The 132,567-nt window shown below is 42.0% G+C and overlaps 1 protein-coding gene across 1 annotated transcript; it reads right to left on the reverse strand.

Moving 5' to 3' along the window:
- Window positions 1-19,054: 19,054 nt before the first annotated feature.
- PKD2L1 (polycystin 2 like 1, transient receptor potential cation channel) lies at window positions 19,055-99,851 on the reverse strand. Its single transcript, XM_029609683.1, has 15 exons — window positions 99,480-99,851; window positions 88,648-88,761; window positions 83,182-83,309; window positions 72,768-73,021; window positions 66,530-66,754; window positions 56,741-56,969; window positions 56,173-56,343; window positions 50,792-50,973; window positions 49,574-49,694; window positions 43,534-43,632; window positions 35,181-35,302; window positions 32,239-32,356; window positions 29,333-29,469; window positions 25,171-25,318; window positions 19,055-21,755 (listed from the first exon to the last, which is right to left on the reverse strand). The coding sequence occupies exons 1-15, from the start codon at window positions 99,775-99,777 to the stop codon at window positions 21,534-21,536; spliced, it is 2,568 nt and encodes an 855-aa protein (XP_029465543.1). The 5' UTR covers window positions 99,778-99,851; the 3' UTR covers window positions 19,055-21,533.
- Between the last annotated feature and the right edge of the window lie 32,716 nt (window positions 99,852-132,567).

Below are 132,567 nucleotides of genomic sequence, written 5' to 3' on the forward strand. Positions count from 1 at the left end.
GAGGTGTAGGAAGAGAGTGCCTTCAAGCCTGATGATTGGTAAATATGGATGAGTATAGATATGTTTTTACAGCCTTTTTGAATTCCTTTGCATTTATTAGGAGTTGGATCAAGTTTGTATTGAGTTCTATAATATGGGGCCTGCTACAGAGAAGGCGCGTTTTCTGGTTAAGTCTAGCCTAGCTGTCCTAATGTTTGGAAACTGCAAGTAGTTTTTATCTATTGACTGCAGATGACATGGGGGTAGATATAAACATAAAGAGGAGCATAATCAAATTGTTGATGGGTTGTATATTAAGTTGTGGATAATAGAGAATACCTTATATTGAATGCGCTGTCGTATTGGGAGCCAATGAAGCAGTTGAAGAATAGGAGTGATGGGTTCCCGAGGTTTGTATTGGTGAGGAGACGAGCGGCAGCATTCTGGGCTAATTGAAGGGGGCGTAAAGTGGAGTCTGGGAGGCCTAAATACAGTGAATTGCAGTAATCTAATCCGGTTAATATTAAGGCTTGTAGTACAGAATGGAAGTCCTTGGGATATAGGAAGGGTTTTAGTCTTTTTAGCAAATGTATTTTGTAAAAAGAGCTTTTTATTACTGATGAGATATTAGTAGACATTGATAAGTTGGAATCCAAGATAATACCTAGGTTATGTGCCTGTCTTGAAATGGGAATGGTGACATTTTCAAATATAAATTCTGAGCCGGGGGGCACATGAAAAGTTGGGAATGGTGGATAGGTATATTATTTCAGTTTTGGCAGCATTTAATTTGAGCTGGTTATGGGAAAGCCATGTATTTATTGTTTTAAGTTATAAGTTCATTAAAGATAGCATTTTGGACCAGGAAGAAGTATATGGGAGAGTAAATTGAATGTCATCAGCATATATTTTGAAATTTATACAAAGACCAGAAAGTAGGTGACAGAGTGGTAGCAAATAAATGTTAAAATAGCTGATAGGGCCAAGCCTTGAGGGATACCTGAGTTAGTGTAGTACCAGTAAGAGTGACAATACCCAAGGTTTACCTGTTGAGGACAGTGGGATAGGAATGATTTGAGCCATTTGAGAACAGTACCATTAATACCAATATGTTGAAGACTGGCATAAAGAATTTCATGATTTAGGGTGTTGAATGCTGCAGAGATATTGAGGAGGTTTAAAATGTAATCTACATAAGAATCGAAGCCTCGGATTATGGAGTCAAAAGATGAGAGTAGAAGGGATTCTGTACTATGTCCTTTATGAAAACCGTGTTGATTTGCGTGAAGAATATTGTTATCATCTATATAATCACTTAACTGGTGAAGGACTATGGATTCAATCATTTTTTGCTAGAGTAGTTAAAGATGCAATTGGACAGTAATTTAAAGATCCATAGGATCTATTGATTTCTTTTTGGGAATGGGGAGAATGGAGGTTTGTTTTAAGGTATTTGGAAAAGTGCCAGAAGTTAGAGAAAAGTTGACTAATTGAGCTAGTAAGGGAAGAAAAAATTCTCGAGTCTCCTTTAATAATTTTCCTGAGCAGGGATTGTATGGACTATTGGATATCTTCATTTTTGTAAGGATATGGGCTACAGTAGAAGAGCCTATGGTGGTTAAATCGGACCAGGAGTTTACAGCTGGGGGAAGGTTGACTATGGGAATAGGCTAATGATTAAATTTTGAGGAAAGGTTGGCAATTTTATCTTTGAAATATGAGGCAATATTATTGCAAATGGAATCGGAAATGTGGTTGGAAGTTTCATTTTTTACAATGGTTAGTGATTTTACGACATTGAATAAAGCATTAAGGTTACCACTGGCTACTTGTATTTTGTTGGCACAGAATAATTTTTTAGCATGATTAATTTCCTTTTTATATTTGTGCAAAGGAGAGGGTTTCTTCTCCAACGTCTTTCAAGGCGACGTAATTTAAGCTTCAGATTACATAGCAACGGAAAAAACCATAGGGCACTTGGACTGAAGCGAACTGTACATAGCTTTTTGGGACTATGGTGTCCCATAGTGATTTCATTCCTCAATTATGGGATTAATATCTGGTGGTAGTATCCGTATTGAAGATTGTGGAGATTTGGGAAAGGAGAAGATTAAGAAACAATTCTGGATCTACTTTTTTTCTTTTATACATTTTCTTGGGAGCATTAAATGATTGAAAATCTTTGAGTTTAAGTTTTCCAGTTACGAGAATTGCAAAGTGTTCTGACCAGGGAACAATGGGCCAGATTTTAAAAGGGTTACGCGCATAAGTTATGGGCATAACCCTTAAAAAAAAACCCTGCACGTGCTGAGCCTATTTTGCATAGGCTCGACGGCATGCACAAGCCCTGGGACGCGCGTAAGTCCCGGGGCTTGCAAAAAGGGGCGGTCGGGGGCATGGCCATGGGGCGTGGCCAGGGGGCGTGGTGTCAGCTTCGGGGGTGTGGGTTGGTCCGGGGGTGTGGCCGAGTGCCCTGACACAGCGGCCTGTGTCGGGGCCTGCTGGGCCAGCAGACAGCCGGCGTGTGTAAGTTACGACTGCCCGGAGGCAGGCGTAACTTCGCTGATAAGGGTTAGTAGGGGGATTTAGGTAGGGCTGGGGTTGGATTAGATAGGGGAAGGGAGGGGAAGGTGGGGGGAGGCGGAAGGAAAGTTCCCTCCGAGGCCGCTCCAATTTCACATGCTAAGGGCAAAGGGCTATCGGCGCCATTTTGATTAGTGGCAGCCGACGGCCCGAGAGCGGGAGAACGCTCCCGGGACCCCTGCTGGATCACCAGGTACTTTAAAAATTTGGGGGGGGGGGGGATGCGAAAGAATTAAATTTAAAGGGTTGGGGTGGTTTTTTTTTTTCGGCACGACACAGCCAATTAAAACGGGTAAGAATCGCGGGAACGAAGATTTCCCGTTGTTTTTACCTGAACTCGATACCGAGTCCGGTACCTATCCACATCCCTAATGGCTACTATTTGAAATAGGAGAAAGTATATTGGAATCGAGATACGTATGTACAAAGATAGTTTGTTTGATTATTATTTTGGGTACATTCAGGCACTCTATTGTTATATTCTATTTGATTTTTTTAGAATAGTGCAAATAATTGGTATTAAGGCCCCTGAAGAAGGTTCACGAAACATGCGCTGTGTCAGGCCGTGCATCAGTGCCATATGTGAAGAGAAACAATAAGTGTCTTTTGCTCTTTGGGCCAGATTTTCAAACTGTAACCAGCCTTACGTGCTCCGGGCCTATTTTAAAAAGGTCTGGTGGTACGCGTAAAGCCCCAGGACGCGTTTAAGTCCCGTGGCTTTACAAAAGGGGTGGGGTAGGGTGGGGGCATGGCCAGAGGCCTCTGCACGGCCACTGGGCCGGGGATCGTGCACCGGCAGTTGGTCTGAAGTAAGTTTGGAGATAAAAAAAGAAGTTGAAAAAGGTAGGTTCCCTTCCTCCAGTTCACGCTTACCTGCACTCTGTTCCTGTATTCTGATTTCACCCATACCTGCACTCAGTTCCAGTGTAACAGTTCACGTTTACCTGCATTCACGTCATATGTACCCACATTCTGTTCCAGTTTTTCCTGAAGTTCACCCTTATCACTACGCACCCAGCTCCAGAACTCCTCAGCCTGCACCCAGTTCCAGTGACTCCTTCTCAGCCTCAGCAGAACAGCTGCAATTGCTCCTGTCCTCCTGTCCTGTGTCACTCCTGAAGGTGGTGTTCACCATACCAGGCTACAGCCCAAATCCATAACAGGATGCTGAAGCCATTCACCTCCAGATGTAGGGACAGGAGTCCGCACCAGTTTGGTGAGTCAACTTTTTATTCTGCTCTGTACAACATTTCTGATACTCGGCAATATTTTACCTGCACTCGTTGTCAAACCTTGAATTACCCACATTACCAAGACTGTCTAGCCTGTCAGTTTTCAGATCAGGAATCCTTGGCATGCAGTTGGTGTGAGAAGAAAAATGTTTCAGTATACCAAGAATGCTTGAACTGTAACACTCCTAAACCAGAATGGTCGAAATGTCCCTGTATCTCTAGCCTACTACCCCCAGACAAAGCTTGCCCCGTTGCACAGCTACCAGACCAGCTGTTCTACAAGAAATATCAGCCTGTTTAATTAACCTGTGTTCTGTGTCTAGCCAGGCGAACTAATTACAACTGGCACTGCCTTGGTAAAAAATCTCAGTACACCTTCTCAGGGCACCTTAGAGAAAACCTCTCAGAAAAAATTAAAATCTCTACCAGAAAGGCCTGGCACTCATCTGCAGGTCAATACAGTAAAGTGCGGCAGCAGTTACCCTGCTTCTAACCCGCCTTCTACTCACAATTTGGCCACGTTAGTCCAACCCGCGATACACTATCCCCTTTAACCCATTCTTACCGCCTCTTTAAATCGAGTAACCCCTTCCGCCCGCGGCATGTATATGAGATGTAAACGATCGGATTAGGTATTCCGCCCCATTCAGTAACGTGCACCCCGACTATCGCCTTTTTAACCTGCAGTTTAGCCGCGCATTTAACCTGCTAATTTACCACTTACCCCTACCCCTGCGTTAGAGGCAGGGGTAAGGGTAGACGGCAAACTTTCCCCCAAAAGAAAACCTAAAAACCTAAAATCCCCTCCTCCCGAAGTGACTGGACATGTAAAATATGTAAAACCTAAAATCCCCTGGCAGTGAAGCGTACGCCGTGACGTCATGCACTTCGCTGGCTAGAGCGCCCAAATTGACGGGCGCTCAAGCCAATGAAAGCACATGAACGCGCATGCGTGACATCACGGCGTACGTCACGCACGCCCATCCATGTGCTTTCATTGGCTTGAGCGCCCGTGCACTACGGGCGTGCGTTCGTCCGTCTTCGCCGGCAGGGGCCGCTGGAAGCCGCTTTCGCCACCGGCTGCCCCCGCCGGCTGCCCCCTCCGAAGGACGGCAGAGAAGGCTGAAAGGGCTGAAAAAGAAACAAAAAGTAAATTGGTTACACTTATTCACATATTTTACATGTCGAGTCGCTTCGGGAGGAGGGGGTTTTAGGTTTTTGGGTTTTACATATTTTACATGTCGAGTCGCTTCGGGAGGAGGGGATTTTAGGTTTTTAGGTTTTACATATTTTACATGCCGAGTCGCTTTGGGAGGAGGGGATTTTAGGTTTTTAGGTTTTCTTTGCTTACAGTTGGGATCCACTTCCTGGTACCTGTCATTTCAAATGTCATTTGAAATGACAGGTACCAGCGCACCCAGGATACTGTATAGGTGCTGTATAAAGCGCCTATACAGTAAAATGGGTTGTGCGAGCCTAACGCTTCACGGCCGCTTCTTGGACGCGGCTTGCATTTGCAAGCTATTTAAATACAGGTGAGCCGGACTGTGCATGCGGCAAACGCGGGTGCGCCCGGCACTAACGCAACTCTTCCTACCGCTCCTTACTGTATCGGCCTGCTGGTCAGTAATGTTCCTGTGACTTCCTTGCTCTGTCCTCAAAAACAAGGTTCTCTAGAGCAGAGAACACTAATTAAGCCAAGCAGAACTCTGCCTTTCAGAGCTGCAGGTCAGTCATAGATGACGAGCTGCTTCCCAAGACGTTCCAGACCTGCCTGTGCTTTTGCTAATCTGCAACCCCACACACATCAGAACCAGGGACCTGTGGTCAGAGGATTGGCAGCTTGTCTCTACCCACCAATTGCTCTGTAGCCAGGTCTATACACTCTTCTCAGTCAAACATGGCCAGTTCAGTCATGGAAAATCCTACACCTTGTGACCAGTCAACAGCAGGCTCCTACATCCAGCAAGCTGATCTTGCACGAGATGCCCGCAAACGGCACCATGACCAGCAGGAGGCGCTTGCATTCAGCAAATTCTTCCAGCAGATAGCATTTGCTCCCAGCCAGTCCATTCTACAGGGGGTATTTATTTCCAGCCAGCCAGTCCTGAAAGGGACATCTTCTCCAGTTGCACCGCGCAACCCCAGGAGGTTCTGAGCTTGCCTCTCAGTGGCCTCAGCAATTCCAGGAGAGGCTCAACCCAGCCTCTCAGCGGCCCTAGCAGTTAAGAACATAAGAACATAAAAAGGGGCTTAAACCAGTCACACCACCCCAGAGGAAGTCTAGACAACTTCACCCTGCAAGAGGCACTTGCTTCCAAGTCTATTTAATGAATGAAATCCATCCTCGCCAGCCCATAGCATCCTCCGACAGCCAGTACCCCCTGCAGAGATGGGATCCAGGAGGAGGAGGAAATCTTAAACTGAGGGGTATTGTTACGATTCTGGCTGCTGTGCAGCCTCCTCACCACCAAAGGCCCCCCCCATGAGTCCTCTCCCCTGGCTGGCTCGACCTTCCTTGCCTGCCTGTCCCATATCCAGAACTCACTATTTAACCCCACCTAGCCCATGCCTCAGTGCTTTGGCATTGAGTTCCTTTGGGATCCCTGCTCTAGCCATCTGTTCCTTGCCTTGCCTTGCCTTGCGAGCCTTTGGACATCCTGCTTTCCTGCCTTGCCTTGCTCTGTGGCCTATGGGCCTCCTGGTCCTTTGTTGATCTTGCTCTGTGGTCTACAGGCATTCTAGTTCTTGCTTGTCTTCTTGTCCCCTCTCTCCCTGAACCCCCTTGCAGCTGTACTATTACTCTACTTCTTGCCTCTGCTTCCCCTTGGACTTCTTTGCCTTGCTGCCTTCAGGCATTCTGTGTTTCATGTTCAGTGTAGTCCCTGTCCTGGTTTGTCCAGTCCTGTCATTGTCTGTCTTCTTTGCTCTGGTTCCCCTCCTCTAGTTCACGCTTACGTGCATCCAGTCTCACGCTTACCTGTATGCTGTTCCTGTATTCTGATTTCACCCATACCTGCACTCAGTTCCAGTGTAACAGTTCACGCTTACTTACCTGCATTCACATCCATGCATACCCACATTCTGTTCCAATGTTTCCTTACCACCACACACCCAGCTCCAGAGACGACTCCTCAACCTGCACCCAGCTCCAGAGACTCTACCCAGCCTCACCAGATTATCTGCAATTGCTCATGTCCTCCTGTCCTGTGTCACACCTGAAGATGATGTTCACCACACCAGGCTACAGCCCCAAAACATAACAGTATGCTTTTTGGGGTTTCTTGTTCATTTTTTGTCTGCACATGTCTATTTCTAATTGTGGTTCCTTATTCTGATTTCGGTGAGGGTCTGTCCATGTTCTGTGCATGAAACTGGAATTTTTAATTGTGCCTGCACTTGCGTGCGGATGTTATAAAATACATCAATCGTGTGTAAGTTTGAACCTAATTTTAAGAGGTTACTCAAGCACATCTAGCCTGTGTGTGTCTTCCATAAGACTGTTTCGGCTTTTATGTGTGTGTCAGTGAATTTTAAAATGTGCTCATGCGAAGCACATTCCCAATTTTCCAATTAGTCCACCAGTTTTTCCAGTTAATAGCGAGGTCTTTCAGACCCGTCTGCAAGCTGCCCAATTGACCTGAACCCCTCACCATGTTCTAGAAGCCTTAAAACCCGAAAGAACATAGTAACATAACATAAAAATGATGGCAGCAAAGAACCAAAATGGTCCATCCAGTCTGCCCAGCAAGATTCTTATGGTGGTATCTGCTGCGCCGTGCAGGTTACTCCATGTTGCTCTTAAGGGTAGCAATTGCTGCTCTGTGCGTTATCCCCAAGCCTTATGATAATTAACCTTAAAAATGTACTGCTACCAACATTTTTACTGGGTGATGAGCCTTCTTGAAAATTCAAGCAGCACTGACTGATATGCTTTGCTTATTGACTTGGCCGTAGAAACAGTCCTGTATTTTTTTCCCCTTATGTCTGCACTTCAGTTCCCCAGATCGTAAAAGTTGGGGTCCTCGTTGGTTGCTGTCTGAATCCAATTCCCCTTTTCCCCTTGACGTTGAAGCAGAGAGCAATGTTGGAGTTGCATCAAAAGTATCAAGGCTTATTGGTTAAGGGTAGTAATAGCCATACCAGCAAGTTACCCCCAGGCTCTCTGTTCTTTATTTCCATCCTCCAGCCTTTAGGGATCCAAAGTGTTTATCACATGCCCCTTTTAATTCTTTCACTGTTTTCGTCTTCACCACCTCCTCTGGAAGGGCAATCCTGGCATCCACCACCTTCTCCATGAAGAAATATTTTCTGACATTGGTTCTGAGATGTCCTACCTGGAGTTTCATTTTGTGACCCCCAGTTCAACTGATTTCTTTCTGATGGAAAAAGTTTATCTTTTGTACATCATTAAAGCCTTTCAGGTATATGAAGCTGTGCATCATATTTCCCCTGCACATTCTCTCTTCCACAGTATACTTATTCAGATCCTTCATCCTCTCCTCATAGGTGTTCTAATACTGGCCCCATACCATTTTGGTCAGCCTTCTCTGGACCGCCTCCATCCTCTCTCTGTCCATTGTGAGATAAGGGCTCCAGAACTGAAGTACTTGAGGTGAGGCCTCACCAAGGACCTGTACAAGGCATTATCACCTCCTTTTTCTTATGGTTATTCTTCTCTCTATGCAGCCCAGCATTCTTCAGGCTTTAGCTATAGTCTTGTCACGTTGCTTCGCCATCTTTAGATCGCCAAACACTATCACCCTAAGATCCTTCTCTTGGTTCGTGACATCAGTTTTTCACCTCTCATCACCTACAGCTCTTTTGCATTACTTCTTCCCAGATGCATGACTGTGCACTTCTTGACATGGAATCCCAGTTGTCAAATCTTTGACCACTCTTCAAACTTTCAGAAATCACTTTTCATTCTCCCTACTCCTTCAGGCATGTCCACTCTGTTGCAGATCTTAGTATCATTTGCAAATAGACAAACTTTACCTTCTATCCCTTCCACAACCTTGCTTACAAAGGTATTGAACAGAACCGGTCCCAATACTGATCCCCGTGGCACTCCACTTAACACGGCTCTTTCTTCAGAGTAGGTTCCATTTACTATTACACGCTGTCTCCTATCAATCAACCAGTTTGTAATCCTCGCCACCACCTTGGCACTAACTTCCAAGCTTCTCATTTTATTCATAAACCTCCTATGTAGGACAGTATCAAAAACTTTGCTGAAATCCAAGTAGATCACATCAAATGTTCTTCTTCGATCAAATTCTCTAGTCACCCAATCGAAAAAATCAATCAGATTTGTCTGACAGGACTTCCCTTGGTGAATCAATGCTGCCATGGGTCCAGCAAATTACCGGATTGTAGATAGTTCAGTATCCTTTCTTTCAGAGCATCTCCATTAATTTTCCTACCTCACAGGTAAGGTTTACCAAATTGTAGTTTCCAGCCTCCTCTCTGCTTCCACTCTTATGAAGCAGGACTACAACGGCTCTTCTCCAATCCTGTTTCCAGGGATCTATTGAACAGGTCATTCAGTGGACTCACCAAGTCATCTCTGAGTTCCCCATAGTATCCTGGGATGTACCTCATCTAGTCCCATGGACTTGCCTACTTTCAGTTTTCCTAGCTCTTCCCATACATTCTGGGGCGGATTTTAAAAGGAGCGCGAATAGCCTACTTTTGTTTGCGCTCCAGGCGCAAACAAAAGTACGCTGGATTTTAGTAGATACGCGCGGAGCCGCGCGTATCTGCTAAAAACCTGGATCGGCGCGCGCAAGGCTATGGATTTTGTATAGCCGGCGCGCGCCGAGCCGCGCAGCCTACCCCCATTCCCTCCAAGGCCGCTCCGAAATCGGAGAGGCCTTGGAGGGAATCCTCTAACGCCCTCCCCTCACCTTCCCCTCCCTTCCTCTACCTAACCCACCCGCCCGGCCCTGTCTACACCTCCCCCTTACCTTTCTCCGGGGATTTACGCCTCTCGGAGGGAGGAGTAAATCCCCGCGCGCGAGCGGGCCTCCTGCGCGCCGGGCAGTGACCTGGGGGCGGGTACGGAGGGCACGGCCACGCCCCCCAGACCGCCCCGGGCCGTAGCCACGCCCCCATACCCGCCCCCAAAACGCTGCCGACACGCCCCCTAAACGCCGCGACGACCGGGCCCGCCCCCGACACGCCCCCTACACGCCCCCCGGAGAACCCCGGGACTTACGCGAGTCCCGGGGCTCTGCGCGCGCCGGTAGGCCTATGTAAAATAGGCTTCCCGGCGCAGGGCCCTGCTCGCCTAAATCCGCCCGGTTTTGGGCGGATTTAGGCGAGCAGGGCTCTTAAAATCCGCCCCTCTATGAATAGGTTAAAAAATATATTATTAAATAAAAGTTACATGGGCTGCTGCAGGAGCAGGACTAGGCAGAGACAGCATACTGCTCTTTTGTTTTGGTACTGTCTCTCCCCAGGTATATCAGCTGTTTAAAGCAGAGAAAAATGCTGCACACCATTAGGAGAGATCAAAGGAACTGCTGGTTTAGTTTCACTGTAGTAGCTCAGCAATGATAATGTTATAGTCTGGACTTTTAAAGGGGCCAGGTTATATCAGCACCACAAGGGCAGGCACAAAAGTAAAATAAAAGAAATCAAAGTAAAACAAAACTAAGATAGATTCAAATAAAGGCAAGGGGAGGGGAAAGGACAAGCAGCAGAGGGTACTTACCAAGCTCCTGCAGCAGTGAAAAGCTACCACAGCCCTCAGTGACAAATTACTACAGTCCCCCTCCCTGGGAGTGATACACATCAAAGCACAGAGCACAGCAGGGACAACAGCAAGGGATGCTGGGATAGCTTCTGCTGCTCGGCTGTATGAGAGAAGGTCCTGGAGAGAAAAAAGAATCTCAGTAAAGCAAGTCCATGTAGCCCCCAGGAAAAATAACTTAAAAATATATGTTTGGACCAGATTAAGTATTGGGGTGACCAGTCCTAGCCCCCATTACTTGTGCAAGGCTGGCTTGGTGTGTTTATGTAGCCAGGGAAAGCCCCTGTGCTGTGACTCCAGGGGCTTTCCCTGAAGTCCAGGTTTTCCTGCAGGCATCCCCTATGTGTATTGTATAGCTCAAAAGCACAGGGCCTAGCCTTGTGGCTTTTGTCAGTAATTTGCCTAGTATAGGAGCATTAAAAAAGTAAGGTGACTAGCCCCTAGAACCTTGTTTTTGGAAAGTGCAGCTATATTTAAAATATAAGAAAAATTAAATAAAAGTGGCTGACACCTCTGCTCTTTCACCAGGAAGGCTGAGTATGGCAGTCCCAGGGAAAGTAAAGATTTTAAAAAGTGGCTCTATTTTATAGTGACATCAATGGAGCAAGGATTTGCTCTGGGAGAAAGAGATTTTTGATGTGGGGAATTGAGCAGAAGGCAGGAGGCTTTCGCAGAAGGCAGAACTTCTGGTCATCATCTCTGACAAGCCCCAAAAGCATTTGTGGTGGAGCCAGCCTGCACCTAAGGGGAACAGCCAGAAATCAGTATCACTGCTATTACCAGGGGTGGCTCAAGGCAATCTGTTTCCTGAGTCGAGGAACAAGATGGAAACCCTCCTGACACCCAAAAGGCATACAGCAGAAACAAACATCACCCAATAATTAAAACTAATAAGGATTTAAAAATCTATCCATACCTGCGGTGTTTCCATTTCCAGTTACTCTGAGATTGTTATAGATTGAGGGAGAGGCAGAGAGATGCACAGACTTTATCCTCTCTCTTAGACACATTTACACATGTTGAATCTCTCACACACTCCTTGTCATACACACACCCATACTCACACACACTTCTTCTCTCTCAAATACACAGGCTTTCTCACTCCCTCACACAAATACTCATGTGTGACATACTAATATGTGTACATGTGTGACACAGGTTCTCTCACATACACACATACTTACGCATGTTCATTCTTTCACACACATGCAGGCTCTTGCTCTCTTGTGCGCACGCGTGTGCACACACACATACACACACACACACACACACACACAAGTGCTCTCAGGGCTTCCATATATCTTTGGTCTGTGTTGAGATGGGGTCTGCTGTGGCCTGAAAAAGTTATTAAACTTTCTCAAAAACTGGTTTGGATGGGTTTGGTTACAAAAGAATGAAATACAAAGTTATTAGAAATGCTTATTTTGATAAAAAATGTTTTATATTTTGACTTATTATAATAAATAGCTTTGAGAAGGGCTGTAGAGAAATTTTGCGGCTGAATTTGACAGTGTAATCTATGTGAGGGTTGAGAAAATTGTTGAAATGTTTTTTAAATTTTAATGATTTTATTTTGGGTATTTATAAGTGGAAGTCTAATGGGTTTCTCTTTTTAATTAAAGTTAATGGGACAAACTAGGTCCATTAGAAAAAATAGATCCAAGCCAGCATTGCAAAGCTGTTTTCTTAAAGACACCATAGCAACTCCATGGCAACTCAAGATTCACCTTTTATGATAGGTGAGCAGGTTGGAGGATTTAGATAGAATTTTATCCAAAGTACCAAATTGTTCTCTTTAATTATTCTTGTTAAGAGAAAATTATTGATTTCAAAAATTCCTTTTTAATTGACTCACTTGTACCAGTATAATTTTATTAAGATATAAAAGGGTTACGTAGTGTATCTGTATTAGTTGAGAATTATTTCTCAATACATCATCAGAAAAAATGACATCAGAGGTAGAAACTTAAATACTGGTATCCCCCTCTCTCTCGATTTTATTACCCTTTGCTGTGTAGCAGAGCCAACTTCGAGGCAGCGGCAGCGCATATACACAGGGACCTAAGTCTGGGGTAGGGCACGGTGAGGCTGGTGGGGAGCAGATCAGAAGTCCTGTAATGTTGAATAGGCAGGCTGCTGCAACCTGCAGGCCCCACTCTTCAGTATAGCAACATCTCCTCCCCACTCCAGGAGAGGGACACTGGTCTGGTAACAGAGACTGGTGTGGGGGAGGGGGTGATAGTGGCTAGTGAGAGCGACAAAGAGACTGATCTGGGGAAGGGGTAACTGACTGATGAGATAGAGAGACTGATCTGACAGGAAGGGGTGACAGTGACTGGTGAGAGAGACATCTGCAGGGAGGGGTGACAATGGCTAGGCGAGAGTGAGAGAGACTGATCTGGAAGGGAAGAGTGACAGTGATTGGTAAGAATGTGAGAGACAGAGAGAGACTAATCTTGGGGGAGGGGTGACCCTGACTGGTGAAAATGAGAGAGGGACTGATCTGTAGGGAAGGGTGACAGTGGTCGGTGAGCGCATGAGAGAGACTGATCTGCAGGAAGGAATGACAGTGGCCACTGGCTATTGAGAATGAGAGAGAGGCTGCTCTGCAGGGAGGGGTGACAGAGGGTAGTGAGAGAGATAGAGAGAGACTGGTCTGATAGGGAGGGACTGACAAAGAATGGTGAGTAAGCAGTGTTAGCTTTTTGGTAGGATGTCCTGGATGGTCATCCTGGGCACATTATTAAAACAACTCTCAGGCATTAGGTAAGACACCCTCTGATGTCACTGATGAGCTCAGTGGGTCCTGCACCTCTGGAATATGATGCCTCAAGAACTAAGACTGGAGACAAATTTGAAACACTTTAGAAAATCATTAAAAACGTGGCTTTTCAATCAAGCGTTTAAAGAGGGTGTAGAACAGTTAAAGTGAAAGACAGCTATCACAAGGATAAGTATAATGGTGACTGTATTTTACTATATTTATTGAGTTTTACTATATTTTGCTAGTTTTTAGATAATGTTAGTTTGCCTTCATCTTTGATGAAGTTTTTATAATAACTGTTATATGGTAAGGTTTTTCATTTTAACATATTTTTATGTATTAATGCTCATGAGGATTGTAAACCAATGTGAAGGTCCTGGTTCCTAACACCAGTATAGAAAAAGTCTATAAATAAAAATAAATAAATAAAATAAACTTCCTCTGGGCTCCCAGTGGCATATGCAACACCCCCCCCCCCCCGCCCCCAACAATTTAACACTCAGTGGCAGATTTCCCACGAGCGCACGGTCTATTTGTGGCCAGCCGTGTGCTCGTGGAACTTATTCAATTTTCCCCAGCAAGACCCGACACAATGGGAGACCTGGAGCAGCAACAGCCCTTCATTGCTGTGCTGCTCTGGCCCCTCCTGCACTTGCGGCTCTTTTTCTTTTCTTTTTTACCTTCTGTGCTGGCGGGAGTTCCCCAAGCTTCCACAGCACTCATGTTAAATGTCTCACACACATTGGGGAAGCCCTGGGGTAGTTGTGGTATTCTCCAGCTACACGCTCCAGCTCCCAGACGCAGCTTCTGCTTCCTCTCACACTTGTGGTACTGTCTGCACCTCACAGCGCTGCCCTCCTTGATCGCTGCAGACATGAGGCTCGAGCCGTGACAGCCTCCCCAGCATTTATCTCCTTTGGGGCCATAAAAAAAACATAAAAAGATATGTAGCCAAGCTCCCAGGAGGCCTACAGTCCTCCCCATCACCTTGGGCTCTTTAATAAAAAAACAAATCTGGCCAAATTAGTTTCTGGGCTCACAAGGCCCAGCATCACAGTACAGAGACCATGGCAGCACTGGAACTGGACTTCACCCCACACGGGCAGGTAAACTAATTAATTTATTTATTTATTACCTCATTTACATTACTGTGTCCCTGGGAGATTTGAAAGAAAAAGAGAAAGAAAAAAAGAGAATTGATTCCAGATCCCAGAGAGATTCCTGTGCCCTGAAGGCAAAGAAAAGAAAAAGAGGGACAAAGTAGTTAATAGTAGAAGCAACTGAATAGAAACGGGGTAATTGTTTTTAGCTTGTTCTAATTAGAAGGGAGTGGGATTTTGTTTTGTGTGCAAAGTAACTGCTATTCCCCCTGAAATTAAAGACAGGACTTCTTGATTATCATTTATGTTCTTTAGCTAGATAAAACAGTTTCACCAAACCACTGGACACCCGCAGCAGAAATACAATTAGCTTGCGGAAGATAACTCAGTGCCAGGGAGGCAGTCTTTGTTTTTGAGTTGGTATAGTTAGGTAGTAGGTACCCCTTCTGGAGGTGGACGCTGACAGAGGACTGGACACCCGCAACCTCAGGACCCATTGCCTGGAAGAAACAGTTGCTGTGCCAGAGACTATTGCATCAGAGATTGCATCACAATGGGCTGAGCTTGGATCCCAGATAAGTGTGCGCATACACCTACAAAAGGACTAGCAAGCTAGCAGAATCTAATTGAGCTGAATAGGAAAGTAACACAGAGGAACGGACAACACTGAAAGTGGAGAGTAAACACAAAATACAAAAGGGAACAAAAGGATACTTACCATAAGAAGAGTCTGGAAAAAAAGAAAAAGTACCCACCAAGATTTATTTTCTAATGGTACAGATCTGAAGGTTAAACAGAGTAAAGTGAAGACCAACATATCAAAAACATAAAAGTAATACTTATCTGACTTGGGGTTGAATCCAGCAGAAGGTTCTTGGAAATAGAATAGAATTGTTAATATTGTTTTTGCACTGCTACCAGAAAAGAAAAATGTGGAATGTATTTACAGTTTGATTGTTGTCTTAATTGTCTATGGTTAACACAAGTTTTTTTGAAGTATTATTCCAAAGATACATGCTAAAGAGATTGAATACTTGTATTGTTTACTACAAGATTTTAAATCTAGGTTTTTGAAATGTTTTAGTTTATTAAGCTGTTTTATTGTTTTTGATGTATATTATTTATTGTTGTAAACCGTTACGATGGAATCCGAGTGACGGTATATAAAACCCAATACACAAATAAATAAATAATCCTTTTCTTTTGGTAAAAATAAACTTCTTAAACTTGTTTAATAGGAACTGTTTATTTCCAAGTTGCTTCAGTAACATCCTCCTTCAGGATGGTTAACCTATATTTCTCCCTGCTTCCCCTCCCTGTCCATGGGAGACTTTGCTGGGTGGGTTCTGGACCCTATTCCTGTGTAGGAGACCCAGTAGGGCAGAGGGCATCAAACAGCCCACCCTGTGAGGTTCCAGCACTGCAACGTTTAGCACCCCGCCAGCCTCAGCTACGACAGCAGAAGAAGGTCTCTGCCACAGGGGGGCACTGTTTAGAATTATTTTCTGATAAAAGAGTTGTGCCTACCCCATTCCCTTCTATGGCCTTGTCAACCAGTGACGGTCCTTCTCCAGGGTCTTCTTTAGTGAAATATTTATTTAATATTTCTGCCATTTCTTTGTCTGTCTCTTCACATTCCTCCTTGTCACCTTTCATTTTTACTGTACCACTTTGGGCTTTCCTTTTTTCTCTTATATATCTGAAAAATGTTTTGCCACCTCTCTTTATCTCTTTGGCAATACTTTTTTCCATTTGACCTTTTGCTTTTCTGATTTCTTTCTTCTACTCCCTCAGTTTCACCAGTTTCCTGTGTTTCTCTTTTGGGATCTTTTATACTTCCTGAACGCTGACATTTTTGCCTTTAGTTTTGCAGGCACCTCCTTTGAGAACTAGATTGTTTTCTTTTTCCTTGTACTTTTCTTTTTACTTTTCTAACATATAGATATGTTGCCTCAGTAATAGCTCTTTTTAATTTGGCCTACTGTTGTTCTGTCTCACCCATTTTCTCCCAGTCTTCTACTTCTTCCTCCCTATTTTGTCAAAGTCCGTATTTTTAATTTACAGATATGCGCTTCATCAGGATCATCAGTAAAGTTACATGGATATCTTTTGTACGCACGCTGCGGTTTTCGGTTTTAAAATATACAGGTATGCCTGTAAGTCTTGCCCCATCCCAGAGGCACAAAATAAAGAAAAAACTCTAGGTACATCTGTCCCTAATTATTAGCTTGATTTTCAGTAGGGAAACTGGCCTTATGATGCAGAAATCCACATAACAAATGTCATAGCCCTGTGCAAATGATTTGAACCAAAGAAGGATCATGGAACATTCGCACAACCTCCTTGATTTTGTGATGTGTAAGGGCCCACCTGTCTCATTACTAGTAAGCCCTGGGCAAGTCCATGCTTCAGTTGGTGCAGTATAGGAAAGTGAGCAGAGGGAGACACCATTCTGTTCAGCCCCTCCTCTTTGAGGATGCTGGAATGGCCATCTCCTTTATGAAGTATTAAAAGCAGCTCTCTCCTGAAAGCTCTGGGGGCAGGGTTGGTGCAAGGATATTAGGCGCCCTAGGCGGACCTTCTGCCTTGTGCCGTCTCCCCTGCCGGTCGTGCTCGTCCCCCGTCCCCCCCACCCCAGTCGCACCTGCCCTGACTCCTACCTCATTCGTTGAGACGCTGCTCATGGCCCGCCGAGTGGGTGCTTCTCTGGGCCGCGAGCAGGATGGATGCCGCTCGCGGCCCGCCGCGTCTTTACTCCTCCCTGCCGCGAGTGGGATAGGCTCCCCTCGCGGCCCCACATGGCTGCTCTTCGGCACCCCCTAATGTTTGGCGCTCTAGGCGACTGCCTAGTTCGCCTAATGGGATGCACCATCCCTGTCTGGGGGCAGTGCAGTTTAATTTTGGAAGACAGAGATGGTAGTGGAGTTTTGCCTCAGTTGGATTATTGGGCCTACCCTTGGACTCGGGTACCACCTGCCTGCAGTTCTGGGGCTAGGTCGAGATCTGCTTGTCCAGTCCATTAACTGGCTGGCTGGGATGTATCCTGGGTTGCTTAGGGATTTTTTGATTATTTTTCCTTGTAAGTAGACTGTGAAACTCCTGGGTTTTTCTTGAGATGAGGGCTCAGGGAACCTTTTCCCTGGGGGTCCAGGATAGGTAAGACCTCTCCCTCTGTGACATTCCAAGGAAGCAGAGGGACGATGGTGACCGCTGCAGCATCTTCTGGTGTTAAGTAGAGGTGATTTTGGGAAAAGAGACATTTTGGGTTAGATGGCCTGGGAGGAAGAGTTTTTGCTGTTCCTTCTTCCTTTTCCGGAGAAAGGATCAACCGCAGCTGCTTGTTCCAAACTGGATCCCTCCCGTCAGGGATTCGTCTGAAATTGAGAAAGTACTGAAGATCAACTAACGGCGAGTAAGGAGCCAAGTGAGATCATTGAGGTCACCCATCAGGAGTCTTCACTCCCGGAAGAGATAGGATTTGGACTCTCTGTGCAGAGACAGTATTTTTTTTTTTTTAATCTTTTACCAGTTTTGGAAAGGATTCCCTCTCCACCCGAGAACTCAGCTCATCCCAGCCCTGGACAGTGGATGTTTTCCTTGCCCTGGTAACTGAGACACTTGCACGGATAGAGGGAAAAGAACTGTAACAAGAGAGAAAGTCCTGTGGTGCTAAGGATTAGGTTGTACTGTGCCATAATTCATCTGATTTTCCACCAGTAAAGACTCTATTTTTGGACACTAAACTAGTGGCTCCAGTGTATTCTTTGGGGACACACAGCACATACCCAGTGGATGCAAAAATACCTCTCCCAGGGAAAAGAAAACACAAAGAGCCACCTCTGTCACAACTGGGCCTTGAAAGGGTTTTTCCCTTTCCCTCCATCTTCAAAAAATCCAGATCCTGGGGAACAGGACAGTAACAGAGTTGGCCAGGAGTGATTCCAGCCCCGAAGAGACGATCATTTCTTGTATGGCCCCATCGGAGTGCAGTCCGCAGCTGAGGACAGGGCTACAGATGCATTTAATAGGTTACAATAATTGCATCTGTCTGGGACCCCCTTACCTCTTGTTCCTGCTGTGATCTAGTGGTTATTTTTGCTCCAGACTGGGCTCAGATTCCTGCCAGTTCCTTGTAATGGTTTCAGTGGAACAATGCTATAAAAGGCACTCAGCACCCTGGGTGAGAGATTTACAGCAATATTTTCACCCACAGAAGCAGACAAGGAGCATTGAAAAAGTGCTGGGCAAGATTCAGTGACTCGGAAGGAAAAAATAGAGGTTCTGTACATAATAGAAGGCCCTGGGGCATTGAGACTGACTTGGCTGTGTTACAACCACACCTTAGTATTTCTAAATCTCTCTCACTTCTGGCTGCCGCTCTTCACATTTTCACCAGTCAGTCAATCCTTCTTCACTTATGGTTGAAGGAAATGTTTAAAAACTGCACATCTGGCAGGGTTCTGAATCTAGGACATGTTAAGTCGGCCTGATGTCAGAGTAAAGGAGCAGAGCAAATCTGCATATCTAAATATAAACCAGCTCACCAATTTTCAGTGGTTATAATCAATCTTTTTATTTTCAAACATACAATAAATTCCTGAAACACTTGAGATAAACTACTCATTAAAGCTGTTTCAAGGAGATAAATATATTTATCTTCATAGTTTGCAGAATATATATATATACATATAAATAAATAAACACAATGAGGTCAATATTCAAAAGCCATTTAGATGGATAACTGAAAATGTATTCATCTAAATGGCAAAACAGTGATATTCATCGCCGTATGTGGCTAGAATGTAGCCTCAGAAATTAGGGGCGGGCGGGAGGTGTTTCTGGGAGGACCGGAGTTAGCCGCATAATTTATGCGGCAAACTCTGGTTGCACATACGTCTGTCCTAAAATTAGCCGGATATACTTATCTGGCTAACTTTAAGATAGCCAGGTATATTCGGCGGCACTGCTGCGCCATTGACTATCCCAGTTAAGTTAGCTAAATAGGTGTATCCGGCTAACTAAACCAGCCGCTCCATGGTTAAATATTGGCCCCAATAGGGCACATATCTGGATATATTTTATCCAGATAAGTGGGAGACATTTTTGGTTGTTTCGGGGCGGAGCTGAGTTAGTTGAATAACTTATTCTGATAACTATGTTATTTGGAATCAGCCAAATAAGTTATTCAACTATCTCTAGATGTTGGCAAGTGGAGGCTTAATGCTTTCTGGGATTGTGTTACCAGATAACTTTAACCTTAACCATCTATATTCAAAGAATATAGCCAGTTATGCAGCAATTCACCTTAAAAAACAAACAAACAGCTGAGTGGGTCTATCGGCCCAATCCTCCACCCCACACCCGAGTTCAACAAATGTCGGCCCTGGCAGCCTAATTCCCCCTCACTCCCAAAATATTTAGAAATCATTGTGGGCCTATAGGCCCAAAAAGTCTCCCTCTCAAATTGGCGTAGTAGAATTGAAACTGTAGGTCCCTTGAGCAGCCTTCCCTCCCACCCCCACCCCTGGCTCCTGGTGCATCCAACATGGTCATCAAAGCAATACTCTTACAGCAATGCTGGATGCATCAGGAGCTCCTGGTCATGGGAAGGGGTTTGTGGGGATCTGGGTGGGGCACGAGGATTAGGGTTGAATTGATGGAGGGGGAGGAGGTGGAAGGGAGGCTAGTCAGGCTTGTAGACCTCAATGATTTGTAAATATTTTGGGGGGGCTTGGGCAGAGTGGGGACTGGGCTGCCGACATTTATTATACTCAGGTTAGAGGGTGGGGACTCAAGCTTCTAGTCTCACTCCGCTGTTTTTTTTTGGTTTTTTTTTTAAGGTAAATTGCTGTGTAACTGGCTATATTCATCCAATATGGCCTGTTAAGGTTAAAATTATCCAGGTATATGTAGCCAGATAACTTTGAAACCTAACTGGTGAAATTCAAACTCCAAAGTTAAGTTTATCTGAGGATATTCGGCAGGACAGTTATCCCGCTGAATATCTGGCTATCTTTAGCTAGATAAGTTATCTGTTTTAGGATTTTTTTGAAAATTGACCTCAGTATACCTATTCTATCTGTGAAATGGTAGCAGGTTGCTTTATAACACAATACAAGTGGAATCAAGCAGATATAAAACTAACATTTGTAATGTATATATTTGGATGGAGACTATATAAAAACAAATATAATTTTTATATAGGATTTTTATTTTAGAGCATTATATGAAGTAATTTATGTTTTCAAGTGATTTAAAAAACAAACAAACCAAAAACCCAGTGATTTAATGAATCATGACAAATGTTCTCCCTCACTTGTATTTAGATCCAAACCCTTATTCTTTTATTTGGTTTTGAATAAAGTAGCTTTGCTTGTCAGACAATATTTAGTGGTTTTCCTGTTACAGCATCATACAATGAAAAGCACAAGTAAGAGAAAGTGGCCAGAGATTCGAGCTACAGAAACAGAGTCCCTTTGCAGTGTCATAACCTTCAGAATAATCAGAAAACGATTCAAAGCTCTGCTAGCCCCATGTGCTCATAAATAGAAAGGTTTACTTCACCAGAAATGCCAAAGGCATCCATCCGACAGGCTGGCTTAGTCTTTTAAGTTTTTAGTGTGCTGGTCCCCTCTATTTGTATATTTTATTTATTTAAAAGACATTTATATCTGAAAAGTTTGTTCTCCAAGGAACAGAAAGATGAAACATTTGGTATGACCCCTAATTTTATTTGTTCACTTAGGGAGAGGCACAACATTCGTGTGGGGGTTTTTATTTTGGCTTTCCTAATTGGTCCAGCAATAAGGAATTTAAGTAAGACTTAATATTCCAAGAGCTAAGGGCCTAACATTGAGATCTTTTTGCTTGCTGGTCTTATCCCCTTTTTTATTCTTGGATATCATGGCTGCCCCCCCTGCCCCCTCCCACCCGATGGCATGCCCAGGTGGCACAAGGAGCCCTCACAGGCCCTGAAGGCTGCAGGCAGGGATGCCTCCTCTGTGATGTGCCTTCGGTGCTGCCTGAGGCCATCACAGTAATGACATCCGTCTTCCCTCCTTCCCTGCAGCCTGAGCACTGCCTCACAGTGAGATCGTAGGATTATATTAGTCTTCTGTTTAGAAGTGCGTGTTAGAATGGAGCCTGGTGTTAATAACCGAACTCTGGGAGCCTGGGAATCCTTGCATGGGTAAGTTGGGGTACAGGCTGTTTCTGTTCCCCGAAGAAGTCCCGGTGAAATCGTTTTTCAGCTTCTGTGGGGTCTTGTAGCCTTCTTGTTCTTCTTTTACCAACTGGTCAAGATTTCGATGGAGGAGTTCTTCCTGACTGGGCTGTTCTTCCTTGCAACAAATAATAACATTATATTAGCCTTATCTACAGTTTCTTGTAGGAAGGATTGATCTTTTCCTTTAAGTTGCTGGGCCATCGAATGCCATGGTAGCTAGCATCATAAATTATCTCTGTACCATGGCTCAAGATACAATGCAGCTGGCCACTGCAGGTAACAAGCGGCTTGACCATAGTGAATCATGGTCATGAATATCTAATGCTGATGTTATCACTGTATCTTCCTTAGAATCAAAATTATACAGACATATCAAAAGCCTAACTTTTACCAAATAGTAACTCACTGTCTACGTTCATATGTAAGATTGGTCACCCACCAAGCTTATAAAATGTTGAACTTTTTAAAATCCAGTTCTCATAGATCTCATGCTACACAGCAGTGTGCTTTTCTGCTCTCTGGGGTGAGTCCCTTTGACCAAACAGCACTTTAGACTTAATTCAGATGCTATACACAGTTCTCCAAAGTTAATGTTTGCAAACATTTTCTTATATGAAATATGGAATCGGCATTACTATATTGCAGTGCAAAGCAGTTTCCCTCCTTCTTATCCTGGAACATTAATATTTTGTACTGTGAAATTTGCTGAATATCTTTGAGTAAACTGTTTTAAAAGGGTGAAAATATGAAACAATCTTTCAATTTTTGATTGAATCCTTCTCCTCACCCCAAAAACTCCTTCAATAAAACAAAGCCTAGCAAGCATTGAAGACTACCTGTGGCTGAATGTGAAAGTGGCCCCCAAAGCGACAGAGGTCATTGTGATGGAATGTAAAGGTCAGGAAATGACATCAGATAATAGAATAGTTATTATCGGCTAATGCTGAATCAGAAAATAACCATCCTGACTGCTTTCTAATCCATGTTCAATGTTCAGTAACAGAGCTGAGTTCTGAATGGGGATTGGTCATGAAGGCACCAATCAGTGGTCTGTTCACCCGAATGAAGTGAATAAATGAATACTAAGTGCAGACAGCTGTACCGGCACTTAATATTCAACCCAGATGGAGGAGTTAAGAGCCTCTCCTCCTCTTGCTGGGCTTCCTGGTCACTTATGGGGATTTGGAGGTGAGGGTAGGGAATTTTTTAAAGCTGGGGGATGTGGGAGATTGGCACCACTCGGCTAATATGCTTCATTTTATCTTGGGGTCTTGTGGGGGCGGGGGTGGGGAAGGAATTGGTCACTCTCAGCCTACTACATTTTATAAATTTTGAGAGGTAAGGAGGGTTAATTAGTCCTCACTACATTTTTTATCCTGTGAGGTAGATGGGGAAAGAGTGAGGATTGAGGGGCTTTAGGCCTGCTACTTGTTTTTTCCGATATTCAAAAGCCCTGTGAGTGGCAAAATAACCCAGATAACTTGATAATTATATTCAGCAAAAAAACAGTGCTGAAAATTTGACTAAAGTTATCTGAGTAACTTTATTCAAAAACGTCTCCACTCAATGGCTTACTGAATATTTGGTAGTGGTAGTTTTTCTGTAGAATCGCTTGTAGTGGCTGTGTTACCATAGGTACTGTGAGAGAATTGTAGCCACACAGTAAATTTACTGAGTCACAATAACATGTCCCTCAGCAACTCCTCTGGGCTAGTACAGAAGGATGGGCAGACCAGATGGGCCATATGGCCTTTTTCTGCTCTCATGTTTCTATCAGGCCGATGCAATAAAGTGCGTGTAAAAAACGTGCATCCATACTGGGTGCCTGTTTTTTACCGCACGCACAGTCACCTCTCTTGGATGCTCGATGCAATAGGCAAACGAGCCACTGTGCTAAAACGGATGTGCTAGGGATAAATCGTGCTTCCCTAGCGTGTCCATGGTATTGGGCACCCACGGGTTAGGAAAATGGATGCTTATAAATTGAGCATCCATTTTTCCTAACCTGACTGCCGTCAAGACTTCAGAAAAGCTGTATTTTCTGTTTTTCTGTTCAGGGCTTGGGGCAGCTCAAGACTTAATGCCAGCTCTGGGGCTGGCGTTAATTTTTGAGGGTTAAAATGTGTGCAAGGGTTGCATGATGATTTTTTTACATCGAGGGTACTAGTTAATAGGCTCATCCACATGGCATTTACATGTGATGAGCGCTATTAGCTATGGGATGGTTTGGACATGCGTTTTGGATGTGCTGATCCCCTTACTGCATCAGGGATTTTGGACGTGTGACACCGTGAGTGCATGATATTTCATTGGCCTGTATGTTTTTAAGGCTGACCATCAAAGCTACTTGAGACAGTGGTGACAGAAAACTTCAGAGAGCTACTGGATTATGGAGCAGAACAAGGAGGTAAAAGGAGAGGCAAGATATAGGAAGATGAGAAGGAGACAGGAGTCAAGAAAAGGGAAGGAAATGAGACTAGAGGTGGTCTAAAGAAAGGAAGCTTCCTCCTGATCTGGAGCAACTAAATGTAGAAATGGCATCATATGCAGCGAGAAGAGTAGGGATACCACGCTCCAAACCTAGGGTATGCAGCATCCTTTTCAGCGTACAGAATGACCTTCCTTTTGACCCCTAGAGTTTTGTGAGTATGCTTTAGGGGGAGCAGTTCAGTGAGTGGAGTAAGCTCAGAGGATGAAACAGCATGTGAAGGAAGGAGCTGCGTTACAGAGAAATACTTGCACGAGCATAGCAGAGGAGGAGGAAGTGCCTAGTTCCTGGTAAAGCTGTGAGCTCCTGGGAGGAAACTGCAACCCTACCAGTAAGAAATTTCCAATCAGTGAGCGACATCAAACAGTGAGTAAAGAGGATGTTCCTTAGGGTTGCCAAGTGGCTCCAGATTTTCAGGACAGTTTGATCCAGTAAAAGGAAGACTACAAGTCTCTGCATGCAGGGGAGTAAAAGCAGGACTGGATCAACCTGTCCTGAAAATCTGGAGCCACTTGGCAACTGTATGCTCTTAGCATGCATGCCAAGGTAATCTGCCTCCCACTGCAAGTTCTTCTAGGAGAAAGAAGAAACCCAGAGTGGAGAAGGCGGAAACGGACCCAAAGCTTCTCAAAGAAGGCCAGGAATAGGCAGCACGCCTTTAAAATCCTTGTGCCACGTCTAAGAGAAGGCATTTGGTGGTGCGGTCTGATATGCCAAGGATCTTTCAGTGTGAACTGTGACATGCTTAGTCCAAATGTTCAGCGCAGGTTTGCGAGGACACTCAGTGGTGCCTGTGAAGCAGCTTGTAAATAACCTTTTCCTGTACAGAAAAGTCAGGCCAGTTTTGCAGCCACAGGTTTGGTGTAGTCTGCCGTTATTTCAGGTCCTGACTAAAAAAAAAAACCACGCTGCCACAGTGAGGTATGGTCAGCCTTTGCTTTGAGTGCTTTCCCTCCTGGTCCATTACGCCTCTGGGGTGATTACACTTTGAAAGAACGGCAAGGCCGTTCAGACTCCCCCCGTGGGGTCTAGTCACATGTACCTTGTTAATGTTGTCAAGGAGCTTGCCCATTAGGTCTTTCCGTTTTAATTTGTTTCTCTCCAGCATCTCCAGTTTTATCACCACAGCATCAATTTTCGACACCGTGCCACCAATGGAATGTTCTAGCTGTAGCACCCGTTTTACCAGCCTGTGGAAGAGAGAGAGAGCATTTAGCAAGAAATCTTCTCAATATCCGTGCGTTGGAAAGTTGTAAAGAGCCTTATGTTTTTGGAGAACAGTTTGCTTGTGAAACTTGCTTTGCCATTGGGTCTGGGGCCAAACGTACTTGGGTAGGCTGCTTTAAAATAGTCTTTTTTGTATACGAGAAGTGTAAAGCTGAAAAGAAATGTATCTGGGTAATGGAGAATATTTTGAGATACACTTTATTTGTATAATCATCCAAATAAGTACATAGCAGTCTAAAGCCTCTCATTTCTACTAGCATTATTGGATTCTTTGCAGCTGCTGAAACTGTTTATTAGACTGGCATGGACACATAGGTGCTGACTTTGGAAAATGACTGGAGGTTCTGAACTCAACATAAATTACAGCCCCCCCCCCCCCGAGCAAAAAGAGAAAAAAATCAATACCCAGTGGGTGGTGAGTGCGACTGAGTAGCGCGTATTTAAAAGGGTAATTTTCAGAGAGCCCACATAGGGCTAAAGTCTGCGGGTACTTTCTAACCACACACATTGAGCCAAGATTTTCAAAGCGGACTGATGTGCATAAGTCTGCTTTGAAAATCTGTGAGTTGCCCCAGTATGAAAAAGAAAGTAACGCAGAATGTCACACCTGGCTTGGAGCAGATTTACGTGCATCCTTTCAACTCCGACGTCCGGACTGCCTACTTCAAGTGTGGGTAAAAGTTTGCACATAACTGGATTTCATGCTTGCTTTTACTCAAAGAACTCCTCCCCCCCCAAGATTTATTTTCAAAGCACCATTTAGCTGTATTATTACTTATTCCAATCCAAAACCTATAATAAAATAAATAAATAAAATAGGTGCATAAAACATGGTTTTAGGTGTATAAAGCACTTTGAAAATCAAGCCCTAAAAGTCCAGAGAGCAGCAGGTAATGCAGAAATGGGGAAGATTCAGGTGGCTGAAACAAAAGCTAGAGAAGCACTCAAAGTCCTACCAGTTACTCTTCTCCGCAATCCTAGCTCATCCCCACCAGTCTACTTCCTCACTCCCCGTAATCCGTCCACACACCACAGTCTTTCCCCTCACCCTCACCTGTCCCCACCACTCTCTCACATTCTCCTAATCCAGGGGCGGATTGGCCTATCCGGGGATCGGGCATGCCTCGGTGGGCTGGTTAGGTTGGTAATGTGTCATTTCCTCTCAGACTCCTCTGCTTTCTTTGTGGCTCAACTGCACTAGCAGTTAGCTCCTTGTCTTTGGGTGCAGACGTGCTGGGCTTCAATTTCAGAGGGAGCAAAGGCAGACTGGTACCTTTTGCAGGTAAGTCAGCACCTTGATGACCCCTGCCTGCTGCATATATTTGAAAAAAGAAAAAGAAACGCTGCTCTGTTTTCCGGTCAGAGCACTGCCTGCCTTTGGCCTGCCTCTCTTTGATGCTCCAGTCGGAGCTGCAGTGTCCTGGACCCAGCCTGCCTTCCTATCTCTCTTACCTCCTTGTTTTTTTTTTTTATTTCAGCCCCAGGGCCCTTCCTAGGAAGAAACAAAAGCAGTCTATTGCCAGACCTGCATTAACAGCTCTGTTTCCATCCGGTTGAAACTGTCTGCCTGCAGCCTCAGAGATGGAAGAAGGGAAAGTGAGGTTGTGCAAGCACTGGCAGGCAGCTCTGTGACTGAAAACAGCACTGCCCTGGGACAAGAAACTGAATCTTTTTTTCTGGCCTCAGTGAATCCAGTAACTAAAAGCTGTGAAGCAGAGAGGGACTGGCTGGGACCATCACATTGCAGCTCTCCCACTATCACCAGTCCTCTCTTCCCTTCTCTCAGCAACCCTCCCAGTCCCAACTTCTGATTACTCTTCTCCCTTTCCCAAAGCTCCAGTATCAGGCCCTCTTCTCCTCCCAGTTCTCCTCCCTTCTTTCAGTTTCTTTCTCAGGACCTCACACCGGCATTCTCTCCCAGCCAGAATCCCCTTTCACTAATTATCCTATCTCCTAGCCAGCGTTCCCTCTCCTCCTCTCCCCATCTCCCACCAGTTCTCTTAGTCTCTCTCTCACTCCCCTCATAGCTCCTCTGTCCTTTCCCTTTCCCAGTACCTCTATCAGCAGCCCTCTCCCCCCCCCCCCCCATTTACCCTGTACCTTACAGCAGATTATAGGCAGGAAACATGCTGCTGTCATACACTGCTGCTGCCGCCGCCGCCGCTCTCTAGTCCCCCTGTAGCCCATTCAGCAGACATTCTAGAGCCAGCCAAAAAGCTTCAGGGGAAGGCTGAGCAGGAACAGAGGACTCACCAGCCCTTCCTTCCTGCCCTTCTCTGGGATTTTGTAGTACAGAGCTCTCTGCTCCTGAACTACAGGAGTGCAAGAGGCAATATTGGGGGCGGTCAAGCACCCACAGAGCTGGCGCCTTATGTATGAACGTTTTCCAAAGTCTGACTTGATGCATCTAAAAAAGGGATCTATGTGATCCTGAAAGTACCTGCACAACAAAATATTTGAATCATTTTCATGTTGGTCCAATAAATTGTATCGCAATCTACAATGAATCAAAATTTATCCGGGATTAACATGGTTACGGCAATTCTATACTAGCATTACTGACTGTAGGAATTCCTGCTCTCTGTTTTCCAGATCTATTTGAACATAAACTCCAGCATATTGATAAAGGTTTCTTCTTGGCTAACTTTAATAGTTATTTTGACTGCACAAGGCTTCTCCAGGTAAAATGCCATTTTCTGCGCATCTGGATCCAAAGTTTCTTATTCTCTTAGATGCACATTGCAGAAGATAGATATTTGTTAGTCAAAGAATTCCCATATTATGAGTACAATTCTTACTAATAAAATCCTTCTGGGTCTTTCAGGCAAAATACTAAGAGGTCCATATTCAAAAGCATTTAGCCAGATAATTCAGATACTATCTAGTTAAATGAAGATTTGGGCACGTATCTGGCTAAATTATAGCCAGGTAGCAAGTTAGCCAGTGAGAATTTAGCTGGATAAGTTGGGGTGTTCTGGGGACATAACTGGAGGAGTGAGTTACCTAGCTAACAGGCCGATACAGTAAAAATCGCGCGCACAGGCCACGCTCCTGTGCGTGCGATTCAGAAAACAAAATTATTCAAATTAGGGTCCGCGGTAAAAAGAGGCGCTAGGGACACTAGCGCATCCCTAGCGCCTATTAAGTCGGAGGGTGCACAGAAAAGCAGTAAAAACTGCTTTTCTGTGCACTTTCCCGGTGCCGGCAGAAATTAACGCCTGCCTTTGGGTAGGTGCTATTTTCTGACAGTAAAATGTGCGGCTTGGCTGCACATTTTACTTTCTGAATTGCACAGGAATAACTAATAGGGCCATCAACATGCATTTGCATGTTGCAGGCGCTATTAGTTTCGGGGGGGGGGGGGGGTTGGACGCGCGTTTTCGATGCGCTATTACCCCTTATTGTATAAGGGGTAAAGCTAGCACGTTGAAAACGCGCGTCCAAACGCGGGTTAATAGTGTGCTCCATTGGAGCGCACTGTACTGTATCGGCCTGTAAGTCTGGTTGGGCCAAAGAGCTGTCCTATAGTTAGCCAGATAAACTTACACAGCTCACTTTAAGATAGCTCGCTATATTCAATAGTATATATATTTTTTTTTATTTAAAAGATTTTTATATACCGCGAAATGGCCAGGATCTGGCCGTCTAGGCGGTTTACAAGAAACACACATAATTTAAAATATCAAACAAATAATGTACATTAAATCAAACATAGCAATTAAATAAGGATTCAGAATAAAAGGCGGTATAATATATCAATACAAATCATAGTGGTATATTGAAAATCCATCAAATATGATGTCAGTAAAATAGAATAGTATGGCTGAACTACTGAATATACCTGCAAAGTTAGCTAGATACGTTTATCCTGCTAACTTTGCTATCTGGACAGTGACTGAATATGGACCTTTAAATACAAAAAGTAAAGACTAGAATGGCAGAGTAGTCAAATGCCGAAAACAGTAACAGGAACTCACATTTGGAATTCTTCCTGTGACACCAAGTCAGCCTTAATGGTCTGGTTGTTTTTTGTATCTCCAAAATTCATCCCTTCTTCCAAGTTGTTGCTTCCATAGGATTTTCCTAAGTTTTCAATTTCTGCATTCAAAGCAACCTGAAGCAGGAGAATAGTAATAAACAATGATCATTGCTGCTGTTCAGATTGGAATTAAGAACATAAAATGTGCCAGGCTAGGTCAGACCAATGATCCATTGAGCCCATCATCCTGTTTCCAACAGTGGCCACTCTAAGGCACTGGCAAATATCCAGCAGATGTTAATGGGGAAGTCCATTTTTTGCTACTTATTTCCAAAAGTAAAAAATAACAATTCCCAAGTCTGCCTAATAATTATTAATGGACCTGCCCTCTCAAAACTTGTCCAAATATTTTTTAAGCCCAGCTATACTATTAACCTTGACCATATATTCAGTCAACAAATTCCAGAGCTTTTTTTTTTTTTTTCCTTTGTTTTCTGATCTTTGTATTTTTCTAATCAGTGGCCCTGGTCTCTTTTTTCCCATTTTTCCCTTGTTGGTCATTTTGTAATTTCTTTTCAGGATCTCTTTTCTCCTACTGTCTCTTTGCCTACTGTTTTCTTCCCCTCTTCCCCCATACACTCACACAGAGGCTCATGCTTTCTCTCACAGACTCCCTCACACACACAAGCTCTCGTTCTCTCACCCCTCTGGCTCCCATTTTCATACACATACAGACATACACCCAGGTTCCCATTCTTATACACAGACAGATGCGTTCCTATTCTTCTACACAGATAGTTGCACAACCAAGTTCCCATTCTTAAATACATACACATTCTTAAATACACACATCCAGGTTCCCATTTTTATACATACACAGACTACACCCTGGTTCTCATTCTTATACACACACAGATGCACATTCAGGCTCCCATTCTCATGCCCCCCCCCACACCGAGGCATCCATTCTAATCTACACACCCCCAGGCTCCCATTCTAGTCCACAAACATACTCAGGTTCTCATTCTCACCCACATTTACACATTCAAGCTCCCATTCTCATACACACACACACACACACACACACACACATTCAAGCTCCCATTCTCACCCTCACAATACAGGGCCTCTTCATTAGGCACAGCCAAACTCCTACTTCTGCCGCCTCAGGGATGGGATCCTGCAACGGCACTGCAGCTCTGGCCCTCCTCTTTGCCATCGCAGGGATGGGATAGCCCTGGCTGTGCCATTATTTTGCATTCTCGATTTGTAGGACTGCAATTACTATCTATACTGCTGTTGATCAGCTACAGATTGAAAAAGATTTTATTATTAGTTTTTGCCTCTTTGGCAAGATTTTCCCCAGATTCTCTCTTGGCCTTCTTTATTTATGTTTTACATCTAATTTGCCAGTGCTTATTGCTTTTTCCTATTTTCTTCATTTGGTCCCACTTTCCATTTTTTAAAGGATGGCTTTTTGGCTTTAATAGCCTCTTTCATAGCACTATTTAGCAATACTGGCAGTCATTTGGTCTTCTCGCAATCATTTTTAATTTATGGAATACATTTTATTTGGGCTTCTAAGATGGCATTTCTAAACTGCCTCATACAGACTTAACTAGTGGTAACTGCATTTTGTAGAAGGTAAAGTAATAAAATGCATTGATACAACAACAAAAAGAACACCTTTTTGTGGAGAATGCTTTTTTTAATTACTGTTTTTGCAAAGATGAATATATAGCCAAACTCTTTCAAGGTAAAATCCGATTAGTTACTCCCTGAAGTAATGTCTCCCATTGGTCAACTTTCTTAGAGATATCAGTGTTCTTGCTGTTAACAAAATGTTTTATAGTGGCTGATGTGCTAAGCTGTTTTTGAAGATAGATGCCTACTTATATAAAAATGTACAAAATGCCCTGAAATGTACAGAAATATTGTCAAAAAACTCCATGATTCACCAAAACTCCTTATGAGGATAAGTGGAAAAAACCCAACAATATGAAAAAGGAAGAACAGACCTCCACACCTCAAGTTACCAAAAATGTATAAAGGACACACTAAAGTTAAGAATGACCATCATAATAGGCATCATCAATGTAGTGTAACCACTTTAGTACTCTGCCTAATATTTAATCATAGGTCATTATGATGACAAAAATATCCAAAATTGAGATAATTGAAAAAGGTATTCGTACATAATAAAAGAACATAATATAATACAATGAATAGCACAAGATAAAATAATAACAATAATTTAAATAATAATATTAAACATTTAATGTGAAAATTAAACAGAAACAACAAGCGCCAGAGCATAATAAAATTAAAAAAAATCAGAAAATAAAAAAAGTAAGGTTCAATTTCAAAGAATCACTCTAAGGCCAGAAAATGTACTGGGTTTGTTTTGCTATATCCACGTGCTTGATTGAGTGATGCATATAACTATAGCCTCATTAATAATGGATAAATAATTTATTTTCTAATAAAATTTATTGTACCAAGCATTTGCTTGGTACAATAAATGTGGATATTTGTGTAAATCATTCGGAAAATTGTGTTCCATTGAAAATCAGCAAAATTGTAGATGGTCAATGAAATATTTCATAATTTCAAATCTCGCTCTGTAAAACTATACTCTGAGTAGCAAAAATAGCAAGCATTAAGCACCAAAATATAATTATGAGCACATTTTTCATTCATAAAAAAGATTTAGAATTTAGTACAAATTTGAATTTCTTTTGGTGAGCTAATCTTTTGTTTGAATATACCCATTCCTACATGTGTTATGTTGCTTTTGAGTCTGAATATCTATAGAAATACTTGGATTCTGCATGTCACCAGTCTGAAAATACTGATTTTAGGAACCAGAATTAGCAGCAATATGTCTTTAGCAGTACATCTTACCCTCTTCTCCTCTAGCTCATGCCTCATTCTATTTTGCTCTTCTTCATCAAGAATCTGGTTGCCATCTTGGTCAAATTTTGAAAAGGCTGCAGTAATCTCATGGTCAGCATGGCCCATTCTAAGGCAGTAAGAATAATTATTATTTGTAAATATTCTTTTTCTTTTTTTTTTTTTGAGGTAAAAAAGGATCAGTGAAATAAGTATCACACCAAGAAAAGCACTTACACAATGCTGGCAAAATGTGCGAACATTGTGCACTATAAAAATTGAAAACTGAGCATACAAGTATTCAGCAGGTTAGTTAAGTTTTTTAAGTTATCAGTGGGTTAACATAAGTTGCATTGCTTAATGTGATTTGTGTTATCTCATCAATATTCAAATGGTTACTTTGCATGAATTTACATACAATACAGCTTATTAATATTTTATCACATTAATCCATGTTAACTCTGCATTGATGCATTGATGCATTAAGCTAATGCAGAATTAATATGCTTTGGCATATGTTTAGTGTACATTAAGACGGTAACTTTCAAACTGGTGCACGGATATACATTTGCGTGCATATGTCGGCCTGCGCCTAGGGCCGTGGCTATTTTATAACTTGCATGCATGTTATAAAATATCCTGGCTGCATGCACGTGTGCCAAATTTTAAGTGACTATGCACATGGGCATGCATATCCCGGTTCTACCGTGTAAGTCGGGGGATTTTATAAAGGCCAGGTGCCCATGCCATTCCCAGTTTATCAGTTTGCCCACCAGTTCACCCAGTTAACAGCTAGGTCCTCCAACCCCTGCCCGGCTTGGTAGCCTACACTCACTGTAGTTACCACAGACTCTTTAAACCCCTTAGAAATGGCTCCACCTTTTTATTTTATGACTTACAGGTCACCCATAGCAGAAGTAAAGTTATGCAGCAGGGGACCTCGGTCTTGGCCAGACCATACCCACATCCTTCCCCATTTTGGAAATATTTTAGAAACATAGAAAGAGGGCTCATGGTGTGGGGAAACATCAAAGATTGCTGATACAGCAAATGCTACATGCAGCCCATTTTGTCATTCCCCTCCAACCAGCAAGAACATATCTTCTTCACAAACCCCCATTTTCCATACCACTACCTACTTCGGTATCTAATCTCTTGCTGCAGGACACTTGAGACTTTCTCACTTATACGTTATAATTTTTATGCTCAATAAGACCTGTCAACTTAATTGTTTAAATCTTTTTTTTTTTTTTTTTTTTTCTCCTTTATCTTTTGGTCATCAATGTTACAACGTTATTGTTAAATTTTGAACTTATGTACTCTGTTCCAAATTTCATAACCTTGTTCTATGTAATGCCTTTTGGCAATTTTCATGTTCTGTTTCAATGTAAACCGATGTGATCTTTATTACATATAGGAACACCGGTATATAAAAATCTAAAAATAAATAAATAAATAATTGCACGGAAATGGAAATCAGTACCGATTCTGGGTGACTGGAGATGCCAGGTCCATTCTGTGGCTTTATTGGAGAAGTTAACCTTAATGTTGTGTGATAATGTCAAATTGTATGACAAGATTTGGGACCCGTATTGGAAGTTTTATAATTCCCAATAGAAGTTATTGTTCATTATTGCCATATGGTATTCTACTATGGTGTATGTTTACGTATTGTATTACACGTTCTGACAAATAAAAATAAATAGTTAAAAAAAAAAGTATCCAGCTTATTGGTTAAGGGTAGAAACAGCCACATCAACAAGTTATCCCCAAGCTTATCTGTTCCCCAGACCGTAAAAGCCAGGGCTCTCATTGGTTGCTGTCTGAATCCAATTCCCCTTTCCCCCCTGCTGTTGAAGTAGAGAGAAATGTTGGAGTTGGTTAAGGGTAGAGTAAGTGCTACCCCAGCAAGTTACCCCCGTGCACTCGTTTCTTCATGTCCATCCTTTAGACGTGCACACCGTGGCATTTGTGCACGTATCTGGGCACTTTTTAAAATATGGTCGGCTGACTTGTTCGTGTCCCCCCTCCCGATTGATGTGCACTGGGGTTTGAAAATTCATCTTTGATACTGCATTAGCCTTAATGTACTTTAGTACATTGGCTCCTGTATCTGCGATAAGGAAAAGACAGAATGTCATCATTTATTCTAAAATAATATTTTCTGGTCAATTTCTCACATTTCACATATTTCCATCAAAATATACAATCCTATGTTCAAGTTAACAAGGAGAGCTGCAAAATATTAGGAATTTTAACATTTATTTTATGGACTCAATTATATGGAACATCTTTTGATTTGATTCTGAACCAAAATGGCAAAACTGGGGAATGGATGCTTTCATGGAAATCGTACCACCTTTTACAGGTAGGAGCCAATTTATTAGGGAATATTCTGCTGTACATGTAGAATAATGTCTTCATGTCACTAAATATACTGTAGACACAAGAGGCTTGTCAGGATTAACAAGTAAGGAAAGAACTGCAGAACAATTTGTATGAGCACTTTTTAAAAATGTTTGCTTAGAGCCATAAACTTATGTATATCCGGCTAACTTTAGATCAGTCCTCAGTGTGGCCAGAGTTAGCCGGATCGAAGTTAGTTGGTTAACCTATCCGGCTAACTCTGTTCCTCCTCGGAACGCCTACTTCCAGCCCCAGGAACTACAATGAATATGCCCAAGATAAAATTTGCATGCTCTGGAGGCAGTGCATATCAGTTTATCTCAGTCATATTCACTGTGAAAATCCTGCAAACCTGACTGGTTAGGGGTCCTCCAGGACAGGTTTGGAAACCACTGGTTAGCTCATCCTCTTATTGAGCAGGACCTATGGCAGTAATTACAGAAAGAATATCTAATAACTAATAAAAGCACAGAAGCTCACTAGAAAGTGACATTTCTTTTTCATACAGGAATTATTATAGTAGGTTTCTGCTGAAATGAACCACTTACTCCTTCAGACTGTTCTTAAAATCCTCAAACTCCAGCTCTTTTGATCCACTCTGTAATGCTTTCTGCACATCTGAAATACGCTCTTTTTTCAGTTTCAGCTTTAGTAATGTTCTGTTATACCCCTACAGAGACAAATAAATAAAACATCAAAATAATAATAATCAGAGCAGCTCTATTAAAATCTTAAAACAAGAACAAGGAACTATTGCAGGGGCAGTCAGCTATGGTCCTCTAGAACCATAAGCAGGCCAGGTTTTCAGGATATCCACAATGAATATGCATGAGATAGATTTGCATGCACTGCCTCTATTGAATGCAAATCTATCTCATGCATATTTATTGTGGATATTCTGAAAACCAGACTCATTTGTGGCTCTTGAGAACTGGAGTTGGCCACACCTGAACTATTGTATTTTTATCAGCATATATGCTCATTTCACCTCCAGTCATCTGAATCTGGTGTGAGCTCACTAAAATAAGTGTCAGAGGTATCCTGCTTTGAAATAATTCTATTAATTTAGCCAGTCTGAATTAAACCTAATACAGTCACTTGTGAGAAAATCTTTATTGCCTTTATTTTGAATGTAAGGCCCCTTTGCATTACTAAATCTGAAGCTATTCCTTAATGCCCCTCCCTTCTGTGAGCCAGCAGTGAACAGTGAACCGGGAAATTAAGAGAAAAAAAGGGAAAAGAGGGCTCAGAAACCTGCAAAATAAAGAGAAGCAGCAGGACCACGTGGTGAGTGATACTGCTTCCACCCCCAACCCAGCCGTCTAGCCCAGCACTGTTTTCAGGCCCTTAAATTGCAGACACTCCCTGGGGCGTCGCGCACCAGGCGTCGCACACCCGAAGGAGCGCGACCTAAGAGGCCTGCCCCTTAGTGCGCTCCTTTGTGAGCCTTTGTGAGGATTCAGACGAAAGGCTCTCCTTTCGCTACACTACCCCACCACAGCAGTGCTACACGCCCCTTCATGCAGCCCCAAGTGGAGACTCGGCCTCTAGTACGACTCAACATTTGCTTCGCCTCCATTATTGCTTATTCTGCCCTCTTCTACCACATCCTGGTGGTTCAAGCATTCTGAGAAGCCTCAGAGCTCCACCAGCTATCATAGCCACAGGCTCCTCCCTTTCCAGCCCCACTCGATCTACCAGCACTGCCCGTAGTTCCAGTAGTCACCATGCGTTCCTTCAACATTTCTATCTTCTACAACCGTCTGAGGAGACTCCCTAAGCCCTACCCACATTCACGCAACCGACAAGAGAGGATCATCCCCATCTCTATAACGCCTTGCACACAACTACTAGGCCTGGCACTTTTCTCACTGACTTTATTCAATGCTCAGTCCATCTCTAAAAAATCATACATCCTCAACGACCTCCTAAACGATACTAAACCAGACATCTGTGCTATCACAGAAACCTGGTTAAAAACTACAGATACAGTACTTCTAAATCAGCTACCTACCCAGGCTTATGACCTACTCTCTATTCCCAGGATCAAAAAAAGAGGAGGAGGGCTGCTCCTAGCCACCAAAAAAGGATTAGGCCTGACCCTACAAGCCACAATTACAACAGCTAACCTCGAATTTGCCCTCTTCAAATCAAAATACCTTCTAATCGGATTGATTTACGCTCCCCCAGGAATTCTCGAGGCAGACCCATCCCCCCATCATTGAACTAGCCGCCAAACATCTTAATGCAGGAAAACCAGCGATCCTCATGGGAGACTTCAACCTGCACGTGGACGTCCTACCTCGCTCCACCAACTGCGAAACCCTACTCTCCTCCCTCGGCCACATGGGGTTCAGGCAAATTGTCAACGAACCCACCCACAAGGCAGTTCACACGTTAGACCTCATTTTCGTAAATGAAGGAATATCGTCCGTTAACAATCCATCATGCCTACAGGTCCCTTGGACGGACCACCGAATCATCTCCACGGCTCTAGAGATCATGGAACACCCTCCCCAAACTACACATGCAACCTCAGTCGCCATCAGAAACCTTGTACTGGAGAAATTCTTAGCTCTCATTTATCCAAAGAACTAGCTCAACTAAACCTCTCAGACGTCAACACTGCCACTACCTCATGGATCAACATCACCAATAGGGTGGCTGATCAAGTATGCCCCATGACCACGAAATTGCTCCATCCTGAAAAGGACAACAGGAAACCCTGGTTCACGCCGGAGTTGAAGTCGCTCAAACAAGAGCTCAGATGTAAGGAACACAGGTGGCGAAAAAACCCGTCCACTATTACCCTCTTGGCTTATAAATCTTGCCTAAACTCTTACAGAAACATCATCAATATAACCAAGAAAGAATTCTTCTCAAAAAAGATCCACCACTTTATCTTCGACTCTAGAGCTCTGTTTTCCTATGTGTCAGCCCTCACTAAACCAACTACCCCTCTTATACCAGACGCACAAGCATCCAACAAAGCCAACGAACTGGCGGTCTACTTTGAGAAAAAAATAGACACCCTCCTTGCTCCTCTCAAGGGGCCCTCTCCTCAACTGAACTACCCTCCCACCACCAGCACACAACACTCTCACACAACCCACATGCAATACAAAGCAACTACAGCTTCGATGGCTTCCCTTGAGCAGACGTCCGCCTTAGAAATTGAAAACATCCTTAGGAAGATGAAGCCCTCGTCCCACCCACTTGACCACATCCCATCCAATCTACTGTTCTCCATTCCTAACATCATCGCTAAACCGATAGCAGACATCATAAACTGCTCGCTCTCCCAAGGTCAAATCCCTGACCAACTCAAGCTTGCTATTCTCAAGCCTCTCCTTAAAAAACCTAACCTTCCACCGACTGACCCAGCTAACTTCAGACCAATTGCCAACCTCCCAATGATTGCAAAAATCATGGAGAAGGTAGTAAACAGACAACTATCCGAATTCCTAGAAGAGAATGACATTCTAACCTCCAATCAATTCGGATTTCGAAAGTCACTGAACACTGAATCTCTACTAGCCTCGCTTTCTGATAACATCCTCATCAACCTGGAAAATGGTCAACCTTTCCTTCTCGTCTTACTGGACCTCTCCTCAGCGTTCGACACTGTGAACCATTCCTGCCTCATTCAGCGTCTAGCAGATATTGGTATAACAGGTTCAGCGCTCAACTGGTTCAAATCTGTCCTTGAAAACAGGCAATACAAGATTAGGATTAACAACAAAGAATCACTCCCTATCAGATCAAAGCTGGGGGTACCTCAAGGATCATCCCTTTCACCTACACTATTCAATATTTATCTCCTTCCACTCTGCCATCTACTATCTAACCTCAAGCTAACACACTTCCTATACGCAGATGACATTCAAATCCTCATCCCGATAATGGAATCCCTCCACAAAACATGGTCTTACTGGAACAGCTGCCTTTCGGCAATCAAAAACATGCTAACAAGCCTCAACTTCGTGCTAAATACTAGCAAAACTGAAATCCTCATAATAGCTCCAGACAAGTGCTCTCTATTCAACCCAACTAGTTCCACCCAACTCTCCTTCACATCAATCGACCACGCGCCACAAGTAAGAGATCTTGGTGTACTTCTGGACAACCAACTCAACTTCACCAAGTTCATAAACAATACTACCAAAGACTGCTTCTTCAAATTGCAAGTCTTAAAAAAATTAAAACCTCTTCTACACTTCCGAGACTTCCGCTTGGTACTACAATCTATCATCCTCCCTAAACTGGACTATTGCAACTCACTCCTCCTGGGCCTGCCAGCCAACACCATCAAACCACTTCAGATGGTCCAGAACGCGACGGCCAGAATTCTCACTAACACCAAAAAATGGGATCACATCACCCCTATCCTCCAAAATCTTCACTGGCTGCCTATAAAATTTAGGATACAATTTAAATCCCTCATGATGATTCACAAGGCTCTTCACAACATCTCCCCCCTCAACCTATCCTTCCAACTACAGCAACACGTCTCCAATAGACCAATCAGAAGTGCATACCAGAACATGCATCACACCCAGCCAACAAAAACCTCATTGAGGAAACGAGCTCTGTCCACTGCAGATCCCCATCTTTGGAACCTGCTCCCACCGGACCTCCGCCAAGAACCATGCCTTCCGACATTCAAAAAGAAGCTAAAGACTTGGCTATTCACTCAAGCTTTCCCTGAGAGCTAAAATCTGGTGAAGCGACAGACGATATACCTACCTCTGTACATATGTTCCTGATTTATGGTTCCCAGTTACATTTAATTGAGTTTATGAAAGTTCTCTTTAATAGTTTTCCTGTATACTTGTGTTAATGTATTCTGCCTTGAGGCGACTGTTTTAATGTATTTCCACCCTGGAGGCGACTGTTCAGTTCCTTGTAAACCGGTGCGATATGTATTCTTTACAGGAACATCGGTATATAAAAATAATAAATAAATAAATAAATAAATAAATGCAGGAATGGTCAAATCCAGCTCCTAAAACAGGGATGCTCGAGTACAGTCTTGGGTATAGAATGGTTGGTTTCTGCTATATGGAAGTGTGCAGAGACCTGGGGTGGGAAGTTAAGGGTTCTTCCCAGGAGGAGAGAGCTTGACTTGAGTTCTTCCTGGGAACAGAGAGACAGACTTTTCCCAAGATGGTGGAGAATCTGGAGAATTCTGTCTTGGATGAATGAGTGTCTTAAAGCAATCTTTACTTCTTTACTGGAAGATGAAGTTGAAGAGCATGACTTGCACCTTCACAAGGATATAAACAGGATGGAGTCAGTCCAGAAGGTGGCTACTAAAATCGTCACTTGGTTCCAAAGTATATGAGGGTAGACTTAAAGATCTAAACATATTCACCCTCGAGGGAGGGCGAGATAAGGAAGATAGGGAGACATTTAAATATCTCAAAAGTTTCCATGAACAGGAGGTGAGCTTCTTTCAATGGAAAGAAGGCTCTAGAATGAGGAGTCATGGGATGAGGATGAAAGGGAGTCGACTCAGACATAATCTTTAGAAATCTTTCTTTACAGAGAGGGTGTGGATGCATGAACAGCCTTCAGTGGAGGTGATAGAGATAAAAAAAACCCCAGTATATGAATTCAAGAAAGCATGAGATAAATACAGGGGATCTCTAAGAATATGATGAGAATTATATAGCTAAATTAATTGGGCAGATGGGCAGGCTAGATGAACTATAGTCCTTTACTGCTGTCATGTTACTGTGTTTTTATGACATGACTATGAACAGAGGTGAATCCACTTCTAAGTCAACCCACCACAGGTCCAGTAATTAAATTCCATGTGGTAAAGTATACCCCCAAGGAACCCCAAGGATGGAGAAGCTAAGAATATAAGAAATTGCCATACTGGGTCAGACCAAGTGTCCATCAAGCCCAGCATCTGTTGGAATCATTTTTTGTTATTTTTTGCTGAGGATGTGTATAGAGGATAGGCCGTATGGATTCAGTTTTCGCCCAGACACAAACTAGTTTCAAAGCCACAGGCCAACCTCTGAGTGAACTCCTGTTTACTGTCTTACACTGTGAAATGTTTATGAACAGGCAAGAGCCTGTTTATTTAGTTATACACTAAGTCTATGATGAGAAAGCAAGCAATTAACTTACACTAAGGCCTGAGAGAGAGAATGAGGCCACAGCTGTGTCTGAAAACTGATAAGAACTCAGTGGGAGGGAACGGGCCTGTTCTCACAGGGGTTTGTAGTGTAGAAGGGGAGACAGAGAGAGAGAGGGGAGAGAGGGGAGAGAGAGTCCTGGACATGATGGTATAGCTGATCCTTTGGAAATGTAAGCTTTTTATACCTATGTAGCAATTGTTATTATCTACGATTACTTTTTCTATACGATCTGATTTTATTTGTTCTATCTTTCTATTGCTCAAATAAACTTACTTCCTTACCTGGAACCATGACGTACTGAACCCATTTGTGTGTGGCTCTCTGAATAGAGGATAAACTCCTGGGTTCAAGCCCCCAGGTATAATCCCAGTAATTGTGTGTGGCCATTTGTGTAGGGGATATGTCCCTGGGTTCAAGCCCCCAGGTAGAATCCTAGTAATTGTGTATTTATAAGAGATTAGCCCTCCAGGTCAGAGCCCCTGGGCAAGATACCAGTGTACATGGTCTGAACCCGTAACAAAATTGGCAACGAGGATGCTGGATTCCAGGTGAAAGGTTTATATGAGCCTTTAATTTGCGCCTGTGTATTCCTTGATCTTTTAGTGTGAAAGGCTGATTTGTTTCTTTTGGGACCTTCTTGTAATCTGCAGAAAGCAGGATAGAGTATAAGAGAACCTACTGAGTACAGATTATTCTGTGTGTGTATATTTAACTTTAGCATTATATGGCAACAGAAGGTGTCATTTGTTAAGAATCGAAAGGACACTAAAGTTGAATTAAAAGGAGAAACAAAGAGAAACTACCGTTTGGAGATTGCCGCCGCATGTGGGAAGAACCCATGGGATTCTAATGTCGCAGCAGACAAATTCTTTTGATGATGTAGAAAATAAGATTTCTGAGGATATCCATGCCACAATGCCCAAAAATAAGAGTAAGCAGAGCACAGCCTTAATATGGATACTGATAGAGATTACAAGTGCTTGGTCACAACGCCTTAAGATCTTGACAGATAGATTGGGACAAGAAAACTGTAATCGGTTAAAACAGGAAAATTTATTTTCTGCCCAGTTGGCAGAAGATAGACAACGCTATGAGCAACGTGAGGCTGATTTAATTGAAAAGCTAAAAATTGCTAGTACCCAGAATGAGGCTTTAAAGTCTGAAATTACCTGTTTAATAAACAGTTTCTGGATAAAGATGAAGAATTAGAAATCCTTTGGGAACACTGTGAACCCAAATCTCTCTCTAATTATGAGAATGAAAAAGAAGGTGATATAAATACCACTGCGGACAGGGGAGCAAATGATCCAGAAGAGAGGGGGAGTGAGAATGTCGCCACTGCATGCATCTGTGACAGGACGGTAAACGGAAGGCCTGCACTTAGAAGTTTCCTGGCATTTGTCGATGCAGGAAAAAAGGACATACAGCAAACAATTGTCACAAACCCTGGATTTCACATTCAGTATTTACCTCCCCCTCCCAGCAGGCCTGCAGATTAAGTTAGGGGTGGCTGACCCCATTCCTTCTACTCTCTTGGGCAAATTTTAAATACTTGCGTGAGCGCGTACGTTTGTTCGTGCAGCAGGCGTGAACAAAAGTACGCTGGATTTTATAAGATACGCGTGTAGCCGCGCGTATCTTATAAAATCCGGGGTCGGCGCGCGCAAGGGAATGCACATTTGTGCAACCTGCGCGTGCCGAGCCCAGCACGGCCTGCCTGTTCCCTCCCCCCACCTTCCCCTCCGTTCCCCTACCTAACCCACCCCCCCCGGCCCTATCTAAACCCCCCCTTAACTTTGTCGGCCGGCTAAAATTCCAGCATATCTCCCCTCATGCACTGGTATACACATGCGCTCGTTTTAAAATTATTGTCATTGCTTTTAGCAACTGCACGGCTGCTAACAGTTCCATCCTTTAAAACATTTAGGGGCGGATTTTAAAAGGGCTGCGCGCGTAAATCCTTCCGGATTTACGCGCGCCTATTTTGCATAGGCCACCGGCGCGCGTAAAGCCCCGGGACGCACGTAAGTCCCGGGGCTTTCGAAAAGGGGCGGGAGGGGGCGGGAGGGGGCATGCCGCGGCGTTACGGGGGCGGGCCCGGGAGCGTGGCGCCGGCCCGGGGGCATGGTCGAGGCTTCCGGACCAGCCCCCGGGACCGGAGGACGGAGCGGGGCTGCTGGCGACGCGCGCAAAGTTACGCCTGCTTTCAGCAGGCGTAACTTTGACTACAAAGGTAGGGGGGGGGGTTTAGATAGGGCCGGGGGGGTGGGTTAGGTAGGGGAAGGGAGGGGAAGGTGGGGGGAGGGCAAAGAAAAGTTCCCTCCGAGGCCGCTCCGAAATCGGAGCGGCCTCAGAGGGAACAGGCAGGTCGCGCTGGGTTCGGCGCGCGCAGGTTGTACAAATGTGCACCCCCTTGCGCGCGCCGACCCCGGATTTTATAAGATACGCGCCTGGTGCGCGAACAAAAGTACGCGATCGCGCAAATATTTAAAATCTGCTCCTTAATCTAACTGAAACTAGATCCAGGACATTCTCCGTAGCTGCTCCATCTATCTGGAACATTCTACACAGGAATTATAAGAGGAAGGTAGTTAACTTACTTTCATAAGAAATTAAACACTGTGCTATTTAATTTTGCCTTTTCTTAGTACAAATGACTGTTGCCCATTGATAATATAAACAGTAGTTTTTAGAGCACGTATTAGGTTTACCATCACATTGTACTTGCATAAGAAGATTAATAGAGCACCTGTTTTAAAATGTCAGAAAACTGCAGTTCATCCTTCTGATTAGAAAGTTCTTCCTTTACTTCTGAGTATGTATCATTAATGATAGCCAGGAACATGTTCTACAAAACAAAATGACATCAAAATAAAATTATTTGGGAATATTAGTAGGGGTGTCTATTTCTACTAGGGTTGTGCATTTTCTTTTAATGATTCACTGAAGCATTTATAAATAAGGATCTGCCTCTGAAAAATAAAGCCTAAAAAAGTAACATAGAGATCAAAATTCAGCAGTAAGTGGACAATTTGTCGGGCTAAAGTTAGCCCGATAAATTGTTGAGGATATTCAGCAGAGTCCTGCTGATTAGGCACTTTGCTAAATATAGATCCTAGTTAGCCAAATAAACTTATCTAGCTAATTTTAGGACTGCTCTCTGGCATGACCAGCTTTGCTGGATGTTATCCAGCTAACTTTGAATATCACAGTTAACCAGATAAGAACATAAGAACATGCCATACTGGGTCAGACCAAGGGTCCATCAATCCCAGCATCCTGTTTCCAACAGCGGCCAATCCAGGCCATAAGAACCGGGCAAGTACCCAAACTTATCCTGCTAACCTGGAATGCCTGTAATGTATCCAGCTAACTCTTATTTGACTTAACAGCTAGCTGGGTAATCCAGAAGCATTCAGAGCAGTAGGAAATTTAAAACCCAGTGTTTGTCTGCCTAAGTCTTAAACTTAGCTGGACAAACCATCTGAATGTTGACCCCATAGGAAATGACAGCAGATAAACCAAAATGGTCCATTCAATTTGGTCAATCAGGGGCGGCTCAAGGCAATCTGCTGCTTGAGGGGAAGGATGAAAGGGTGCCCCCCCTCGCATGACAATGGAGGGTGAAATGATTTGCCCAAGGTCACAAGGAATGGCAGTAGGATTTGAACCCTGGCTTCCCTTGTTTGTAGCCCACTGCTCTAACCACTCAGTTTTTGGGCCTTGTTATTTTTTTGTTCTTAGTCTTTGGCGTCCACACTAGGGGGTGCCAGAGAAATGTTTAATGGGGCGGGCCCTGGATCTAGAAATAGGACTCCTCCATTCCCTACTGCCTGCCTCCCACCCTTCTCTAGGATCTGCCCCAGGGGGGTGTGAGAGATTGGTGAATGGTGGGAGTCAATGTGTGTGACACACACTCTCTTAGAGCTGATACAAGAGTATTAGATGCCCTAGATAAACCTTATAGTCTTTCATTCCCCCTTCCCTCCCCTCCCCACATAATTAAAACTTATGTATTCTTTTTCATTTTAAAATGTATTAACTTCTCCAACCTAAAAAGGCAGATTGCATATGGAAAACAGACATTTAAAGTACAATCTTCTGAAGAAAAATATCACTTATAACATATATATTATATAGGCATACACTGCAAAACAAACAACAACACACTTTCAATAATAATTGTTTAATAGACTTAATAAACTACCTTTCTTATAGTAATCAAGGCAGTTTACTGGATCTCATATGGTATTAGGCCTATGGTAAAGTGCACCGGGTGAGATCTTGGCCCACAGAAAGCCAGGAAAAAACTGAACTTCAATTCCAGTATAGTAAGCCTTCCATATCATAATTGCCAGCACTCAACCTATGAAAAAGCCATGCTGTAAATATTACAGCAGGCACTAAACACCATACGGCTTCTAATAGGAAAACAGATTAAAGCCAGGTTGTTGTAATCCCTACATAGAACCTACATGCCAGCAGAAGCCTCAGTCACACAAGCAGAACACAAATAAACTCTCACCAAATACCGAATAAAAAGATCATAAAATATAATTTGAAACGTGCAGACAAAAACTGAACTGGAAATCACAAGAAGCCAAATTCTGTAAGCAATGCAAACACAATCAAGAAATATAAAACATTAAACATTCAAATAAAAAGAATGTCAAATCTGCTGTTAAATTCAGCCAATTAAAACCACATATAAAAATGTTTAAAATATTACCAAGCACTAATAAAATATTTCAAAACAGCAGATACATCACATCCAATAATTAAAACTAACAAGGATATGCAACTCCATCATTGCTCTCTGCTTTAACGGCAGGGGGAAAAGAGGAAAAGGGGAATTAGTTCCAGACAGCATCCAATAAGGACATTGAATTTTATGGTCTGGGAAAATAAATAAGCATAGGGGGAATTTGCTGATTTGGCAGTTGCTACCCTTAACCCATAAGCCTTATACTTGTGATGCAACTCCAACATTGCTCTCTGCTTCAATGGCAAGAGGTAATGGGGAATTGGACTCAGATAGCAACCAACAAGGGCCCTGACTTTGATGGTTTGGGAAACTAAGTATGGGAGTGACTTGTATGGTGTGGCATATTCTACCATTATGGGGGATACCTGTATGGTGCAGCTGATGCTGCCGTGAGATTGCTGGGTAGACTGGATGGACCATTCAGTTGTTTTCTGTCGTCATGTCAATGTTTCGACAAAAAACAAATCTCCCACTTTCCATACCTGGGAACTTTAGATTTCCAGTCCTCCTGAGATTGTCGTAGATTGGAGGAGGTTTCACAAACTTTAACCTCTCTCACACATACATATATACAGATACTCTTACACACGCATACACATGTGAGCAGGCACTCTCTCTCATAGACACACACATACACATATACACTCACATAAACCCTCTCATATACACACATACATAGACACCCACCCTCTCATACACACACATACAAAGATACACACACACTCATATATACACATACATACACACCCCCTCTCATATATACACACTCACACCCCCACCCTCTCATATATACACATACATGCATACCCCCCCCACCCTCTCATATATACACACACACACACACACACACCTCACCATCCTCTCATACACTAACATACACACACACCACCCCTCACCCACACACCCCTAACCCACATCCCCTCACCTACACACACCCCTCACCCACCCTCTCATATATGCACACAGGCTCTCACACCCCTCTAACACACACACAAGCAGTCACCCATCTACCCAGGCAGGCAGTCACCCACCCGCACACACACACACACACACACAGGCAGTCACTCATACACACCGATAGGGCCTAGGCATTTTTTTCAGCCGCCAATAGGATGGGGTCCGCTGTCAGCCACCACGTCCTCCTCCTCTCTTAGGTCACCAGTTGTGGGGTGGACAGCAGCAGGAGTCGCATTTATCCCGTGATCCTCTCCTGCTGCCAGGGGCCAGTCTTGTGGTAAAAGCTGTGAGACTGGCCCCGCGGCAGCAGGAGATGACGTAGGGATAAACGCGACTCCTGCTGCCTGGGGTTAAGGACGTATGTTGCCACTGAGCGAATTGGGCAGGGGTTCGGTTTATCCCTGCCCGATTCGATGTTTGACTCTGGAGGCAGGGTGAGGTGGTGACTGCGGTAGAGGTGTTTTGGAGGGCACTTTTTGCCACGTCAAAATTCTGCTGCCTGAGGCCGCTGCCTCACCCTGCCTCATGCTAGAACCGCCCTTGTGGCCAATTGAGATTTGTCCAACTTGGGTCGATGTGCATTCATATTCCCATATTTATTTATTTAATTTAATTATTTATTAACTTTTTTATACCGACATTCGTGGGAACATCATGCCGGTTTACAGAATAAACTAAAAGGAGGGAAATACAAAAAAACCAGGGGGCGGGGGAGGGGAGCAGCAAGGAAAATAGAGTGTCGAATGCAGCGAGGGGAAAAACAGGACAAAGGGAAATAATAGGAACGGTACCTGATGGAGAGCAAGGTACAGAGGAGAAGGAGCACCCAAAAAGATGATATCTGTATATAACATTGCAAACATGTACAGTCAACAAGGCAAAGAAATCAACCATTGCAGATTATGAGTTCATAATCGATAGTGCTAAGTAAAAGGTAAATACAGTATTGCATATGTAACCCAACACCTACTCCCCTTTTTCTCATGCCTTTTCCTGACTGCTCAACCCTCCTACTGCAACCCTGTGCTCACTGAAGTTTCGGTTTCAGCCATGGCTTGCTCATGCAGGTCATCTCGGCCTGTTGTACCACTGCTGTTTAGGGTTATAAAATTGCTACTCTGTTCAGGTTATCCTATGCCTTCTAGATAAGATTTGAATCACCACTCCTGCACGCCTCCCTGCAGGAGGTTTCATCATGCCTCCATGCAAGTAGGAGGCAGTCACACCACTACTGTTATGGGCTGTAACTGCCACTCCGTGCAGATGACTCCATTCCTCCCTGCAGGCAGGAGGTAGTTATACCACTACTGTTATGGGCTGTAACTGCCACTCTGTGCAGATGATTCCATTCCTCCCTGCAGGCAGGAGGTAGTTATACCACTACTGTTATGGGCTGTAACTGCCACTCCGTGCAGATGACTCCATTCCTCCCTGCAGGCAGGAGGTAGTTATACCACTACTGTTATGGGCTGTAACTGCCACTCCGTGCAGATGACTCCATTCCTCCCTGCAGGCAGGAGGTAGTTATACCACTATTGTTATGGGCTGTAACTGCCACTCTGTGCAGATGACTCCATTCCTCCCTGCAGGCAGGAGGTAGTTATACCACTACTATTGAGGGTTGTAACTGCCACTCCATGCAGGTTACCCCAGTGCTTTCTTAGAAGCACAATGTATTCTGTTTTGCGTTGAGCTGTTGTTTTGTGTAGGTTGCCCCAGTGCTTCATTACCATCCTCTTGCCACTACAGATTCTCTGTGTTTATGCCATGCTTTTTTTTTTTTTTTTTAAATCCAGTACCATTTTTCTCTCCAACACCTCCTCTGGGAGGGTATTCTAAGCATTTGCCACCCTTTCTGTGAAAAAATATTTCATGATGTTGTTCCTGATTCTACCTTCTTGGAGTTTCATACCATGACCCCTAGTTCTACAATTTTCTTCTCATGGAAAAAGGTCATCTAACTAGATAAACGACGCTTGACCAACGTGCCGCAAATGCGCAGTAGAGAGCAGCTCTACTGCGCATGTGCGGGCGAGCACGTCGGTCTTAGGCAGCGTAAAAAAAACCCAAAAACATGGCGGCAGTAGTGGCAGCGGGCGGCGGCGGCAGTACCGGCCGGCGGCGGCGGCGGCCAGTAGCGAGGGAGGGAGGCGAGAGAGGGAGGGACGGACTGAGAGGGAGGGACGGACGGAGAGAGAGAGTGGGAGGGAGTGACTGAGTGAGAGGGAGGGACTGAGTGGGAGGGACTGAGTGGGAGGGAGGGGACTGAGTGGGAGGGACTGAGTGAGGGGGAGGGAGGAGTGGGTGAGTGTGTGAGAGAGAGGTAGGGGGTGGGGAAGAGTGAGGGGAGAGTGAGAATGAGGGAGAGGTGAGAGTCAGGGATGTGAGTAAGTGGAAGGGGGAGAGGGAGAATGAGGGAGAGGTGAGAGACAGGGCCGCAGCGGCGGCGGCGAAGACGGGCGGCAGCAGTGAGGGAGGAGAGAGAGAGGGAGGGACTGACTGAGAGAGAGGGAGGGACTGAGTGAGAGGGGAGGAGAGAGAGGGAGTGGGACTGAGTGAGAGGGAGGGAGGGAGTGCGACTGAGTGAGAGGGGGGAGGGAGGGAGTGGGACTGAGTGAGAGGGAGAGGGGGGACTGAGTGAGGGGGGAGGAAGTGAGTGCAACTGAGTGAGGGGGGAGGGAGTGAGTGGGACTGAGGGAGGGAGTGGGACTGAGGGAGAGGAGGGAGGGAGTGGGACTGAGTGAGAGTGAGTGGGACTGAGTGTGAGTGAGAGGGAGGGAGAGAGGGGGGAGGGAGTGAGTGAGACTGAGTGGGAGGGAGGGACTGAGTGGGAGGGTGGGGAGGAGTGGGTGAGTGTGAGGAGAGAGAATGAGGGGGAGGTGAGAGACAGAGGGATGTAGCCCGTTTTAACGGGCTTAACGGCTTGTCATTCTATATTAGAAGGCATGTGGTCATTCTGTTTTCATGGGCTTTATTTAAATGAGATTTCCATAGTAAGGAGTATACTGATAGAATAAGCAGGTCATTTAGTGATATTGGTTAAATTAATTTTCACAAATGCACTTACCAGCAATACAAAGAATACAAAGAATACATAAGTGACAAAATAAATGGGTCCTAAGATCCTGTTGGCGTTGTCAATAGCATCATAGTCAAAGTCGCCAAGAATGATTCTAAACTGGGTGAAACTAAAAACACAAGAGATAGAAATAGAGATCACTGTTGTGTGCAATAATAGTCATGATACAGATGGACAAAATAATATTCAAAATTTTATCCTGCATAATCGCTGTAGGCTAGTTCACTATCTTATTAATCTCTAGCTATAATTCCTCATTATCATACAACCTGCTCTAACGATGCTAAATTAACATTCAAAAATATTTTAGACCTCCAAAAGGCCTGTCAAAAGCACTTTAAATACTAATCCTCCACAACTAGCATGAACTTCATGAAATGGTGCTATACAATAATCACTCCAATAAAGGATATCTCTGCTCATATATAAAAAAAAAAAATCAGGATGAAAAGGGGTTTCTTTCACTTGGTTACCATCTGACATACATCTGCATAGTGGCCTCAATATAATCATCAAAATCAGCTTGCCATCCAAATTGCTGTAGTCCTTTTTTTGAGTATATGCAATTAAAAATACTTAGCTGTCAGAGCTGCAGTATATACAGGCCAGTTGATGGATCATAACCAAGCATCCGATGAGGCCATGTTTTGAGGTCTTTCTTCTTCATAAATGTAAACCTCATAACATGCTCAGGTTTAACAGTTTTACATTTATGAACTGACCCCTGAAGAAGAAAGACCTCGAAACATGGCCAGATTGCGGCCAGCTCTAGTTTTACACCAATGAAAAATCAATAAGTAGAATTATTAATTACTGAAGCTTGTTTATTTTTTTTGGCAGTTTGCTTTTATTTGAATGTAATTTTTGGAACTTATATTCAAAGGATTTTTGCTTAGGAGCAGAATGGGAAGTCTTTTTAAAATAGGTCCTTATGTGCTCTATATATATAAAACCCATAAGGGCAAAACAGGTGTTACACTCCTGGACTGTTTGAGTTGTGGCTTACCCTCTGGAGACATACCCTGATTAATATTCTACTTTCCTGGTGTACTATGTTTGTACTATACCTGCAGTTTTTATAATAAGATAGATTTCATTATTTATCATGCATTTTTCATTATTTATCATGCAATTTTTCTAGAAATGTAAAATAATTGCTTGTTAAAAGACTCTAGTAGGACTTCAGTAAAGAGAGAATTTACTCACATGCACTTAACGAAGGTACTAAAGTTTTCCACTTGAGTTCCAAAGAGAAGATACCCCAGTTGTGCGTAGGCAAAAAACACAATGAAGAACATAATGGCAAAACCCAGGATGTCCTTTGCACAGCGGGCAAGCGTGGATGATAACTGGGTCATTGTTTTATTAAAACTAATGTACTTGAATATCTGAAGGAAGAAAGGGAGCAGTGTAAAATGTCAGGAATCATATATAGAAGAGAAACTACTTAAACACTTATAAGTAGATGTTGAAAGGTGCGGGGTCCCAGCGTGCACAGGGATGCACAGATTTTACACCGTGTGCACATCAGTACGCGCATGTTATAAAATCTGTGGGCACATGCGCGATGGATTTTAAAATCCGCGAGCGCGGGGGGGGGGGGGGGGGGGGGGGGATTTTAGTAAATTATGCGCGGTGACACAATTGAGCCATCCCCAGTTCCCTACCCCCCTACCTAAACTCTCTCCCTCTCTCCCTCTTCGCCCCACCCCTAAATCCTTTGTTTAAACTTACTTTTGTTTTGTTTTCTTACTTACTGCTCCTCTGGAGCAGAAGTAATATGTGTGCGCCAGCTGGGTGCCGGCGTGCGCTTCCCCTGGACAGTGGCTAATGGCCACTATCCAGGCCGTTCCGCCCCTCCCCACCCAGACCACACCCCCCGGCCTACCCCTTTTTCAGGGCCTGGCACTTGTACGCCTATCGGCACTTACGCGTGTGGCCGGGCCCTTTTGAAAATGGGCAGGGTGTGCGCAGGGCCCGGCCACGCGCGTAAGTGCCGATTTTTATGTGCGCGGCCGTTTTAAAATTCGGCCGTTAGTAGCTAACAGACAAAAAGCAAAGTAGGCCTGAGTATCACTTTTTCCTGTGGATAGTGTTCTAATTATCTATGTGAGACTGACAGTGTTATTTACATCATACAATGTCCGTGTGACCTAGTGTACGTAGGTCGAACCAAGAGGAAAATAAGAACAAGGCTCATTGAGCACCGCAGTTGTATAAAGAACAATAAAATAACTGCTCCTTTGGTTCAACACTGTATGACAGCAAAGCATGAATTTGTGGATCTAAAATGGTCTATCATTGAAAAAGTGTATCCCAGCATACGTGGAGGAGATATTCAACAACGTCTCAATTTACGCGAACAATATTGGATCTTCACCTTACAAACTGTAGATCCGGGGGGACTTAATGAAAAAATCAATTGGTATACTTTGACCTAGCTGCCAGGGGGTCATCTTTGTACGTGTATATGGTTAGAACTTTGGTTCCACTCAATTTTCAATTTTTCAATTCATCATGTTCTCCAGTTTTATAGTTTAGAATATACATGAGATTCATATGTGGGTTCTTTCACTCACCAAGCTCCTGTCACAAGCCTCTTTGCTGCCCGTTTGAAGTATTTGATTGACTTCTGCTATTACATCATATCCGGCGGATATATTTAAATACCCTGCATCGCCGCCATTTCAACAGCAGGTCCGAATGCGGACCGCCAATGAATTTCGTGACTGAGAACGCCGTTTTTCTTGCCGGTTGGGATTAATATCATATATCTACTTTGGAGGATTAAAACACCGACCCCTGAAGCAGGACCCATCGGGTCCGAAACGTGATCACGTCGGGACTATATTTTTATCGCTAAAGCTAAGTACAGCTATTATTCTTGGTGATTGGACTAAAAGCCTGTTTCGGCTTCTTTATTCCCTAAGGCAATATTTCTCGTGAAAATATAAAAATATTTAATAAATTAATGCGACTTCGCCGCAGTTGGGTCTGACTGATTAGCAGATCCAGACGGCAGCAGTCCAACATTCAAAAATATTTTGGCGTATATGAATTTACAAAATTGTTCTGGACACCTTGTTCTTTGCTAGTATTACTAATTATCTATGCAACATGATAAACTGAAAAAGACTAAAATTTAAGAAGAGATTTTTGAGAAAATTTACTTTTTTTCTCCAAACACTTTTCTACGTGAAAGGTAACCATATAGTCATTGTACAATTTGCCTGCATCATGACTTGTTTGTGAAGACATGCACTGCTGAGCGCTGAAGCACAAAGCTATAGACTTACTGCTCCCTAATATTGCTGTTGTGTGCACACCATTCCAAGTCCAGGGCATCTAACTCACAGGAGGCCACGTGCACAAATGCATGGCTTATTCTGCATCTAACAAGTTCTGTATAAAGTGGCCCATTTATCTATTATAAAACTGCTAGCGTGTACTGTCATATTAATTTCCCTTGTTCTATTTATCACCCCCTTGGTCAGAAAGTGATCATAGATAGGTTTTAATTATATTAGAGCCAGAAATGGTGAGTCATATTAAGTAGCTGCAGCCATCTACTAGGAAGGACTTCTTCCATGTTAGACATCAATATACCTCCAGCTTACATTTTCATAAATTGTCACGAGACACTTAATTATGAATCGGAGATTATCTTTTAATAGGCTAATTTACAGTATAGGCTTTCCAGTGTTCCAAGCTTCCTCCTGCTGTATTCAGGCTTTGTTCTTCATTGTCCCAAATTTAAAAGGTCAGTGTACATCATTTAAATTTTGGCAAGCAGAGAAGCACCACTGTGCTCCCTAGCCAACAACCTTAATAAGGAGTTTTGTTCTTCACTTCAAAAAGTTCCATCTTACTGATTTGGCTCAGTATGTTGCCAATATTTCATTTCTGATTTTTTCTTTTAGTGCTTTCCAGCACATGTAAAGAGTACTTGGGGGTTGTGCCAGGACACAGGATATAATCAGCTAAACTTCACCAACTGGGTTCAAATTTGGAGGGAAAGGTGCACCATGGTCCTACATATTATATGGTATTGAAAATGACTGTAACCTGATGATGAAAAGTGCTAGAAAATCAATGCATATGCACGGTTTAAACTTCATCTTTTGTTTTTACATAGAAACCGAAAATCATGGCAGATCACAAGGTCCATGTAATTGGCCAGTTCCTCAGGCAATACTGCAGAGCTTAACTGATCTCAGACTTTACCATCACATCTTCACACCTAGGGTTCCTCTGTGATTACTGTATGCATCCTTGAATTAATTATTTTGATCTAGCAGTTTACTCCTGTTGCTTTGGCTTCCAGCTCAATTGGAACTGGGCTTTGGCATCTTAAGCCTTCATTTGCAGCTGACTAGAGTGTTTCCACCATTTTAACCCTCTCTTCCTACCTGTGCAGCCGAACCATTACAGCAATAATCCTTGGGTATGAGTCACAGACTATGGCTCCCTCCAGAATCTAGTACACATGCATCCTGAATGTGGCCAGTACATGCCATTGTTGTGTAATGATTGTAATTCATCCTCAGAGGTTATGAATGTTGTTTTCACAGCATCTCCAGCCCTGGCTGACCCAGCAGTACAAACTGGGCTTGGAATTGAACTCAGGTTTTCTACAGGACAGTGAATAGCACTGTTTCTGAGCCACTGGGTTGTCCCTATCCATGCCTTATTAAAAGGTGGCCACCGAATACAGTGGCACCCAAGCAGTAGATGAGTACACAATGATGCATTTTGACCTTTACAAGGTCTTTAATATTTTTCATTTTGCTTCCACACCTACTTACTGTATGTTAAGGCTCCGCAGATGCTGCATAGAGAGCCGGTTACAACCTCCTTCAGAGATGTTTCCAGCACTGCTTTCTACCCATCTAATTTGTATTGCTTTTTTTTTTTTCCGGCATACCGAGACACTGACAAGTGCTAGTGAGCAGCATTTAAAATTACACGAGACACTGGTGCAGTGCCAAGCCGGTGTGGAAGAGACTGATGTTTTCTCTTCTCTTGGAGATGTTCTTTTATCTGCAACATCTAAAAAATTCTCGAAAAATTATATGGAGAGCAATGCCAGATTATCAGCAACAAGTTTGTGTGAGCTATGACTAAACACAGTGACGCAAACAAATGGACTTTACACACTCCGTCAATGAGTGCAATCAGTATCTCATAGAATATGAGGTCCACAACACACTTTGCTTCATAATATGTCATGTTTTGATATTATTTAAGTCACCACGGAGATGCAGGAAAATAAAGTCAGTCCCAGAAATTTCAAAATAATTTTGAATATGCAAATATTTTTATTCATCAAATCGGCAACTCCATTGCTCAAAAGACACAGAATTTTTTCAACACAGGGTCTCCCGACACGGACCCGTGTTTCGCCAAACGCGGCTGCGTCGGGGGGAACAGTATATTCTTTGTGGCATTCAAACTAAAATTAAAACAAAAACAGTAAATTAATACTTAAAGATAGGGGCTGAAGTGTTTCCTGCTGGGCGTGTTCAATTTTGATTGGCTGTGAGTTGCCATGGCAACCTATTCGGATTGGTTGTATTTTGGCGCCAAATTTGACACTTTAAATATCGAGTAATGCCGGCGTTCTTGGCTCTCCTTGCCAGAACTGCCGCCAAAGACGCTGAAATTTAAAGGTACGGGGTTCCTCATTTATATTGTTGTATATACGATTAGAACTACCGATAAGAATTAGACTTTAGATACGCGATAAGTTCTATTTTAAATTTGATGTATTTCGATTAGTTTTTTGGAACTATTTTATTTATTTATTTATTTATTTTTAATTTTTATATACCGAAGTTCTTGTAGGGACTACAAATCACTCCGGTTTACATAAAACAATGAACTGCCCAACAGAGAGCGGAGCTTTACATAGAACAGTAGAACATATGGAACAATATAACTAGATGACAAATTAACATAGTGATAAATAAATATTATATTGAAGAAAGATGTCTTGAAATCCGAATAACTTTCTAAATATATACATGATCTGATTTTTTATACACGCCCTGTATTTTGTTGTTCTTCTTAGGTTAAGAGTTCACAATATTGAAGTATAAAAATATTGAAATATAAAAAAGTTCATACCTATATGGTATATTGTATTTAATTGTTCTGATAATACAGGATCTGCTATTGTAATCAGCCCCTATCTTTAAGTATTAATTTACTGTTTTTGTTTTAATTTTAGTTTGAATGCCACAAAGAATATACTGTTCCCCCCCGTCACAGCCGCGTTTGGCGAAACATGGGTCCGTGTCGGGGGACCCTGTGTTGAAAAAATTCTGTGTCTTTTGAGCAATGGAGTTGCCGATTTGATGAATAAAAATATTTGCATATTCAAAATTATTTTGAAATTTCTGGGACTGACTTTATTTTCCTGCATCTCCGTGGTGACTTAAATATTGATTGTGGAGAGCGGTACTTGCTCCTTTGGATGTTTATGTTTTAATATTATAACATATTTAAGTTTTTGAAAACACTCTATTTTTTCACCTAGGTGGATTCATTTGCTGAGATAATATTAGAAGCAACAATGGGTTTGGTACCTTGATCCAGGCAAAGAATAAGTTGACTGCATTCATATTGTTGTACTGCGTCTGCCAAAAAGCCAGGAACTCAAAGTCAGCATACGTGTTGGGTTGCTTCAGTAATTTGCCCATAAGTCTGTTCACTTCAATAGTGCGAAAAATATGGAATGCGATGGCTACAAGAGAAAGCTGAAAAAATACTCCTATGTTACAATTAGTATAAGCTAGGGAATCATTGGTTTTATTGTTGAAGTCAATCCAGTGATCAACATAAGGCTAAAAACGTGGAGGCTCTGTACCATACATTACAGCTTATGTCTACAGTATTATTGCAGCACAGCAAAATAGAGCCTGTCTCAAATGTCCTGCTACAAGTACTGTAACATTATTTACTGTAATATTATGACATTGCTATTTTAATCACAGTGGAATTCTCAACATGCATTTGTGTGTGTTTGTTGTACTTTGAGTTTTGGGAGTCAGTTGTGTAGAATTTTTAGTAGTTGAAAATGCAATCATTTTTACTTTTCTCAGACTTGAGGCTATATTTGTGTAGATAAAATAAATATTGCACACAAATAATTACCAGTATGACCACCACATCTAGGATATTCCAGATACTGGTAAAATATTTAAGCCTGTGTATCCTCAGCTCTAGAATTTCTTCCACAATGTAATAGAAGATGAAAACACAAAAGATGACTTCACAGGCAATGATAAAATAGTCCCATCCATTGACATAACGAATGAGTTTCACTGTACGGATCTGCCAGGAAGGAATTGCTCCACCAGTTGCTGGAAATTCTACTACCAACCTTAGAAAATCAAAAGAAAGACATGATTAGACCTTAGCTCTTTAACTCCAATCTCATAAGTAAATGATTAAGGGTATACTACAAGATGTATCACCAGAGTCTAAATTAGTGAATTAAAACTCTTTCAAACCATTGTCTGCACGAGGTCTAGTAATTGTTAGCTAACTGAACTGAAGCATCAACTCTAATCATCAAAAGCCACAGCCTGTTGCCTCTGGTGTTCATTGTTATTAGGAATTTTAGTCTTCTCTGCATATTTGCAGAGTGTTGAAAAGATCAGATTACATAAGAGATACTGTTATAGCAATTCCATAATGACCATGAAAGTTTTGAAATCAACATTAGTAAATCTGGACACAAGAATGATCTTCTCAACTAGGATTCAGAGTTAAAGCAGTTCTCTTATTACATTTTTTCTCCAGGGGGTAGGCTCCATCGATTCAATTGCAAAAGTAAGAAAATGTGATGAAAGAGACCAGGGGAGGCTTTTGTTATACCTATCACACAGGTCGATACAGTAAAGTGTGCTCCGTCGGAGCGCACTGTCAGCCTGCTCTGGACGCGTGTTTTCCCTTACCCCTTATTCAGTAAGGGGAGGAAAACACGCGGCCCACCCGCGGCACCTAATAGCGCCCTCAACATACAAATGCATGTTGATGGCCCTATTAGGTATGCACGCGCGATTCAATAAGTAAAATGTGCAGCCAGGCCGCACATTTTACTCTTAGAAATTAGCGCCGACCCAAAGGTCGGCGCTAATTTCTTCCGGCGCCAGGAAAGTGCACAGAAAAGCAGTAAAAACTGCTTTTCTGTGCACCCTCCGACTTAATATCATAGCGATATTAAGTCGGAGGTCCCCAAAGGTAAAAAAAGTAAAAAAAAAAAAAAAAAAAAATTGAATTCGGCCCGCGGCTGTCGGGCCGAAAACCGGACGCTCAATTTTGCCGGCGTCCGGTTTCCGAGCCCGTGGCTGTCAGCGGGCTCGAGAACCGACGCCGGCAAAATTGAGCGTCGGCTGTCAAACCCGCTGACAGCCGCCGCTCCTGACAAAAAGGAGGCGCTAGGGACGCCCTAGTGTCCCTAGCGCCTCCTTTTCCCCGTTTTTCCCGCGTCACCTCATTTAAATACTGAATCGCCCGCACCGGCAAAGGGCCGGTGCGCGCGCCGGGAGAGCGGGCGTTCGTCCGCTCTCCCGCGGTCTTACAGTATCGACCTGACAGTGATATGTAAAAGAAATGTACTGACATTAAGAGGCCTATTTACTAAGCATTTTCTCCATAGATACAAAACAGAACATGTAGTAACATAGTAATGATGGCAGAGAAAGACCAAATTGTTAATGGAGTTTGCCCAACAATTTGCTTATGGTAGTAACTGCTGTTCTGTGCAGTTATTCCCATGCATTCTGTTAAAGGTAGTATCTGTCATTCCATGTAGGTTTCTCCCATGCATTTTGTTAAGGGCAGTAACTGCTGTTCTGTGTAGGTTACTTCCAGCGGAAATGCTACACCATCCCTTTCTTTAGGAATCCGCAATGTTTTGTCCCATGCCCTTTTGAATTCATTAACTGTTCTCGTCTTAACTACCCTCTCTGGGAGGGCATTCCAGGCATCCACCACTTTCTCCGTGAAGAAACATTTCCTGCCTTTGGTTCTGAGTCATCCCCCCTGGAGTTTCATTTTGTGACCCTTAGTCCTAAAGTTTCCTTCCAACAGAAAAGGTTTGAAGTTTGTGCATCATTAAAACCTTTCAGGTACTGAAAGTCTGCATCATATCTCCCCTGCAACTCCTCTCTTCCAGGGTCTATATATTCAGATCCTTCAGCCTCTCCTCATAAGTCCTCCAATGAAGACCCTACATCATTTTGATCATCTTCCTCTGGACCACCTGCATCCTGTCTCTATCCTTTTGAGATATGGTCTCAAGAACTGAACACAGTATTCCAGGTGAGGCCTTACCAAGGACCTGTACAAGGGCATCATCACCTCCTTTTTCTTACTGGTTATTCTTCTCTCTATGCAGCCCAACATTCTTCTGGCTTTAGCTATCACCTTGTCACATTGCTTTGCTGCCTTCAGATCGCCAAACACTATCACCCTAAGGACCCTCTCTTGGACCGTATACATCAATCTTTCACCACCCATCACATTCAGCTTTTTTGGATTACACATCCCAGATGCACAACTCTGCACTTTTTGGCATTGAATCCCAGCTGCCAAATATTCATCACTCTTCAAGCTTTCTTAAATCACTTTTCATTCTCTCTACTCCTTCAGGCGTGTCCACTCTGTTGAAGATCTTAGTATCATCCACATATAGACAAATTTTACTTTCTATCCCTTCTGCAATATCGCTCACAAAGATATTGAACAGAATTGTTCTCAATACTGATCCCTGTGGCACTCCACTTACAGTAACATGGTTCTCTCTTTAGACTATGTGTTACGCTCTCCTCCAGAGGGGAGGAGTTAGCAATCTGTTCTGCTTTTCTCCTGAAAGGGGGAGGAGTAGATCTGTCATGATCTGCTCCTCCAGAGGGGAGGAGTTAGCTATCTGTAGATCTGTTAGCAAACTGCTGTTAGATGTTCCTGTAAGGAAAGGAGGTTGCAATCTGTGATGGATCAACTCGTGGTACACGTGGGCACCAACGACATAGGAAAATGTGGGAGGGAGGTTCTGGAAGCCAAATTTAGGCTCTTAGGTAGAAAGATTAAATCCAGAACCTCCAGGGTAGCATTCTCTGAAATGCTCCCTGTTCCACGCGCAGGTCACCAGAGGCAGGCAGAGCTCCGGAGTCTCAATGCGTGGATGAGACGATGGTGCAAGGAAGAGGGATTCAGTTTTGTTAGGAACTGGGGAACCTTTTGGGGAAGGGGGAGTCTCTTCCGAAGGGATGGGCTCCACCTTAACCAGGATGGAACCAGACTGCTGGCGCTAACCCTTAAAAAGGAGATAGAGCAGCTTTTAAACTAGAACAAAGGGGAAAGCCGACAGTCGCTCAGCAGCGCATGGTTCGGAGAGATGTATCTTTAAAGGATACTAATGATGCACTAGAATTAGGGCATCCCGACAGTGAGGTTCCAATAATTAGAAAAGTAGTCCAAATGCCTGTAACTAAAAACTCACCTGAGCTAAAAAATTCTAACTTATCCCTATCAATTAAAAAGCAGAATAAAAATACAATCAAAAAACAAACTTTGAAATGTTTGTATGCTAATGCCAGAAGTCTAAGAAGTAAGATGGGAGAATTAGAATGTATAGCAGTAAATGATGACATAGACTTAATTGGCATCTCAGAGACATGGTGGAAAGAGGATAACCAATGGGACAGTGCTATACCGGGGTACAAATTATATCGCAATGACAGAGAGGAGCAGTCGGGAGGAGGTGTGGCGCTTTATGTCCGGGATGGCATAGAGTCCAACAGGATAAACATCCTGCATGAGACTAAATACAAAATTGAATCTTTATGGGTAGAAATCCCTTGTGTATCAGGGAAGACTACAGTGATAGGGGTATACTACCGTCCACCTGGTCAAGATGGTGAGATGGACAGTGAAATGCTAAGAGAAATTAGGGAAGCCAACCAAATTGGTAGTGCAGTAATAATGGGAGACTTCAATTACCCCAATATAGACTGGGTAAATGTATCATCGGGTCACGCTAGAGAGATAACGTTCCTGGATGGAATAAATGATAGCTTTATGGAGCAAATGGTTCAGGAACCGACGAGAGAGGGAGCAATTTAGATCTAATTCTCAGTGGAGCACAGGACTTGGTGAGAGAGGTAACGGTGGTGGGGCCGCTTGGCAATAGTGATCATAATATGATCAGATTTGATTTAATGACTGGAAAAGGAACAGTGTGCAAATCCAAAGCTCTCGTGCTAAACTTTCAAAAGGGAAACTTTGATAAAATGAGAAAAATTGTTAGAAAAAAACTGAAAGGAGCAGCTACAAAAGTAAAAAATGTCCAAGAGGCGTGGTCATTGTTTAAAAAATACCATTCTAGAAGCACAGTCCAGATGTATTCCACACATTAAGAAAGGTGGAAAGAAGGCAAAACGATTACCGGCATGGTTAAAAGGGGAGGTGAAAGAAGCTATTTTAGCCAAAAGATCTTCATTCAAAAATTGGAAGAAGGATCCAACAGAAGAAAATAGGATAAAGCATAAACATTGGCAAGTTAAATGTAAGACATTGATAAGACAGGCTAAGAGAGAATTTGAAAAGAAGTTGGCTGTAGAGGCAAAAACTCACAGTAAAAACTTTTTTAAATATATCCGAAGCAGAAAGCCTGTGAGGGAGTCAGTTGGACCTTTAGATGATCGAGGGGTTAAAGGGGCACTTAGAGAAGATAAGGCCATCGCGGAAAGATTAAATGATTTCTTTGCTTCGGTGTTTACTGAAGAGGATGTTGGGGAGGTACTCGTAATGGAGAAGGTTTTCATGGGTAATGATTCAGATGGACTGAATCAAATCACGGTGAACCTAGAAGATGTGGTAGGCCTGATTGACAAACTGAAGAGTAGTAAATCACCTGGACCGGATGGTATACACCCCAGAGTTCTGAAGGAACTAAAAAATGAAATTTCAGACCTATTAGTAAAAATTTGTAACTTATCATTAAAATCATCCATTGTACCTGAAGACTGGAGGATAGCAAATGTAACCCCAATATTTAAAAAGGGCTCCAGGGGCGATCCGGGAAACTACAGACCGGTTAGCCTGACTTCAGTGCCAGGAAAAATAGTGGAAAGTGTTCTAAACATCAAAATCACAGAACATATAGAAAGACATGGTTTAATGGAACAAAGTCAGCATGGCTTTACCCAGGGCAAGTCTTGCCTCACAAATCTGCTTCACTTTTTTGAAGGAGTTAATAAACATGTGGATAAAGGTGAACCGGTAGATATAGTATACTTGGATTTTCAGAAGGCGTTTGACAAAGTTCCTCATGAGAGGCTTCTAGGAAAAGTAAAAAGTCATGGGATAGGTGGCGATGTCCTTTCGTGGATTGCAAACTGGCTAAAAGACAGGAAACAGAGAGTAGGATTAAATGGGCAATTTTCTCAGTGGAAGGGAGTGGACAGTGGAGTGCCTCAGGGATCTGTATTGGGACCCTTACTGTTCAATATATTTATAAATGATCTGGAAAGAAATACGACGAGTGAGATAATCAAATTTGCAGATGACACAAAATTGTGCAGAGTAGTTAAATCACAAGCAGATTGTGATAAATTGCAGGAAGACCTTGTGAGACTGGAAAATTGGGCATCCAAATGGCAGATGAAATTTAATGTGGAAAAGTGCAAGGTGATGCATATAGGGAAAAATAACCCATGCTATAATTACACGATGTTGGGTTCCATATTAGGTGCTACAACCCAAGAAAGAGATCTAGGTGTCATAGTGGATAACACATTGAAATCGTCGGTTCAGTGTGCTGCGGCAGTCAAAAAAGCAAACAGAATGTTGGGAATTATTAGAAAAGGAATGATGAATAAAACGGAAAATGTCATAATGCCTCTGTATCGCTCCATGGTGAGACCGCACCTTGAATACTGTGTACAATTCTGGTCGCCGCATCTCAAAAAAGATATAATTGCGATGGAGAAGGTACAGAGAAGGGCTACCAAAATGATAAGGGGAATGGAACAACTCCCCTATGAGGAAAGACTAAAGAGATTAGGACTTTTCAGCTTGGAGAAGAGACGACTGAGGGGGGATATGATAGAGGTGTTTAAAATCATGAGAGGTCTAGAACGGGTAGATGTGAATCGGTTATTTACTCTTTCAGATAGTAGAAGGACTAGGGGACACTCCATGAAGTTAGCATGGGGCACATTTAAAACTAATCGGAGAAAGTTCTTTTTTACTCAACGCACAATTAAACTCTGGAATTTGTTGCCAGAGAATGTGGTTCGTGCAGGTAGTATAGCTGTGTTTAAAAAAGGATTGGATAAGTTCTTGGAGGAGAAGTCCATTACCTGCTATTAGGTTCACTTAGAGAATAGCCACTGCCATTAGCAATGGTTACATGGAATAGACTTAGTTTTTGGGTACTTGCCAGGTTCTTATGGCCTGGATTGGCCACTGTTGGAAACAGGATGCTGGGCTTGATGGACCCTTGGTCTGACCCAGTATGGCATTTTCTTATGTTCTTATGTTCTCTCAGGGAAGAGGAGTTGGCAATCTGTTCAATGATACTCTTCTGAGGAGAGGAGCTAACAATAGGTATATTGTACTTCGCTACTGAGATAGCAATCTATCTGCCTCCGCTATGGAGTAGCAATCTGCATATATATAGGCTGCTGGCAAGTCCCAAAGAAAGAGGAGTTAGCTACCTATACAATACTTCCATGAGTGGTGTTAGTGGTCAGTAGTGGTTGGCTCCCACAGAGTGATAGTAGTGAAAGGAATGACCACTTGGAGGAAATGGTGAATCCCTGGACCGATGGCAGATGACAGCGCCCCCAGGAGGAGATCCTGAGAGGAACCACCGGCTAGGCTAGAATATGAAATAACATAAATAGTTCTTTATTAGACTGGAAGCTGGACCACCAGTGGTGGCAGTAGTGAGTCGATGTGTTTGGCAAGGCTGAAGTCCTTCTGATACTGGAGTATAATCTCTGGGTAACTGAGCTGTAGAGAGAGACTAGAAGTAGTGAGTAGACAGGGTATACTGGATACAAGATGGTACACTCACAATAGTAGATGTCTGCAATGGTCTCTATGCCACAGAGAGTCTTCAGTACATTCAGGAACAGGAGCCGTAGGCGAGCACTGGTTCCCACAAACAGTCTGTAATAAGAACTCACAATAGCCTTATATGAAATGGCTTCTAGAGTAGAAGAGAGTCTATAAAAGATTCTAGGAACATGGGCCCTCGTGGAGCGAGTACCGGTTCCTATCTGTAATCTTGCCAATGTAATTCATGATCTCCATACCTTTGATAATGTCTTGGATGGAAGGGAGTCTTCAGAGCTATAGGAATGTAGGCCCTCGTGGAGCGAGTACCGATTCCTATGTACAATAGAACTCACTGTGTTCATGTTCGTGATCGCTTCCAGGCAATGAGGAGTCTTCTGAGTATTCAGGGACGTAGGCCCTCGAGGAGTGAGTACCGGATCCCATCTTGGCAATCTAAAATCAAGAAGAGAGAGCTGAGCCCCCGTGGAGCGGGTTCCCCTCGCTGACTTGGATCGTTGTTGCAAGTATCGTGGACTGCCGAAGCAAGTCCTATTGGAGTTCCTTTTAAAGTGAAAATGGATGATGTCACTATGGGGGGACACCCCCGAGGTTCGTGCCCTTGCTGATACAAAGTCTGGAGTGCGCGTGTGCGCACTTACGTCATCAGGAACATGGCGGATCTGTAGAGTCAAGCCTCCCCGGGGACACCGGGACCAAGAGGCAGGGAGAAGCCGCGGCTGCATCTGTTCGTCAGAGCCAAAGGGAGTCGCTCCTAAGGTAGAGAGGGTGGAGCGAGGGCGAGAAGAGGCACGAACGCAACAGTATGTTCCATTTACCAGACCCTAAGACTAATAATCCTAAAAGTAGAAAATATATTGCATTTCAAAATGCATAAGGTTGGTATGTGATATTTGTTTTGTGGGGTTGGTCTTTAGAAAGTTCTTCCAATCATTTCTATATATGGGATTTGAAGAGAATTATGCTAGTGTTGCTTTGTAAAGAGATTGGTTTGTTGAGCAAAGGTTGCACACATCATCGGATTGTTAGAGCCTTATTGGTCGGTATGTATAGGTTGTATACATCATTGTATTTTGGGATTTTGATTGGTTGAAGTGCCTACATACAGCCCCTGAGGCAGCCCTAATGTGGGGGTGAAACTCGGCCTGAGTCGGGCTCACCTTAAAAAGAATACGTCTCCATAAATAAAAGTTTCTAATCAGACATTCCTTGGCTTCTAATCCACTTTGTTGCCCTCACGGCTTTTTGAGATAGTCTGCCCTCCTGCTTTGTTGGTCCTTTAAAAAGTTCAGGTTAAGATGTTTCATGGTGTCGGCATTTACATTTGGTGAAGAATCTGTTTCTTTATATTTGCTGGCATTTGGTAAGGATTCAGTGTCCACCTTATCTCTTGTGACGGTAAGCGAGAGTACGCTCTGTATTTTTTTATAGATTTTTTGTAGTAGTCGTGTATGAGTTTATTTTTATTTTTTTATTTTATAGGTGCGATTTGGGGTTGTGTCAATTTTGAGAAATTATCAGGAGAATTTTGGATTCATAATTGAACATTCAAATTATCGTGAGATTTGGCATGATAATATATTGCTGGTATTACAGAGGTAACCTTGTGATAGTGAGCTATGATAAGTTGCGCTTATTGGATTGTGTGGTAATGATATTTTGTATGTCTTTCTTATAGTTGATTTTTCTGCCTGATGAAGTCCAGTAAGGCGAAACAAGGGTCCCTTGTTGGAGTTCTTCTAGTGTAAACATATCTTCAGTGGAGTGTCGTTAATATGCTTGTAGCTTAATAAGCAGTGGATACATCGCATAGAATAACTACAAGTGTGGGAGCACGCATGGCATGGAATGTTGAAATAATGAAGCGGTTATTTCGAATCAAGAATTGTGGAGAGCCCAAGTGAAAGCTCCTTTGTGATACAACAAAGTGATTACACTGAATTGAATACTGTCGAGAATGTTATATTAACTGAGTGAATCATGGATGTTTAGTTTAGATGTATAAGTGTGGCATTTTTTATGGATGTGTGTGTTTGTGTGGTGTATGTGTGTGGGTGAGTGTTTTTGAATGATATGAGTTGTTTAATATGGGATTTTATGAAATAAGGGTTGTTATAATGGAGTGTTGTATATTTCATCACATTTTGCATATTGTATGATATATGTATAGTTTATGTATTGTGATGATATTGAATATTATATATGTGTTGTGAGCACCTTTATGTAATTATTGTAATAAATATGTTTTTGTAGTATTTTTGTGCTTTTTGTATATTGTTTTGGTTTTGTTGTATAGACTCTCTCATCTAATACATATATTTCAAAATGTATGTCAGATATTTCATGTGTATACCAGCTTCCGTTTATGAAGTCCTTGAGAACTCCAAGTCCATACTTAGTGATGTCAGTTTTGTGTTGGTCTGATAGTGGTTTTACTGTTATGGTTCCACTTTAGGTTTCATTTGTATCTAGATATTCATTTTATGTAATGCTTCCTGCTCCTGTTTTATGATGCTACTACTGTTTGCATAAGCACAATTAGTACTTGAATAATTTGTATAAGAATTTAATCCTACAGTTTATTCATGACATTGACTCAATTGGGAATCTCGAGCATGGTTCTGCAATTGTAGATTCTCCTGGAGGCCACGTGAAAGGGCATGTTGACTTTTCATAGGGAATGTACAGGAAATCATTGTTCCTTTATTCTTTCTTCCACTATGTCATGCCAAAAGCTTATCAAATTTGTATTCAGTTTTATGCATTTTTAAGTTGTTCAAATATTACACTAACATTACTATACAATGAGACATTAGCACTGCCTAATTGAGTAGTCTCCTTTTACAGTACCTTAAAACACAGAAGAGGTTAATGTTTGCATTATACACTGAGAAGTCAATAAAGACTGCCCGAGTTCCTCTGTCCAACCACAGGTTTTCTTTCAAGATCTGAAGGGCTCCGGCACTCTGCTGCTTGGTTACGTCAAGGTCTGTGTAATAACCTCCTCCACTATAACATGTTAGTTTGCCCCAGTGAAAAGATCCTCCAAGTTCATCCTCTGAGTTGTACCTCCAGCTATAAGGATATAATAAAGCAAGAGAATAGAAAAATGTGGTTAGGATGTAACTTTATGTCACAATGTTGCACTTCTTTGCAGGTGCACTTGTGATTCCTTACCTTGCTGATAATACTTTTGAACTCTCCCTTTTCTCAAAAGCAACACTGGGGCAGAGTCCACCTCTTCTTTCTACTGTATTAGCACTCCCATAGACATCCACGGTGATCACCCTCATTAATGCCTTCTAAGAGAAGATGCTCTGCACATCTCATACTCCCACTATTCTGATAAGGGATGCCCATCAGTACTCGGAGAGGCAATCATTTTGTCAAGAGCAGTCTTGTCAGAACAACAAAGATATTTTAATAAAAGAAAAAAACACATACACCTTTCTAGTCCTTGGACTCTGGCAATGATGGTCCTTCACAGTAGCTAACATTTGCCTGTTCCTTTCAGCTTAGAGCCTAGATTTAGAGTCTCTGAAGGCCTTGAATTCAGAGTTTTTATAGTCTCTGTGGGACTCCAGGAATGCTTCTTTCTCCACACGGCTATTAACCATACTCCAATTTCCCTTTATATTGCTTTTTGCTTGCAATTTTTAGCATTGGCTCAAGAAAGTGTTCAAATCCTAGTTACAGCAGCCAGATACTAACTAATGTAAAGCTTTTTATTTTTTTAAAGATTGATATTTATATTTACTTTTCTCTGCCTTGAGTTAGTAACAAGGATAGGACAGCTTTTAACAGAGTTTCATTGGAAAGATAAAACATCAATGTTAAAAATGTACTCATTCACAACAAATTAATATAGCTGTCTTTGTATCTTGTGATATATGCCATTTGCCAAACTTTTCTTGGAAGTGGCATAATTTTCAAGGGCACACAAAATCTCCAAGGTATGGGTCCTTGCTATGGGGGGTGAAGGCAAACCTTCTTGGCCCAGGCGGTAATGATGTTCCCTGTGTGTGTATTTCCAAGGCTCTTTGGGACAGGTACACTTACAAACCAGGCAGGACTCACTGCATGGCTGTTCAAATTAAAGTTTACGGTAATTCCTCTTAAAAGAATCAATAGATGCAAAACAATAAGGGGTAGGTTTTAAAAAATTGCGCGATCACGTACTTTTGTTCGCGCACCAGGCACGAACAAAAGTACGCTGGATTTTATAAGATACGCGCAAGGGGGTGCACATTTGTGCAATCTGCGCGCGCCGAGCCCAGCGTGCGCTGCCTGTTCCCTCCGAGGCCGCTCCGATTTTGGAGCGGCCTCGGAGGGAACTTTCTTTCGCCCTCCCCCCACCTTTCCCTCCCTTCCCCTCCCTAACCCACCCCCCGGCCCTATCTAAACCCCCCCCTTACCTTTGTTGGCAGATTTACGCCTGCTGGCGTGCCATCACCCGACCCGGGGGCTGGTCTGGTAAGGGCATGGGCCATGGCAGGCGCCATCTTTAAAGATGGCGCCGGCCATCCAGTGCTCCTAGCATGTGACAGGGGCCGGCCAATGGCACAGATACCCTGTCACATGGTAAGGGCAAAGGGCCATCGGCGCCATTTTTATTAGCACAGTCGATGGCCCGAGAGCGGGAGTTTACTCCCCGCGCCCCCACTGGACCACCAGGTAATTTTAAAACATTTTTTGGGGGGGTCGGGAGGGTGGGGGAGGCTAAGGAGTCAGTTTTAAAGGGTCAGGGTGGGTTTTTTGTTTATCGGATTGGGCGCAGCCGATAAACAAAAAACCAATCGGGCCGGACGATAAAAATTATAAGATTTGAATCGGAACCGGAACCGAACCGATTCCGGTTCCGATTCACATCTCTACTATATATATAAGAGCAACGTGAGAAAGAAGATGACCATTCATATAATGTTAATTCCTTCACAGTAACTAGTAGTGCAGCTACAGACATTAGCTTAGGCACAATAGCTCAGAGCACAGTCTGTAAACTGATTAACATCTCAGCAAACAGGAAGTCTACTGTATTTGTCCACTGCAGGAATCTTGTTTAAATTTACAGTACAAAACAGAACAAATGCACAAGTCGGCGTCTCAGCATATACACTACTAGTTACTGACACTGATCTAATTTTGTTTTGGTTGCATGTCTGAAAATCCAAATACACTACATCTACCATTCACCTTTATCCACATGTTTATTAACCCCTTCAAAAAAAATGCAGCTGATTTGTGAGGCAAGATTTCCCTTGGGTAAATCCATGCTGGCTGTTTTCCATTAAACCATGTCTATCTATATGTTCTGTGATTTTGTTCTTTAGGATAATTTCTACTATTTTTCCCGACACTGAAGTAAGGCTCACTGATCTATAGTTTCCCAGATCACCCCTGGCCACCCTCTAGTCTACAGATACAATGGACGATTTTAATGATAATTTACAAATTTTTACTAATAGATCTGAAATTTCATTTTTTAATTCTTTAAGAACCCTGGGGTGTATACCATCTGGTTCAGGTGATTTGCTATTCTTTACTTTGTCAATCTTGCCTACTACATCTTGCAAATTCACCCTAATTTGGTTCAGTTCATCTGACTCATCACCCTTGAAAACCATCTCTGGAACCAGTATCTCCCCAAACATCCTCATTAGTAAACACGGAAGCAAAGAATTAATTTAGTCTTTCTGCGATGGCCTTATTTTCCCTAAGAACCCCTTTAACTCCTCGATCATCTAACAGTCTAACCTATTCCCTTGCAGGTTTCTTGCTTCGGATACATTTAAAAAAGTTTTTATTATGAGTTTTTGCCTTTATGGCCAACTTCATTTCAAATTATTTCTCAGCCTCTCCTTGCTTGGCTTTCATTATGCATCTTATTTCCTCTGCGCATTCTGCCTTTGCATTCTTTCATCATGCTTCTTAGTGTAACTGTATCCCCATTGTATCTGAAGTACTGCTCCCTTCTTCTATTCCCCCCTACCTGGAGTATGCAGCAGCCTCTGCAAAGAGGCAGTGTCCTATAAACCAGGCATGCCACTAGTGGATACATGCATTCCCTGGCTAAACTTTAGCAGGATAAGTAGCGGGAATATTTAAAAATTGACATTCACATGGATAACTCACAAGTTATCTGGCTAAATGCCGTTGAATATGAACCCCCAGTTTTTAATCCAGTCTACCACCTTGGGGCCCATCACAAGCCTGCTCAGTTTATTTTAGAGCCTCTTACATGGGACAGTATCAAAAGTTTTGCTTTAATCCAAGCATACCACATCTAGCACATAACCTTGATCTAATTTTCTAGTCACCCAATCAAAGAAATTATTCAGATTTGTTTGATGCAATCTCCCCCTGGTAAAAACCATGCTGCCTCGGATTTTACAATTTTCTGGATTGGCGATGCTTCACTATCCCTTCCTGCAGTAGTCTCAATTCATTTCCTCACCAGCAACATAAAACGAATCAGTCTCTAATTTCCATTCTCCTCTCGTTTACCAATTATATGAAGAGGGATAACAATTGCTGTTTTCCAGTCCCAAGGATCCAATATTACTGGACTTCGAATGCCTCACAAGAAAAAGCACAGAGTAAAATAAAATATTATGTCAGGGGTTAGCTCCCATGCTTTTCCACGGGAGGAAAGAACAGATAAAAAATTCCTTTCCCTCTCATCAGATAGAAAGAATGGGAGCTATTTGGGAAAAGGGAAGCCGTTTTGATTTACTCCTGCTGTGAGCTGGAGTAAATACTTTCAGGGTAGAGGCCTTGGGGAGGCAAATAAAAACCATAAATCTGATGGATGACCTGCTAGTTGTGGGTGGGACTGCAGATGGAGTGGAGCCTGATATTGGCAAATACAGGCAGGCTCCGTCTCCTATGCACTGTGAATATCTTTTTCAGATCCTTCCAAATATCTTTATCAGCGTTTCAAATCTTCCCACATAGTGGTAGAATATCCCTTCATAAGAGAGTAGATATTGAGGAAAACCCAATGTTCAGCCACTGATTGCCAAGCAGAGGCCTAGACCGCCCGAGGTGAATCACGATGAAACAGAGAATATGATTGCAGAAGGACCAATAAGGGCCCATCTGTTGTTCTGTCCAGTGTTTGTTCTTATACAATGCCATGGTCCCTAGTTGATCTCTGGCTTTCCCTTCTCATATAAGATCATTAACTCTAACCACCACAAATCATGCCAGAACTGAAAACTATATTTTATTAACAATCTAAAAATGATCTAAACACACATTCATATCATCCGCATACAAAATAATTCATTTTCCTATGTATCCTAATATTTGTCTCATCCTGTTGTCTGCTGTGCCTCTCTCTAACTTGGGCCATGGTTCGCTGCTTCTCTGTTTAGGTAATATATTCAAGCCCTCTCCGGTCTGTTGTAATTTTAACTGAGTAAGTGCTATAAATACTCTAACCTATTCCACAAGGGGTCTCGCTCTTACCTCGTCACAGGTGCTGAAAATTTAGCAGCCACTCTAAATACATGAATTACTGTGATACTCACGAAAGAAAAACATTGCACAACTCCTGGCCAAAACCTACTGTCATGTACTTCTAGCGACACCTACTGGGAGCCGTTAAAAACTAAAATCACTGCAACTTTAATTTTGGAATTCATAGCAAAAAATATTATTTAGCATTATTATTAGCAATGGTAACGACTGGAGTGCAATTTTCAAAAGCATTTACCCATGCAAGTGTCTGTTTAGCAGGGTAAAAGGGTTTTTTGAAAACTGCCCGCTCTATATGTGGATATAAGCAAGTGTAGTGTGTACAATCTGCATACGTTTACCTCATTTTCTTGGAGGTTTCCCGGGGCCGTGTCAAGCCAGGGAGGGCAGTAACAGGCAAGGGTTTGGCTGGAAAAAGTGCCTGCAGAAAACGCAGTCAGAAATCTCTGCATGTGCTTTCTCCTTGGGCACTTTGCAAAGGGAAGGCACAGGTGCACTTGAAAACTGCTTCAAAATCCGCACAATTTTGAAAATTGCTCAGTACAAAAATATTAAAAATCTTGGGCCTTCGCACAAAAAACAAAGAAAAGATTTGTTTTGCTCTTTGTTGGTAAGCATCTTGCGTTAAGTAAGACTTAGGGGTTGCATAAGGAATTTGGAAACTCGAGGTGCTAGGTGGGTGGGGAGGTTAGATTAGGTCGGGGACCAGATAGGTAAATAATGAATTCCAGCTCTTAATTTGTTTCTGAATTTCTCTTACAATATGTAATATATCTTCAGGCTGGCCTAGTGGCTCAGCTGCAGTGCTGTGCACTGCCATGAGGAAGACCCAAGTTCAGTTTCCTTGCTGGCTTGCGAAAACCTAAAAACAGAATCAACATCAGTGATTTACACTGGGGCTTGAACTATTATATTTGTCAAGTTCGATATCTATAAACAGGAATTATAACTTTCAATCTGAAAACTAGAAAGAAAGCACAACGGGGGTTGATTTTAAAAGCAGTGCGCGCATGTCCATGTGCGCGCGGTTCCTGGCACATATGGAGCCGCCTGCACATGTGCACGCCGGTGCACGCATGTTATAAAATGCAATGGCTGCGCGCAGGTGCAGGCGGCTCACGATTTATGTGCGCCGGGGGGGGGGGGGGGGAATTTTCTAATTACACGCAGCGATGTGATTGTCCTTTTTCCCAGTTCCCTAACCCCCTACCTAACCTTCCAGTCCTCTTCCCCTCTCCTCCCCATGCCCTAAACCTAACCTAACTATCCCCCAATTTTTTATTTTGGTACTTAATGATCCTCAAATGGCGCTGTCCTGGCCCACCCCCCCCTGCTCCCCCCCAGACTCTGCCCCCAGCTCGCTCTTTTGAAGATGCCCGGCACTTTGGCAGTTTAAACACGTGGCTGGGCCGGTTGAAAATGTGCGCGGCATGCACAAGGCCCGGCCACGCTCGTAATCTCCGAAATTTACATGCGTAGCCCATTTAACATTTTCTTGCATGTGAGCATGCCAGAAATACATTTGTTAAAAGAAAATCAACCAAGTATGTTTTAATTTGCACTTGCAGTTCTGTAAGCTAGCGTTTGTTGCCATTAAGACTGTACTTACGCTGTTCCATTAATGAGTCCAAATGGTCTTGTATCCTCTTTCTCTTGAGAATACACATCGTAGCAGCCTGAAATATCATCCTTAAAGTCCTTGTGCACCACACAGGAGTTGTTTTGCACCTTCAGCTGACGAACACGAGCGACACCGAGCAGCAAATTCTCATAGTAGATAAAAGAATGAGGACTATGATTAAGTGACTCATTATTGTACCATTTTGTCCAATAGAGGCCATCCAGCAAAGGGCCTTGTGCAAACTGAAAATGAACACAAGTGACAAGAAACTATTGTAGCACTCATCTCTTGGCATAACTTCAATGTAATATCATTAACAGATTAATAACGATATGCTTATCTATAGAACTTAAATATAAATGATTACAGGCTTTGAAAGAGATGCTCCTCGTGATCTTGGGCAAGTTACCTTGTCTCCATTGCCCCAGATGCCACTTAGATAGTAGGGGTCTCTCAAGGGCAGGGTGTCTCTGAGCTCTCTCAGGGACTTACCTACTGTACCTGAACTGTAGCTTGCCCTGAGCACAAATTAGGCAAGACACGTTTTGAAATCCAAAGCCCATCCCATAACAAGGGTTCATTTCATGTAGTTTTGGTGAAAGGAATGTTGTATAATATATACCCTGTTCGTTTGCATAGATTACTGGTAGTCCACAAATAGTAATTTAAGAGTACTGTTCCTATCTGTAGCTAACACATTGCTGCTAAAGTATGCTTCTGTAATTTCTATATGTGCTAAGTACTGCATATACAGTAGATACATTATTTTCTCTTATAATTTAAATATCTAAAGAAACTTCATTCTCTGACCTGGCTACTGCTCATCAAGCCAAAGGTGGCTAGAAATACTGTGGAAACAGTCCATGTTATATTATATAACCCCTCTCCCAGGGAAAGGAATCCTACCTACTGCACAATATTTGTACCTGCAAGTGGAATTCAAGGTGCATGAATGCAGAGCTCTGATGAGAACTACAGTCCTTATTCCCTACTGAAGATCACCGTTGCGATGATGGTCTTAAAGGGAAGGGAGGATGTGGCAAGAACATTGGAAGAAAATTCCTGTGCAACTGCAAATGTAAGCTCATAGTGCTATAACCTTGCTGAGAAAAGTTGAGTTGGAAGACCAAAGGAGAGGGTGGAATCTTCCAGACCCAAAACAGTCAAAGGAAAGCTGCAATCATACTTGAGTAATTTGTGAGACATTTATAAGAATGTGCACTAAGCCAACACTTAGAGAAAGAAATGTCTCCTGTCCCCTTTTATCCTTCCTAGATGTCACCAGGAAATGTTCCTTATCTGATAAATTGATCCTGTTGAGTTCCTTGCTAGAGGCAACTTTACTAGGATTCTGTGACTTCTCGGGATTCTATCTTTTCTCACTAGAGGGCTGATGTACTAATGTATGTCAAATTTTGCATATTATTATTTATGATTTTTCTTGTGCTATTTTTCTAAAATTATTTACATTTAAATGAGCCTGGTAGAAAAACAATGTGCATAGTTTTGCTGCAAAATGTTTCATAGAATTGTTAACTACACCTCATTGAGGTGTTCTTAATTTTTTTTGCTAAAATAGGCTTTGTGAAACTAATTTCATGCATAGTTAGTGAGTTATGCTTTGCATAATTTTGCATTACAGCAATTCATTAACAATTTAAATAAAATTTTACAGGTATAAATCTATACCTGAAAGTTTACTATTTGCAAGCCTGAAAAATTTTGGAAAGTTTGCTTTGCATGCTAGAATGACAGATAGTGAATGCTATCACAAATAACATTATTTTCCATTTTTTTCTGCACAAAACAGACTTTTCAAAAATTTTCTCTGGTTGTCCAGGTTTTCATACATTGCAGTTTGCATTTAACTTCCCCCCAAATGCTTTTGAAACCAGTTTCAAAAAAGTTTGAAATGTATTCTAAGAGAATTAAGGCTAGCTCATTTGCTGGCTGTAAACTGATTTCAGACTTATTTGAGGATGAAATTAAATGAGGATTGTATTGTAAACTGCAGACGAGACCAGCTTGCACATGCATGCATCTCTAAAAATGTGGGGTAAACCTGAAGTAACATATCCGTCAAATAAAAGAGACCTGGGGAGAGGTGGGAGCATCTGATTACACTGTTATATAAATCAGAAGGCTATATCAGGAGCTCACAGGTAACGTGTACAATATTCAAAGGAACATGTTCTTTATGATGAGTGTATCAGTGCCTCTTTAATATTTTAGATATTAGACATTTTACATTTAACTTAGTTTGAGCTCCTAATTGTATAATACAGTTAAACAAAACAGAATACAATTTTGTCTTTTATAGTATCCTTTATATAAATATATCACAAAGTTCTGTACAATCACATTCAATATATATATATATATTGAATGTGATTGTACAGAACATAAACATGGTGCATCAATAGACAAGACCAGGTCAGAGCAGAAATAGTCCTTTTAGGCAAAAGAGCTGAGTCTTTATCAGTATTCCAGGTAACAGTTGCTAATCCAGGGATTTGTCACTAATACAACAGTTTACATATGCTGAAAGATTGCACAACTGGAGGGGAATTTAATTAGATCACTCAAATTTAATAATTGATTGTCTAGGGATTTTGAAGGGGATCTTTTTACCCTAGGACAATGGTTCCCAAGTGTGGTCCTTGGAATTTTTTTTCTGCATACCTGCAATGAATATTCATGAAATATATGTGCATACATTTGACTTAACATCAAGGTTAATATGCATATTTTGGTTACCCTGAACTTGTTGGAAGTTGAGGACTGGATTTGGGAACTAGGGCCATAGGAACAACATCAAAAGGAGATGGCATCCTCTAAGTAAGGATGAAGACTGAAGAGGAAAGGCAGGAGAGTGATTAAGCTCTTCATCTACGTGGAAATGGATTTATATGCTGGGGACCAGGAGAGGGAAGGACTAACTAAGATAAATCTGACACCCAAAGTAAAAATCAAGATCAGTAAGATCAACTAGGCCATAATCTGCATAAAGGGACCATCTATCACAGAAATAAATCAGATATAATATTGTGCAGCAAAACTCATTACTGAGAAATTTCTACCAATAAGTGGTAATGAGTGTCCTGGGGCAATTTATTTATTGTTTTATTGTGCTTTAATTTTTGGGTTATGATGATGTGCAGGTCTTTGGACCTGGTTCTGCGATATATAAGCAAGAAATGAAATAAAATGAAACAAAGATACAAGGGCAGAAGAAAAGGAGAAAGATAACTCCTCCTTGGAAAAAATGTATAGAAGAAAAGATAAAATCATTGAGTGCAGAAGTGTCACAGGTAGATGAGTACCTCAAAGGACTGAGGATACCAAAAATAGACAGAAAACTTCAAAAGCTTAAGCTGAAACATGTTGCATTAACAGCAGAAGACCTTAAACTCATACCCTCCAATAACAAATTAAAAATAGCAGCAGAAGCACAAAGGCTGCAAAGCTATAAAGAAAACAGAAAAGAGAGACATCAAAATAAAACGTTCAGGCCGAGCACCAAGCTATTCTACTGGGAACTGAGAAAGAACATTCATATGATTAAAACACCACCAACCAACGTCAGACTGAAGAGTTCTGGAGAAATGTATATGAGGATTCTACAGAACACAAAAGAGAAGCAGAATGGCTACCCAACAGGAACATGCAAACATCCAAACTGTAGAATGAAAATTCTGCTGAAATGACTCTTGTAACATCATACATTAAAGATGTGAATGACCATCATATAGTGTCTACTGTGTCAATGGCTGTTTCAGTAAAGCCTTTTCTGGCACAGTGACCTGGTATTTATGGTGCAACTGGCCCTTGAGATATGGCCTTAAAGCACAATACCCAGCGTAATCATCAGCCATTCAATGTAGTTATCATAGGATAGTGCACATGTAAAGATTTATAAACTGTGCACTTATCTCTTTGTGCTGCAGTCCTGAAGGTAATCCTCCGACTCTGCAGGGTTTCGGAGTAAGAAAACTCCTTCTTCAGGGAGCTTCAGGATGACACGTGCAAGACGAATTAGCTGATTCTTAGGAAAGTGATCAGCATGACGTGCCAAAAATGATGATTAATTGTAAATGCTCATAGCAGTGTCCAACTTGCTTAAATTTCCTTTGCCGCGTCTTTGACATTGGGGTTTCAACATCCAAACTGTAGCAGCCAAAGAACTGGAAACCAGGTTAAGAAGAGGCCGAAATTGGAAGAGCCCTGGCCCTAAAAAAAGTGTCCAACTTTTGGCTCAAATATTTAACATCTCTTCACCAAAATCTGATAAACTGAAAAAAATCACTTGATCAAAGAACCAGAATAAACACCACAATGACTAATAACAGGAAGAACACATCCCCCAAAACTGCTGACTGATATATAACTACCTACAACCTAAAAGTTGTTCACTGCAATATATACAGTGTAATCTGCCTAGCACGGGATCTGCTATCGGTGGAATAAAAATTGTTTTAAATAAATAAATAAATAAATAAAATTATTAGAATGATGTTAATAACAGAAGAGCAATAAAAGAGGAGCAGGTGGAAGCAGAGTTCAGTTGATACTGAATAAAGCCAAAATGGCCAGCTGTAAGAAAGGTCGAAACCTCAGCATAGCAGGGACTGACTTTAAAAAAGCTTTGGATAGCATTCTGCACATTCAGATAATAAATTGCCTTGAAATATACAGAGTGAACCCTGAATTGATCAAGAATATCACGTTTACCATGAAAATGTGGCAAAGTAAACACCTGAATTACGACCATGGACAATATCAAGATCCAGCAAGGAATATTTCAGAGAAATACCTTGACACTTCTCTTGTTTTGTCTAGTGCCAAATCCACTGCGTTAATAACTGTTTGGACGGTCGATTTAGCCTTACCTTATGACACTAATGATCCACAGATAACACTGCACTTAACTAGTTATAGATGATTTGAAGCTTTATAGCTCTCGTGATCATCATTTAGCAGAATAACTGAGAAGTGAAGACCTTCTCAGATGACTTCAGGATGCTAATTGGTCTGGACAAATGTGCTAAAGCAATGTTCATTAAAGGCAAATTAGGCAAAACTAAAAACATTTTAGTGACTGAAGACTGTAACCTAAAAGAACTTGAGCAGGAAGGCATTTATAAATATCTAGGAGAAAAAGAAGGTGCAACAATCCAGCATAAGTTACTGAAAGAAAAGATCAGCAAAGAATACTATAGTAAACTGAGATTGATATTGAAAATGCTTTAATAGCATGGAATAATATGCAAGCTTTCAATCAACTTGCAATCCTCACACTCTCCTACAATTTTGCAATTGTAGATTGATCTCATAAAGATGTGAAACAGATGGATGAAGAACAAGAAAATTCCTTCATGCCTACAAGAATCAGTGATGTCAGGATTGTACATTCCAAGATTTGAAGGTGGTTATGGGCCTTATAGAAATAGATTATACATATAGAGTTTCAATTATTATAGGCCCCCAAGCTTATCCAATAGCATCAACAGATCCAAACACTCAAAATTGCTGAAGTGTGAAAGTGAATAGCTAGCATTGGCCTCCATCCTTAAGTTTGGACAATGGTTTCAATGAGTAGAAGAAATGAGTGAAAGATTGTGTTACCTCTTTCCCTAAGTATGCTGGTAAATTCTCACTCATTCCTTCTACTGACAGCAGTGTCATTAGTGACCACTTCTAGTGTTGTATCAGAGCAAAGCTAGAAGCAGCCAAGAGCACAGTAAATCTGTACCTGCTCCCGATTCAGGTTTGAAGGTTTGGGTGGGTCTGAATGGATGGGAGGGTAGGGCAGTGATTGTGGGAGTTTAGGAAGGGTGGGGTGGGATTCAGTGCTTTTGAATTGAATATAGTGGAGGAAGGAGAGGGCTGGCCTCAAATCACTATGGCCCATGTTTTATTTTACATTTTGGGGCATAACGTGCATAGGGGTATGGGGATTGCCCACAAATATTTTAAATTATTTTGGGGGATGGGGTCCTGGGGGATTGGGCCTGCATGAAGATATTTTTAAATATACTTAACCAGCTATATTCTGAATATAGTTGGTTAAGGATCAAGTTATCTCTAAGGCAATCCTAGATTTATCTGGCTAACTTAGCAGGATAATGCTAAGTATCAGTATTATGAGGCTGATATTCAGCACTACTTAGCCGGATAAGTTGGGATCTTATCTGGTTATGTAGTGGCAGCTGAATAGTTGGTCTTGTTCAGCAGCCGCCACTTAGCTGGACAAGTTTTCATCTGGCTAGATAGATAGCCGGATAAGTGGTGGGCAGTATATGGGCATTCTGGGAAGGAGCTACTTATCAGGCTAACCTAGCCAGATATCTAGCAATATTCAAACTTAAGTTAGACCTGTTGGATAAGACTTATCTGGTTAACTAGTGAATTTTGTACAGGGATGTTCAGCAGCATAGCCATGGGCACAGTTTTAAAAATCCCCAAATTATTTTAATGTGGGAGCAGCCACATTTGGTTTCATGCCTAGCTTTTTCACAGAGATCTGCAGTTCAGGTATGTAGAGTTATGCATCTATGCCCAGGGCTGGTGCTAGCTTTTTTGCTGCCCTGTGCAAACAATTACTGTGCTCCCCCCCCCCCCACCCCCTGTTCATTCATTCTCTGTCTTGGGCCCACCATAAAAACACCCAGCTCCCTTCAGTGATTCAAACTTTAAAAACTGACACCATCCCCCTCCCCTCCCTGAATTCATGGCTGGTATAAGATATTAGGTGCCCTAGGAGAACCTTATAGCCTTGCACAAAAGCCCCTGCTACATACCACACACACAGTTAAAGAGTTATGCATTTATATTATAAATGAGAAATATCAAGGTACAGTATTCTGAGGTAAAACTACCACTTACATTATATGTACATGCACTGCTGTGATGCCAACCAGAAATCCCTGCAAAGAAGACACTGGGAGCCCATATGGTATTAGGCCTATTGTAATGTGTTTTGAGTATGGGCTTGACCCTCTGAAAGCCCAAATACATAAGAACATAAGAAATTGCTATACTGGGTCAAACCAAGGGTCCATCAAGCCCAGCATCCTGTTTCCAACAGTGGCCAATCCAGGCTACAAGTACCTGGCAATTACCCAAACACTAAGAAGATCCCATGCTTCTGATGCCAGTAATAGCAGTGGCAATTCCCTAAATCAACTTGATTAATAGCAGTGAATGGACTTCTCCTCCAAGAACTTATCCAAACCTTTTTTAAACCCAGTTACACTAACTGCACTAACCACATCCTCTGGCAACAAATTCCAGAGCTTAACTGTGGGTTGAGTGAAAAAGAATGTTCTCCAATTAGTTTTAAATGTGCTACTTGCTAACTTTAAAGATATATTCCTCCGAACCATGCACTGCAGAGTGACTGTCAGCTTTCCCGTTTGATCTAGTTTAAAAACTGCTCTATCTCCTTTTCAAAAGTTAGCACCAGTAGCCTGGTTCCACTCTGGTTAAGATGGAGCCTATCTCTTCGGAAAAGTCTCCACCTTCCCCAAAAGGGAAGGGGGAGACTAATACACTTCCTATTAGAAAAATGCCTCACCTCAGTCACACATGTAGAACATAAGCAGACCCTCACCAAATACAGAATAGAGCAACCATAAAGCAGAAATAGGAACGTGCAGATAAAAACTGAACTGGAAACCGCAAGAAGCCAGAATTTCTATGCAGTGCAACAATTTAAAAACAGAACCATCACTGTTCCTCAAACATCAAACAATAAAATCAAGATATACAATAAATACATAATCATAATGCTAAAAACATACTCATGATACTATTTAAAAACTGATGAATAAATGATCAAATAATTAAAAACTCATATACAAGTTTTGTTTAAATGTCCCAAACACCAATAAAATATTTCAAAACAGCAGACACGACAAATAACACCTGAAAAATAAAACTAAAAAGGATTTTAAAAATTCACACACTCATACCTGGGAACTTTTGATTTCCAGATGCCCTGAAATTGTCATGGATTCTCAAGCAGAGAGTAACTGGGGTAGATGTGTACACACATGCTCCCTCCCTACACAATCATGCTTTCTCTCACTTCCCCACATAGATACACACATGCTTTCTCACTCTCCCACACACATGCTCTCTCTCACTTTTCCACACACGAGCATACATGCTCCCTCACTCACTTCCCTTGACTTAGCAGGCAGCAACAGCAGCAGCAGCAGCAGCAGAGTTTCATTCTTCAGCCCCTGTGGCCAAGGGAACGACTTCCGACCATGGGGCATTGGATTACTTCCTGCAGGGCACGCTCCTCTTCCTCCTCAGCAGCGCGGCCCCGCTGAAATCAATGGCGTGGTCAGCGCTGCGTTAGTAAGTGGAAAGCAGCACAGCCCTGCTGGCAACGCTGCTGATTCTGGTGGGGCTGCGCTGTTTCTCACTTACTAACTAAAAGAAGCTAAAGACTTGGCTATTCACTCAAGCTTTCCCTGAGAGCTAAAATCTGGTGAAGCGACAGACGATATACCTACCTCTGTACATATGTTCCTGATTTATGGTTCCCAGTTACATTTAATTGAGTTTATGAAAGTTCTCTTTAATAGTTTTCCTGTATACTTGTGTTAATGTATTCTGCTTTGAGGCGACTGTTTTAATGTATTTCCGCCCTGGAGGCGACTGTTCAGTTCCTTGTAAACCGGTGCAATATGTATTCTTTACAGGAACATCGGTATAAAAAATAAAAAATAACAAATAAATAAATAAATACTACGGCAGCGCTGGCTATGCTGTCAATTTCGGCGGGGCTGCGCTGCTTTTCTTGGCAGCACAGACCTGCCGCCGGTGGGATCGAGTCCACCAGCAGCACCACGGGCCTCCTCTTCTGCCGCCGGTGGGATTGGGTCTGCCAGCGGCAGCATGGGCCTCTCCCTGCTCCCGACGCTGCCCCATTGGGTGTGCCGCTCTGTACAATTGCATGATTGGCACACCCGGTGGTGCCGGGCCTGTCTATGCCTCTGTTCCAGATGTGCCTGTTGCCTAGGGGAAGGAAAGAAAGTGGAAAGACAGGGAAGAACATCTGTTTATGAAAGGACAGTAAGGGTTTGAGAAAGTAAAATGATACGGATAGTGTATTTCATGGCTGGGAGCAGGGGTTGGCTTAATAAGCAATGTAAACCCTGTTTACACCAGTTTGATGAGCTATGCAGCTGTAGTCTGGCCCTGTTTTTGAAACTGGAACACACATTATTTTATTCACTGGTCTATAAATATCTCTGTGCATAGTAATTTGAATTTGGCACCATCAAAGTTGAATACAGCACCTCGGTCATAAGATAAACTACAAGGTGACTTTTCAACTATGTGCTGGAGGAAGCTTCCAGGGGCTCTCGAGATCTCTTTGCTAAATTGTTTTGTGACAACCAAGACAGTCGCATTGAACTGGCAACAACCCTTTGATATGGATTTGGCAGCACATCGCTGCCTTTCCTATGTTACATGTGTTTTTATTGTTATCCAGTTCTGCCTCCCCTATCCATAAGGACTAGGCAAAGATGTAGGCATTTCGGGCCTCTTGCTGTGCTTTGCAGCCACACGAGCAAGAAGCCTCGTGCTGTAATGAGGATCTTTTCTAAATAAAACGACCTAGTCTGATGAAACATTTTCAGATCGGGGGCTTATTTATGAGTCTGGTCTAAACCTGGTCTAAAATCACTAGATTTTAGACCAGGTTATTTTTGAAACACTGCAGTGTGAGGTTTCTAAATGGACATTTGCGTTCATTTTTTAGAAGCAGGATGATTTCAGTGCTCCTCAGCAGTAAAATGTTCCACAGATAATATATGTGCTATAAGATGTTTTAAGACCTATGGTTTACACATAAGATTTTATTTGCAATTTTGAAAAAAAATCAAAAGATATATTTGATTGATGTACAGTTCTAATGGCTGATGAATATACCCTAAGAAACACGAATTAGAATACGTCATAAGAGCAATTTATGCAGTCTAGTGCTGCATTATATGAAGGTCATATATTACATATATATTTTTGTATTAAAAGCTGATTTCATGAGCGAGATTCTATTTGGTAGCATTTAGGGCAAGGCATTACAAGTGTGTCAGCATATCTTTTCTGCTAAAACTGATTTGACAGTTTGTTTTTCAACAAGTACTATGTGACTGATCGCAAATCAAGGACTTACACCTCAATGTTTTATTAGCTATAGATAGCAGGAGTGGGGCACTTTCAAAAATCAAACTGCAATAAACAAACCACAGCTGAAAATATAAAGCACGCAGAAGCAATTAAATGTGTTAAATCAAATCTCTCATGGTGAAAGAAACACGGGGCAGAACAGATTTTTCATGATGTGCATCAATTTGCTTTCCATGGTGGGGAACGCACTCACCGTCCAAAAGTCTGCCATGCTTCCGATTGATTGGAAAGTGACTCCATTATCTGCTGTGGTCTCCAGGAACAAGCCTGACATAACTTTTGTATAGTAGTAGGTGTTCGAACTTGTCATTCCATATGTCACTGGAAGAGAAAGAAAATAGTTTATGATGTACTGGTCTGTAAGCACAGCAAATCCCGTGAATTCTATTCTTTTCCCTTTACATGGGTGCCTATGACCCGTACCCAAGGGCATCTGTAAGCGTTTGTATTGGCTTATAAAACACATCTGAAAATCTCCTATGAGACAAATAAAAAAAAATGTGGCTGGTTAAGAGGAGCATTTTGGAATTATTTCTAGATAAAACGAAATGTCAAAATGCAGGACACTGTTGCTTTTACAACGCTACAATTCTAATTCAAGCCATTTATTTATTTAAATTTGATTACAGTGAAATTTGGTCACAGTAAAATCCAAGCATAAAGTACAATCATAATAAAAACATCTTAAAGAAACAACAAATTAATGGAACTATGTGGGGACAAACAGATCCAACACTTTGATTCAACAACTAGTACAGCTAAAATTACTCCTTTTTATGACACAAAAGACATAGATGGAAAATGTCATCAACCTGTTTCTAGTGATAATCGGGTTTGAAGTAATTTATACATTTGTCACTTTGAAATCCCCTGGAGACAGGTGAGATAGAACAGGGCACGGAAGTATGCAACAGGTGCTCCTATGAGATAACAATGCCTCTTTAGAAAGCAAACGTTTGTCAGGCGGACAAATAGGAGGTTAGTATTTTTTCCTTCTGTATGAGAGACAGCAGCATTAAATCTGGTAGGAGAAGACAATGTGAAGTGACATCTGTGTTATCACACCAGCCGCATGTTTTGCAAGAGCTCTTCAGATTTTAGTCCTTACGTCATGCCACTCACAATGCCTTTTGTGTGGAAACAAGTTTGGGGAGCTGAAACTGAAAACCTTGCTGTTCGTATTTATCTTTCTCAGTAAACATGAAAGACCCTACGCTAACCTGAGAGGTCTTTATTTAGCACGTGCATGTAGCCACATCCATATCTACAGTGTAGAAGCAAAACACTCAAGACAGGTAAAAAAAAGACAGGTAAAAAAGACATTCTTTCTATTTTGCAACTCATCCCTGCTCATTTCTCTTCACAAATTTGGTTTGGTGGTTTAAATTCTCTCTCATATCTCACTCTTTTCACTAACCCATGGTCCCTTTTAAGAGACCCTCAGATACCCTTTAGTCTTATACTCCTTGTATTTCCTCTATGCCTAGACCTCTGCTTATTATCTTATTCTTTACCCTAATAGATCGATTCCCAACTCAATGGATCTATCTCTTTTAGGTTATTTATGACTATGTAATGTAAATTGTTTTTCTCTGGTCAGTTAAATTTATAAATATGTTGCCCAGTTTATTATACTGTATGTTCTTGGTTCCATGTATCGCCTTACAGGCAGTTTTTTTGTTCCTTGTAAACCGGTTTGATTTGTATCTAATGCAAGAAGATCGGTATATAAAAACTAAAAATAAATAAATAAACAAATAATAAAAAGCCTTTCAGAAATAAAGTCTTTCCCCTGGAAAAAAGAGGAAAGGTTTTCTCTGACTTTATCCATAACTTTTGTATATGATGCAAACTTCTTTATACATATTTATTTATAAAACTCTAGATTTGTAACAGGACTTTGAACTTGTACAGAGGAAATACCAATAATATATTAATACTTTGAATTTATACAGCATAATGCTTTTCATCAAAAACAGGATTGTAATGTGCTTTGAAGGAGTGACAAGGTGTGTGCAAATTTTTTTTCATGGGAGCAATAAGTTTATTAAAGCAACAATTTTTAGTGCCAATATTAGCATTGCATTTCTGCATATAGCACAAATACAAATTAATGTGAGTGACCTGTGAGTGACACTCCGAAATGTATGAGCAATCGCTCACGTGCTCAGCTTAGAGAGAACTATGTTTATCACTGGTAGCGCTTCAGAAAAATTCATACAGCATTAAATGTAAACTTTCAAAGGAATCAAAATAATGTTAGAATTATTAGTTTCCAATTTCAAAAGACTGACCTGCTGCAGGGGAAATAAATCAGGTACCTAGGAGCACACAAAGCATCTTGAACTCACATGCCAGGACTCCTCTTACCACAGAATAAAATGCTTTAACCCAGCAGTCTTCACTTCCAGCCCCTCCAGGGCCACTAACAGGTCACGTTTTCAGGATATCCCAAATAAATATGCAAAAGATAGATTTGCATATAATTTAGGCAGTGTGCATACAAATCCATCTTATGTATATTCATTAGGGATATCCTGAGAACCCAACCTGTTGGCAGCCTTCGAGGGCTGAGAGTGAATATCACTCTTTTAGCCATTAGATCACAACTCTGCCATGCTACATGATTAGAAGAAGAATGACACATGGCTGGCCAGAAAGACAATAGCTCACATACAGGGTCATTCATCAAAATGTGTTAGAGCCCTAACACCTGTGATATTTATTGCATTGCAAGATGTAAATGCAAATTTTTGTCAAAGAGGAGGAGTTTGGGCATGGTTTATGAAAATGAAAGACATTTAATGCTATATGAGATAGCATACACACATGAGAGAGAAAGAGAAAAACTCTTTATAAGACTCACATATTAGTCAACTATATCACTATAGGAGGGGTGAGGTTTTGGTGGTGGTCTAGAGTTTTGGGGCCACTTTTACATGCACAGGCAGACGTATGAATATTATATCACAGTTCACATCAGTGAAGAATTGACGAGATTTGGAATGAGGACAGGTCCACAAAATGAGATTTCTACAATGTACTCTCACCCTAGCTTGATAGCAACAGGTAGAGAGTGCATCAAGCTAGGGTGAGAGTACATTGTAGAAATGTCATCTTTGTGTACCTTTCCTCGTTCCAAATCTCGTCAATTCTTCACTGATGTGTACTGTGCTGTTTGTACATCTGCCTGTGGATGTAAAACTGGCCCCAAAACTCTAGACCACCACCAAAACCTCACTTTGAGTTACTAGATGACCCTCCTATAGTGATAAAAATAGTTGACTAATATGAAAATCTTATAAAAAGGTTCTTTCTTGCTCTCTTTTAGGTGAAACAGTGCTACTAGTTTAAAAGGGTCTATGATGTCTCCAAAGTACTACATTTTACTTTTGATCCTTTTTATAAAGATTCCAGTTAGGTAGCCTGAAATAGTATTAGCTTTTATTTTTCAAAGCTCTAAGGGACACAAAATTTATGCTGGTGAATTTGTCTTTATGAGACAGTGAAGTATTTCTCTAGTTGGCCCTCAATACCTTTTTGTGGCATCTGAAAAAATTCAGTGAGCCAAATATCTCCAGGTATTCAACAATTTAAATGGATTTTAAAAAACTAGACAGAATAGTATGTTTCATATCAAAATGTTTTCTTTGATGAATAACATCAGTTATTAGGCACATGATACCAAGCTAAGAAAAGTGCCTACAAAGGCCTGAAACATGGACTATGGGAGGGAAAATGATTGAGAGAGAGAGAAAGACAAAGAGAAATTTTAAGTAACTAGAATAAGATAATGGAGGTGAATGAATGAAATTTATTTTTATTTTTGATGTATTTGTATGTTTTATGGTAATTGAATTACAAATGCTTAGGAAAGATGAATGAGTGATCAGTAGCTAAGGCTGAAACTTTGACGATTGGTGCTACTGCTCTCATTTCAAACTTGTGCTAATATATGGGTATATTTTTCCTGTATAATTACAGCTAGGTATATTTTGCTTATGTATGAAAGATTATTTTTCTGTTTTATAGAACCTAGCGTAACTGGATTCTATTTTTTTTAAATAGGGGAAGGTAATCTTAATTGCCTTCTTCTGTGATTGACATGTGTGAGCCCCAGTGTGATGGTTCAGGATCCTGCAGTAACACTTCTTTTCTGGTTTGCTTCTCTTAGCTGTGGCTGGGGACATTTCTGGATACTTTAAAATCATCACGAGAACAGTAAAGCAAGCAGAATTTTGAGAGCGGCAGATTTGGATTGTACAGAGGTGTGAAGTATGGATCAACATATTAATTTAGCACAGACAGATGTGCCCAATCTTGGCCGTGTCATTACAGGAAAACCATTCATAACATGGAAAGTGAGAAGTGAGAATAGTAATAAATAAATAAACAAATCTTTCGATGAATTAATAGTGGGTAATTATGAAGAAAGAAAAGCAAGTATACAATTTAAAGCAGCACTCATTAAACCATAAACATTAACTTTTGTGAATTTATACAGCTACAAAATAATGAACTAAATAACATCAAAGCAGGTAATTCTGAGAACCTGGTTAGTTGTAGCTTATCTGTTCTGAAGGACTGGGGACTAGTGCATAAAACAAATTGACACCCTAAGCATCAGATAAACTCATTTGATAGGCAAGGTGAAGCTCATGGACCCCGAAACCTTGTATTATTTTCCTTAAAATCTGGGTTACCATTGTTTTGACTTCCATGTTCACAAAACAGAAGAATACTTAATTTAGGTACATGAAATGTTTGTACTCTAGAAACTGTAGCTGTGATGGAGCACCTCTAGCCATCTTCACTGGAAGTTCCTCCACACAGAAGCAGAAAAGAGAAAACTAACCTTACAACACAGAGTCATCACTGGTGCTCCAAAACTGAATTTAAGGTAATATTTTGCTCACAACAGTACTACTTAGAATATCCTGCTTCTGTTTCTCTGACTGTGTATTTGCATATCAATGCCAGGTCTTTTTTTTCTTCACCCTGTTATATTTGTTTCTTGTGGCTTTATACTTTTAAGAAAACAAAAGTTGAACACAATTTATTATAGCAAAAAAACAAAAAACGATTTTAATGAAAATTACATTAAAAAATAAAAAAAAACAACCAAGAAACTTCACTGCATCAATCCAGAGTTTTACAAATTTTGTTAAATGATGTTTTTTTGGTTTTTTTTTTTTGGTAAGGGACAATCATAAACAAGATACCGATTTGCAGAATATCAATCTTCAGTTCATATGCTCCCTTAAATAATCATTTTGCCCTTATGCATGTTGTGCATTAATGTAAAACTGGGCAAAATGTGCCAACACAAGGGATCACAAACGAAGAATCAGTGCTTTTTCATTTTCTTCCTGATACCAGTCTGTTAATAAACTAATGATATTCTAGTTATTCGGCGTGGAACTGGCAGCGATAAGGAAGCTTACCTTTTGCCGTCAGCGATGTCTTCGCAGCGTCCGCCCTGGTGCCGCCCCAACTCCTCCTCTTCCGACCTTGATGCCGCCCACATTTAGTGATCGCACGCGATCACTTTAGAAAATGACCCCCCAAGCCTCTTTACTGTGGAGATCATCATAACCCTCCACTATGAATGATGAAACTGATTAACCCAAATGTTTGCAACTTTAAAAGGATTACTTACAAAGACAGATATCCACCAAGAAGAGTATATAAACTAGAAGTTCTCTCAGTGTTGTCTTCACATAAAGCTCTCGATTCTCAGCAGTGTTTTCCGTCAGGGTTGTACCCCAAAGGCCTGAAACAACACAACAGTGTGATGCAAAAATTTGTGAAGACTGACAACACTACAGTTGGACATATGTACGCTTACTTTCTTACAGGCTGCCCAATATTAGCCTACTCCTTATGTCATATGGATGTAATAAGTAGGAAATGAATTGCAGAGCAATTTAAGGTGAATTTTCAAAATGTTACATATATAAAAATTAGCATATACATAGATAAGTAGTCTCTACTTGTATACTCTGTATTTTATAAAAGTCCAAACTATATGCATATTTTCAGTTCCGCGTGCACATATACACGTATAAAAAGGGACAGTCTAGGGGAACCAAAACTTACGCACAAAAGACACATGTACATTTTAGAATTATATAGTGTAAGTGATATTAAATGTGCTTATTGTATAGTTCTGTCTGAGTGGGAGGTTGGGGCGAAAAGGGGTAGGTTCAGACTGAAGAACCAGGAAGTTCTCAATGACTTGGAGAAGGACTGGGCAAACTGATGGACTAATTGGTAAAACTGGTAATTTCCTTGAAGCACATATGCTTTAAAATTGAGCAAGTCCTACTTTACTTTAATGTGTATAATATCAACATGTATATTTTTAAAATAAGTAAGAAAAGTATGCAACTTCAGTGCATCGCTATATGTGTTTCAATACATTGAGCGTATTCGCTCATAAGCCTACACATACACTTATGTTGCGAGTAGAGATATGCATATTTTATAAAGCGCATATATATCATACACATAGGTTATAAAATACTATGATAAAGATGTGTCTGGCCATATATGCATTTAAATGTCGCTGTGTGCAGTTGTTTAAAAGTTATGCTCCCTGAATGAGCTGTTTTTTCCTATAGTTTTTTTTCCCACTAGATCCATAAGTTTAATAGGGACATTTTTTTTAAATTTTAGACTAGATTCATAAGTTTTATGGGAAAATCTTTTTTCAGTTTCTAGCATTTATACTGGTATATCTGTCCTGAAAATTTGGTAGTTGTAGATTGAATAGTTCAGGAGATAATTTGTACACAGAGACAAAGTAAATATATAAGTGATTTTTGTTTGGAAATAAAGTGATAACCATAAGTGGGAAAGATGACAAAACAGCTAAAGGTTATATTCTGTTCTTTGAACATTGAAGTTTGACTTTTTAAGGTTTCATCCCCATTCTATGTCTATGTGAAAAATCTTGATGACTCAGGCCCCTAATGAATGTTATCAACATAAAAGATAATAGAAAAACATCTATTATAAAATATCTTATATCAAGCTGCACAAAGTTTAATCAGAGTCACCCAGGAGAAGTTGAAATATAAGACCTCCTGCAGTCGATCTCCTGCCGGCGCCATTTTCCGTACGGAAAACGATTCGCGGCAGGAGATCGTTTTCCGGACCCCCGCTGGACCCCCAGGGACTTTTGGGCAGCTTGGGGGGGCCTCCTGACCCCCACAAGACTTGCCAAAAGTCCAGCGGGGGTCCGGAACGACCTCCTGCAGTCGAATCGTGTTGGTCTATGGCCGCCACCATTTTGCGCCGCCATTTTGAAAAATGGCGCCGGCTGAAGACAACACGATTCAATTGCAGGAGGCCGTTCCGGACCGCTGCCGTTCCGGACCGCCGCTGGACCCCCAGGTAATTTAAGGCATTTGGGGGGGGGGTTCGGGAGGGTGGGGGATTTAATTTAAAGGGTCGGGGGTGGGTTTTAGGGGGTTTTAGTGTGCCGGTTTTCCTGCCCTCCCCCTTCCCCCGATTTATGATTTTTTGACGATAAATCGGGGGAATTGGTATTGTATCGTGGCCCTAACGATTTTTGACGATTTAAAATATATCGGACGATATTTTAAATCGTCAAAAAACGATTCACATCCCTATGAAACATTCCATCAAAAGAAACCAATGCTACACTGGGATACATCCTTAGATATTAAAGGAACTCAGACAGCTCTCCATTGGCATTTCTGCTCGATCATTGTTTGGAGACAGCTGTGGCTCCAGAGACATGGAGGAAAGCTGGCATTGTGAATCTTCATAAAAGTGATAATGTGGAGGAAGTTGGTAACTACAGGTTGGTTAGTCAGATCTTTATGTTAGGAAATTGATAGAGACACTACTAAAGTAAAATATCTTGAATCCAGTGGGTTGCTGACCTCTAGGTGGCATTGTTTTGCCAGGGGAAGTCATGACAAACAAATCTTGATGGGCTGATGAAGAATTAGATCAGTGTTGTATGCTACATGTGGTATACTTGTATTTCAACATAGTTTTTGATACTGTCACACGTAAATAACTTGAGCAGACTAGGGTTGAGCTCCAAGATAACTGACTGGGTAATAGACATCAGATGTTCACTTTAAGGAAAGAAGGGTTATCAATGGAGTAGCCTAGGAACTGGTCCTGGGGCATGTTCTGTTAAATATTTTTGTGAGTGATATTGCAGATGAGTTAGCAGGAAAAGTTTGTCTTTTTGCAGATGCCATTAAGATATGCAACAGAATGGACACCCCTGATGGAGTAGACAAAATGACATGTGATCTACTGGTGTACACAGAATCCTGCATTAACAGGTGGACATAATGAAGCACTAGTAAATAGGGAAACATTTAAAGTATTGGATGGAAATTGTAAAATTGTGAATTGAGGAAAGTAAGAGGGCTGCTTAATTTAACAGTGTGAAGATTGGTGTCATTTCTAGACAGGAACAGTTAAGAGAAGATTGGAAAGTCATGAATGTAGATGCTCATAGCCTAGTCAACAAACTCATTGATCTAGAAGCCACCATGATGGAAGAGGACATTGATATGGTTCAGTACCTGAATCATGGCTCAGTCATAATCAGGAATGGGAGGTGAATATATTAAGATATAGTCTTTTCAGAAAGAAAAATATATGTACATAAGGGAGAGGAATAGCTTTATATGTTAGGGGCAAAATAAAAGCCACTGAAGTACCGAATGAGCAAGGAGAAAATGAGTAGTTGCGGGTTACCTTGAAGAGACCTAAGGGGTCTGTTATCTATAAAGGTATAATCTATTAGATATCCAAAATGAAGTGGAAAAGTTAAACTCATGTACAGCTATCAAGGCAAATAGGAGTGAGGTGCATTTAGTTTAACAACAGAGTTGAAATAAAGCAGGTAAGGAGTGTAATTTTAATCAAATGATTCTGGACAGAGGTCCAAATTCAAAGTATTTTTAACAGCAGAATTCAGTCCCCCGACATAATCGTGTTTCGCGTCTAGGCTGTATCGGGAAGATTAGACATACAGAAGACCACTGGCAATTCATTTGGACCATTGACCAATAGGGGATGTGAATCGTGTCCTCGATCGTCTTAACGATCGATTTCGGCTGGGAGGGGGAGGGAATCGTATTGTTGCCGTTTGGGGGGGTAAAATATCGTGAAAAATCGTTAAAAATCGAAAAATCGAAAAATCGAAAAACCGGCACATTAAAACCCCCTAAAACCCACCCCCGACCCTTTAAATTAAATCCCCCACCCTCCCGAACCCCCCCCCAAATAACTTAAATAACCTGCGGGTCCAGCGGCGGTCCGGAATGGCAGCGGTCCGGAATGGGCTCCTGCTCCTGAATCTTGTCGTCTTCAGCCGGCGCCATTTTCCAAAATGGCGCCGAAAAATGGCGGCGGCCATAGACGAAAAAGATTGGACGGCAGGAGGTCCTTCCGGACCCCCGCTGGACTTTTGGCAAGTCTCGTGGGGGTCAGGAGGCCCCCCACAAGCTGGCCAAAAGTTCCTGGAGGTCCAGCGGGGGTCAGGGAGCGATTTCCCGCCGCAAATCGTTTTCGTACGGAAAATGGCGCCGGCAGGAGATCGACTGCAGGAGGTCGTTCAGCGAGGGTTCCGGCGCCTTGCTGAACGACCTCCTGCAGTCGATCTCCTGCCGGCGCCATTTTCCGTACGAAAACGATTCGCGGCGGGAAATCGCTCCCTGACCCCCGCTGGACCTCCAGGAACTTTTGGCCAGCTTGTGGGGGGCCTCCTGACCCCCACGAGACTTGCCAAAAGTCCAGCGGGGGTCCGGAAGGACCTCCTGCCGTCCAATCTTTTTCGTCTATGGCCGCCGCCATTTTTCGGCGCCATTTTGGAAAATGGCGCCGGCTGAAGACGACAAGATTCAGGAGCAGGAGCCCGTTCCGGACCGCTGCCGTTCCGGACCGCCGCTGGACCGCAGGTTATTTAAGTTATTTGGGGGGGGGTTCGGGAGGGTGGGGGATTTAATTTAAAGGGTCGGGGGTGGGTTTAGGGGGTTTTAGTGTGCCGGCTCACGATTCTAACGATTTATAACGATAAATCGTTAGAATCTGTATTGTATTGTGTTCCATAACGGTTTAAGACGATATTAAAATTATCGGACGATAATTGTAATCGTCCTAAAACGATTCACATCCCTATTGACCAAGATTACTTAAGTTTGATTGAAAATATGCTCTTTACCTGCTTTATTTCAACGTATGGAGTGCAACTCTGTTTTCAAACTGAATGTACCTCACTCCTGTTTGCCTTGATAATCTATTGTATGCCATCATAAGGGGAAGAGAAAGATCTAGACATGATAGACACCATCTAAAGATACCATGCAAAGGCCTGGCACTCTTAATGGAGGACCTAAATCTAGCAGATGGAGCTTGGAGAGTGCCAGTTCCTAGATCAACTAGAAGCAGGAGGATACAGGAATCCTTACAAGAAGTTTGCCTTAAGCAACTAGTTGAGGAACCCACTTGTAACAAGATAACACTGGACATGATACAGATAAATGGAGACAGTAACACTGAGGTTATAGTAGGGCACATCTTGTGGTCCAGTAATCACTGTAGTGAGTGGTTCAATGTAAAACTAGTTCAGAATTCAAAACCAAATTAAACTAAATGAGGGTCCTAGATTTCAGAAAATGAGTAATTAATCATGTTAAGAAATTCTTGTCAGAATTAGGTGATCTAAGAGACAGAGAGGAGCTTGGACAATAATAAAAAGAACATTGAAATGGCAACAAATCTGTCAGTCATTTTAGCAAGGAAAAGAGAGTGAAGAGACCATTATGGTTCATCATAGAAGTAGTAGAAAAAGTAAGAGCAAAACAAGTAGCAGTCGGGAAATATAAGCAGACCCAAAAGGAAGAGGACTGGCAAAATGACCAGGGCAAATAAAGGGAGGCACGAAGGGACGCAAACAGGGCTGGATTTAAGATCATGGTGTCCGAAGGCAGAATATTGGAGGTGGGGGGGGGGGGGGGGGGATTTCACCCATGGAAATGAAAGCGCAGCAGGGCAATCCCAGCTTTTGGGTGCCTTCAGAACTGAGCACCCTAGGCACCTGCTTAGGTTACTTATGCCCAAATCCAGCCCTGGAAACAAAGGCTTAGAAGGATGAGTATATTGCCCAATCCGTAAAAGATATATATATACATATATATGTATATATATATATATATATGTATACATATATATATAGATATATATATATATATACATATATATGTATATATATATATATATATACATATATATGTATATATATATATATATACATATATACATATATATATACATATATATATATACACACACATATATATATATATACATATATACATATATACATATATATATATATATACATATATACATATATACATATATATATATATATGTATATATATATACATATATATATATACATATACATATATACATATATATATACATATATATATATATATGTAAATGAAAAGCAGAAGATAAAAGGGGAATAGTAAGGCTTAAAGGGGAGGACAGATTTAGTGAAGAAGAGGATCAGAAGAAAGCAGATATCTTAAAAGAAAAATGTTGTTTGGTACTCGCACTAGAAGGAGAAAGCGATGGACCAAAGGCAAAAGACAAGGACATAAGGGACTATGGCGTGAACATACTACCATTTACCGAGAATGTACTTGTCAACATGTTGGCACAAGTGAAAGTAAAGAGGGCTGGAGGGGTAGCTGAGTGGTTAGAGCAGCAGGCTGAAGGCCCAAGGAAGCTAGAGTTTGAGTCCTGTTTCTGTGACCTTGGGCAAGTCACCTCACCCTCCATTGTATCAAGAACATCCTTAAACTGAAAGCCCTCTGGGGTTTGGCACTGGTTTTGAGAACTAGGCACCTACTACTACTACTTCACATTTCTATAGTGCTACACGACATATGCAGTGCTGGACAAACAGGCAAGAAAGCCAGTCCCTGCTCTATAGAGCTTACAAACATACAGGGCAAGAGACGTGGGGAATTTCATAAAGCAAGACAATGGTAAGAAAAGGAAGTTAATGAGGCTAAAAGCAGACAATCAGGCCTAAGATTTAAAAGCTGCCTCAAAAAGGTGGCTCTTTAGATGGGATTTAAACATGGTGAGAGAGGGAGCATGACGCACCAGCTGAGGAAGACTATTCCAAGCACACGGCGCAGTCAGGTGGAAAGCACAGATTCGGGAATTGGCGATAGAGGCAAATTAATTGCAGGTCTAAATGTAGGCCTCTGGATTTTAGGGACCAGATGGAAACGTAAGCACCTTAATTTGGCTGAAAATCCACCTAAAAGAGTCCTAAATCTTAGGCATGTAAGTGAAGTGCGGAACGTTTTTTGAAAATTAACCTCTTTGTATTTATTTGTGTTTTGATCTTTTTATTTTCATATGTCTTATGTTCCTGGATAGTTTTTGAAACTTTCATTTAATATAATGATCATAAGGTTCTTTTAAACACTACTGCATTTAAGAAGAAAGTGTGAAACCCAAGTTTTCCCCTGACTAAAGTGAAACATCGATGCAATATTAACTTGGTTGTCAGACCAAAGTATAGTTTTTCGTATTATGAATTAGTGAAAGGAAACTTCTCAGAAGTAAACCTAACAATGATGACATTTCCAGAACATTTTAAACAGTAACGATTGCTCTTTACCTTTCAGGCTATTAACTCTTTTTTTCCAGCCCCATAACCTTTTATGCTGATTGAAAGTCCAATGTATGAGTTTTTACTTAAACGTTGCCTAGCCTGATTTATATCAATATCCACAATAGTGATAGATCCTTAGAGTGGCTATTTACAGAATTCACAAAGTTGCTAGGCCTTACACCTCTGGTTAATGGATGACAGGCTCCTCTTTGGTGCAGCAGTGATTTACACTGATCAAATGCCGGCTGCCAGAGGAGAAGTACTGTACATCTCTGTCAAATTATATACTTTGAATAGATCTTAGATTTTTTTTTTTTTTGTCAACAGTTGCTAATGTAAAATTCCTTTTCAAGTACTCAGTGGGAAATCAACACCTTCTCCAATCAAACAGAGACCAGATTTCAAAAGGAATTTTTCATAGGTAAATGGGTCCCCCTCTCCAATGCAGGGAAAAAGGGTGAGGCCATCCTGGCAAAATATGCCCGGGGAGGGGGTTATTTTTTAGCTTCCCATGAATAGTCCCTGGCGAGCAATAACTTTCTAAGGGAAGTTCCGTGGGAGTTTCTCTGAGGAAAGGAGCCTGCAGGCTGCAGGTACAAGGCACAAAGTACTCACAGGCCTGCAAGTTCTACAGGAGAAGTGAAAGTTGCCCTCGTAATGAAGGGCGAGTTAATAACATGATGGTACCCTCTCCAAGTCACCCTTTCCCAAAGCATGATTACATTTTCATGTTTTTTTTGCAGTACACAGGGATTGCAAGAGATGGCAAGGATATCATGAAAGAAAGTTTTGCTTGCAGTAATAGTTTAGTTTATTGATACTGGAGTGCTCTTGGAACTTAGGTTGACTTCAATCTCAAGAGGTTTTGTCGGAAAAATAAAATATTGAGTAGTTTCATAAAGGTGAGGTATTATTGCAAGAGCCATTACAAAGGGATAGCAGAACCGCATCATCTTTCATGATAGGTAAAAGTTAAATGCCGAAGCTGCCACATACATAGAAATACTTCCTTTTTATTGGACTAACTCAATGCCTCTGTGACCAGCATTTGAAAGACTTGTATGGTCTGGAAAGTTCAGGTGCTACTGCTTTTTTTTGTTTTTAGCTGATCCAGAAAAAGTGACCACAACCTACAGAATGCCAATTTTCGTCAGGAACAACAAGCTCCTGGAACTCTGTGCTACAACATTTTATTCCGTGAGTCTGAAATGAAGTGCTACAGACTAATCAGCACTAGGATACAGCTGGAACATCAGCCAAAATAAATAAACAATCAGTCACTGATGATGGGGATCACAGCCTAAGCTTCTTAAGCCTTTTTAATTTTATAACTCAGAAATGGAGCATGCATGGTTTGGAAGTTATTGATCACCCATACAGTGCCAGCAATCATAGTTCTGTGCAATGTTCACCTTGAGAGCCCGAGTATCTCCCCTCTTCCCTTGCAAGCATGCTTTGCCTTTAGCTGCCAGCCGCAAGCCCAGATACATACAAACAGGTTTGGGAAAAAAATAACAGGGTCATAGTTTTATTGACAACAATAAAAGATGGACTCCGAGCCTGCCTAGTAAAACTCTCAAGACTATATATGCAAATATATCTCTTTCATATACATTGTGAACATCCTGAAACCCTAACTGGCTATGGAATCAATAGGACATGTGTGGGAACCACTGACTTAAAGGACATGAGTTTTTGGGGCCAAATGTACTAAGCATTTTCCCCATAAACAGTGATTGAAACTCCTTAGTATAGGAGGCCTCTGAAGTTAAGAAGCAGAACCACAAAGAATAAACATAAGGGGGTAATTTTCAAAAGCATTTACATGCTTAAAACTGGGTTTTACTTGTGTACACGTGTTAGTGGGCTTTTGGAAATTACTACAATATATGCCATTGAATTGGCAATAGGTTTTATATGCACAAGTGCACTTTAAGCATGCAAACAGGCTTTTGAAAATTGCTACAAACGTATGTTACATTTACTCCTTTGAAAATTGCCTCCAATTTGTTTAGCACAGTTCCATATTTCTATGTAATTTCTGTTTAACAGCGTCCAGTAAGCCCATAAAATCTCAATATTGTATCATGCATTCCCTACTTCTCTGACTTCTAAAGCACCTGGAAACAGGAGAGAGCAGACCCCAAAACTCGAAACTTGAGTAACCAAAATGACTTTCTCTTTTTGTTTGAATCAACACATTTTGCTTCTTTGCAGAATTTTACCAAACCTTGTTTCTCAGTTTGCGGAAGGAAATTTAGGTGGAAGCAGGTAGAAGAAGTGAATGAAGGAAACCACTATCCATTCATTCATCAGCCTTTCACTCCACCCACCAGAAATTTGGTACCTTAAGAGTTTGGTGCATTTTACAAAAGGTAACCTAAAGCCTTTCAGTAGGTTAAACAGTGGAGGGACATGACTAATTCACATAAAACAAAAAATAGTACTTTTCTATGATTTATTTGTGCGAGTAATTAATGCAATATTTTTGTAAGCACGAATGGCACCTACAAGCTAAACTTCAGTTTGAAAAAGAAATTAATTTTCTTCTACATCATTGTGAGCATTGGTGAAACAACATGTGCTAAATAAATATAATTTCTCTGTCATAAAAGCTTTAAGAATTAGAATTTGATTATTTATTTGAATATATGTTTTATTACTATGATACATGATTATGCGCCATAAACGTCCAACCAAGCTTCAAGAAATGAAAAAATCAGGAACATCAGAAAGGAAAAACAAATTAATACCATTAAAAGTAGTTTCCATATTTTCTTTCATTGTATAGGCATATCATAAAAGAGTAAAACATTTATGAGCTATTGTAAAAATAGTTGATCAATAAAAAGTACAATTTTTCTGTGGAATCTGGTTTTTAGACTTAATATACAGCTATGTAACAGAAGCTGTAATAGTTTTACCATTTCCTATAATATCTTCTCTAGGATAAAGTGATTATTTTGAAAGACAAAATATCTCATTGAACTGGCCAGGGTTGGGGAAGATGCGGAAGTAGGGAGGGAATCCCAGACATCACATAAGAGCAACACCTACAGGAGGGATTTAGGATGTGCACATACTTGGTCCCGAAGGAAGCTGCAGTCTGTGACCCTTGTCAAGTACTGCCCTTCTGATTACTATCTTTATAGATCAATAAAGGTGAGGGATGCCGATCTATGGTAACTGCAAATGTAGCTTCATGAAACTAGATCCTAATAATATGGGCCAGAATGTGGCTGAAATGGATGGCCCTCGCCCCCCACCCCAAAAAAGAAAGAAAAGTAAGATATCAAAAGCAGGATTTAAGTTTTAGGCAAAGGTAAGGAAAAAGAGAGTAAGAAGGCTGCAACTTAGTTTGCTTACACAGTTTATGAAATCCCACATCTTGTGCTCAAAGGTGCAATTTCCTGTAAATTCTTTGCATAGAAAAATGGTTTATCTTCTGCAAAAAGCACTATGAGATTTTTACTTGACAATACTGAAAATAAGAATTTTTTTTTTTTACAGAAGTTCAGGTTTGCATGATTTTCTCCTGGAAATGTTTCTTTTCCAGATATTGCAGGAAAATATAAATTTGGGCAAAAACCAGCTGCCCTGCAGTTTTTTTTCCCCCCCACACTGTTTTTGCTTTCCTTTTGCCTGAATCTTAAATCTGGCCCCCAACTGTGCTAACTACTCACCCATTACATTTTAGGGTTTCTTAGAGCTTGCAATAAAGTTCTGAGGGTAGCTGATTATCCTCCTTACCGTGTGTGACCTGGAGAAAGAGCAGAGATTAGAGAGATTACCTCGGATCCCTTTGAAGACGTGGGAGCAGCATCCACAGAATGGCTTCTGCTTCTTTCTGTCTTCTTTTTTTGTCTTATCCTCTTGATAAGGAGGAGGCTCCCCAAAGTTCTCGATATTCTCATAGGGATTCTCCAGGATGGATTTGGGGTTGTAAATTGCTCTGATTTTCAGAGCGGTGGAAGGAGAGCCATCATAAACCGGATTATCCCAGGCTTTCTTCCCCAGGTTTTCTAACTCATGCTCCTCCTGGGCTCTGAAGTGACTGTCTGCCCTGTTATTTAACCTGGAGGAGCTCATAATTATGGACTCCAAAGCTAACTCCAAATACTGGCAGCGTTCTCGCTTTTCTCACAGACTGAGCGCAGTACAAGGATATCTTATTGTTAAGGAGGCAGTAGCTGCTGCAGGCGGACCAGAGTCTGTAAAAAGGGACTTGATGGAAGTTGAAGCATCAGGCAACGTTCAGGGTTTTATACAGGTTGCTCAACCACGACGTGACACACACAGCAGGGCGGTGCAGGCCATTGTGAGAACAGCCATCAACGCTGATTTCTCTGATTCCTCGTCTCTGGCAGCACTGTGGGTTAATGAAAATAGCCTTCAGAATAGAGAATGGAAAAGGTATTAAAATTACCAACTAACGAATAAGGCCAATAAAGACCTGAGCCATGTAGTTTATATGCCATAATTACAAAGGACTAACAAGTTGCACTTCTAATTGGAGAGGCGTGAGACAGTAAAGAAACTGCTTTTTGAGCTTTGTTTATAAGCCTGTTTAGCAGCCAAGGGTTCTATGCCTACAGTGGATTCTTTTTGGGTGTAGGCAAAGCATCACCTCTGTCTGAAAGGTTCTGTGCAGGGTAATCCAGCCAGTTTGTGTTATTCTGAATTATATTTCTTTTTTCAGTTTTATAAACAAGGTACATCTTAAAGATTAGCATAAGACTATGATATAAACTTTGTCTGTCTTGTGGCTGATTATAAAGCATACAGCTTAGACACAACCTTATATTCTTTCAAGTTTCAATTTATGAATTTTATATTTGTGTATGATCATGAAGTCTTCTTCGCTGGTGTGCCGACATAAAGAAAAGACTAAATCAGGTTTAGGTACCAGTGCTCTGATTAGGTGCCCATTGTCAATCACTATGAAATATAAAGTAAAAACAATAAAAAGTAAAATTCAACAAATGATTATTCTAGGCACTTGCTTCACAATCAGCAACATATTTTCTATCATAAGTTAATATTCACCATTAATTGAGAGAAACGTTTTTATGAAAAATGTTTTTATGTGTTTAACATTCGGCAAGCAGGTTTCTCAATAGAATTAGCAACGCCGAGGGTTTTGTCTCCATGTATGTAGCAGTATTTGCTTAGCTATTTGGATATCCTGTTATGTAGTATTAACTTCCTTAATTGGCATGTTTGTCTTGATTTTGAGTTTCACAATAAAGACTGAATTCATTAATTTAGGATAACTGAAATATATTTCAGTTGGTAAAAATTTACTTTGGCATGATTTTGGTGTTTTATGAAATTGGGAACTCCAATTTATGTTTTAAACTGTTATTTTGTCTATTATATTTACTATATGTTCAGGGCTTTTGTGTGTGCCATTAGTAAACATAAGACCCCCTGTCTTCCTATATCTGTGTCTCTCACTTTTTCTTGTTAGTCTCTAGATTGCAAATATTCTGAGAGAGCATTGATCTTGTAGTTACATAGAGAAAGCCAAATAGGTTTCCACATGTAACATTGACGTCCTTAGGTCAGATTTGTTATGTTTGAGATTTGATAAGCCACAGCATAGCTCAGAGCAATGACTTTGCTTTCAATGTTCTTCTTTTTGATTTGATTTATATTCTGCTTTTCAGGCACTTCCAAGAAAATTACATTCAGGTACTGTAGATATTTCCCTGGCCCCAGTGGGTTTACAATCTTAGGCCTAGATGCACTAATCCAGGATGGTTTTTCGCAGGAGGGGTCCCACTATCTTGGGGAGTGTTACTGCAATAGGGGGGTCCCTCCCCTGAAAATATATCACGGCTGTATGATGGTTTTGTTTTGTCTCGTGGCAAAACAACATGGGGCAAAACAACGTGGCATTAGCCCTTTAGGTGAGATGTGGCCCCAACCTCACACAACCGCCATCGCCTTAAAGGGCCATGCCAAAAAGAAAAGCATGGCTGAGAAAAGAAAAAATTTGTGAGGGGGTCAAAGTTGACCCCCTGCTCACCCCAGGGCCGCAGCTTGAGGCGACCCTGACAACCCAATGTAAAAAAATGAAAATATTAGTTTGCACAATAATAGCCCCGCCTCCAAACTCCCAACCCTGTTAGAATAAAATTAAGTACCTCTCCTCACCCCCTTTCCTTACAAATAGGTCCCAGCATGGTGCCCTTCTTCCTCCCACTCCCCCCACAGGGGAAAATATACTCATCATATAACTCGGGCAAGGTCAGTTTGGCACCATTTTGGTACCAACTGTGGTTGGGGCTATTTATCTAATTTTTATATTCCACTTTTTGACACATCAAAGTGGATTACATTCATGCATGACTTTGCACTTCTTGGCATTGAATCTCAGCTGCCATATCTTCGACCACTCTTCCAGCTATCTTAAGTCACATCTCATTCTCTCCACTCCTTCTGGCGTGTCCACTCTGTTGCAGATCTTAGTATCATCCACAAAAAGACAAACCTTACCTTCTATCCCGTCCGCAATGTCGCTCACAAAGATATTGAACAGTGTTATGGTTATGTTTGTTTGGTGGATCCTTGGGTGCTGTGAGGATGACCACGCCCACAGGGAGGAGCCCCTTGAGGAGCCACAGCACTGGGCTAGACTCGAACTAGACACACACACCAGTAAGTTCTTTTATTATACAGTTTTGTAGGAAGCCACCAGCGGTGGCAGTAGTGAGGCAGTTGGTAGATGCAGTCTCAGGGACCTCGGCAGAGGGAGCCCTTCTCTCCTAGATGACGTCAGGGGTTCCGCAGCAGGTATTCCCCGAGGAGTACTGTGTAAGGGAGAGTCTGATGAATAAGGTACTCACTAGATGTTAGCTGTTGGTTAGCGATTCCACCAGGTATTGTAGATGGTCAGGCACCGAGTCAGAGAGAGTCTCTTGGGAGTTTTGGTCTCCTGCACCTTGTCACGAAGTCGGCGATCAATCCTTGTTGCCAATTTCACTAGTTCAGCCAAGGTCTCAGGCATCTCATGGGCAGCGAGTTCGTCTTTCAGACGAGAGTTCAGTCCTTCAAAGAAAAGAGTTTTCAGGCATCTCGGGTCCCAGGATAATTCAGATGCCAGTGTCTTGAATTCGATAGCGAAGTCGACTAATGGTCTGTTCCCTTGCTTTAGGGTAACCAAAGAAGATCCTGCAATGGTATACTGGGCAGGGTCATCAAAAACTGACTTAAACAAGTCAAGGAATCCTTCAAGATCATGAAGGATTGGCTCCTCACGCTCCCATAGCAAAGAGGCCCAAGACAATGCTCGTCCATCTAGATATGACAGGATATAGGTAGCCTTGGCATAAGCTGTGGGAAAATGGCCAGGTTGTAGTGCAAAGTGCATATAGCACTGGTTAGTAAAGTCTCTGCATCTCCAAATTTCTCCTGAGAAGCGGGTAGGGACTGCTAGAGGCACAGTAGTCTTGATCGTCACCTCAGACGGTTTAGCTTCTTTACCTGAGGTGGAAGGCGGGTTCAGTTGTGTGTGCAGTAGATTAAATGCAGCGGTCAGTCCTTCCAGCACAGTCTGCTGTTCCGAGATCCGCTGGGTCAGGCCTGGAATGGCCTGCAACGCAGTGAGCTGAGCCGGATCCATGGAATTAGCAATCTGTTATGGTTATGTTTGTTTGGTGGATCCTTGGGTACTGTGGGGATGACCAAGCCCACAGGGAGGAGCCCCATGAGGAGCCACAGCACTGGGCTAGACTCGGACTATACACACACACCAGTAAGTTCTTTTATTATACAGTTTTGTAGGACGCCACCAGCGGTGGCAGTAGTGAGGCAGTTGGTAGATGCAGTATCAGGGACCTCGGCAGAGGGAATCCTTCTCTCCTGGATGATGTCAAGGGTTCCACAGCAGGTATTCCCCGAGGAGTACTGTGGAAGAGAGAGACTGATGAATAAGGTACTCACTAGATGTTAGCTGTTGGTTAGCGATTCCACCAGGTATTGTAGATGGTACAGGCACCGAGGCAGGGAGAGCAGGCCCTCAAAGAGCGAGTACCTGTTCCCTGTAAGGCAATTGAAAGAAAACAGAGGGCCCCTGAGGAGCGGGTACCCAAGTTAGTAATACCCCGAAGGGCAGAGAGGAAGAGCTTCCTGCAGCCAGCACGGAAGCGGCAGAGTAGCGTAGACAGGAACGGATTCGAGTACTTGCTATCTTGGAGAGCTAGCAAATTGATGAAGGTAATATACCCGGATGGCGTGACATCAGCATGATGGAACGCCCTCGAGGTTCGTGGCAAGGGTGGTACAAAGACGTGGGTTGCGCGCGTGCACACAACCGAGTAGGTCCTGGGAGGAACAATGGCGGAAGACAGCATCATAGCCGTTCTGGGGACGCCAGAGGTGTCGGCTGGAAGACACGGCGGTAGCCATCTTTCCCAGGTGAGCGGGAGTAGCCGAAAACAAGGTGAGGCAAGTGGGGCGAAGCCATCGAAGACCGACGAATGCAACAGAACAGGACCGGTCTCCACACCGGTCCTTGCGGCACTCTGCTTAACACCGCTCTCTCTTCAGAGTAAGTTCCATTTACCGTCACATATTGTCTTCTGTCCGACAACCAGTTTGCAATCCAGGCCACCATCTTGGCACCCACTCCTAAGCTTCTCATTTTATTCACAAGCCTCCTTTTATTCAGCTTTGCTGAAATCCAAGTAGATGACATCGAGCGCTCTTCCTCTATCTAATTCCCTAGTCACCCAATCAAAAAAGTCAATCAGATTTGTCTGACAGGATCTTCCCCTGGTGAATCCATGCTGCCTCTGGTCCAGCAATTCTTCCGACTGTAGATAGTTCACTATTCTTTCTTTCAGCAGCGACTCCATTACCTTTCCACCACCGAGGTGAGGCTAACCGGCCTGTAGTTTTCAGCCTCCTCTCTGCTCCCACTCTTGTGAAGCGGGACCATCACCACTCTTCTCCAATCACTTGGCACCACTCCCATTTCTAGGGATCTGTTGAACAGGTCACTCAGTGGACCCGCCAGTACATCTCTGAGCTCCCTCAGTATCCTGGGATGGACCTCATCAGGTCCCATGGCTTTGTCCACTTTTATTTTTCCTAGCTCTTCCCTTACATTCTCTTCTGTAAATGGAGTTACATCTACTCCACTCCCCTCCAGTTTCTTGTTAACTAGTGATGGTCCTTCTCCAGGGTCCTCTTTAGTGAACACTGAATTGAAGTATTCGTTTAATATTTCTGCCATTTCTTCGTCTCTCTCCACACATTGATCCTTTTCACCTTTCAATTTCACTATGCCACTTGGAACTTTTCTCCTTTCTCTGATGTATCTGAAAAATGTTTTGTCACCTCACTTTACCTCTTTGGCAATCCTTTCTTCAGCTTGACTTTTTGCTGTCTTGATTACTTTCTTTGTCTCCCTCAGTTCCATCATCCATTCTTCTTTGTGCTCCTCCTTTTGGGATCCTTTATATTTCTTGAACGCTGTTTTTTTAGCTTTTATTTTGTTAGCCACCTCCTTTGAGAACCATATATTTATTTATTTATTTAAAATCTTTTCTATACCATCGCTAAGTCATATACCATCACAACGGTTTACATGTAGGCACATAAATTAATGTAGGTGATGGTGTACAATAGTACATTCTAACAGGTGCCGCTAAAGGTTCGGTTACAATATATCATTAAAGACAATCAATTGTTTAGTGGGGTAGGTCATGACCAATTGTACCAGTGAGGTACTGTTCATGTGTAAAATTCACTATTCATAGTGTTATAATTATGTTTATAGTGATGTAGAGTTCGTGGACCACTCTACTGTACAATCCTAGATGCTGTGCGCCGGTGTTCTTCTGCCTGTTTCTAAATATTTCCTATTCTCCGGTCTCTTTATAAAATGCTTGTTTGAAAAGCCATATTTTAAAACTTTTCTTAAATGCTTTGAGATCTCTTTGCAATCTAATCTCTAGAGGCATTGTGTTCCAAAGTATGGGGCCTGCTAGTGATAATGCTCTTTCTCTCACTTAGGTTAATCTTGCCGTTTTTACTGAAGGAATGGTTAAGAGTGCTTTATTTTCAGATCGAAGGTTTCTGTGTGGGAAGTGTACTCTTAATGCTGTGTTTAGCCAGTCCGATTTCTCATCATGTATTAGTTTATGTATGGTACATAGGGTTTTGTATTTAATTCTGTGTTCGATAGGTAACCAATGTAGTTCCGCTAGGGTTTCAGTTATGTGGTCCCTCCTCCTTTTTCCGGTTAGTATTCTAGCTGCTGTGTTTTGAAGTATTTGGAGTGGTCTTAATGTTGTGTTTGGGAGTCCTAATAGAAGGGCATTACAGTAGTCCGTGCTGGAGAAAATTAGTGCCTGTAGAACTGTTCAGAAATTAGTTAGTGTTAGTAGCGGTTTTAGTTTTCTGAGTACCATGAGTTTAGCATAGCCTTCCCTTACTTTCAGTGATATGTGCTGTTTTAGATTGATTTCAGGGTCCATTATTATTCCAAGGTTTCGTACTTTTTCAGCTAGTTTAATTGTCTGGTTGTTATTGAGGGTTATTGGCGTTTGGCTGATTTCGGTATTTTTCCGTTCTAAGTGTAGGTTTCATTTTTCTTTTGCTTTTCTTTATTTTTCTGACATATAGATTAGTTGCCTTGGTATAAGTATATTCCTTGATAACATCATTAATCATCTCATAGAAAGAATCATCTTTCAAAAGGGAATGGTTAACTTCCAGGCTTTCTGCATGTCTGTTGCCTCCAATAAACTTGGAGCATCAATATTGAGTGGTGATCAGGAATAGAGCTCGTCAATATATTCATGGGTCTAGCAATCGACAGAAAAGAACCTGCGGAGAGAAAAAAAATCAATCCTACTATATGTGTTATATCTAGAAGAATAACAAATTAAATGCCTGCCCATGGGATACTGAACTCGCCAAATATTCAGTGGCTCTAGATGCTCCATCAATAAGTGCAGACCCTTGGGTCTGACTACTGAGTTACTTCAATGTGGAGGATCTGTCCATTGAGGGGTCCGGACAAGTATTCTGATCCCCTCCAATGATAGTGGGGAGAGAAGAAAAAGATTCCAAAGTCTCTACCAGTTGCCTAAAGAAAGCCCTCGATTCTTGTTGGGACAAACCTTTTCCCATAGACAGAACATTCCAGAATTATAAAACGCCTTGCAAAGGCTTTATGAATTAATGTACAAACTCCCCTGTTTTTGGTATTATAGGAAGAAGAAAACACCTGATCCACCCAGTTCCTTTTCAGTTTGTCATGGTCTAATGCTTTGTCATGGTCTAATGCTTTTAGATGTGTTTCCTCTAATAACATTACCATGGCAGCGAGCTTCTTAAAAAAAATCCAAAATCCTCTTGCATTTTACTGGTGTACTATCCCTTGCACATTTAGAGAGAAGAAATTTGCCATATAGTTATTCATAATTAAATGCCAAGAACAAATATGTAGTGAAGCTGCAGTGTCGACTCTGCTTTGCCCATTATTGTGTTTATAAAACGAACCCCACTGCCATCCAAACCAAAAGATAACCCTCCTGTCTTAACAACGGCTGCAGAAGTGTAAGAGGCCAAGGACTATACTTTTCCCCATTTCTCCCACATCTTCTATACCGCTTGACCCAGCTCCACTCCTCAGAGCACAGAAAAAAACCCAGGCTCCAGAGAGCTGACAATAACCCAGTAATACCCCAGCACCCACCTCTGCTCAGTCTGCCTCCCCCATTCCTATTCCACTCCCCGCACAGTATATCCCTTTATAACAATAAAAAGCATTAATCATCCCTGTGAGATCAAACATTATAGTTCTTGCTGTGTATCCCCCACAGGAACTTTGAATATGTCTATAAACATGCAAAGGTCATTTGCAATCATCTTTCGTTCATAGACAGACAGCCCCACTCTTCATAATCACATGCACTATAGTTATTAGGTTTTGGGGAGGTAACTCTGTCTCCACCTTTATATGCACACTTGCCGCCTCTTGCATTTAGTCATCTGCAGTGAAAACCTGTCATTCTTACCCAGGACAACTACTTATTAGGGCCTCATTCTCCAGTTGTGACCTGGGCCTCATCTGCCATTCTCAGATGCCAGCAGTTATTAGTGACAAGGAAAACCACAACAAGAGATACATGTAGAAATATTTTAACTCTTAACTTCATAAAACCTTTCCTTCCTGCTCCCCAACCCTCTCCTGCTCACCGTCTTGTCCCCATAAACTAACAAAAAAGGAAAGAAAATGTCCTACCCCCCAAAGACCTCACACCTCCCCCAAAGTCAACGTTACACATACAGTCTCACCATACTGTGCTCATTCAACTGCATTCGTGCACCCCCCCATTGAACAACAAAAAAGGATACACAGCTACCATTTTAGTCTCCTTTTTCCTCTGCCGCCTGAAGATAGAAAGACACCGGCCTCTTTTGCTCCATCAAATATAGAGGTTTTCCCCTCATGCTGGACTCGTAGCTTGGCTGGGTATATCAAATCACGGTGAACCTAGAAGATGTGGTAGCCTGATTGACAAACTGAAGAGTAGTAAATCACCTGGACTGGATGGTATACACCCTAGAGTTCTGAAGGAACTAAAAAATGAAATTTCAAACCTATTAGTAAAAATTTGTAACCTATCAGTAAAATCATCCATTGTACCTGAAGAATGGAGGATAGCAAATGTAACCCCAATATTTAAAAAGGGCTCCAGGGGTGATCCGGGAAACTACAGACCGATTAGCCTGAATTCAGTGCCAGGAAAAATAGTGGAAAGTGTTCTAAACATCAAAATCATAGAACATATAGAAGACATGGTTTAATGGAAGAAAGTCAGCATGGCTTTACCCAGGGCAAGTCTTGCCTCACACATCTGCTTCACTTTTTTGAAGGAGTTAATAAACATGTGGATAAAGGTGAACCGGTAGATGTAGTATACTTGGATTTTCAGAAGGCGTTTGACAAAGTTCCTCATGAGAGGCTTCTAGGAAAAGTAAAAAGTCATGGGATAGGTGGCGATGTCCTTTCGTGGATTGCAAACTGGATAAAAGACAGGAAACAGAGAGTAGGATTAAATGGACAATTTTCTCAGTGGAAGGGAGGGGCCAGTGGAGTGCCTCAGGGATCTGTATTGGGACCCTTACTTTTCAATATATTTATAAATTATCTGGAAAGAAATACGACGAGTATCAAATTTGCAGATGACACAAAATTGTTCAGAGTAGTTAAATCACAAGCAGATTGTGATAAATTGCAGGAAGACCTTGTAAGACTGGAAAATTGGGCATCCAAATGGCAGATGAAATTTAATGTGGATAAGTGCAAGGTGATGCATATAGGGAAAAATAACCCATGCTATAATTACACAATGTTGGGTTCCATATTAGGTGCTACAACCCAAGAAAGAGATCTAGGCGTCATAGTGGATAACACTTTGAAATCGTCGGTTCAATGTGCTGCGGCATTCAAAAAAGCAAACAGAATGTTGGGCATTATTAGAAAGGGAATGGTGAATAAAACGGAAAATGTCATAATGCCTCTGTATCGCTCCATGGTGAGACCGCACCTTGAATACTGTGTACAATTCTGGTCGCCGCATCTCAAAAAACATATAATTGCGATGGAGAAGGTACAGAGAACGGCTACTAAAATGATAAGGGGAATGGAACAGCTCCCCTATGAGGAAAGACTAAAGAGGTTAGGACTTTTCAGCTAGGAGAAGAGATGGCTGAGGGGGGATATGATAGAGATGTTTAAAATTATGAGAGGTCTAGAATGGGTAGATGTGAATCGGTAATTTACTCTTTCGGATAGTAGAAAGACTAGGGGGCACTCCATGAAGTTAGCATGGGGCACATTTAAAACTAATCAGAGAAAGTTCTTTTTTACTCAACGCACAATTAAACTCTGGAATTGTTGCCAGAGGATGTGGTTAGTGCAGTTAGTATAGCTATGTTTAAAAAAGGATTGGATAAGTTCTTGGAGGAGAAGTCCATTACCTGCTATTAAGTTCACTTAGGGGCAGATTTTTAAAAAATACGCGAGCGCGTATTTTTGTTTGCGCACCAGGCGTGAACAAAAGTACACTGGATTTTATAAGATACGCACGTAGCCGCGCGTATCTTATAAATCTGGGGTCGGCGTGCGCAAGGGGGTGCACATTTGTGCAACCTGCGCGCGCCGAGCCCAGCGCGCGCTGCCTGTTCCCTCCGAGGCCGCTCCGATTTCGGAGAGGCCTCGGAGGGAACTTTCCTTCGCCCTCCCCCCACCTTCCCCTCCCTTCCCCTACCTAACCCACCACCCGGCCCTATCTAAACCCCCCCCTTACCTTTGTCGGCAAAGTTACGCCTGCTGAAAGCAGGCGTAACTTTGCGCGCATCGGCCGGCTGCCCCGCTCCGTGGTCCGGTCCCGGGGGCTGTTCCGGAGGCCGCGGCCACGCCCCCGGAACGCCCCCGGGCCGAAACCACGCCCACGTTGCCACCCCCGAAACGCCCTGCCCCGCCCCCTAAACGCCGTGTCATCCCGCCACGCCCCCGCCACGCCCCCGCCAGGAAGCCCCGGGACTTACGCGCGTTCCGGGGCTCTGCGTGCGCCGGCGGCCTATGCAAAATAGGCGCGCCGGCGCGCAGGGGTTTTAAAATCTGCCCCTTAGAGAATAGCCACTGCCATTAGCAATGGTAACATGGAATAGACTTAGTTTTTGGGTACTTGCCAGGTTCTTATGGCCTGGATTGGCCACTGTTGGAAACAGGATGCTGGGCTTGATGGACCCTTGGTCTGACCCAGTATGGCATTTTCTTATGTTCTTATGTTCTTATCAGGGCATAGGGAATTCCCCTTTGCCGCAATGCTTTTCTAACCTCCATTAAACCCTGGCATTTCTTTTGCAGTGTAGGGGAAAAGTCATGAAAGAAGTAATCCTGCTGACTCCTGTACATAATTTTCTTCAACTTTCTGCTGGCCTCTGTTATTTTGCTTTTATCAGTGAATATAAAACCACATGCAAAAAATCTAGCTGTAATGATAGATTCAAAACTGACAATGACTGAACATATATCCGAACTTGTAAAAAAATCATTCTTCAAGATTTACATGATAAAGAAACTCAAACCACTCCTTCTTCCTAATGACTTTCGACTGATTACTCAAGCTTTAATTTTATCCTCATTAGACTACTGCAACGCTCTCTTCCTTGGTTTACCACAAGCATCTATACGTCCTTTACAATTAATACAAAACGCAGCTGCCCGCATGTTATATAATACACCACAGTCGGAACACATCACCCCTGTTTTACAACATTTGCACTGGTTACCAATTACATACCGTATCACTTACAAAATTCTGACTACAATACATAACCTACTCTATAATACAAACTCCATCTGGTTATGTTCTTTACTACGAATTTACAGACCTTCTAGACAGCTCCGTTCTCTTGATAAATGTATTCTTGAAGTACCTACCATAAAAACTGTCAGTTTAGCACTAACCCGTAAACGAGCATTCTCTGTTGCCGGTCCAATACTTTGGAACTCATTGCCTGAACATATCCGTTTGACAGCTAGCCGTATAGAATTCAAGAAACTGCTAAAAACTTATCTTTTTACTCAAGCATACAACATATACTAAGCCTACTACATTATATGTCCCTGGTATTTTATGCTTATTTTATGATTTTAATGTACATGTACATAATTTTATTTTTGATTTGTTTGAATGCAATGTTAGTGTAATATTATTTGTGTATGTTTCTAATATGTAAACCGCCTAGACGGATAGTTCCCTACCCATTGTGCGGTATATAAGAATTGTAAATAAATAAATAAATAAATAAATAAGTGATAAACATTTTATTTATTTTATTTTCCACTTTTCATCACTCCACGGTAAGCCTCTAAACATGCGTTAAACAGCAATTATCGCATGATAGATGCTGTTTATTGCGTAATAGAGCACTATCATGGTGATATCATGTGATAGATGTGATATTTTGCATGACCCTAGCCAGATTCCCTCCCATATTACAATGATCTACTTTGCATGCAATTTGCATGTGTGAATAATGCTAATCCATGAAAATCAGTTCATTATTATGCAATTCTATGTTAATTTTTTATTGCAGCTGACTGAGAAATTGATCAGTCATGATAAAATAACACCTCCTGGGGAATTGGTAAATGTAATTAATCTGCTTGTGAGAAGTCCGAAGACTTTTCATGAATTATGTTGAATGGCCATGGAGATTACTGCATCGAGATCCAGTTCAGGGGTTTCCTCAAGGGAAGGTTTGCTTCCCACAAGTGGATCAACATTTCCCCTCCAAGAGAGAACCTCCTTCCTCAGCAGCAGGCGACATCTTGGGCCTACATGAGCCTGGGGGCGGATGACAAATTCTTTGATCAGCCTTTGCCAGCAGCAGTACGGCACAAGTCCTGGGTGCCTCCAGGTAACCTCGACCCAGAAAACACAAGCCTGTATCAAGCATCTCAGGGAGAGAAAATCATTGGCAGAAAAGTACAAGGGATGTTCGGGCTGTAGTACCCATATGTCTCTGCTTACGTTATGAACTTTGTAGAAGAAAACCAGGATGACTGGCTGATCGAATATACCGACAAATGTGTGCTAAAAGTTTCTATGGATCCTCTGAGGGTGAGGGAGCACCCAGACTACCAGTGGGCAATTGACTGAAAGTTGGCAGAGCTCAAGATGGGCAGAAATGTCCATAAACATGCTGTGGCCTACCAAATGAAGAGGGGAGACTAACAATAGTATAAAATCAGTTGCCTTCTTTCCAATGGGTTAACAGTGACCAAGCCTAGCCCTGACCACTATGAGGCAGCCAATCTCTGAAAGGAAGAAGAAGATCTTGCTCACCAGTGAGAGTGTTCGCCCTTGTGTGAAGATCCAGAAGTAGTCTTGGACTGCATATGGTTTTGTTTGTTCTTTTATCTTTCAGATAAAGTTCCAGATCAAGTTAGCCTGTTGAGGCTGGATAAGTTCTCTTTAACATGAACTGTTAGCTGTCCCTCCATGGGAGGGTGGATTGTGTTCAGGAGAAATTTCAATTTGATGACCTGGCCTTGAAGATCAGAAGACTTGCGCAGCATGTTTGTACCACATTTGGACATTTTCCATTAAATAGGAGGGTGACATGCCCCATTGTTGATATTGTTTGTCTGAAGAAAAAAACCCCGTGGTTTTGTTAAGAAAAAACATAAATACCTTCAAGAAAAACAGTAAAAATTGAAAAAAAACCAAAAAAAGTTGTGTTCTTTGATTTTTTTTTTCTTAATGTTAAATCAATTGCTAAGTAAACTCTTTCAGGTTGGATACCTCTTCCAGGAATCAAGCCCTTGCTGCTAAGTTATTTATTTTCCAGGTTCATGAAGTCACCTATGGTACTATCCTGTTTCCCACGAGTTTGCAGGCCATGTGAAAGGAATATGAAGGAGGAGAAATGGAGAAGTAGTGATTTCTGATGAAATACATGTGGTTAAAATGTTGGTAGTGCTTTATAGCACTTCTACAGGAGAGAAGTTATTGATTGAGGGATAAAGGGTTCAGTGTTGGTTGTAAACCAGACATGGGTGTACATGTCATCTGGGCAGAGAAAACCCCAGGCTAGTTATATTATTCCCATGTGCTGATATAGTGTTAGGGGCATGGATTCAAGCTAGTGTTCCCACTGCTGGATTGGGTTACTCCTCCGGCACTCAAATGAGTAATATAACAAGTAGTTAGGGTTTTCAGCACAGTTGGACAGTTGAATTTTTGGTAATTGCTCCCTGTGGCTGGTATTGATTGTGCCCTGGGTGAGTCTGAGCCCTCCTTAATGATTGGTGCTCTTGTATCCAGTTAGTGGAAGGGGCTCTTTAACCCATTGTTCCGCACCTCCTTTGGGGTGGAAGAGACCAAGGGTGCCTGATCTTTTGCGGTCTTCCCTCAGGAGACCTAGTTGTGGTTTTCTTGATAAGAATTATGGTTGTAGGCTTTGGTGGCCTCCGCTGCCATAAATAAGGTTTGGATATGTGCCATTCTATAAGGTTTATGGTTCTTCCTCCAGGAGAACTAGTAAGGAGATTCTGTGGTAAAAGTCTTGTAAAATATTGTCTAGTGTATGTAATATATAGTGTTACTTGGAAAGTCTATATCTATGCTGGTTGTAGACTCCACCGGGTTAGTGCACCCCCAGATAGTTAGCCTAAATATTGGAACATCAATTGTCATTGCTGTATGTTAATTGTGTGTAATGAAAAATCTGTGGATGTATCCTGTCACCAACATTTTATAGGGAGGGGGAGAATGTAGAGACTATGAAGTCTCCACTAGATGGCTCTAGCTCTCAGCACAGGCATATACCATTCCTACATAAGAACATAAGATATGCCATACTGGGTCAGACCAAGGGCCATCAAGCCCAGCATCCTGTTTACAACAGTGGCCAATCCAAGTCACAAGTATCTGGCAAGTACCCAAACATTAAATAAATCTCAAGCTACTATTGCTTATTAATTATTAGCAGTTATGAATTTTCTTCTAGGAACTTATCCAACCCTTTTTATACCCATTTACTCTAAGTGCAGTAACCACATCCTCTCACAATGAATTCCAGAGCTCAACTATGCGCTGAATGAAAAAGAATTTTCTTCAATTTGTTTTAAATGAGCTACTTGCTAACTTCATGGAGTGCCCCCTAGTCCTTCTATTATCTGAGAGAGTAAATAACTGATTTACCTTAACCTGCTCAAGTCCTTTCATGATTTTGTAGACCTCTATCATATCCCCCCTCAGTTGTCTGCTCTCCAAACTGAACAGCCCTAACTTCCTTAGCCTTTCCTCATAGGGGAGCCATTCCATGCCCCTTATCATTTTGGTTGCCCTTCCTAATAGCTAGAATGGATAGCCCTTAGTCCGTGAGGGAGGGTTAGGAATTAGGAGTGGAAGGCAGTGTAATTTTGCTTTCATGAAGGACAGATGTGTGTTCAATGTGCTTCCAAGTAGACGCCCAGTTTAGCACAGAGAGGGAGAGACACTGCCCTGCCAGTCTTGATGACAGAATGTAGGGAAGAAGGACAAAGAGAGTTGGTTTTTTTTCTAATTTGCTGAAAGAATTAGGATTTTTGCTGTTTTAACCCGTACCTTCTGGGAGGCTGAGATCCTAACTCCAGAGGTGCAGGAGGGATCTATATATGCCTTTGTCCCATCCAGAGGAGATTGCAGAGACCAGTGAGATAAAATCAAATGTTTACCTTCTTTTGGGAAGGAAGTATTTTGCTGCCCCCTTTCCTTACCCAGAGCTGGATTGTAAGAACTGTTCCAGTAGAGGCCTTTTTAAGATGATACTAATGGAGAAGAGGAAAAGAACATATGGAGACCCCCAACTGGAGTTTCCACCCTGGGACATGGGACACAGGCAGGTTGAAGTTTGGGAGTGCCCTCCTTTTTGGGGTGGGGGCCCATGAAAGTCTTGAAGTATTTGGAAAGGGGGGAAATATAGTTTATTTTTTGATGTCAGGGTTGGGGATGGGGGTAGGGGGCTGTTGCCACTCATAGAAATAAATCAATTTTTTACACATTTTGATATTGGGCCTGCCTCGCGTAGCAGACCTAGTTGAGCCAGGGATCAGGTCTGACCTCTGCTCAACTTTGCTATTTTTGTCAGAAATATTTTTATGTTGCCAGCCCATTAAGGTGATGTGGTCCTTTGAGGTTGGGGCCACCATTGCACCTAAAAGGCTGCTAGCCATGTTGTTTTGTCCCATTGTGTTTGGCCACAAGACAAAACAAAGCGCCATACAGCCATGATGTTTTTTCAGGGGAGGAAGCCACTATAGCAGCGACAATCCCCCCTCGCAAAAAAAAAATAAAAAAAATCACGGCTTATTGTCTTTAGGACTAAGTTAGTACTTGAGGCAATGGAGGGTATAGTGACTTGTCCAAGCTCACAATAATTTGAATCCTTGTTTCCCTGGTTCATAGACCATAGCTCTAATGACTGGGCTACTCCTCTGGGGCTACCATTTTCTGATGGTGCTGGGGCTAATGCTTTATGAGCCCTTTCTATTTTTAACTGGCCTCCTTAGCAGTCAAGCTGGAGCACCTCCAGCATCCATCTGGCAAAATAGCTCACTGGCTCCTTGCTCTCTACCATCTTGTGTCTCCACTGCAATAAAGGATTGTTTTAAGACTACAGGCATCTATTTCTTTTCTTTCATCCTGACGGCTATTATAGATCGCCTTCCTTCGTGCTTTTTGAATTCTTAGATTATTCCATCGGATCCTGTTTTCTAAGCCGTTGTCTCCAGCACTTTTTAATGGGCCCTTTCCGGAGTATCAAGCTTTTGTTGTGCAGCTGTGAGAGATATTTCATCTGTTCAGACATGCTGTCCAGCCTCGATTTGTTCTCTCCCACAGTGGAGACAAGTTGAGCCACTTTGTCTGCAATGGTCTCCAGTTTTGCATCAAGACTGGAATGAATTTGCTTCCCCAACTGCTGCCTCACCATGTGAATCGCTTCAACCATCTCTCTGGCGAAACAAATTTGCATGCGGTCTCATCCTCTGATGCCATTTCATCCAGGGCTTGTGCTTTCTCCAGGGCCAGTTTTCAAGAAGATCTTTTTGGCTGAAAATCTTGTTCCCCTCACATCATCAGGAGGGACTTAGTACCTTCTTTGGCATAGTCTGCCTGAAAATCAAGACTTAAGAAATAAGGTATTTAAGCTGGGGGTAGTGGGAGCTCCTTAGGTCAGCAGCCATACTCTACAGTTGCATCATGTGACCTCCCTGAAGAACCATTTTTAAAAACATTTTTTAGCTGTGCAAGGAGTTTTTTCCACCCTCTTGGGCTCATGCATTTTTCCTTTTTTCTGTAAAAAGACTTTTATTTAACTTTTATTGTTTCCCCATTAAATAGGGGCTCAGCTTTTGTTTTGACATACAAAGAGAAGAGGCCCCTTCACTGAGAAGGAACCTGTGATCTTCAATATCCATGAGGAGGGATGACTTTCAGCCATCCAAAGGAAGGGAGAAGAAGAAAAAGGAGCAAGGAATTACTATAAACCCCTTTATAGTATATCCAGCATGTCTGAACAGATGAAATATCTCTCACAGCTGCACAACAAAAGCTTGATACTCCGGAAAGGGCCCATTAAAAAGTGCTGGAGACAACGGCTTAGAAAACAGGGGTGGCTCAAGGCAATCCGCTGCCTAAGGCAAGGAATGAGATAGTGCCCCCACCCCCTTCACACATACACTGTCACATACATACTCTTATACACACCTACAACCTTTCTCACAGACATTGACACACTCTCAGTCTCTAAGACCCTCTCTCTCCCCCACCCTCCACACAAGCTCTTACTCCCCTGGATTCTCTCATACACACACATGCTCTCACTCTCACTGGCTCCCTCACACACACACACACACACACACCCACACACCCAGGCAAGCTCCCATTCATTCTTACACCGCTTCCCCCCCCCCCCCCCCAATCCTCCAGGCATGCACACATTCATTCTCTCACACACACACAGAAACCCCCAGGCAGGCACCAATTCATTTTCACACACACACACACACACACACACACACACACACACACACACAGAGGCAGGCACCCATTCTCACACAGACAGACCTCAGGAATGCACCCATTCATTCACCCACCCAAGCAGTTACATATACACACCCACACACAGTCCCTTATCCTCCCACCAACACACACACATGTTCTCCCACATCCACACAGCCTCTCACCTACACACACAGGCTCTTACCCCCCTCCAACACACACACAAGCAGTCACCCATCTACCCAGGCAGGCAATCAACCACCCGCACACACACAGGCAGTCACCCACACACGCCCATAGGCCTAGACCTTTTTTTTCAGTCACCGTGTCCTCCTTCTCCTCTCTTGCGTCGCCAGGCCAGTCTCATGGCAGCAAGAGATGACGAGTCGTCTTTCTCCCGACGTCATCTCCTGCTGCCACGGGGGCCAGTCTCACGGGGCCAGATTTTCCCCACGAGACCCACTGCAGCAGGAGATGACATCGAGAAAACTGCGACTCCTGTTGCCCGGGATTGCCATGGAGCGGATGAGGCAGGGGTTTGGTTTATCCCTGCCCGATCAATGTTTGACTTTGGAGGCAGGGTGAGGCGGCGGCTGCAGTAAGGTGTTTTGGAGGGGCATTTTTTGCCGCACCAAAATTCTGCTGCCTGAGGCCACCGCCTCACACTTCTTCATGATAGAACCACCCCTGCTTATATCTATTTTGAGATTGTGGGAGAAGAGGAGTAACAATATTATCACTCTGGTACTTGGAGGAGAACGTGAATGTTGCGGCCCCGGTTCCTGGACTCGCGACCGGGTCCTTACCTTTTCTCCGCCCTGAGCCCTGCAACAAGGTCCGGCGTTTTCGGGGCCTTCTCAGGCCTCTCTGCGGAAGCGTCTCCACGAGGGAGATGCCGCCGAGCTCCGCTCCCAAGCTCCGCCCCCCCTTAGGCACACGCGTGCAAGAGGGGGGGCCATTTAAAGGCGCAGTGGCGTGAAACCGCGGCCGGCCCCCAAGATGACGTCAGACGCCGGCAGGATATTTAAGCCCGGAGTCTGACTGAAGACTTTGCCTTGCAACAGGGTTCACTCTACGGAGTTACTAGTTGCCTTCCTCATTCCTGAGTTGCTTGATCTAGCTTCTGAGTTCCTGATCCAGCTTACGAATTCCTGGTTCCAGCCTCCGCTCCTGCTCAAGCCTCCTCTCCTGCTCCAGCTTCCGTGCTCCTTCTTCAGCCTCCCTGACCTTTGGACTGTCTTCCTGGTTCTTGATTCTGGTACGTCTTCGGTTCTCCCTTGTCTGCTGCCAGCCCTGACCTCGGACCGTTCCCCACCTGCTAAGCGTCTGCTCCGGGAGACCGCTCCTAAGTCCCAGCGGCCTGGGTCCTCACGGGCTCCTCCCGGGGGGACCGCAGGCTTCCAGTGGCGAAGCTCCTGCCTGGCCTCTCGGCTCCGTGCCACCTCCCGGCCATCTCATCTCTGCGGAGTTCTCTTCTCTTCCATTCTTCATCCGCACGGCCGGCCCAAGGATCCACTAATCCCAGCGATAACAGTGAGTTTAGAAGAGAATACTATGTGGAGAGGTAGGAGATGAGACTCTGTATTTAAATTGTACTAAAATATTCTATTTACTATCTACATGGGAGGGAAGTTTAACACTGACCCTGATCCATGAAGGAGAAGGAGACTATATTTATTAATTTGGACAATTGAATTTTGCATTTCCTAATACATTAAAGTACTAATGAAATTACAAATTTATTCCAAAACTTTGATTATAAGATAAAGCTGTAAGGAACATTTCATCATTGCACAACAATTCAGTAAAATTAATGTTGGAAACTAGTCAGCTTCCAGTGTGCTTCTTACTGTTTAATGAATTGATCACTCATCACTGCCATATATAAGGACTATATCCAGGGATTTAAGTAACTGCAAAATGCAAAAAAGGGCATAGAATATTTATCTTTTCCTGTTCAGGGAATCCTGGAGATTAATGTGATTTAACTTATACTACCAACAAAAGCAACTGTATCTGAGATATGGCCTCTGGAACCACTATCGGGAATAACCAGTCTGTCCTAAAACCCCTCTTTAACATGTAGGGGATTAGGCATCTAGCCTGGTCTACCTTAACAGCCAGAAAGATGGAGAGCTCTGGGGGTGGGGCCCCTCAGGATAACAGTAACAGCTGGGACCCAGGCGGGAGTAGTCGGGCCAGGCCCAGATCTCCAGGAGAAGGCAGCTCCATTCATATTGCTCTCCTGAAAGTGCATCCTATATGTGAGTTGTGAACATACATATGAATACTGCTGAAGATAAGCAGTCATACTGAGTTTCATGTGCCCTGTATATATAAACACTGAAAGAAAGCCTTGACCACTCATTTTCTGTGCCACAGAGCCCAGGGGTAACGCAAAGTCACAAGAAGCAGTAGTGAGAGAACTGAAACAGGCAACATCTCCCTCTCCAGCATGCTGTCCTAGTGGACCCAGCTCCCTGTAGAGCATTGGTAAGGTCCAAGGAGAGAAATGCCAACTCTTTTATTGGGACTCCTCTTGCTGAAGAATGGGGCAAAGCATCCTGGTGTGAGTGCAATGGGGGCACGCTAGTTCTACAGTTAGTGAATTTCAGAAGTATTAGCAGCATTGCCTCATGCAGGTTATCAAATTGCATCAGACAACATTACTATCTATTGATGTGCTGTCAGATTTGGGGATTTTATTGAACTTTAATAGCTACCTTTTAATGGCAACTTTCGCCTGCTGTGTTATATGCGTGCAAGCAAATAAATGAGACAGTTAGACTCAAACAGGATGAATCCCATGGTTTTATTTTGGAGTCGTATGAGAGCATGGAGGGTGGAGCAATGGGAAGGAAAGTACATCCAACGCCTACCCTACTGATTATGAGAGACAGTACAGTGGCAGATTACAATCGCTTGATGTAGGAGCTAATAGTATAGGGAAAGGTACTAGAATAAATAGACAAATAAATTCCTGCTTCTAGTACTCCTTTCAAAGTCAGTTAAAATCAAGAAACTATTATACTGTGGAGACATCACAAGACATGCGTCATGTAAAACTTACAACTCTTCTCAACTGCTTGAATAATTTGGCCTTTGTAATGGTCAAATGAAGCACCACTTGTATCATAATCTTCATGGTACAATATATTACTATGGTATTCACAAGTGTAGAAAGATTCATGGTGCATTTTTTCTGAAAGCTAATTGTTCTGTCAGTTCCTTTCCTTTCTTGGAGACTTCTGCTCTTCAGCTCAGAAACATGAATCCATTGAAATGTGGACGATACTCCATTGTCTGGAGAGGAAAGTTCTTCTGAGCCCAAAGCAGTATTTCCTAGAGCAGGGCTCCCCAAACCTATCGTGAGGACCCCACAGCCAGTCGGGTTTTCAGGAGACCCATAATGACTATGCATGAGATAAATTTGCATACCATGGAGACTCAGTCTCATGCATAGTCATTGTGGATCTCCTGAAAACCCGACTGGCTCTGGGGTCCTTAGGACAGTTTTGGGAAGCCCTGACCTATAGCGTTACTAATTTCATCACATTGCAAAACATATTCAGGACAAGGGCGCACTTCCACTATCTGCTGCTGCATTTCCCCTGAGACTAATAAACAATTCTCTTTGTTCCCTCTTTCACATTAACAGCTCGTTTCAACAGCAACCAATAACCTTTTAGCTGGTTATAAAGCCAATATGTGAATTTTTACTTGAAAGCTGGCTAGCCTGATTTATATCAATATCCACAATAGAGTAGCTATTTACAGAATTCACAAAGTTGCTAGGCCTTACACCTCTGGTTAATGGATGACAGGCTCCTCTTTGGTGCAGCAGTGATGTACATTGATCAGATAGTGCTAGAAGAGAAGATCTCAGTCCTTGGGTCAAAAAATGTACATTTTCAGCTAGTATTAATGAGAAGCATTACAACATCTGAGAGGGAATAAGAATTGCGAAAAGCAAAGCATGCATCATGTATCATATATTCTTCATTTTCTTCAATACTAACCCCCAGTAAATTCAAAATGACAGTTGAAGGGACATGGTCCCATATCTCTGCAAATTCACATTGACTTTCTACAGGACAGTGTGCCACATCTCTATTATTTTTACTCATGCTATATTTACTGTACATATACAGTATGTTTATTATAAATATGTCATACATTCTATAATTTAATTAAACTATAGTTTAAAATATATCTTTGCCAAGTCTGGGTTTTCCGTTTTTTTCATATAAGCTAAGAGAAGGAAGGTACCAAAAGGAATCCTACATCAAAATGTCCCATAATAAAATGGGGCTTACTTTGTCTCATGAATTTGCCAGCAGACTGTAACCATTTGTAAACAAATAAAATCTATTGGTGAAACTTAAAGCAAAGAAGGCACTAATGTACAAAATATTATTAAAAAATAACATTTACACCTTTTCAAGTACTCTTGCCCTCATCTTTTAAGAGAATGAGTCTTTTTGTGACTCTGAAGAGGTAGCACTGTACTCATGAAGGTCAGGGGGTCATGATTGCCCAAATATTTTCCACAAACATAGCTGCAGCTTTAAAGTTATGCATGAAGATTAGCACAGACAAAGACTGTGTCAGAAGCATGCTAGATTATAAGAGCGGATATGGGAAACACTATCCTGTTTAATAAAAAGTTCCTTGTGCTCTCTTGTATTTTGGCAACGACACACACACAGAAATACGTATGATGGCAGATACCTGCAAGGTCCATTTGGTCTGCACATTTTTTCCCATCCAGCTTCACTACTGTAGACCCTAATTGATCTCCAAAAAGGTACTTAGTTATTTTTATTGTCATTGTTATGACTGTAATTTCTGTGCATTTTATTTGATGTGTCACTTTGATACTGTTTGTACAGCACCTTGAGATTTATTGATGAAAAGGTGCTTTGAAATTGATTTGATAAAATAAAGATATTTGTTCTTCTCTGCTAGGAAAAGCCCCTGGGCCAGCCTCCCAGGAAGTGCTGTTCTCCCTTTCAGGCTGCCCTCCCCTGGCTTCCAGGTAACGGTAAATCTGGCAGGAAAAGATCCTGCTGGAACCATAAGTGTCGTGGGTGGACTGAGCTGAGCAACTAAGGGGATAAAAGGAAGTGAGGCCCTCCCTCTCTCTTTTCTGCTGGCCCACTCAACTCCTTTGCTGGGCTACCATGTCCTCTTCAGGTGGGTCCATTGCTGTTTTTCTGTGGGGGCTGAACATTTCAGTGCTGGCTTCCTCCTTCTTGCATCCAACACTAGAGCAATGCTGCAAGTAGTCTTGAACCAAATCATGGACACTTGGGCAAGGCAAGGGGGGATTCAATGGCATTTCTGGATGGATGTGACAGTGTCCATATAACCTGACACACTCCCTATGTATTTCCAACCTGAGACAGATGGGCAGGCTGATATGGGCCCATGCTGAGGTGATTTCTAAGCTGCTGTAAGAATAAAGCTGTGGCCCTCTTGTATTCCACTATATACCAATAAGATGTGTTCTTTTTTTTTTGGGGGGGGGGGAGGGGAGGAGGGTGATGGTGAGGAGCAGGGATAGATTTTCTTTGCTTGAGGAGTAGGGCATGCAGCTGCCGTGGTTATCCTCCATGCCTATCTTATGCTGTTTTTTATTGTTTTGTTTTTTTTTTTAATTCTGCTACCTTCACTACTTCTGTTGCAAGTCTGTGCCATGTATCCGCCAGCCTTTCTGTGAGGAAATATTTCCTTATATTACTCCTGAGTCTACTCTTTTTAGTTTTATATCATGACCCTTTGCTCTAAAACGTTCCTGTCCATTGAAACATGTTTTATGCCCTAAGATGGTAACTTTTAAACAGGCGCGTGGGTGCACATGTGCGCGTGTTTGTTGGTCCGCTGCCGGGGGACGTGGCCATTTTATAACATACACGCGTATATGCACGCTTGTTATAAAATAGCCTGACCGTGCATACATGTGCACGCAATTATAAGTGGATGCTTGCCTATGTGCGCAAATCCCGCTTCTATCACGTAAGTGGGGGGATTTTAAAAGCCATGCATGTCGACTCCATTAGTTGTTTTCCCAGTTCGTACCCATTTCACCCAGTTAAGGGATAGGACTTCCAAACCTCCCTAGTTTAATATCCTGCCTTCTCCCCTGTTAGACCCAACCCTTAAAATCCTGCTGATCTGCCTAGATTATTTTATTTTACAACTTGTACATACTCCATAGCAGAAGAAAATTACATGGCAGGGGACCCCGGCTTTCGCTTGTGCACATATTTATGCACACTAATTTTAAGATGAAATTTAGGAATACCCATGCCCTGCACCAGACCATGCCCATACTCTGCCCCTTTTTTGGAACTTTTCATTTGTGTGCTTTAAAAATCCACTTGGTGTGAGCCCGCCCAACTTGTGTGTGTATCTTCTGCCTTTAAGGCATTTGAATGGAGGGCAGATCCTGGGGGATACAGTGCCAAAGCTAAGTCAGTGCAGCTAATTAGGGTGAGGAGAAGGTTGATGATGCAAATTGGTGACTGGATCAGCAGCTTTGTGGACTTCTGGTAACGACGAATTTCACGAAGTGCTACACCCCTCTTATTACCCCTTCTACTGCTCCAGTGATCATCAGTATGGTTTAATATAAGAACAGACGCAGAGCAAGGTCACACCAATGTCAGAGACCTGGATTTCCAGAGCACCCATGTTGTTAATATGGAGGAGTTCCTTAAGGAGGTGCTGGCAGGGTGTTCTTGAAGAATGATTGCCTAAACTAAAAGTTGCTTGACCAAAGGCAACAAATCCTTATGTTAAGAAAGTAATAAAAAGTAAGCAGAAAAAGAAACCAGTATGGGTTTAAAAGGAGTTGGCTGAATAAGTAAGGGCAAAAAGATTAGCATTCAAAAAGTACAAGGGATCGCTTAAAAGAGAAGATGGGGAGTATACTGGAAAAGCAGGGATGTGAGTCAGGAAAGAAAGTTATGAGGAGGGAAAAAGATAGCTAAGATATTAAAGCAAGGTGACAAGGCTTTTTTCAAGTATGTCCTTATGTCAGTGAAAGGAAGACAAGCAGAGGGAGGATTGTAAGTCTAACATGGCAAAAGTAGCAACAGTAAACTAATAATTTTGTTCAGAATTCACAAAAAGGAGACTGGAGAAAGAATGCTGATATTTCGCAGGGACACATATACTAGAGGAATAGATGCCATACCATTTACAAAATAAAGTTGGCCTGGAACTATCCAAACTGAAATTGGACAAAGCTATGGGGCTGGATGTTTACTCAATCCTTGCAAATGGGAGTGGTTATGGAGGACTGGAGATGGGCATTAATTTACCCACCACCAAGGTCAATTAATCTGACCTTGCTGGTGGGTAAATTAATGGAGACTATCAAAAGAGAGGTTAGTGAAGTATGCTGAATCCAATGGGCTAAAGAATAATGGGCAGCATGGTTTTACCAAAGGGAGACAATGTCAAACCAATCTGATAACATTATTTAAATAGATGACCAGAGATTTAGATTAAGGCATGCTCTAGAGGTGGTATACTTGGATTTCAGGAAAGCTTTTAACACTGTTCCTAACAGAAGACTCATAAATAAACTGGGCAGTCTAGAGGTGAATCTGTAGGTGATTGACAGGCTGTGTGATAGACAACAGAGGCTAGAATTAAATAGAGTTCACTTGGAAGGAAAAAAGGCTTCAGGGATCTGTCCTGGAGCTTATTCTGTTCAATGTTTTTGTAAATAATCTTGAGAAGAGGTTAGTAGGAAAAGTTTGGTCTTTCTGCAGATCACACTAAGATCATTTATTTATTAGCTTTTATATATCGACATTCGTGGGTACATCATGCCAGTTTACAATATAACTGAAGGAGGAAATTACAAAAAACCAGGGTGGGGGGAGAGGGAGCAGATAGGAAGAGAGAAGGGGCGAGAGAAGAGAGGGAAAAACAGGAAGAGGAGAAAAGGAACAGTACCTGAAGGAAAACAACAGAAGAACATAAAAAGTAACATTGCAAATTATTTATTTATTTATTAGCTTTTATATAAAATGGATATCATAATGGATATCACTAAGGGAATTGACAGAATATGGACTGATCTAAGAAAACTGGAGGAGTGGCTGAGTATTTGGCAGCTAAGATTCAATGCAAAAAAGTGCAGTCATGCATCTGAGGTGCAGAAGTTGAAGGAACCAGAACATGATAGAGAATGAGATATTGATGTGCAGCAATCAGGAGGGAGAACATAAGAACATAACAAGATGCCATACTGGGTCAGACCAGGGGTTCATCAAGCCGAGTATCCTGTTTCCAACAGTGGCCAATCCAAGTCACAAGTACCTGGCAAGTACCCAAACATTAAACAAATCTCAAGCTACTAATGCTTATTAATTAAAGCCCGAATTTTTGATGGCCTGTGCGCATAAAATCCAGGGGTTCTGCACGTGGCCGGGCCCTGCGCACACCGAGTGCATTTTTTTAAAGGGCTTGGCCACACGCGTAACCCCTGGTATGCGCAGAAGTTCTGGGCCTTTGAAAAGGGATGGGCTGGGGTCGGGGAGGGGGCCGACCGGGGCAGTGGCCATTAGACCCTGTCCTGGGGAAGTGCGCGCCAGCAGCCAGCTGGCACACAGAAGTTACTTCTGCTCCAGAGGAGCGGTAAGTAATGAAACAAAAAACCCATGAGTAACTAAGTAGGGGTTAGGGATTGGGGAGGAAAGAAGAGTGGAAAAGGTACGAAGGTTAGGTAGGGGTATAGGGAACTGGGGAAGGCCTACTTGTGTTGCCACACATTGCTTTTTAAAATCTCTCCCCCCCCTCCAATGTGAGTGAGTCCCGACCCGCCTGCACATGCGTGCACGGAATTTAAAATCTGGCGCATGTGTGCGCGGGAAACATATTTTATAACATGCATGCCAATGCGCACATATTATAAAATAGCCACATCCATGTGCGCGCCGGGAATCGTGCGCACATGGATGCCCATGCGCGTCTTTTAAAATCGATTCCTAATAGCAGTTTATGGATTTTTCCTCTAGGAACTTATCCCAACCTTTTTTTAAACCCAGTTACACTAACTGCTGTAACCACATCCTCTGGCAATGAATTCCAGAGCTTAACTATGCGCTGAGTGAAAAAGAATTTTCTTTGATTTGTTTTAAATGAGCTACTTACTAACTTCATGGAGTGCTCCCTAGTCCTTCTATTATCTGGAGAGTAAATAACCAATTTACATTAACTTGTTCAAGTCCTTCCATGATTTTGTAGACCTCTATCATTTCCCCCCTCAGTCGTCTCTTCTCCAAACTGAACAGCCTTAGCCTTACCTCATAAGGCAGCCGCTCTATGCCACTTATCATTTCGGTCACCATTCTCTGCATTTTTGGCAGTGAGATGTGGTGACCAGAATTACACACAGTATTCAAGATGCAGTCTCACCATGGAGCGATACAGAAGCATTATGACATCCATCATTGTATTTGCCATTCCCTTTTTAATAATCCCTAACATTCTGTTTGCTTTTTTGATCACCACAGCACATTCGGCCGACGATTTCAATGTGTTATCCACTATGATGCCTAGATCTCTTTCCTGGGTGGTAACTCCTAAGATAGAACCTAACATTATGTAACTACAACAAGGGTTATTTTTCCGTATATGTATCACTTTGCACTTGTCCACGTTAAATTTCATCTGCCATTTGGAAGCCCCATCTTCCAGTCTTGCAAGGTCCTCCTACAATTTATCACATTTGACATTTAACTACTCTGTTGTGTCATCCGCTAATTAGATCACCTCATTCGTCGTACTCCTCCAGATCATTTATAAATATATTAAAAAGCACTGGTCCAAGTACAGATCCCTGAGGCACTCCACTATTTACCTTTTTCCAATGTGAAAACAGACCATTTAATCCTACTCTTTGCTTCCTGTCTTTTAACCAACTTGCAATCCACAAAAGGACATCACCTCCTATCCCTATCGTGTGACAATAATTTTTTATGATCTAAAGGAAGCAAAACAGTGATAAGGTAATGGCCAGAGGTAGAGCAGAGGTGCTCCAGAGAAGGACTACTAAAATGGTACAGAGTGTGCACCAAAAGCACTTTGAGGTGAAAGTTAAGGGGGTTATTTACTAAAGCTTTATCTAACGCACGTGATAAGGCCATATCGCATGTGAAAAGGGCCTTTTCGCATGCGATATAATGCAAATTAGGGGGAGGGGAGGAGTTGGGGCGGGGAGTGGGAGGAGTTGGCCGCTGCACCGCTGCTGGCTATAATATGAGGAACACTAGCGCCGGCAGTAGTGCGGTGAATAGCACCACCTTTTACGGTGTCGCTATTCGCTGCGAAAGGCTGCAGCCTGCCCCACCGCCTCGGTGTGAACGGCTGTGGCCTTTCACAGGCTCGCCCCCCTTCGCCCCACCCCTTTTTTGCAGGATTCATTATTCCGCGAGGAATGATGACTCCTGCCCTAAATTTGTATATTCTAGAGGAGAGAGGAAGAAAGGATATGAAAGAGACATTCGAGAACTTCAAAAGTATAAATGATGCACAAGTAGCAAATCTTTTTCAATGGAAAGAAAGTCCATGAACTCATGACAGGAGACTAAACGGAGATAGACTCAGGATCAATATTAAAACAAATTTCTTCATGCAAAGGGTAGTAGATATATGAAATGGCTTTCTAGAGGAGAAGGTGGTGGCAAAAACAGTAATAAAATTCATGAAGGAATGGGATAATCACAGAGGATCTTCAATTGTGAAGAAATAAAGAGAAAACCAGAGATCAATGTGGACTATGGCAGTGGAAAAGGAAGAAAACTGGGCAAAATAGATGGGACTTCTGGTCCATATCTGGCATCATATTCTGTGTTTGTTTCTCTCATGCTTCTCTTGTTGGGTTTATACATTTAGGTCATTCAGTTACTCTTCAAAGGTCTTCTTTTGCTGGCTCTGCACCATTTTCATACTCTCTCCACTGTTTCTACCCTGTTCATACTGAAAATGTTGTCTTCAGAACTGGATACATTGGGGTAAATGTTCAGTAATTCACCTAACTTCAGAGATGCATGTGTAATTTCAAGTACATATTTTTAGGAAGTTGAAAATTTACATTGAATGCATATGGTCAAGTTACATGCATACTCCTTTTTTTTATGCACTTAAGCTCAGACTAAGCTTTTCAAAAATTGATTCCAATACTCTTCTTCAGGTTAAAACAACAATTAGGAATGATTGCTTCCCTCTTTGTACCTGTCATATTTTTCCCTATCTACTGGCATTCCTCTGACTGTCACCACTGCCATATCATGGTGTTTGGCATCCTTGAGATCTTAGGTTCCTCGAGTAGCTGCACATCGGTATCTCACCCCCAGTCTTATACTGATCCCTTGTATTTTTGCATTCCAAATGCATGACTATATTTTTGCACTAAATCTAAGGTATCAAGTTCTTGACTACACTTCAAGGTTTCTGTAGTAATTCCATGTTTTCCACTTCATTTGGTTTGTCCATGTAGTTGCAGATCTTAGAATTACTTGCAAAAAAGAGATACATTCCCTATTAGCCTCCTACAATATTCACTATAACTGAACCTAGGTCTGATCCCCGAGACACTCCCCTGGTAAATCTCCTTTCCTTGCAGTGAATAGCTTGTTAAATGATGAACTGCCTGTGTGAACAGTATCAGAGACCTTACTGACATTCAGTATTGTACTCCTATCTAACTTCTTGGTCATCCCGTCAAAGTAATTGATCAAATATGTTTGAGATGACCTCCCTTTTTACAACCATGATGACTTGGAACCTGTAATTTGCTGGCTTCAAGATATATTCTATACTCCTTTTAGTAATGATTCCATTACCTTTTCTACCACTGAGGTAAAGTTGTGTAACCAGCCTCCTCCTTCCTCCCACTTTTGTAAAGATGAGCGTAATTCTTTTATGGAAATGTCTTTAAATGCGTAATAGAAATGATACAACTGATAGCTGCAAATATGTTAGCCTATTCTAAATCAGTAATTGATGTGAATCCATGGGCTTTGTAATCAGTAAGCTCATTGCAAGGTCCATGGTTCCTTTCTTTTGAAGTCTTATCTCACCCATTCCACATTTGTACACATATTGTACATTCATAATAAAGCAATGTATATCTGAAAAACCACCTGCAGTTTAAAGTCTGAATAGGGAACAAACAAGTCATCCTGGGTAGTTCCAAAGGCCTCCTATTGTAAATTCTGCTATCTGCATGATGCAGGAGACACAATAGAAGCAATTGCAACACATGACGCAAATTGTTAATTAGTTTTGATCACACATTTATCTTGTAAAAAAAAACAACAAACGAAAACAAAAACAAATAACTGTTGTTTACATGTTGTAAATGTTACTCTGTCAGGAGAAAAACAAGTCTTACACTGTATGTAATACCTTTCCACAAAAATCAAAGCTCCCTTTTTGGGTGGTCTGGTTGGTATGCGTCTGAGCCTGGCTTCTAGAGATGTGTGCACATTTAAGAGTTAGTTTAGGTAAGCCTTGCTAAAAGAAGACAGTTACTCTGAGTGTGCTCTGTTTCTTTTGCATGGGTTGTGAAAAGAACTCTAGAATGGCGGCAGTGCCCGTGACTGTTGTATAACAACAAAACATTTCCTCCAGAGGACCAATTCACTAAAGCTTTTGTTCCTATGGGAAAAGACCTTGATGAATCAGGCCCAGGGGTACAAAAATGTATGTATTTATTTGTTATATTTGACTTTTTTTAATTTCTAAAAGGCTCCAGGTGAATTACAGAATTAAACAATAAAACAATATACAAAGAAAAAATGTAGTAATATAAAACTCAAACAAAATAAAATCAAATCCCTAATATAGAACACTGATAAAATAAAAACCACCATCCTACCCACGTTTACCTAAAGCATAACAATAAAACAATCTCCCAATACCATAGTGCATAAAATATAGTAGAAACTAAAAAATACCCTTCCTCAACCCCCTTCACATATCAAAGATAAATAACATTACTCTCCCTTTCCCCCAAACACATCAACCTACTACTCTCAGTCACGTTTCTCTGGAGAAAGTAATTGCTGCTCTTTTGTCAGCAAGATATTTTGCACATTTTACTGCTAATTAACTAACTAGGTAATCCTCTAGTTGATATTAATGCCCTTTAATCTATTTATGAACATTAACCCACATTAAAATAAACGAGAAAGGAGGGAAGGAAACATTCTGGCAAGGAGATCTTTCAGCAGTGAGGCATATGAGGAATGAATGACTTTAGGGATCAGCTATATTTGTCAAGGTACATATTCAGAAGCATTTAGGGCTGGATTCACTAATGCCGTTGGTGCCCACATGTACCACGACAGCCGGCTCCTCCCCAGCACTGTCTAAAATCCTATCTAGGTGTTCTTTCCTCATTCCAAATCACATCAAATGTTCATTGATGTGTACTGTGCTGTTTGTACTTCTGACTGTGCATGTAAAACTAGCCCCCAAACCCAAGACCACTACCAAAATCTCACCTCGAGTTACTAGTTGACCCTCCTGCAGTGATATTAATAGTTGATTAATATGAGCCTTTTATAAAGAGTTTCTCTCTCTCTCTCTCTCTCTTTCTCAATAAATTTAACACACATTCAAGTAAATACCTATGTGAAGTGCTAAAAATAGTGCATATTGCAGTAACTCAAAAATTACCCTAGCCATGCCCTTTTTTTTATCACAGGTGCTATTCATGCGAAAATTATAGCAAATGATGAATCTAGGCCTAAGTTAGGGGCATTCTGGGGATGTAACTGGGAGAAGTTGAGTTAGCCGACTGACAGGGTCATTCATCAAATTGCAATGGGCTGGGCGAAAACGCATCACCGCGATGCAGCCACCTGCTCACTATTACCCCATGTCCCTTTTTTCCCATGGGCGATCATTTCGCTATAATTATAGCAAAATTATTAATCCAGGCTTAAGTGAACCAGCTATCTCCAATATTCAGAGTTAGCCAGCTCTGGGCAGACTAAAGAGCTGTCCTAAAGTTAGCTGGCTAAATTTAAGATAGCTGGCTATATTCAGTAGTGCAGCTGCTCTATTGAATATACCTTCAAAGTTATTCAGATAAGTTTATCTGGCTAACTTTGCTATCTAGACTATGTCTGAATATGGACCTCCTTAGTTTAAGGGAAGTAAGGCATGGTTATGGATATTTGGTCGTGCATTCTGAAAAAGAAATTCTGTCCAGAACATCTACCATCAGGATGAATGATTTCAAAGCTTTTGAGGGATACCTAGTGAGGAGGGCACAGACTCTGTAATCTATCTATCTATCTATCTATCTATCTATCTATCTATCTATCTATCTATCTATATATCTATCTAAAAGGCTTGTGTTGGTCAGTCGGTCTTGTCATGTCTATCTGAAATGCTGAAAAGCATAGAAACAAACATGCAACATGAATGAGAGAGACAAATAAGGTTCAGTCATTAGCCTATTACCAATTATGATAGCAAAGGTTAACAATAATCGCAATCGATCCCCTCCATTTTTTTTCATCATTTTCCTACCACTTTTTGCTCCATGCAGCGGAAGTGGCTGTTTCTCCCATGGACAGCTGTATGTAGCTCTCTCTAGAGTTGTCCAGTGTGCTTCTGCTGTTATTATTCATGTATCACTATGGCTTTGAATGACTGAAAAGTTATTAGCTTTGATTTTAAATGTCAGCACATTATAAGTAACATAATCCAACTTATTTCTAATCAAATATAAAATAAATATGTTAACTTTTTAGTTTGCACTGTATTTCTGAATCACTGAAATCCAGAGCAGCGTCACTTCTAAGCATTGTAATCCAGAGCATTGTAATCCAGAGTGTCTCTTCCAAGCATTGTTCCTAAATTCGAGTAAGGAGAGGCACTGGGAAAGTTTTAAAATGCACTGCTACCTGCTTTATGTTGCTCATCATAGTAATGGAAAAATAGGAAATGTCCTTAAGTTGTCGATACAATTGGGAATCAAATATACTGTTTCATATTTTGAATTTGAAATTAGCAGTACATGTTTTACAAATCAGTCAAACACAGTACAGCCAGAAGCCTTGAAATATGTATGAACAGACCAATATTTCCCTGCTTATTGCAGATTTTCTGGGTAGTTTCCCCTTCCCAGATTTTATTTCAATTTGGAGCAGAAAAATCACCAGTGCTCAGGTGGGAGACTATGCTGTAATATGTTTGTAATCAACAGATTAGTTAATCAGCAATGATTTATTAATGGAGAATTAATTATACCTGATTG

The sequence above is a fragment of the Rhinatrema bivittatum genome, chromosome 7 (genome assembly GCF_901001135.1).
Source record: "Rhinatrema bivittatum chromosome 7, aRhiBiv1.1, whole genome shotgun sequence".
In the NCBI taxonomy this organism is placed as follows: domain Eukaryota; kingdom Metazoa; phylum Chordata; class Amphibia; order Gymnophiona; family Rhinatrematidae; genus Rhinatrema; species Rhinatrema bivittatum.

What these genes read in the sequence shown, in the direction of transcription:
- PKD2L1 (XM_029609683.1), bottom strand. Translation starts at nt 99,777, where the DNA reads ATGAGCTCCTCCAGGTTAAATAACAGGGCAGACAGTCACTTCAGAGCC. An exon ending in CGTCTTCAAAGGGATCCGAG is followed by an intron (nt 88,762 to 99,479) that starts GTAATCTCTCTA and finishes GTGTTGTTTCAG; the next exon opens with GCCTTTGGGGTACAACCCTG. An exon ending in AACCTCTTCTGTGTTTTAAG is followed by an intron (nt 56,970 to 66,529) that starts GTACTGTAAAAG and finishes TGATTTTCTAAG; the next exon opens with GTTGGTAGTAGAATTTCCAG.